The 144,179-nt window shown below is 38.1% G+C and overlaps 1 pseudogene; it reads right to left on the reverse strand.

Moving 5' to 3' along the window:
* Nucleotides 1-10,040: 10,040 nt before the first annotated feature.
* On the reverse strand, nucleotides 10,041-11,153 carry LOC138174096 (cellular retinoic acid-binding protein 2 pseudogene; annotated as a pseudogene).
* Between the last annotated feature and the right edge of the window lie 133,026 nt (nucleotides 11,154-144,179).

A 144,179-nucleotide genomic window follows, 5' to 3' on the forward strand; every position in this document is an offset into this window, starting at 1 on the left:
TGTGCTTTTGCACTGGCTGTTCCCCATGCCTACAATGCTTTCCCTCTTACCTTCCATCTCCCAGAATTCCTGTATGCACTGCTTCTTGCAGGAAACTTTTCTTTCTCAGTTACCCCAACTACTAATACCTTTCCCTCTATGATTACTTGCCATTTACTCTTATATTTCTCTTTCTTGTTGTGATTTATGCATATGTTTTCTTTCCCGTTAGAATGTATGCTACCTGAGGGCAAGAAATATTTTTGTTTTTCTTTGTATGTCCAGGATTTATAACAGTGCTTGGCATTTAGTTAAGGCTTAATCAATTCTTGTTGACCAGCTGACTGATTGATATGTTCAAAGCCCTGTGCTAGACAGAGAGGGAACTTATAAAGTCTAAAAAATGAAGCATTTGGGGTGCCTAGGTGGTGCAGTGAATAGAGCACCAGCCCTGGAGTCAGGAGGACCTGAGTTCAAATCTGGCTTCATATACTTAACACTTATTAGCCGTGTGACCTTGGCAAGTCACTTAACCCCAACTTCCCTGCCTCTCTCCCTCCAAAAAGGAAAAAAAGAAAAATGAAGCAATCACTGCTCTATAATGGAGGTTATGTTTTAATTTGCACATATGCAAATAAGGTGGATTTCAGGTAGAATATGACAAGGGCAAAGGATGTCTCCTGGCAAAGTGTTCTGGGAGAGACTGAGAAAGAAGAAGGCATCACTTTTCACTGGCAGATCCAACTGATCTAAGCTCAGAAGAAAAATAAACTTTTCAGGAAGTAGCAAGTGGTTAGAAGAGCACAAGCTTTGAGAATGAGATGAGAGAGCTCTGGTTAGAGCCCAGAGAAGAACAGTATAACTGCTCAGCTATGGGATTTGGGAGAAGTCATTTGTCCTCTCTGGGCCTCAGTTTCCTCATCTGTAAAATAAGGGGGGTTGTTAGATAATGTCTGAGGTTCCTTCCAGTTCTAACATTCCATATTTTAACATCCTCAGATCCCTTGCAGCTCCAATATTTTACGTTCTAAAGTTCCTTCCAGCTGGAATATTCTATGGTTCTATCGGGATTAAAGTAAAAAATCAAGATACTTTGGAGAAACGTCTACAAGAGGCATCAAACATCAGCCACAAACCACAAAGTTTGAAAATGGAGTAAAATACCCTCTATTTGCTTTGTCATCACACTTCCACTTGAGACCGAGAGTCTCTTTTGTTATTAAACAGACTGAAACCAAACAAAAGGGACACTGTTTCTTTTATGAGTAATGCACTGACCTACCCCTGAAAAAAAATAAAAAGTTCACATCTACCTTATGAACTGTTGAGACAGCCCAAGATTTATTATGATGGATGCATAAATTATTTCTCCTTACTACCACTTAAATTGTCTAATTATTCACAGCTGTTTTCAATTTGTCTCAAGTTGTTAATTGGGGGAGCTGGGAGGCGGGTGAGCTCTACCTGGCTCCGGCCTCCAGTGTAAAAACAGTCTGACTGATCCTTGGACTGAACTATCCTCGAGTCAGTCTCAGAGCAAGCCCTGAGGCTGATCTTTGGAATCCTCTGAAGGATCTGTTAGTCACAGTTATTCTCTAGCCTCCCACAGGGATGAGATAAAAGTTTGGAACCACCCTTATTGCTTTACAACTTGGATAATTATTCTGACCCTGAAGATGATCAGTCTGGCCCTGGAAAAGGGAGAGGCCATATTTACTCTACTCCTCAAGGAATAATTTAGGGCCTACAGACATTTGGACACAGACTTTAAAATCTTAATCTTTGGACTGAAGAGAGAGCAAAAAGGAGATTAGGGGTGACAGGAGCCTCATGGATGTTTAACTGGCTGAGAGAAGCTGTGCATTGCTCCAATTTCCTTCTGAAGTTAGTGTGAGTGACTCAAGAAGGCCTACTAGCTGTCAGGGATGCTTGTGGTTGGCAGTCTGAGGCAATTCCACTCTGGTCACATCTGTCCTTGACTTTGGAGTGGGAGGTGGCCAAGATGATGCTTCCAAAAATGTGTGTGTGTGTGTGTGTGTGTGTGTGTGTGTGTGTGTGTGGTGTGAGACACTCCTCACTTGAAGAAGGAATACTTGATGCTTTGAAATGTTCCAGAGCCTTCAAAATTCCCTCTCAGACTTCTAATTCCAACTCCGCCTTGTTCTTTGAAAACTTGTTCAGAAACTGGTCCACTTCAGGAAACTTGTGAAGTAATTAGGGGCTATTTTCCAAGGTGCCAACACCCTCTGACTCCTCCCTTCCCTACTCCTAAGCTGCCCTTTGTTTTGTCAAGTAAACTTTCTTCATTTCCCTTCCCTTTTTCTCCTCTTGCCCCTCCTTCTCCTCAATTCGGTGGCCTAGTCTCTCCCCTTAGCCCAATTTTTCAGTTGCCTCCATCCTTCAGTTGTAGAAAATGCAAGGCCCATTTCTCCCATACTAAAAATAGTTGTGAAAGGTGACCTTTTCCTTTCCCTCCTTCTTCCTTTCCTCCCCCACCAACCCCATGTAACTATCTGGCTTCTCCCACAAGTTGTTGTGACCTGATTTGTATATTTTTCTATATCTTAAAACCTATATAAATTTAGTTACGATCTTTTTCGCTTCTCCCTTGATCCCTTTTCAGTGATTATGGATGGCTCCTTGGCTTCTCTTTTCCTTATTCTCCTCATTCTTCTTCCCTTCTCTCCTTCCCATTCTCCTTCTCCTCCCCCCCCCCCCAAGACAGTCTCTCAAGGTTAAACTCAGGGCATTTGCCTTGCCCAAATCAAGAGAGAAATCAAGGACCATAAACAAACTGTCACCTTGCCCTCCAGCATCATTCAGGCCCCTAAGATTTAGAGATTGCAACAGCCAATTATTTCAGTGCTCTAGTGAGGAGAGGGAGTGATTCAAGATAAGGGCAGCTAGGAGGCTCAGTGGATAGGGCTCTAGACTTAGAGTCAGAAAGTCATAAGTACAAATCGGACCCCAGATATGTGTGTGAACCTGAGCAAATCACTTAATTCGGTCTGCCTCAGTTTCTTCATCTGTCAAATGAGCTGGAGAAGGAAATGGCAAACTACTCCAGGATCTTTGCTGAGAAAACCCCAAATGGGGTCACAGAGAGTCAGCCAGGATTTTAATGACTGAAGAACAGCAGCAACAATAACAAAATCTATGAGATCTTAGTCATCTTGGACTAGATGATTTTTAATGTCTTCATTTATTATTGACACTTCATTTATTCTTTTAAGATAGAATTAGAGCAGAAGGAATCTTAGAGATCATCTAATCTAAACCCCTCACTTTATAGATGAGAAAACAGAAGCTTAGGGCAGTGAAGAAATTTACCTAGAGTCATATTGCTAGTTGGTGATAAAACCAACATCCCCGAATGGTTAAGTAAGCTCAACGAAAGTAGGAACCAGTAGCCTTATACATAGCTGGGATTTTTTTTTTAAAGCAATTGGGGTTAAGTAACTTGCTCAAGGTTACATGGCCAGTTATTTCTGGGTGTGGTGCTAAGTATCTGAGCCCCCGATTCGATCCCAGGTCTCCCGACTATGGGGCCGGCGGCGCCACTGGCCACCCCACTAGCTGGGATGTTTTTAAGGGAGTTGGACACTAACCTTTCAGTCCCAATGTGAATAAAAAATGTCTTTTCCATTGAAATTCTAGTTAGCAGGTTATTTTATTGGATCAAACTATTTCTCCAGGTATACTTGTTTAAAATAAAATATTGGTAGGAAGGGTAACTCTTTAAACCACAAAGTGAAAAGGGAGAACATTTAGTCCTTTGCCAAGGGTCAGGTGGAATTAAACCCGATACCTAGCTAATCCCATTTATGCCTGTGGTTGGGAAAATGGTCCTTTAAAGTCTCTAGCTCCAACTCAGTCATATTACAGAGAAAAGGCTCTTTGATATTCATAAAGTAAAATTCATTGTGACACTTTTCCACTTTTCAGATTAAAAAAAGTTTATTTTTTCCCTTCTAGTTAAAATGAGAAAAAGTCAGGTTTTCAAGTATAACTACACTTCCAAGTTCAGGTAGAACTAGAAACATGGTGAAAATGAAGTGTGACAGAAATGAACCATTTCAAAGCTCCACAAAGTCTAACAATAGGAAGGGACCTCAAAAGTTATCTCTTCTAATCCATGACTTGGCAAAAAATCCTCTTTGAGACATAGTGAACTAATGGTCAGCCAGCCTTTGCTTGAAGACCTCCAGCAAGAGGAAATCCGAGCCACTCTATTTTATTTTTGGTTAACTCTAAGCATTAGGAAATTTTGCCTTATTTATCTCTATTTGGGAAAAAATACATTTTAAAGTTAAAGCAGATAATAAACTAAGTTTTAAGATCATAGGGAAAATCCAGAAGGGTTGGCAATGCTGATTATGGAAGGCAGTGATGAAGCATGTAGAAAGTGGATGGATTTACCAATTCCTGGTAATTCCTAGAGGCAGGCACATTCAGATGAACAACAAGTTCTGCCCCTGTGGATCATTTAAACAGATCAGAAAACAAGATAAGGTTCTAACTCCTCAAGGACAAAAAAGAATTTTGAATATTAGTGGTGACTTGGAGCTGTAGACATACCCTAAATTTACTGTCAATCAGTCCTCCTCATCTATATCTGGCCACTGAACCCAGATGGCTCCATCACCTTGATGGAGGATCAAGTGAGGCTGGTGACTTTGCACAGCCCTCCCTCACTGGAATCCAATTCATTTGCAAGTCAGGTCATTGTCTTCCTGATCTTATGGTCCTTTTTGGGAACGAAGGGCAAACCACACAACCACAATTTGATAAGTATTCACTGTGTGCTAGACCAAAAGCCATCCCTGTTCCATGGGCCCCTTAGAGAGCCACTTCCCTGAAAAAGGTAACAAATGCAACCTGGGGAAGCATAAGATCATAGACTTGGAGTTGAAATGGACCTTTTAAATTGAATTTTCTTTCTTACAATTGAGAATACTGGATTCCAGAGACTTTCAGTGACTTGTCCAAGGTCACATAGGCAGGAAGCAATAGAAACCAGGATTTGAGCTCAGTGGGGAGCCATGTTTCAGGCCTTGATTGGGAAAGATGACCTCAGACGTCCCTTTCAAATCACATTACCTCTTTCAGTCTTAATATCCTCAGACGAAAAATGAGAATTACTTACCTTACAATGTTGTTTTGAGGATCAAGTGAGTTAACATATATAAAGACATTCTAAAACATGAAATACCATTATGTAAATGTCACCTACTACTATGGTGATTGGTGGGTGAGTGTGTAAAGATTCACCTAACCTCCTGTGTCTAGCTGTCCCACCATCATGCTTTATATCCAACAATCTCCCAAGACACCAATATATGGCATCTTGCAAGGAAAACTACCGTTCAATGGTTTTACCCACAAGTCCTGTGACTGCCTGTGTCAAACCTTCCTTTGTTTGGTCATCACTGTCCAATTTGTATATTGGAGAATCAAGGCTCTCTGATAAGCAATGATTGTCTTCCTCTTATTTCATTTCAAAGCCCAGTATAGTACCTGGGGCTTAATAAGTGTTTTATTTTCTTCTTAATTTGCTAGCTGATGATGTTTGAGCCACTTTGGCTCTGTTTCTTTCTTACAAAAATAGATGGTTGGCCTAGATGGCTTTTATAGTCTCTTCTAGCTCTAATGCTTGAAATCTCTTTATAGAAGTTAAATTCACTCTTGTCATGTCTTCAGTAGGACTCTGCAAAGAGTTGCTTTTTTCATAATTAGGGAACAAAACTATCCAAAGACATAGACATAAACATCATAGCAAAATACTATTTTTCAATACATGTGCATTGTTGGAATAGATGGCCCCTGAAAAGTCCATAATCCTAAATGATCCCAGTGAAAGGGAAAAAAAATGTGTATTTATACATTGAAAAATAATGTTGACTTTAGGTTTCCCACACTTGTATTTTATATGAGCCAGATTTAAGGGGAAAAGTACAGCCTGTGTTTAGGCAAATATAGTATTTTGACACAATTTTTTCCACCCCTTATTAAAGAATGGATAGTGTTTCATGGAGCTAGATAAAATCTTGCTTTAATACAGTTAGGTTCAATTGACCTTGAACCCAATCTACAAATCAAGAAAGGATGACCCCTTCATCAGTGCCTGTTACACATCCACAGAGCAATGAGCTGAGAAGATTTATATTTAGATAACTAGACCGTGCCCAAATACCTAGTACAGTATATAAAATAAAGGCAGATGTCAGCCTTCCAAATGGCCTTCCTGCCTCTAGTCTTTCCCCTTTCTGATGCTCCCCAAGTAAACTTCATCATATATCAATATGATTGTCAGTTGTTCATTCAAAAATCCTCAGTGGGTCTCTATGGCTTCCAAAATAAAATAGAAATCTTCACTGTGGCATTCAAGGACATCCACAATCTAGATATATTTACACTTTTATGTCATAGTGTGGCTCTTCCTATATTGTTTATTCCAACCCAACTCGAATACTAGCCACCCTCACCCCACCCCCATTTCCCCTCTCTCTTTTTTTAAACTGAGTTTTACAAATACTACCTAATGTCACCCTCCCACCAGCCTCGGGAGGTAGGTGCTTTTGTTAATCCCATCTACAGATGAAGAAGCCAACACTCTCCATTCTTCTCCTGCCTTCATCTTTTTGCTCAAGTCATCACCCACTCAATCTTCCTTTTCCCTCTGTTGAACTCCCTACTTTCCATCAAGACCCTTCTTGGGTGTCATCTCTATAATACCCTTCCTGGCACACAACTTCCTCTCTCCTCTCCTAGATAAGAGTTATCTGTCCTTTCTGAAATTCCTCACACCGCTTTGCTTGGACCTTTTCTTTGCACTTTTCTCACTGACCTCCATACCACAGTTATTTATGTACATCCTTCCCTCCTACAGTAATTAGATTGGAAGCTCCAAGAAAAGGGGCCAAATCTACCTCTGTAGCACCAGTGTTTAATAATGGCTTGCATGTAGTAGGCATTTAGTAAATGTTTGTGGAATTAAATTTTGTGATTGGTGTCATTGGCATTAAGTGACAGTAAAACTCTTTACAAAGAACTTTACACCAATGATTTCTTTTGATCCTTGTAAGAATCTTGTGAAGTAGGTATACACATATTATTATTTGCATTTTACTCATTTGCTCTGAGAAATTGACTTATTTAACCACATAGTAAGTCACAGAGTTCCAATTTGAACCCAATTCTCTTAATTCCTAATCTAACACTCTGCCCACTACTGCTTCTAGACGTATAACAATAACAATAGTAATTGTTATTATTATTACCAAAATGTTTGTTAAATTAGGTTGGTGTGCACTGATTGATTTGTATCAGCATAGGCAAGGAAATATATATGAGGGTTTCTTTGTCTGTGTCAGGTTAATTCAGTATGTTATAATATTACATGAATGAGAACAAGGTCATGGTTTTTTGTTTAGAGTTCTCTAGTTAATGTACATTTATTTCCTGGTCGTAGATTAAATTTCTAGCCTGAGCCCCTCATTGTATAAATGCATGTTATTGGCCAAAAGAGAAACCTAGAAGAACAATGTTGAGGTTTCAGACATCTCCACTGCTAGAAAAATTACACAAAGCCCATCTTCTGTCACAGGGTCTGGGACAAGGGACATTGTGAGTGCTATCATTTTGGCAGAGGAAGGGTGAAACATTCGCACATTATTATGGAATTTGATATATGCTTGATGATGGTTTATAAAGTAAATGATATCTTTTTAAAAATCTTTAATGCCATATTGTGGTGTAGAGGTGACCCTGATTTTTCAAATATTTTCCAAAGGAAACAAAAGCTATGCTAGGTCCTACCAAGTAGTGAAGTATTTGAGGATGGTTCTGGTGAGACTCCTGTGATTTTTGAGAGCCAATCAAGTTAAATCTTGAGGGGTTTCTTATCAAGGGTTTTGATTTTGAAATTCACTACTTGTTGCTTTGATACTTTTATGGATCCGTGCTCTAAGGTGGATGCTCTCTATAATGGTGCATCTATGACATCTCATTCTCTTCTATGTGTTATTTCATAAGTCAATCAACTAATATATCAATCAATCAATATTTATTAAGTGCCTACTGTGTGCTAGGCACTGTGCTAATTGGGGGGATAAAAAAGAAGCAAAAGACAGTTTCTGCTCTCAAGGAACTTATGCTCTAATGGAGGATCCTCATGCAATCAAAAAAAATATATATGGCAAATTATATATAGGGTAAATAGGAAATAATTAACAGAGGGAAGTCTTCATATGGAAGATGAGATTTTAGTTGGAAATTAAAGGAAACCAGGGAGATCAGTAGTTGGAGAGAGGACAGTGTTTCAGACATGGGGGACAGACAGAGAAAGTGTTAGAAGCCTAGAGATGTAGTATCTTGTTTGTGGAACAATCAGTAGGTTAGTGTCACTGGATCAAAGGGTACTTCTCTGAGGATGAGCTGTAAGAAGAATAGAAATGGGGTTGGCTAGGTGGCACAGTGAATAGAGTACCGGCCCTGGAGTCAGGAGGATCTGGGTTTGGATCCGGCCTCAGATAATTAACACACACACACACACACACACACACACACAAACTACACAAACTAGCCGTGTGACCTTGGGCAAGTCACTTAACCCCAACTGCCCTCCAAAAAGCAAAAAAAAGAAGAAGAAGAATGGAAATGTAGGAGGCGGATGCATTATAAAGGCTTTGAATGCCAAGTAGAACATTTTGTATTAGCTTCTGAAGGTCATAGGAAGCCAGTGGAATTTGTTGAGTAGGGGAGTGACAGGATTGTACCTGTGCTTTAGGAAAATGATATTAATGACTGAATGGAAGATGGATTGGAGTGGAGAGAGACTTGAGACCAGCATATCACCAATAGATTATTGAAGTAATACAGGTGGGAGGTGATAAGGGCCTACACTAGAGGGGTGGTGGTGTCAGAGGAGAGAAGGTAGTGTATTTGAGAGATGTTAGTTACAATGATGAAATCAACAGCCCTTGACAACAGCTTGGTGCTGGTGAGTGAGAGACAGTGAGGAACTCAGGATAACTCCTAGGTTGTGAGCCTGAAGGCCTGGGAGGATGGCATTCTCTACAGTAATAGGGAATGTAGGAGGCAGGGCGGGTTTAAGGAGAAAGATAATGAGTTCTGTGTTGGATCTATTGAGTTTAAGATGGATACTGGATATCCAGTTTGCAATGTCTAAAGGCAGTTGGAAATGGGAGACTGGAGGTCAGCAGAGAGGTTGGGGTAGGATAGGTAGATGTAAGAATCATCAGCATAGAGATGGCAATTAACTCTATGGTAGTTGATGCAATCACCAAATGAAGTAATATAGAGGAAGAAGAGAAGAGGGACAAATTCAGAACCTTGAAGGCCTAATCTAACTTGCTGGGGTCATTTTTCTAGGTATCTTGAGATACTAATAGAGGACATGGACTACTTCTCCCTTTCAATATATGACCAGACCATTTGTTCTTCTAGACATATAATTCCTTGCTACAGGATATTCATTCCAAACATGAATTTCTTCATTGTCTTTTGATCAACCTCTAATTTTAATTCTTCTGAGACTATGGTACTCTATGATTCAAAACCATGTAATACCACAGAAATACTGGAATTATAAAGATGAACCTTTCTTTCAGAGAGAAACTTGAATTTATTAAAAATTGTGAACAATTTTCTAGATACAACCTAGCCTGCTCTCTTTCTCCTATTTTATTCTCTGCCCACTTTGTTGTCCTTCTTCAGCGTCTGTACAAGATGTATGAAATGGTAGATGCATCTTATGGTTTGTTCATTTTTTCATCCATTTGGTTTTTCCTATGTAGATTGTTAGATTGTACTCTTTTGAGTGATTAGAGTTTTTACTTGGGAGTCTATACCATGTTCTGGGGCTTGATAAGATCAGCACAATGCCTTTCACAGACAGCATCTAGAGGATCTCAAAATCCTGATAAACCCCTCTTCTACTTGGATCCTGCCTGACTTCTATATGGCTTTAGTAAGCACACCAAAGAATTCTCTATTCTATCCTCTTGCCATATTAATCATCAGAATGAGCAAAGTTATCGTTTTTTTTTTTTTTTAGTTTTCAAATGGTTTAATAACATTAACAAATAAATATTCCAAATTGAATCAGCTACAGAGATATGGGGAAGGAAGAGAATGCTGTGGGATAGAGGGGGAGGCCATAGGGATAAAGCAGAGACCAAGGGCTTCTGTCAGGTGTTGATGGGGAGCACTCTCTTGCTTTTGCACTCTCTCTCAGGATCTTTCAGAAATGGAGAGGCCCTCTCCTGGATGGAGTCTCTTGATCAGAGACAGGGAGGGAAGCAAAAATTGCTAGCCAGGGTGGTCAGGGATTCATTTAGGATTGGTCAGGTAAAATAGGGAGAAGTAGAGGAAGCAGAGGTGGGCTTTAGGAAGTGCCCAGGGACGCTGGCTTCCAGATATAACAAGAGGAAGGGTGGGGCAGGGGAGCAGGGCAGAGAACTAGCTGGGTAGAGTTGCAAGGAAAGCATAACAAGGTGAACAAAAGACTGAATTTGAGCGGTTACTGGGAGGCCATGGAGTGATGCAGAAGATGGAGGGGACCCTCTCAAGATATCCCTTCAGCACTCATTCCCTGACGTAGACCCTGGTACACACCCCGTTGTCTGCTGTCATGGTCAGGATCAGTTCTCCATCGTTGGTCAGCTCCTGGGACCAGGAGGTCTTGGGTCCCTCCCCTTTCAGGAGTCTGTTCACAGACCATCTTGTTCTGGTTTTCCCACTTCACCAGGCTCTTACAGGGCCTTCCGTCCACTGTTTGCTCCTCAAACTCTTCCCCGATTTTGAAGTTAATCTCAGTGGTCCTCACAGTGGTAAAAATTTTGATGTAGAATCTCTCTCCATCCTGTTTAATCTCCACTGCTGGCTTTGAGGCGGCTGCCACAGCAATCTTTCTTAGCATCACATTCACCCCCAAAGCCTTAAGCAATTCCTCAAAGTTTTCTGAACAGATGATCTTCCAGTTCCCGGAGAAGTTGGACATCTTGGCAGAAATGGGTAAACTTTCCCTTGGAAATGGGGCTTGGAGGACTGGAAGCTCTGGGAGACACCTCCTCCTCCTTCCCATCGTGGGATCTCTAAGCACCATGAGCGAAAGGAGACAATCACAGTGAAACCCCAAAGCCCGAGCAAAGTTATCTTTGCTATTACTTGGGTAAGAGAAATTTTGTATGAGTTTGACATGTTCATTAGAGACATCCTGTTGAAGGTAAACCTTTTTTCCATATGTTTAGTATCTTGAGAAATGGTCCTTCAATGCCTCCAAAGCCTCCAGCATAGGCCTTCTCTGTGTGGCCTTGCCCTGCTTTCCTTCTGGTCTTTGTTCTCTTTAGTATTAATTCTAGTACTTTATGCAAATCACTGGAGGTTACTGCATCGCTGCCTAAATTTATTATTGTCATTTCATCATTAGAAAAAATAATTTATTATAAACATCTAGAGGCTTTTTGTCTATCTTAGTATTGTCGTTCCAGTGTAACTCTTAAGTATTCTTGGGATAATATTGCTCTTTCTAAGCTTTCTGTAAACTTGTTTTTCTTTTCAGTGTTTCTCACTTTTATAATTCTACACTGCTTTGAACTCTCTATCACCTTCCTTTGTAAGATTTTGTATTCTAACCTGGCAGCTAGTTGGTACAGTCGATAGAGCAATGGGCCTGGAGTCGGAATAGACCTGAGTTCAAATCTGGGCTATTGTGGGATCCAGGTTGGGTGGTAATGAGGACCTGTATTAAGGTGTTGTTGGTAGGAATAGAGAGGAGGGGAGGGATGCAAGGGATTTTACAAAAGTAGAATCAGAAGGACTTTGCAATAATAATTATAATTCACAATTCTTTTGAGTATTAAGGTTTATCCAACACTGTAGGGGGAATTATGTTATGCTCAATTTATAATAAGGAAATTTAAGGTTAGAGGTGAAATGACTTATCCAATGTCACACTCAAGTTGATTATCAGTAGAGCCAGGATTCACATCCAAGTCTTCCACTTCCAGGGGGAAGAGAAGGAATAGACAAAAGTTACATCAAAATTTGAGACTTGGGAGATTCAGTGAATGGTACTACCACAGATAGATATCATGAGGTAAGAATGAGGCATGGGTTTAGAGGTAAAGATAATAGTTTTTAATGTAAAGGATTGTAAAAGAAGAATAAATATGTGTTTAATGTAGACTATAAAGGAAGTGTAAAGAAGTATATAAAGATAATCCTCAATCAAATTTATGGAATTATAGATCATTAGATGAAGGCAACTTATACCACACAAGGAACTTCTAGTCAATAGCTGTGAAGATCAGTCACACCCTTTGCAACTCATACATCAAAATGCTGGCCCATTCCAAATATCTCTGAAGATTCAGCTTTGAGAAGAGAATTGAGTTACCTCTTAGGAGCATTATCTAGCAGGATGCAGCAAAGGGTGATGGGAATTTCTCTTCCTCCTTCTCCCTTGGCAAGGGTATCTTGTAACCTAAGCTCATGGCTATAGAAGGTGTTGTGCCCAGCAGAGAATAGGACCAAAGGAATCAGGCTGTTCAGATACATCTGCTAGACAATGAAGAGGCAGAGAGCCTGATGCTTGGCGTTGGGTCTAGGAGATGGCAGGTCACTTAGAGCTGAGACTTGCCCAGCTTTCCTTCTGGTCTTTGCTTTCCTTAGTATTAATTCTGGTTCTTTGTGCAAATCACCAGAGGTTACTGTATCACTGCCTAAATCTGGTGTTTCCATTTTATCACTAAAATAGTCCTAGGGGGTGGATTCTGTTTTTTTCCTGAAAAAGAGACAGGGGAGACCATAGCCAAGCTCTGGGGTCATGTGCACAACCCAAGAGCAGGCCCGGGGGGTCCAACAGAAATACTGAGAACTAGAGGGAGTAGCACAAAAACGTTGTGAGAAAATTGCCGGGAATTGTGGTCCTGGATACATTAGCAATGTGCATTGGTCACTTGTGCCCCTTATAGGTGTACCTCTTTACTTGGAACCTCTATGTCCAGTCTTCCCACTGATGCTCTATGTAACTGTATAGTTCACCCCAGGTTTAGGAGGAAGATGTTTCATTTATGCTGTTCTCACCATGCCAGTCCAATGAATGACTTTACCTTGAGCTGAGTCCCCTGACTGACTAAAGTGAAGGCAAACATACTTGTTGGGGCTTGTGACCTATAGTTTTAGGAGCACAGACCCACAGCTTACATCTTGAACCTGAAGCCACCATCCCCCAGCCTGTGAACATGTGTAGAGAAATAGTCCAGAGAAGGATGCTACCGCATTACCATGTGGAGTTTGAGATACTGGTGGGACATTATGTGGATATGCCTAATAGGGAGTTGAAGATGTGTGTTTTCAGATCATCAGAAGTCAGGATGAGAGGTATTTATTTTTGTGGAGAGAAACTTATGAAGACCTATACTACAGAGTTAGAATTTACCACAGTGGATGAAGAACCAGTGGATGGTATGCCATCAATGGATGAAGCACCCATCCTGATAAAATTACAGGTCTTTGGAGGTATTAAAATAAAGAATAAGAATGATAGCTAGCATTTTTAACATTTCAAGTTTGAAAAGTTCTTTATAAATATTATCTCATTTGATCTACACCATAACCCTATGAGGAAGGTGCCCTTATAATCCCCATTTTATTGATGACGAAACTGAAGCTATGAAAGGTTAAGTGACTTGCCCAGGGTCACACAGCTAGGAAAGGTCAGAGGTCAGATTCGAACTCAAGTTTTCCTGGTTTTAAGTCTAGTACTCTAGCCAGTAGGCCACCTAGCTACCTAAATTATAGATGGTCCTCCCTCACATGAATTGCAAAGGAAATATTTAAATTCTCTGATCTGTAATCTTTATACTATATAGTGCAAATTCCTGAGCCAGTTATCGTGTGGATGCTCTGTATGTGATCAGAATGAAATAAATGCATAGCCCAATACTTCAGGGGTCCATCTTTTCGTTGGTGGAGATTCCTTTTCCACCAAATGCACCTCACAATCCCTCTGTGCCTTGGTAGAAGCTCTCATGAGTTGCTTTGGCCTCAAGTCCGTGTCACATGAAGAGAGGTTGGAGAAACTGAGCACATTGAGCTGTGAAAGAAAAGAAGACTGAGTGGGGGGAGGGAGAGGGCATGCTATATCTGTTCAGTTATTTAAAGGACTATTGAGAGGCTGAGGGATTGGATTTGTACTATTTGTCCTGGGAAGGCAGAACCAGGAGCAACAGGTATATGTTACAAGCTAATACATTTAGGCTTGAGGCCAGGAAAAAATTTCCTAACAATTAGATCTATCCAAATGTATTGTGGGTTTCTCTAGGAGGTGGTGGGTACCCCTTCTTGGAGGTCTTCAAGCAGTGGGTGGGTGATCACTTGTCAGGTATATTAATGTAGGAACTCCTCCTGCATGTGAGTTAGACTAGATGGCCACTGAGATGCCTTGCAAATCTCAAATTCTTAAAAAAAAATTTACTATGTATGAGCCAGATACCCTGGGTGGGACATTGGAAAAAAATTTTTTTTCCTGGTAAATTGCTAATCTTCCCTGGGATGTGAGGTAATAGTTGGAATAAAGGAAGGGAGAATGAACTTAAAAATTTTGAAAAATATATAGATATTTTAGCTGTATTTCAAATGAAGTTAATTTTTTGAAATAATAGCTTACGTTAAGTTTATGAAATGCTTTCTTCACAAAAACCCTGTAAAGCAGTCAGTATAAGAATTTATCATCCTCATTTCACAGATAGGGAAATTATCTGTAACAGTTATGTGGTGGACAGATTGGAGGAGACACAGGAAGGTCAGCACTATCTGATTTCTAAGCTTGAAGTGAGTCCCCACCCAAGGGGATAGTTGAAAGGAAGAATTGTGATAGGAATAGAAGGAAAGCTATTATTCCTGACCTCTGGAACCTGTCTAGACTTCTTCTGGATCAGCTCACCATTTCCCTGCATTAGGAGCTGAGTCCCATAGGCTTAAATAGCTAACTTATTTCCACCATTTTTGGAGTTTCCTCTTCCTATTAAAAAAATCACTTCTCTTGTTCCAAGCTATTTGCTTTTCTCTCTGATTTGAAACAAAAAACCAGAAATGAACCGAGTCCCTAAGTCTGTAAACACGAAAGTACAACTCCATCTGTTGCTCCGAATTCCAGCTTGCAATCTTGAATCATAATTAAGCAGTTAGAGAAATGCATATTCCTGGCAAGGAGGTCAGCTGAAATATTTTCCATCTCTGAGTATTTGGAGTTTCAATCTGGCTAAATTACTCTTGCTCGCCACTCTAGATACCAAACAGGCAAAATTGAAAATGTTATTAATCTAAGTGAACCGTGCTATGCACCAAGAATGGAGCGGTGAATCAAATTATTTAATTTTGAAAAGAAAAGAAAAAAACAGGCAAGGAACATTTTGTGTTCTTCAAGTTCTGGCTCCCCTGAAAACAGGCTGCTAGATTAAAAATATGTCTGTGGTATGTGGTGTGAGCTTTAATGAAATCACAAGATAAATAGGGGAGTGGACGCCATAGTGGAAAACTAAAAATTCCTGAGGCACTGTTTCTTAAGTGTATTTACTTCCTCTGAGAGAGGTAAAATGAGTACAAACGGATTCTTAATGGCTGAAAAGGAGAGCATTTGATACAATTACCAGTCAGCCTAAAGGCAGCTGGCATTCTGAAGTAAGGCAGTGATAGTCCAGTCTATTTATCACCACCAGCAGATGTTGCTGTTGGCTGAGAGCGGAGGCCATTTTGGGCCGCTGCAGGGATGTAGCGAAAAGTATTGGTCTTGGCCTCAAGGAGAGCTGGTTTAAGATGGCGGCTTGGTCACTTAGTGGGGGTAGGACGCTCCCCCAAAGCCTCTTGCATGGATGTGGAATATTGGACAAGTTTACTTCCTATCTCAGATTTCCAATTTCTTCCTCTGTAAATAGAGATTAAAATATTTGTATTATCCAACTCACTGGGCAATTAACTCACTTAACCTTGCTAAATTTCAATTTCTTTAAATAGTGATGATAACACCATACTAACTTCCTCACAATTGTTGTGATTTAGAGGAATGAATTGGACCATGTGTAGCAAGTACCTTATAATCCTTAAAGTGCTATGGCTGCCCACACTTTGATGAATCTATGGTTTCATCTGTCAACGTGCCTGCTAGGGATCAATCTTTGTGTTGGACATTGGGAATAGATGCCAAGGCAAAAATGAAATTCTCCCTGCCCTCAAAGCCCCTCTCTCAACTGGTGACTGCCTGCCCTCACCACTATTTCAAGATGGGCCCCAGCATGTATGTTTCTCTTCATTCATGGTCTCTCTGCTTCAAATGTCTCTCTATCCAGCCCATCTTCCACTCAGCTGCCAAAGTAATTTTCCCAAAGTGCAAGACTGCCCATCTCACCCCCACCCCACTGACCCACTCCAACTTGAGTAAACTCTAGCGCCTTCCTCTATAACCTCTCAGGTCAAATATAAAATCCTCCATTTGGTTCTTTAACTCTTGGAGCCTTCCTAGCTTTCCAGTCTCTTTACAATTTTCCCTCCTCCACACATCCTATAATCTTGACAACGCTGGTTTACTTATAACTTCTCAAACACAACACTTCCTCTCCCATCTCGGTGTCTTTGCACTGGCTTGTCTCCTAGGTCTGGAATGCTTTTCTTCCTCATATTAGCCTCCTGGCTTCTCAGAGCCCATTCAAGACTCAGCTCCCCTCCTGCCTTCTGTAAGGGGCCTTTCGTGGTCTTCCTCTGCATGCCCATTCCCCCCCCCCCCAAAAGGGCCTTCACTCTAAGATTACCTTCATTTATACTGCTGGATTTGTAATATGGAGAGTCATCGTCATGTCTTCTCCATTAGGAAGGGAACTCTTTGTAGCCAGGGACCATATTTATACTTTTCTTGGTTTCATCAGGACTTAGAGCAGCGCCTGGCACCTGGTAAGAACTTAGTAAATGCTTGTTGATTGGCTGAATGATTATTTATTTAACTCTGCAGAATTCTTCTCTTCCCCAGCTTTCCTCACTAGCCTCATGTGAAGACCTTTCCTTCTTTTCCAGTTACCTTTATGTATTTACTTTTGCAGTTAGAACTTGTGAGCGGAGGGACTGTCTAGCTTGTACTTGTATCTCCAGTGCTTAATATGGTGCCTGCATGTAATAAGCACTTAATAAATCCTTCCTTCCTCCTTCCCTCCCTTCCTCCTTCCTCCTTCCCTCCCTACCTCCATTCCTTCCTTCCTTCCTTCCTTCCTTCCTTCCTTCCTTCCATTCTTCCTTCTTTCCTTCCTTCCTTCCTTCCTTCCTTCCTTCCTTCCTTCCTTCCTCCCTTCCTTCCTTCCTCCCATCCTTCCTCCCTCCCTCCCTTCCTCTCTCTCTCTTTCTTTCTCTCTCTCTCTTTCTTTCTTTCTTTCTTTCTTTCTTTCTTTCTTTCTTTCTTTCTTTCTTTCTTTCTCTCTCTCTCTCTCTCTCTCTTTCTCTCTTTCTCCCTTTCTTCCTTTCTTCCTTTCGTCCTTTCTTCCTGTTCATGGACCTTAAATTCTATATGGACATATAGGTAAAATGAAGACAAGGTAATTTGGTTAGCATGTAATTTTTGTTCTTTGAAGTTTGTGGTATTCTATGATTCTCAGTTATATATATTTTTTTCTTTTTGTAGAGGGGAAGGCAGGGCAATTGGGGTTAAGTGACTTGTCCAAGGTCACATGACTAGTAAGTGTTAGTGTCTGAGGCCGGAATTGAACTCCTGACTCCAGGGCCAGTGCTCTATTTACTGCATCACCTACCTGCCCTTACAATCATATACTATTACTAGAACAACATTGGGGTTATAAAATGTGGTTTGATTTCATTCTGTTTATCACAAAAGTCCTAATCCAACACCTCATTGTATAGTGGAGGTGACCCTGGATTCTTCAAGTTAATACCTGCAGGATACAAGGATCTGGCAGAATCTACTTTTAGCATAGTCCAAGCAACAGGTTGTGTCTGCTTTGTGAGCACCAGCTTTGTTACATATGGTAACCAGTTGTCTGTCCACTAAGTAATGAATTATTTAGCCATGGCAACCCACCAAGCAAAGGAAGTACTATTTAAATGGAGCACTCTTTCTGGGACTGTTCCCCCAACTATGTATTGACACAGTTTGAAGGTCCCCAGAGTACTGCTGCTGTCTCTCTTTCAGAATCCTAGTGGTAACCCTAAGGAGCTAGGCTTCTAGCACCATTGTTTTCAAGTCCCTCTTTGTGTACTTCTCATTAAAATGAGACAATGGCCTATTTAGAAAAGGAATTTACTAAAGTTGTGTGATAAGAAGTATATTATAAATTAAATATATGTGATATTATGTCAAATATTTTCTCACTCCAGTAAAAAATCTGGGATACACTCTTCCAAAAATAAGTGTCAGACAATAGGAAGAGTGGGCTCAAACTTAGAGTCCAGGGCAATGAGTCACACATGCAGAATGTACATGGCAAAGGCCAATTCACAAGACCAGATCTTTCCTTCGGTCCATATCTGACATTCTTTTCTGGAGAAAGAAGTCCTGTTCCTTAAAGTTTCCTTTCTCCTCAGACAACTAAGATTTTGCATTTGTGTGTCCTCAGTGTGTCATTCTGCTCTGGTTGGATGTATTATTTCCAACTGGTCTAGTTACCCTAAACTCAACTGGTCCCACTGTCTGCTACTGGGCCAAGCTTTGCAGTGACAAGGTCAGTGGGAAGGGGGGAAGAAGATAAAGAAATATTATCTCTTTTCTCTAAGAGAAATTCCCTTTCAGGAACCTGACTTCAGTTCTGGAATTCCTAAACCTGGTGACCTTCAGTGGCTGATTGATTGCTCTTTTTATAAATATTCCCAAAGATGTGCCTGATTCTTTCAGCCAATCACAAGATTATTCCTGTGTCATGTCTCCTGCCTTCATCTAATGGTTAAAGAACTATAATCCTTTCAAAATGATTAAGGACTCATTTATACATTGTGGTACAATTGTAGCAAAAATTCTTTAATGCCTCCTTTACTCTATTGATTGATAGATTAATTCAATTGAGGGGTCTTGGCTTTTGTGAGTGGAATCTCTACCCTTACATCAGTATGGATCAAGAAAGATTTTTTAAAAAGATAATACATTTGTTTATTTAAAGGATTGTAGGATGTGGAGTTGGTAGGGACCATAGAGATCATCTAGTCCAGATTTTTTATTTTTACAGATGAGAAAACAGTCCAGAAAGGTCAAGTAACTAATCCACAGGTAGTCAGTCTGAGTCAGGTTTTGAATCTAGAACCTCTGCCTTCAAATACAGTACTAGTTATTACTAGTTATTCAATGATGAAATATTTATTATGGGTTAAGGGCTGAGGCATACAAAGATTATTAACAAATGCTCCCTGAAGTTGTGGAGATATAATATAGCTAGAATGATGGAATATATGCACAAATATACATGTACTTTACCATATGGATACATATATATAGATATACACATTTTGTGTGTGTGTGTGCATGTATAACTATTGTGCAGAACAGAATAAGAAAAATATAAAAAAGGTACAAAAAGTGTCATCAAGTCAAAGGAAAGAAGGACCTATTTTGACTGGGATTTGGGAGATTAGTTCACTAAATGAGACAGATTTGAAAGTATAGTTCAAACAGGAAGATATTATTTTCTGGGTGTGGGTAGTTTTATCAGGAATTAGGGAAGTCATCACAGAAGCATTGGTATTTGAGCTGGGACTTAGAGATGGAAGATGCTGACCTCGTACAAGTAACTTCATTTCTTTGGACTTTAGTTTCCTTATGAGTGAATTGAGGGTATTAGATTGGATGACCTTTCCTTCTAGTGCTAAGTCCTATGATCCTATGAGTCACAGGCTTCATGGAAGAAGTAAAATTTGGACTGGATCTTGAGGGATGGTCAGGATTTCAAAAGGCATAGATGAGGTGGGGGTGCAGGTGAGGGGAATAACTGTCCACAGGAATAATAGACTTAAAAGTCTAGAGATGTATGTATCAAAAAGCACTATACCAGATATAAGGTATTATATGTGAAATTGAGGAAATAGGTAATAGAACAAGGTTAATAGTTTGCTGAATTATTATTCAAATTTATGATTGCATCCATGAGGCCCTGCAATTGTGTCATTCATTCATTCTTTAATTTACTGAGTGCCTAGTGTATATAAGTCCCTATACAAGGAACTGTGGGGAGTACAAAGGTAAATGCAATACAATCCTTGCTTCCAGAAACTATACTCTAATAGGGGAGATAAGACAGGGACTTAAATATCTAAGTATATGAGCCTGAATAGGATAAATGCCATATGAGTGGTCCAGATACTAAATGATATATGAGTTCAGATAGAAAGGTATCACTTTCTGGGTTGAAGGGTATGAACAAGACTGGAAGAATGTTTTAAGAACTAGGGAACATGTCTTGGGGTGGGGAGATGGTATGTGCTCTAAGCCTTGGAGATGCATAGGTAGAGAAAGTTTTTGAATGAGAGCAAGAGTGTGTGGGAGCATAAGGAATAAAGGCTACTAGCCTGGGGTATTAAGTGGATTAAAAGTGGAATCCACTGTGCTGACCCAGAATTTATTTTTCTATCCATGGATGTAGGTTTTTTTTTTTTAAAGCAATCAGGGTTAAGTAACTTGCTCAAGGTTACACGGCCAGTTATTTCTGGGTGTGGTGCTAAGTATCTGAGCCCGGATTTGATCCCCAGGTCATCCCGACACTGGAGCCAGTGCTCTTACTTGCTGAGGCACCTGGCTGCCCCTAAGCAATTGGGGTTAAGTAACTTGCTCAAGGTTACACTGCCAGGTGTTTCTGGGTGGGTGCTAAGTGTCTGAGCCTGGATTCAATCCCCAGGTCATCCCGACACTGGAGCCGGTGCTCTTACTCGCTGTGCTACCTGGCCGCCCATGGACATAGTTTCGATAGGTGAATACTATTTTATATTTATATAGCATTTTTCTTATATATGATGGAAAAGGAGTCTTCATCTATGTTTCCATCCATGTAGGAAATTGTCAGTAAGAAGACTCCTCCCCATGTAGATCTGTTCTGCAGTTTACAGCCTTAGAGAATTGTGTGGGACATTGAGAGACTAAGAAACTGGTGATTGAGCCACCTCTGAGTCAGCAATAGGACTTGAATCCTGCTACCCCTGACTCTGAGACCAGCCCCTGTCCATTATGCTAGGCTGTCTCCCATCTAGTGCTTAAAGATTTATAAATCACGGGGCAGCCAGGTAGCACAGCTAGTAAGAGCACTGGCCCCAGAGTTGGGATGACCTGGGACCGAATCTGGGCTCAGACACTTAGCACCCACCCAGAAACAGCTGGCTGTGTAACCTTGAGCAAGTTACTTAACCCCAATTGCTTAATTTTAAAAAAAGGTTTATAAATCATGTTGTTGTTTTTTTTCATATGATCTCATTTGATCCTTAGAGTACAGCAATCTTATCAAGGGAAGCCCAATATTATTAATTATGGTGAAAAAACCCCACCATAATAACAACCAAAAATGCTGGTCTTAGAATCAGGGAACAGGAGGTCAAATCCTTTTTCTGCCACCTTGGTAATCTTGGGAAAATCAGTCCATTTTGCCCAGCCTTAAGTTTTGTGGTTTTTTGTTTGTTTGTTTTTGAGGGGGGAGGCGAGGCAATAGGGGTTAAGTGACTTCTCCAAGGTCACACAGCTAGTAAGTGTCAAGTTTCTGAGGTAAGATTTTAACTCAGGTACTACTGATTCTAGGGCTGGTGCTCTATTCATTGAGCCACCTAACTGCCCCATTATTCCTTTTGTAAAATAGGCATAATTCTAAATGTACTGCCTGACTTGCTATAGTGCCAACACAATATTCACAGCACCAATGGTGACTATGGATATTCCATCATAGTTCTCAATCACAAAATATAGCAGACTCTTCATATAGAAGACAGAAAGAAAACATTTATTCAGACATGAGAAACCCAAATCCCAACACCAGAAAGACAAATCTATCATAGTAACAAAGAAGTTAATACACCATAACACAACAGGGAACTACAACATCCTTTTAGGCTTCCTACAAACACTCACAAGCCTAGCTGTCACAGCAGTGGGCAAATAAACACTTCACAAACCTAGCTATCTTCTTGGGTGTGTCCTCTCCTCCCTTCAGCTCTAACTGCTTTGACTCCCAGCTTCCTGTGGGCTCTGCTCCACCCTTCAGCAAACTCCTCGAATCACAGGCTCCATGTGATTACATTTGGCCTATTGGGGGCAGGGAAGATCTTCAAATTCCCATTCTCATTACACTTGCACAGGATTGCTTGTTGGAAAGTCATGTCTAGTTCTTGAAGTAACATATAAATGTGAGTTATTATTATTATTATTATTATCATTATTATTTCTATTTTATAGAGAAGAAAATTGAAACTAAGAGACAAGATGATCAGTCAAAGGTCACAGAGTATTGTAATGGGAATGGGAATTTGAAGATCTTCCCTGCCCCTTAATAGACCTGGGGGAGTTTGAAGTGCTCCCCTGCTTTGAAAATAAACTCTGCCCCCTTTTAGGCTGAATGTAATCACATGGAACCTGTGATGAAGGGAATTTGCTGAAGGGTGCAGCAGAGCCCACAGGAAGCTTCCCTGCTGTGAAGATAAACTCTCTCCTCTAATGGGCTGAATGTAGTCACATGGAGCCTGTGGTGGGAGAAGTTTGCTGAAGGGAAGCAGAGCCCACAGGAAGTTGGGAATCAGAGCCAGAGAAAGGGTGGGAGAGAGAGGAGGTTGAAGCAAGGAGATAGAGAGGTTTGTGAGTAAATATTGATCTTGTATTGGTTTGTGGGAAGGCTGAAGGATGCTGTGGCTCTTAGTGTTATTATAGCTTCTTAATATCTTTGGTACTATGATGGAATCAGCTTACTGGTTTGGGGATTGAGTTTTCTGATGTCTTAATAAATGTATGGAGAGTTAGGTATATTTTGCTATCTAATGTCATGTGGTATTTATAATCACAGTTTTTATTGTGATCATGGGTGCTGTAAATATTGCATTGACAATACAAGTATAAACAAAATTATTGCTCTCTATTTACATACATATATATATACTCTCAACATAAGGTATTTTTTTTTAACATTCTGCTTTTGGGATTAAGCATAGTTTTGTAGAGAAGTGAGTCCTCATCAGTCCCATCTCCTGAAATATTTGGCTGGACTGTGCTATCTTTGTTACAATAAAAATTTAAATTTATATAGCTCTTCAAAGTTTACAAATTACTTTCCATACATAATTTCATTTGCTGCACACAGCTACATTGTCAAGTAGCTAATGCAAATATCACTATCCCCTTTTTGCAGATGAAGAAAGTCAGTTTCAAAGAGATGGAATAAGTTTTTTAAAGTTAAACACCTAGTAAGCATCTGTGATTTGAACCCAACTTTCAGTGTTCTTTCCACTGATGTACCCAAAGCTCTGCTCCCTATACTGTCTTCTGTGGAGACTCCAATGGCTCACATGGATTTAACTATCATTTCTAGGCTGATAATTCTATTTGTGAAGTCAACAATGTTCGTCTTTCATGTACTAAGTCTAGGAATTTTGTTGCTCTACTCATATTATTCCAGATCTCTATATGCCGCCCTAACCTCTCTGTCAAGCTTCATTTCCTCATTACCAACTGACTACTGGACATATCAAGCTGGATACCTGTAGGCATCCCACACTTAACATGTCCAAAACAAAACTAATTATCTTTCCTTCCAAAACTGTTTCTCATCTAATATCTCTTTGTAAAAATCATTAATCTATGCAGAATTACACAATAAAAACCACAGGAAAAATGGAGTCAGAGGCACAACATTAAATTTTTTTTTATCAATGATACATTAAAAAAGTAGGAACCTAATAAAATGGTAGCACAGTTTTATACATATTAAACAGTTAAGAAATATATGCCCCAAACCAATAAAATTGATAGAACTTTAGTCAATATGATTAAAAAAGAAAGAAGAAAACCAAATCACAAATATAAAAAATGAAAAGAGTAAATCTACCTCCAAAGAAGAGGAAATTAAAACAATAATTAGGAATTATTGTGCCCAATTGTATGCCCATAAATTTGACAATCTTAGTGAAATGAATGAATATTTACAAAAATATAAATTGCCCAGATTAACTGAAGAGGAAGTAAAATACTTAAATAACCCCATTTCAGAAAAAGAAATTGAATAAGCCATCAGTGAACTCCCTAGGAAAAAATCTCCAGGGCCAGATGGATTTACTAGTGAATTCTATCAAACATTTAAGGAACAATTGATTCCAATACTCTACAAACTATTTGGGAAAATTGGAGGAGTCCTACCGAATTCTTTTTATGACACATATATGGTACTGATACCTAAATCAGGAAGAGATGAAAGGGAGAAAGAAAATTATAGACCAGTTTCCCTTATGAATATAGATGCAAAAATTTTAAATAAAATATTAGCAAAAAGACTACAGCAACTCATCACGAGAATAATACACTTTGATCAGGTAGGATTTATTCCAGGAATGCAAGGATGGTTCAGTATTAGGAAAACTATCAGTATAATTGATCATATCATCAACAACAACAAAAAAAACAGAGTAGAAACCATATGATTATCTCAATAGATGCACAAAAGACTTTTGACAAAATGCAAAACCCATTCCTATTAAAAACACTAGAAAGTATAGGAATAAATGGAGTCTTCCTTAAAATAATAAGCAGCATCTCTCTAAAACCATCAGCAAATATTATATGTAATGGGGATAAGCAAGAAGCATTTCCAATAAGATCAAGGGTGAAACAAGGATGTCCTCTATCACCCCTCTTACTCAATTTGTTACTAAAAATGTTAGCAGTAGTAATAGGAGAAGAAAAATAAATTGAAGGAATCAGATTAGGCAAAGAAGAGACTAAACTATCACTGTTTGCAGATGATATGATGGTATACTTAGCAAAGCCTAGAGAATCAAGTAAAAAACTACTTGAGATAATAAATAAATTTAGCAAAGTTGCAGGATAGAAAATAAACCCACATAAATCTTTGGCATTTCTATATATTTCTAATGAAATGCAACAACAAGAGATAGAAAGAGAAATTTCAATTAAAGTTACTGTAGACATTATAAAATATTTGGGAATCTATGTGCCAAAACAAACCAAGGACCTATGCGAACAAAATTACAAAACACTTTTCACAGAAATAAAGTCAGATCTAAATAACTGGAAAAACAACAGTTGTTCATGGCTAGGTCGAGCTAATATAATAAAAAAGACAATTTTACTTAAATTAATTTACATATTTAGTGCCATACCAATCAATCTACCAAAACATTATTCTATAAGGCTAGAAAAAATAGTAACAAAATTCATTTGGAAGAACAAAAGTTCCAGAATATCAAGGGAATTAATGAAAAGAAATGCTAGGGAAGGTGGCCTAGCCATACCAGATTTTAATCTGTATTATAAAACAGCAGTAATCAAAACTACTTGGTATGGGTTGAGGAATAGAGTAGTGGATCAGTGGAATAGATTAGGTGCATGAGACACAGCAGTCAATGACTATAGTAATCTACTGTTTGATAAGCCAAAAGACCCCAGGTTCTGGGATAAGAACTCACTATTTGACAAAAACATCTGGGAAAACTGGAAAATAGTATGGAAGAAACTAGGCATAGACCAATATCTTTCACCATATATCAAAATCAAGTCTAACTGGGTGCATGATCTAGGTATAAAGGCTGATACTGTAAGCAATCTGGGAGAGCAAGGAATAATTTATGGGTCAGATTTATGGAGGAGGAAAGATTTTATGACCAAACAAGAGTTAAAGAGCATTACAAAATGCAAAATAGATAATTTTGATTACATTGAACTGAAAAGTTTTTGTACAAACAAAGACAATATAACCAAAATTAGAAGCTAAGTGGAAAATTGGGAAAGAATTTTTACAACCAGTGTCTCTGATAAAGGCCTCATTTCTAAAATATACAGAGAACTGAGTCAAATCTGTAAGAATACAAGTCATTCCCCAATGGTCAAAAGATATGAACAGACAGTTTTCAGAGGAAGAAACTAGAGATATTTATAAGCATATGAAAAAATGCTCTAAATCACTATTGATTAGAAAAATGCAAATCAAAACAACTCTGAGGTACCATATCTAACCTGTCAGATTGGCTAAGATGACAAAACAGAAAAATGATAAATGCTGCAGTGGATGTGGAAAAATTGGAACACTAATGCATTGCTGGTGGAGCTGTGAACTGATCCAACCATTCTGGAAAGCAACCTGGAACTATGCCCAAAGGGCTATAAAAATGCATACCCTTTGACCCAGCAATACCACTTTTAGGGCTGTAACCTAAAGAAATCATAGAAGTAGGAAAAGGACCTGTATGTACAAAAATATTTATAGCAGTTCTATTTGTGGTGACAAAGAATGGAAAATCAAGGGGATGCCCATCAGTTGGGAAATGACTAAACAAGTTGTGGTATATGAATGTAATTGAATACTATTGTGCTATGAGAAATGAAGAGCAGAAGGACTTTGTAATAACTTGGAGAGACTTTTATATAAACTGATGCTGAGTGAGGGGAGCAGAGCCAAGGGAACTTTGTATACAAATACACACACATCATATGTGTGACAGCTAACTTTAATAGCCTGGGCTCCTCTCAGAAATACAAGGTTAGAAGACAATTACAAAAGACTCATGATGGAAAGGGACATCCACATTCAGAGAAAGACCTACAGAGTCTGAATGTAGATTGAAACAAACTACTTGCTCTCTCTCTCATTTGTGTTTTGTTTTGTTTTGTCCCTTCTTTCTCATTGTTCACCCCATTGGTTATAATCCTTCTTTACAAGTTCACTAATGTTCAATGTGAAGGTATTTACACACTGCCATGGGGGAGAGGAGGGAGGAGAAGGAGGGGGAGAAAACTTGAAATTCAAAGGATTGTGGAACTGAATGTTGTAAACGAAAAGTAAATAAATAAATTTAAATTAAAAAAAAGAAATATATGCTACAAAAGCTAATGGATATGCCTGTGGCCTAAGACTCTTTGTCTGTGCCCTGGTTCTCACAGTATCCAGGCTAGCAAAGTCATATTGCTTCACGTGAGAGGGTGGCCACAGTGAGCTAAAACTCAGGTCTTCTGCCATAATGAAAGGTAGGGGTAAGGGTAGCTCTTCTCAATCCATAGCTCCTACTGCAGCCTAAGAGATATAACAAATACAGCAAACCTGAGCTTTGCTTGTGGAAGTAGGTCTTGAAAGGGTTGCAATTTGTGAGTTTGGGTGGAATACTGCACGTTTCTGAGTTCTCTCACTGTTTCTTGTAGATGAAATCACACATAAGCAAACACAAAATTCTCATTGTGCTCAAATTTTCCCTAAAGCATTGGAACAAATTCAAATTTTCATAACAAGCAATATAGCAGAACTGACTGTATTTCTGTTCAGGGAACTACCTTCCTTCTATTCACCCAGTTTCCCAATCTGTAGATCATCCCAAACTTCTCACCCTATTCATCTATTCAGTTGCCAAATCTCATAATTTCTATTTCTATAATATCTTTCATATGTCTCCTCCTTGCTCATATAGTCAGCGCCTTCATTCAGCCCCTCATCACCTCTTGTTTGGATCATTGCAATAATCTTCAAATTGTTCCTGATCCAAGTCTCTCTCTTCTCCTAATCTATTCTTCACACTACGGCCAATATGATTTTCCCAAAGTTTAAGTGTGACCACATCATCTTCCTGTTCAACATACCTAGTGGTCATCAAGCTTTTTCTTGAACACTTTCAATCATGGCAAGCTCATTGTCTTCCATGGCAGCCTTTTAATGTTAGCTATTATTACTGTTGTTGCTGAAAGACTTTACTGGTAATAATATCCTTCTTTCTTTTTAATTTTAATTTTATTTTATTTTCAATTTAAGAAATAAAACAAACATTTCCATAACATAGTAGAATAAAAAGAGATGATTGCACATCAAACTGCAAATCCATTATGTACAACTTGATCATTTTAAATATATAATAAAGTTATCATGAAACTTTCTTTTTTTCCCTTTTTTCCTCCTCCTCCCCTTGCCCTAGAGATGGCTACAGTTAAACACAAATATGTATATATGTAAAAATCATTCTATACACACTTCTATTTATCAGCTCTTTCCCTGGATAAAATTTGTCTCCCTATAAACCTCGTTTGAAGATATTTCCTGACCATCAATAGGCCTCACGTTGAGCCCAACAAGAGAAGCTTGATTAGGGGAGGCTTGTTTTTCAGGAAGGCCCACATCTTTTGTTACTTTGTAATTAGGCAGTGGGTTACTAGGGTTGTGATGTCCTCTGGCTCTGAAGAAGAGGTGAGGTCTTGCTTTGGGGCTCACTCATTGGAAGAGTTTACTGGTAATGACATCAGTGTATGTAACAGGGCTTCTAGCTCTCTGACCAAAGCTATACATATATAGTTACCAAAGAGAGAGAAGCACCAATATCTGGATTTTCAAAGCCAGGGGGCTCCTTAACATCCATGCAGGGTCTCATCTATCCAAACCACAAGAACACTCATGTGTGTGTATATATGTGTGCATGTGTGTGTATGTACATATGTATGCATTTATATATGTGTCTATGTGCATATATGTATATATTGTATATATATATTTATATACATACATATACACACATATATACCTATATATGTAATTAAAGTAAGATTGTGATCCCTTTAAAGTTGTTTTAATTTAGAAAAGCAGATCAAAGAACCTGTACTAGCAGCCATCCTGGGTATGATAGGGTTCTGGCTCTTACATTCCTTGATTCCAGCTTTACACTTACATATCCCCAAGGAATAGAAATAGAACCCTGACTTAGCACTCAGCAAATATTGATTGACTACCCACAATATGTGAGGGACAATTTTAGTTACCGAGGGGAATGTGAAGAACAACAAAAAACTGCCAAAACAGTTGCATGTGCTACTCTTGAGACTGAGGTTGTCAGAAACAATAACTTGGGAAGCATTGCTTCATTTCAGAACAACTAGATTCCAGCTTCAACTTCTCAACAAGCATATTGAAATAAAATTTATGAAGTATGCATTACTGCAATGACCACTGCTATGACTGTTACTACTACTGCTGCTGCCACTGCTATACAACTACAACAATAACAACTACTACTTCTGCAATTTATGTAGTACCTACTATGTGTCAGGCACTGTGTTAAGTGTTTTCCAAATATTTCTTGTTAGATCTTCACAACTCTGAGAGGTAAGTGCTTTTATTATCACCACTTTACAGAAGGAAACTAGGGTCACATAGCTAGTACCGTGTTTCCCCGATAATAAGACACTGTCTTATTAATTTTTTTGGACAGAAAAACACCAGAGGGCTTATTTTCAGGGGAGGGCTTATTTTAATGAACATTGACAGCAATTTTAATAAACAGGTAAATGTGAACAAAAAAATGTACCTTTATTCAATAATGATCATGTCATCTTCTTCAACAACATTGTCATAAGTGTCCATACCCTGAATTCCGTCCTGGATGTCTTGCGCCTCCATTTCCTTCAGAAGAAGTGGACCCAATCTGTCATGTCCAGCAATATAGCTCTCTTTAAATGAATATGTCTTGTCCAGGTAACCTGCTTGTAGTGCCTTGGCGACACAGCTGTCAGTAATTTTATCCCATGACTTCTTCACCCAAGTCACGACTTCTTGCAGACAGGGCTTCACAAAGTTTCCACACTGATTTCTTTCCATTCTATTTTCAATGTAGTCATTGACTTCCATGCGCAAATGGTCCTTGAATGGCTTGTTTATTGCAATATCAAGGGTCTGGAGATAGGCAGTCATTCCTGCAGGAATCATTACTTGATCTATTCTTCTCTCTGCAAGGAAGTTCTTCATTTCTTTAGCGCGGTGAGTGCTGGCTGAATCCCAGACTATCAGACCTCTTTGGTTATCTCGCGTAACAAGTGGCAGCATTAAATCAACCCACTTTCTTATAACGGCTTGTGTACACCAGGCTTTTTCGGTTTCAAGAACGTAAATGCTAGATACATGTTCAATCTTATCTTTCTTGCCCTTACTGATGATTAGAGGTGTAGCTTTCTTTCCATCCAAACGAATTGCCAAAACACAGGTGACCCGTGCACTTTCATAGCCAGTGGTGGGAATGTAGATTGACGTTGCACCCCTGTGATGAATTGTTGTTTGAAATCCTTGTCCCATAAACACTGCAGTTTCATCCATAGCAATCATATTGCAGGTTTGGTACTTGGAAATGTCGATCCTATCAATAAAGGACTTGAATGCAAGTGCATGTTTAATAACTTCAGCATCTTCCAGCTTAAACAGTGTTGTTGATCTTCTTGGGGACAGTTCATACCGTTGAAGGAAACCAGCCAACCAGTGTTGTGATGCTTTGAATCCTTCTGAGACCATTTCAAACTCTGGTGCCATTGAAAGGGCAAATGCTTGAATATCAGCCCTGCGCACAACCAAGACCTTTGCTCTCCTGTCAGCAATCCATTCACCAATGAGGATCTCCAAGTCAGGATATAAGGGCTGCCGACCTGATCCAGACCTGCGCTTTTTCCCTTTTCCCTCATCCACCTGTTGATTGAGGTTATTATAATCTGCTCTCCATTTTCTGACCATTCAAAGATCCAAGTTTTTCTTTACAGAAAACTGCAAGATTCTTGCCATGTGACTCCTCTACAATTGCTTTCTTATACTCAACAGTATAGCTCTTCCTTTTTGTACTCATGTCTGGGGGTCAAAACAGACAGAATAATAAAATTATGACCATCAGTCCTTCTTTTCACTCCATCATGCCCCCTGAGTTCTTCTTTTTTCCTCCATCATGCCCTTTTTATCCTCCATCATGCCCTCTCACTCCCGCTTACATACCGGGTTTTTATGTTGTCCTGCCTCAGCTCTCCTCTGCGGCACTGCTCTCAATGGCGCCAGCAAGCAAATCACTGGGGAAGAACAGGATGATGCACTCAGTGCTGCAGCTCTGATTGGATGCAGCTCGGAGCTCGGCGTGCGTTTCACCGGGGGGGGGGGGGGACAGTGCATACAGAGGGTACCGTAATGTAGTGTGTAGCGCAGGGGATCACCTTCACTACAGTAGCAATCTCAATAGGGCTTATTTTCGGGGGAGGGCTTATTTTAGAGGAATCTTACACAGTAAGGGGAGGGCTTATTTTCGGGATAGGTCTTATTATCGGGGAAACACGGTAAGTGCCTGAGGTCAAATTTGAACTCAGGTCTTCCAACATTCTATCTAACACTGTATCACCTAGCTGCCCCCCTCCCCACACTCAGTGTGGAAGATGATATATACATTATTATACAAAGACAAAAAACCAATGTTATCCTCTAAGAGCTTATAGTCTTCTGAGGTATACAATATGTAAACATAAATAAATATATGACAGTTTGAGACTGGAGAAAACCCTGAGAACTAAGGGAGATGATAAAAGACCTCTGGTAGAAAATAGTTGAGCCATGAAGGAAGATTAAGAATCTAAGAGATGAGATGAGAAAGGAGTGGTTTCCAGGCAAACATCCTATGGAGATGCAGGGCTAGAAGATAGAATGTTGAGTTCAGGACATAGCAAGTAGTCCAGTTTGGCAAGAACATAGGAGGAAGTGGAATAATATGATGTGATTCTAGAAAGTTAGGCTGGAGATAGATGGTGAATGGTTTTAAGTGCCAAGCTGAAGAAGGCAAGAGGGAGCCCCTGAATTTTCTTAAGGAGTGGAGTAACATGGTCAGACCTGTGCTTTACTATTTTAGCAGGTGTATGAAAGATAGATTGGAGAGGGTGGATGGGAGCAGGCAGGTTGGAGAGAATAATTAGGAAGCTACTATGAATAGTTCAGGTTAGTTAGCTCCAGATTCCTAATTTTCACTACATTCTATGGGCTACATTTTGTATTTTATTCTGCTTTATATAGCAAAGGTTGCTAGCAGGTTCACAGTAACAGTACAGAAGCATACCCTTTCCCCAAAAATGTCCTCCCTCCTTCAATTTAATTTAATCACCCACTTTAAAGACTTGGACCAAGCTTCAAATGCCTGAAAATAAACAAGGAAGACTCCTTTTTTTATCACAGTGTGTGAAATCAGAGATGTTAACTGTGGACTTAGCCTAGCTCAGCACGCACTGCCCCTCTTCCCTCCCTAAGTCAGTTCTCCAGGTTTCACAGTATAGTCGTACTGCAGGGTAGTAAATGTGGTCTGTCAGTCAATGCTTTGTTAAGCACAGGGTAAAATCAGTGTAGATATAGCCCACTACTCCAAAATGAAACTTATTATTAGTTTTTAGAAAAAGAGTAATTGCTACTCACTGCTTCCCTAAGGATACCCTTCCCTCAGCAGCTTATTTGTCCCAGCTGGTGTGGGGTTTTGTCACTGATGCTATCATTTGTTAATAAATGGGATAAAGGGTCTATTTTTTGTTTTAATCTTTTCTTTGTTTTTCTTCCATTCTTACCATCAGTGTTCAGCTCGTGAAAGTAATGGGGGATCAGAATCTCTAGGATTCAATAAAGTACAATGTTTCTAATATAAAAAAACCCCAAAACATCTCATAACTGTGTATGGAGCAGGAGATGTTAAATGAAAAATGAGCACTACAGAGGATAAGAGTACGGAATTTCAGAAAAAGGAGAGATAATATCTTGTTGGGATAGTCAAGGGAGACTTCATGGAGGAGGTAGATTGTGAGCAGGGCTTTGAAGACACAGAAGGGCAATGATATAAGATGAAAATGGTTTGATCAAAGAGAAGTAGAAAGTTCAAGGGATACTTGGAAGGGATAGAAAATAAACTGATTTTAGGGTGTTTTTTTGTCTCCCACTGCTCCTCGTACAATACTAAGAATATAAATAATTGCAGACTTATTGAATATATCATGGGTCCAACACTACACCTTTTGGGGTCTCTGTGTCTTCTATAAAATGACGGGGCATAGATGAAGGTTCCTTTTTACAAGCTCTAAATTCTGTTCTAACCCTGTGACTCACCAGGTACCACCACTGGGCCAAGACCACAGGGGTTCATGACCCTCACAATCCCTGTCCTTTACTTCATCTTCTGGTTTGCTTTGGGGTTCATTGCTCTGGGGTTGTCTGTCCCCTTATTTGGAGAGCTAGATTCCCTAGTGCTCCAATTCTGCCCCCACCTCAGATTCCTAAAGAACACTTCCAGTTTTGGCTCTGATCTAAAAGGTCCTTTGAATCACATATGGAAGAGGCAGTTTTGTTCCCTCCTACAGAAAAGAGAATACTAATCCACATAGGATGATCACAGTGAGAGGTTGTGATAGTAATGGCAATTAAAGATTCCCCTGTTTTGGCTTGGTTTTCAAATTGATTGTGTTAAAACCCAGAGCTTGTTAATCCCACCTGTGGGATGGACTTGTTGATGTGAAAAGAAAGTCTTGAACTGGGAAGAGCTGGTGAGGTAGATTTGGAGAGACAAGAGAGAGGCAGAAGAACTTTTTGGAAGCAGCACCTCTTGGAGGCAGAGAGAGACTAAGAGAATTGCTGGGGGCCACTTTGAATTGCCCTGGACTTTTGAGACCTGCCCCCTGAGCTGCCAAGGACTGAGGAGACATGGCTGTTTTGCTGGTACTTTGTCTGTCTGTTTTGATGTTGTTTTGCCAGATTTGTCCACTGGTGAAAGACAGTCCTTTTGTTGAAGAAGTCCTGGAACCTGGCTGTTGGCTAAGAGCTCCTGAGACTGTCCTGCAGACAGAGAGTGGATACTGTCCACTGGTGAAGGACAGTGCTGTTGTTGCAGGGGTCTGGGAACCTTTTTGTTGGTTCAGAAGCCCTGAAGAAGGATTTTCTTGTTGTATGTTTACAGAAATCCTGGGAGAGGGTTTTGCTAATGTTTTCAGGGGTTCTAGGACTGTTCTACAGACAGAGGATGAATTAATGAAGGGACTGGAAATGTATCTTGTGGCCTTGCTAAGCCTTGTCTCCCCAGGAACTAAGATTGCTGAGAACTTGCCTAGTGTCAAGATGAAGAAAAGACCTCCATTTGGGTATTAAGTGCTGTGCTTAAACTTGATATAACTCTGGGGTAGATTCAATTGTGATCCAGGGGTGGGGAACTTTTGACCTTTTTGTGTTCTGTGGTTGAACAAATGAAGGTACTTTACTTATGTTTGGAAACTAATCTCCATTTGAGAAGGAGGGCTTTGTGGTGGACTAAATGAAGGTACAGCCTAGGGGTGGAGTAGTATTTAGAACAGGGACTCTGTAATTGATTGAATGATTGGAAGGTCCTGGGGTGGGGTAGTACTTGGAGATTATTTAATCACCCTTAGTAAATGCTGTATTTTGAATGATGTCATGTTTTGATCTTCTCTGTTCTTACTTTGTCACTGAATAAAATGGAGAGCACCTATGCTGGTATTCTGAACCTTGGGAAGTTGCCTTTCCTTGGCATTACATTACAGAGGTCAATAGTCAAGACTTTTTAGGACATTAGTAAGAAAACTGTTCATTAGCTGTTTTACATTTCTCTTCCACTGAATTCATTGCTAAGTGGACTCTTTTCTAGTGATTTATCTTTATGTGGGAATCTTTCCTATATCATTGCCACTAATCTGGCAGCTGACCTCCTTTGTTCCAGGTGCCCAGGAAGACGAGGAAGATGCCAACTACCTTTTGAGATCTTGTGAAAATCTATACAAAAGGGAAGAAGGCATAAATGAGAGGTAAACTCATCTCCATCACAGGCTTGCTTAGGAGGCCATGAACTACAGGGTCCAGTTGGGTTGGGGGAATGCCCTTCTGGCTGGAGATCAGAAAGCTGTTCTTACATTTTGAGATTAATGGGAAGGAGAGGCCTGAGTCACAAGAATTGTTCCATTGTATGTCTATGGTGCTCTGACTCAACAGCCAATTATCATTGTGGCTAATAGAAAGCAAGGATATTTGAGCATTCTTTGAAGTTGAGGAGACCTTCCTTTCCAAAGGGGTGCTATACTCTGATGCCATTAAAAACTAGTGGTATCCCTCAAAACTCAAGGCTTTACCTATAGTAAACAAATTCATAGCCAGGCTGCTGATCACCTTCTGGCCATGGGTACTTTTCCCCTTACATAGTGGAACAAAATGAGCACTAGTTAGAGGCAGAAGGTTTCAAAGCCTTAAAATATGCCTCTGACTACCTTTGTGACTTTAAGCAAGAAAACTGACCTTCCTCTTGCCTTCAGTTTTCTCATCTACAAAATGGTGATACTGATATTTGTACTCCCAAACAAAATTGTAAAGTTCCTAGAATGGAGCCTTAGGTAGAAATTATGGACTAAATGGGTCCCTGAAATGATCTTAAGAAAACGTGGATGGACTTGCAAGAAATAAGAACAAAATGGAGCAAAATGAAAAGCAGCAGTAACAATATTATTCAAGAATAGCTTTGAGTTACTAAGTGTAATGGGAATGTAAATTTTTAAGATCTTCCCTGCCCCTAGGCTAAAGTGCACCTGGAGCCTGGGTGGGAGGCTTGTTTTTTCAGTAGATACTTTGTGATTGGCCAGTGGGTCAAGAATTGGACTCTTGGAAGCCGTTGTTGAGAGCCCCCCCCCCCTTTGAAAAACCCAGATGTTGATTTGGTATGGATGTAATGGTTGGACAGTTTGGAAACTGTCTACTTGATCTGTTTCTCTGTCTTGATAATTCTGTCTGTATATTCTGAAGTTCGGGGTGCTGACCTTTTTCCCCTGAACTAGGTAAATGATATATGTTTGACTGATTAAAGTAAGCTTGTTAACCCATTTTGAGTTGCTTTCCTTTATCAAAGCAGATCCAAGAACCTGTGTTGGCAGTGACCCTAGGGACACTGGGGTGCTTGCTGCTACACTAATTTTGACTATTCTAAATATCTAAATTAATTGCAAAGGACATATGAAGGAAGATGCTCTCTGCATCCAGATAAAGTACAGAGAAATAGAAATATATACTGAATGATTTTGCATATACATGTATATGTATACATATATGTGTACACACATATATGGTCTACTAGTAGCCATCTCTAGGGTGGTGGTGGGGGGAGAAAATTAAAAAGGAAAAAAAAAGAAATTTACATGACAAGTTTATTATATACTTAAAAGGAATAGCAAGTCATACATAATAGATTTGCAGTTTCACGTGCAATTATTTTTTATTATGCTATGCTATAGAAATGTTTGTTTTATTCCATAAATTAAAAATAAAATAAAAATTAAGGAAAAATAGTCATGAGGTATTACTCAGAGGGTGGTTAGTGTGAGCTTCAAATGAGAAAACACTTTACTACTGTCCAACAATAGAGAAATGTGAATAATTATTGTGATTTCCTCTTCTCCCTCTACCCACCAAAATGCTTTGAGATGTGATTCCAAATGAGTAGAGCCTCAGTCCTCTCTTGCAGCTATTGAGATAATTAAAGAACAACCAGCATTATCCTCCTGCTTTTAATCTTTCCAGGACGTTGATGAGACAACAGAAGAACCGAGCATGTTCCTGCTTTTGGTGGGTTAGAAAAATAAGGGTACCCAAAGGAAAACACATCAAGGAAACAGGAAATATCATTGCAGTCCATAATGGCTATGTCCCAAACCCACCAACCCATCTGACAGAAGAAAATCCTTCATTCAAAGAACCTTTCTGTTTGGCTAGAAGATCTGATAATAGAATCATTGGTTCTCAAACATAAGGAACCAGGGCCTCAGAAGTCATCCAGCAGCCTGCAGCCTGACCAACAGTATTTCTGAAAAGGTCATTCAGCTCCACTTGAACACCTTCAGTGATGAAAAATTCACTACCTCCTAAGGCAGGCACAGTTCTAAATGTCAGGAAGTTCTTCCTTATAATGAGATGAAATTGGATTCCCTGTAATTTCCTTCTGTTACTTCTGACCTGTTCTCTAGGGCTAAGCAGGTCAAGTAGACTCTCTTCTACAAAACAGCCCTTCTGATTCAAAGAGCCAGTGACCTCCCACATTTCCCCCCACCCCGCTCTGACTTTTCACTCTATAGACAGCCGTGACTGACTTTTTTTCCTTTGGGAGTAGCATAGTGTAGTGAAATCAGAAGATCTGGGTGTGAATTCTGCCTCCAATACTTAACTAGCTTTGAACTTCTCCTACCTTCCATTCTCTCGTTTTTAAAACAGGGACAATAATGCTCACACTGCTTACCATAACCTGGTTGTAGTTTGTTACTTTTAAATTGCTATTAAAATGAGACTTGCCATTACAGCTCCTTTTTCCTCCCTGTAGCTGAAGGGACTCATGAAGCTGCCTGTCTAGGCTGCAGGAAAGGAGCTTCTTAGCTGGTTGAGTCATAAAGCCTCCCCCTTTCCTTTTTCTTTTTGACTTGTCTCCCTTGGGAAGTGAGCTTAACTTATTTCTAAAAAATTGCAAAAATCCAAATGTTTGGAGAAAGGTTCAGATGGATGTCATAGGTTCCTCCCCAAGTTTCCCAAAGTGATTAGATTCCAGAATTTTCTGGAGGGTCCAATAAATAATTCTGGTTTTTGTAAAATTTAACGGTGGCAGACACTTTCCACTGAGAAGATTGCCTGATTCAGTTTGCTTCTGTCACCTTCTAACTATGCTAAGCATTTCTCTGGGAGTTTCACCACTTTTGAAATAGGCCTGGGTAAAGGACTCACGTGGGGATTTTGTTGGTGGTGGTGGTTTTGGGGAGGTAGGGGGAAGCTGGGATGTCGAAGAAAAAATTTCAAACCTGAAAACAATGATGAAAAATACACCCATCTTGAATTTTCCTTCTAGAAATGTTCTTTTCTTAAATGCACTTAAAAAGAAAGAGATACAGGGCACCAAACTTCCAGCATTCATCCCGGCGAAGTCTTCTGCCTGTCATCACTACCTGTCTTGAGACACCTTTGGCCATTAGTCTAGGGTGGAAGCTTCTTTCTGTCATAGCTCTCATTTGGCTTAAAAATATGATCTGATGTTAAGGCACCAGTTGACATGATGCTGCTTATAATATTTCACAGTTAGCTCCAGATTATCCGGTCCTTGCCAAGTACCCCACTTGTCTTTAATTTCAACTCTGAAATATGTATCAAGTGGGGGTGGAGTGGGAGGGGGAAGAAAAATAGAGGCTTCCCAAAATGAAAGATGCTTTTTTTTTGCTATGTGTGTGACAGTGATAAGAACATGGAAATGACGAGGTTTTAGTTTTTTAACCAAGAAAAATCTTGTGTTTAAGAAAATAATAATAAAAAATAACCAACTTACAAAGACTTGTAGCTAAAAGAGAAGTTAAAAAACACTGGGATTTGGTAAGAAGAGAAATCTTAAGAGCAAGGAACTTCCTGGTCAAACAACAAAGAATAAAAATTGTATGGAATCCATGAGTATTCTCTCTCTGAAAAAAAAAAGTACACAAATAGACTTTTAGATTAATTTGTATTATTGATATCTTGTCTACCACTTTTTAAAATCTAGACAATCGACAAAGTCAAATCTTGATTTCTAGTATTTACTGTTTTATTATCAACAATTTAACAACTGGTTCCAGAGCCAACTCTAGCATATCCCTGAAACTGTCATTCTGTATTAGGACTTATTGGGACAGCTGGGTGGTGCAGTGAATAGGGTGCCAGGATTGGAATCAGGAAGACTCATTTTCCTCAGTTCAAATTTGGCCTCAGACACTTGCTTGTGTGACCCTGAGCAAATCACTTAACCCTTTTTGCCTCAGTTTCCTCATCTGTGAAATGAGCTAGAGAAAGAAATGGCAAACCATTCTAGTATCTTTGCCAAGAAAATCTCAAATGGGGTCACAAAGAGTCGAAAACAATTGAACATTAGGATTTAAATGCTTCTTGAAGGCAGAGACTTAGTAACTTTTAATCAAGGTATCACCTACTTAATTGCAAATAGGAGATATTTAATAAATGCTTGTTAGCAGGCAGTTTGGTAGAAAAGGACACTGCTTTTGGAGTTATCAGATCAAATTTAAAGTTAGAAGGGATAGAGGTTGTTAAGTCAACCAACTCATTTCACAGATAAGGAAACTGAGGCCCAGAGAGATGAAAGGACTTGCCCAAGGTCATACACTGGGTATCTTTTTACTTTCCCCTTGATTTGGGGCGAGTGGGGGGACTGCATAGACTAAAACCAAAAAAGGAATTGTTTCTTGGGAATTTGAAGAGTGAGTAGAATTGGCAGATATAGCACTGATCCAAGGATTTCAAATTTTTTTTTTTTCCTTTTTGGAGGGCAATTGGGGTTAAGTAACTTACCCAAGGTTACATGGCTAGTTTTTGTGTTTGTGTGTGTGTGTGTGCATGTGTGTGTGTGTGTGTGTGTGTGTGTGTGTGTGTGTGTGTATTAAGTGTCTGAGGTTGAAAGGATTTCAAATTTATATAAAAATTTGCAAAGTTTGTTATGTATACTTTCCATTTTGAGTCTTCCCTTCCTCCAACAATCCCATGAGTCAGATATTACAAGTATTATTATCTTCATTTTATTGATGAGAAAACTGAAGCTTAGAAAAATTAAATAATTTGCCCAGTTTGTGTCAGAGGTAGAGTTGGAAACCAATGTCAGAAGGTTTGGGTTCCAATCTCAGCTTTGGCACTTATTGGCCATGTGACCTTAATCACTTCCTTCTCTGAGCTCTAGTTTCCTAATTTGCAAAAATTTAGTCTTTTGACATCTGCTCAAACACTTCTAGAGACAGGACACACACTCTCTATTGAAATGGCCCACTCTGTCATCAGATGACCCTGTTATAAGCTCTTTCTTAAAAAAAGCAAGAAGATTAACAATCGGTCTAGAAAAAATACATTAAAAATGAAGTCTTTTGCAAAATAAAACTTGAATAAATCATACCTGTCCATCGAACTTACAGGATTGTTGTAGAGATGAATCCTTTGTAACTACAAAGTAACATAAAGGTTTTTGTGTGTCTAGGGTAGACACACAAAAACTTAACCTTTCTGTTTTTTAATCTGGATGATGCCAACGATTGATGTAACTACAGATTTGACGTTTCACCCAGTGTCATGGCACACTGTATGTAGTATTCACCTTAATGAAGAAGTAAAGAATTGTTATTATTTCCATTGGAGGTGGGGGGGGAGTGGAAGAAGCCTAACTCTAAAGAATTTTTTAAAATTGTTTTTTGTTTGTTTTGTTTTACAAAAGACCTCACATTTTTGCATCCTTGTTTTTGATCATGGGTTTTTAATCTTTTGGTTCTTTTAAAGAAGAGCTTTATAACATGGTCATCCAATGAGGGAGTAGGCTACCTCAATAGGGAATAAGTGCTCTGTCCCTGGAAGTGTTCAAACAGATGTTAGAAGATTCTAAAGGAATCCTATAAAAGGACTTTCTTCCTGGGCTTGGTGACTTCTGATATACCTTCCATTTCAGAGACCTAGTTGAAAAACAAAAAAAATTGTGATTTCCTCATGCCTCCCCCTCAGCCTTTTTATAATAATTAATGGTTTCTCTTTCCCTTCTTTCTTTATCTATGCACCATATTAAAAAAAAAAAAGATTCACTTCTTTGCAACTTCCAACTTGATAAACCTGAAAGAAAAGTGTTTGAGATCCTTCTGGGAACCAAATGTATATTTAATAACTTTTGTCCCTTTAAAATGGTAGTGCTTTTAACTTTTCAAGGTAGTTTTATTTTTGGTAGTTTCCTTTGGCCAATTCCCCATTGTAGGAACTCTAGCCTCGAGAAACAGATCTGTGAATAACTTGGAGAATTCAGGTAAACTATTACTACTACTATTTTTTAAGGCTTACAGATAAACTGTTACTATTAATAACTTTTTAAGGCTTGGAACGTACTTTCTAAATTTTATCCTTATAACAAGTTTGTGAGGTAGATACTAGTGTGATATTAGCCCCCTCCTTTTACAAGTGATGAAAATGAAGTTTCCGATAGTTTCAATGGGTTATCCTTGCAGCTAATAAGAGTCAGAGGATAGATTTAAAACCAAATTTTCCTGACTCTAAGCTCAGCACTTTATCTACTATGCAACATTACCTTCTAAAAGAGAAGGAATGTGTTAGAGAATACCTTCTTAGCCCTAGCAAGAAGCTCCCACCAATCCCTAGGCCTTGATGATCTTGATTCAAAGGATTCCAGAGCCAAAGTAGATGGAGTCCCACATTAGAGTACCTAAGATCCTTAAAAAAGAGTAGTGGCCTTTAAGCCTAGCATAGAGTGTGACTGGGAAGCCCAGAGAACTAACTTTAAAAATCAGTGTCAAGAATAGGGTTGTGTGAGAGGTGAGATTACTACATTTACTACCGCAATGGAAGAGTTTTTAGCTAGGGAACCAAACCACAAGTGAAGGAGGAAACATTGATGAGAAGTCTTGGAGTCCACTGCACTGAAGGAAGGCCTTGGGGAAGTGAGTGTAGATCAGCATCTGAGGGCTGTGAGAAAACTGTTGACGTGAATGCTGGTCTTGCATCATGGGTGTAGTCACCTCCCTCCTAACTGGCATATTGAAAAGAGAGAGAGAGCAGCTCAGAATACATCATCACAGCTTTTGATGATGTGGTACAGATGCTTCAGAATTAATTCCCTTTAGGTGTCTCTGCCCAAATTCTCAAGCTACTACTCTCCTTGACTAGAGGGATCCATGTGGAACTTAACCAAAAGAGAGTCACACAGAATATGCCCTTCTAGAGCCTTCCTCAGAAAAAAAGCATTCAGGCAGGGCATACCATAGCCAGCTAGCCAGTCAGTCAGTCAGTTAAGAAACAATTTTTTAAGGACTTACCATGTGCCAGGCACTGTACAAAGCACTAAAATTACAAAGAAAAACAAAAATAGCCCCTGCCCCTTAAGAAGCTTCCTTTCTAAAGAAGAAGGCAACATGTAAATAACTGAGGGCATATGAGAGAAATAAAGAGCAGATGGAAAGCAGACTGAGAAAGGAAAGAACTGACATCTGGACCAAACTGGGAAAAAGCTTTCTAAAAGATGGGATTTTAGTTCTTCGAGAAGGAAATCAATGAAACTAAAAGGAAGGAGATACTGGAGCATTGGAGGCATTGGGAACAGCCAGGGTAAAGCAAAGAGATGGTAAAATGGAATCTTTTTTTTTCAAGTAATTGAAGCAAGTTAGCATTGCTGTACCATTGAATACATGGAGGGAAGTAAAGAATTAAGAAGAGGAAAGTAGAAGGGGCCACTTTGTGAAGGACTTTTAGCTGCCAAACAGGACTTTTATGTTTAAGCCTGCGGTAAATAGGGGGGAGCTACTAGAGTTCATTAAATATTAGGGAATTTCAACTAGTTAAATGAATTTGAAGTGACCTCGATGCCTGTCCCTGTTGATATTCTTCTCTTGCTGTAGCTAATTAAATCTCCTTTTATTGGTTGTTAAATGACCTATGCATGTCTCATTTTGTTTCAACATTAAACCTGAATTTTCACAGGAACTGGCCTGCAACAGGTCCAGCCTAGAACAATAGTAGAATATGAGTAGAAGAACATAGAAATTTAGAAGAGGTCATCTTATTTAAATTTACAATTGAGGAATGTCTAGAGAAATGAAGTCACTTGTCATAGTCATGCGTAGAATGAGGGCTTGGAATTCAGTCTCCTGACTTGCATTCTGGAGCAATTTGCCTCAATACAGCATCTCAGCTGTTCAAATGAACCCATGGTTTTTTAAATACTCATTTTCCCCAATTCTTCAAGGAAGTGAAGAGTGGTCTTATCCTCAATAACAACAGAACTGTTCTCTCATTAAAGGTCTTTATCTTTTGGTTCACATAGCTTAGGTTCAGTCCTGGGGGGGGGAGGGGCTGACTACTAAAGAAGGGGTCAAGTTCTTTTTGATATTCTCTTAATTCTTTATTCCCTCAACCTGGAGCCCTGGGCTAAAAAAAAATCACTTAAAGTTTACTTTTAACCCATGTACAGGGTCTGTCCAAAGGGGATCAAAGAGGCATTCAATGTACAGTGTATATTAGGTGTAGGACAACTATTTCTTTTCTCCACATAGAAGGAATGCTTGACTCACAAGTACATGTTGATAAGGACTTAAAACATGTAACAGTAACTCATAACTCATAATAGTATACTATTGTGATCTCCCTGTAGATTTATACTTAAAACACCAAAGCATAAAACATTTTATTGGACCTCTGAAAAACCACTGTACTTTTACCTTAATTCTACACTGTCTCCAAGGTCTATATCTTCCGGCAGGTCAAGGCATGGTGTAGGCTCCTCATATTGATGATAATCTCCCCTGAGAAGCATCATAGGAGTTGTGAATAACTTCTTCTGTTCCCAATGATCATTGATGGTGGTATCCAGAAATTTCCAAACTCTAGAGGTTATCAATGGGATCTAAAAGTTCATCTTTTAGGATCTCTGTTTGGTCACCTCTTTTCAAGGAAAGAAAGATAAAGAGGTCTTGGATAAGGCTCTATGGTACCATATGGACTTGCTACCCATATGAGATCTTTCCCCACCTCCCACCAAGAAATCTAAGAGTCTCTTAGAATCTCCCAAATGCTTGATGAGACAGAGAGAGAGAGAGAGAGAGAGAGAGAGAGAGAGAGAGAGAGAGAGAAGAGAGAGAGAGAGAGAGAATGAGACAGAGAGACAGTCAGGGGTTAGAGTTACTCCTAAGGTCTGCTGAGTGGGCTACTTTTCCTGGTTCAGGGATCAATCCTATTTGAAGTAGCTCCACTACCCAACCAGTATTGTCTGTTGCCATTACAGGAACCCACAAACCATTCAATGATTTGTTCTGTCATTCTCAAAGGCACTAAACTACTGGAAGTGGCTAGGATAGTTCCACTCTACTTCTCTTATGGTCTGGAATTCCCCTCAACAGAATCTTTGCTATAGAGTCATTCTAATCCAATCCCACTATATCTCATTTCTCAGATCACCCTACTGAGGCACAATAAATTTACATAACTTCCTGGGAGGTCACATAGAAATTAATGAATGAGACACAATTCAAATGCTGAGCTTCTGGAATTATTAATGTATTCCTCAAATAGGAGATTCTAAAACCTGGGAGGTTTATTGAAAGCCATAGATCCATTATAAAGGAAGAAATGTGATCTAGAAAAAAAGATAGTATTATTGCCCCTTTGCTGAGATTTATTTGCATGAGGGATTTAAATTTTCTTGTGGGGCTGAGAAAAATCACAGTACCTCACACCCAGACAACCCTTTGCTGCTTGTTGGAAGGCAGTCCCCAAATGATGTAGGTTGGCAATCAAGAACTGACAGGAATTAAAGAGGGATTTCTGACCTTAAGTCAAATAGAGGCTTGACACAAAGAGTGTTCTAGAAGAAAGAAATGAATTGGAAAGAAGATTAAATGCCTTTTGAGTCTGACTAGCCGGCTGACTGTTTTGCATTTTAAAATAGCCTGGCCTTCTGGAGATGAATTCTCTATCACAGATTATTCTCCTTATGGAGGGAAAATGGCTGATTTCATTTCATTCATCAGAAAATTTCATTCATTCATCAGAAAATTTCATTCATAGTTTACTATGTGAAGGCCAAGCTTAAGCTTAAGCATTGAAGGTTAAGCTAAATCAGAGGCAGCATATCCTAGCAACTCCCCTCTTCCCTCCCCTGCCCCCACCCTCTTTTATGAGGAAGGGATAGCATCTGCCCAGAAGAATCCAACTAAAACCTAGGTGAAAGAAATGAGAAGAAATGAAGATATGACCCATAGTGAGGGAGTGCAGGGAACATGAATCATGAACTGGTTGCAACTAGTGGGAACATCTTCAGCAGAGAGGACCCAGCAGGGAGCAAGAGCCAGAAAGAATAATGCAATGTTGTCTCAAGAAGATTTTAGGGTCCTGAAGCATTAGTCTTGAGCCACTCATTCACAAATGTGCTCTGTCCACATAGTTCAAGTTCCCTACACATCTGTTCCTCTCTATGTATGTGTCTTGGTTGCATTTGCTCCCTACTTATGTGCTGTTCTGTGTGGGGACTCGGCACATATTTTCACTCCCTATGTACTCTGGTCATATATGTTCCCTACATTTAAGCCACCCATATGCAATCCTCAGGTATATTCTTTCCACTTATGATGCTTGTATTTTGGGAAGAATGTATACCAGTTGGGAGTGGGATGATATGTTTTATTGCTACTTTTCTCGTTATAATATTTCATTACATTTCATTGCTTTGAATTCATTTAACTAGTTCATTTAATTAAGGTGAGTACTTGTGAGCTATCATTTGAATGGATGTGGAATAATAGAGTTCCTTGACCCTGAGATGACTTTTCTGAAGGCCTTGTGTTCGATAGGGGAAGGGAGAGGTGGGTAGGTAGTTTCCAAGGTACTACAATGAAATCTTCACTGAATGCCTACTATGTGCCCTATGAGTCACTGTACAAATCATAAAGTTGTGTAAGGCAGTATTAGTTATCAAGGAGTTTGCCATACAGTTAGGAAAGTAGGGCATTTATGTGAACAATTACAATAGAAAGCAGCAAATGATTTAAAAGAATGAGTGGCACTAAAAGGGTATTGTAGAATTTTTGAGGGGTGAGATAAAAGATTCTGGTTGGGTTAATGAGGAATGCAACATGGAAGCATACCCTTGCATGGGGCTTTTTGCACAGTAGGTGTGCAGATAAATGATTTTTTTTAAGATGAATTAGCTATTGGTATCTTTTCAAAGTGATGTACCAAAATCCTGATATTTTTTGTGCTTCTTGGGGTACAGGGTAGGCATAGGCTGTCAGATCTTTTGGGAGGGGGGGAGGAAATATCACAGAATTAATGCTCCCCAGAATAATATACTTAATCTGAAACAACCTTGGTTTTTTCATCTGTAATGTCTGGGAATTTGATCAATTGATCTCTAAGGTCATTTCCATCTCTAAATCTTAAAATTCTGAAATTGTGGCTGTGTGTGTGGTTTGTCCTTCACTCTTGAAGGAATGTCCATGGCATCAGAAAGATGATATGACTTGCAAATGAATTGGATTTGAGTGGGGGAGGGCTGTGCAAAGTCACCAATCTCACTTTCTCCTCCAGAGCCATTTGGGTCCAGTGGCCAGATATAGATCTGAACAACTGGAAATGGCCCTGGATGCAGTGAGAGACCTTGGCCTTTTTAAGCTAAGGTATTTCTGAGGTCTCACTTTGAATGAGACAACACCCATTCAGTGAATAGGCCTGTTTAAGAAGTGAGTCATGGGATAGCCCCTTAATTAAAAATAAATGTCTATCTATCTATCTATCCATCCACACACACAAATGTATATATATATATATATATGTTGTGTATATCTGTATCTGTATCTATATACATATCTACATATCTCAAACTGGAAGGGAAAGACTCTCAGGGTCGCTGGTCAAAAGAGAAACAATTACTATTTACATTCACCCTGAGTCAGGATGGTCCAAAAAGTAACCATTAAGTGGTGCTTGGGCAGGGACCTATTATTGTCCAATCAATGAGAGCCAGAGTGAATTAGGTTTAAGAGAGAAAGATTGTGAAATATTATGAAAACAATAATCAATTCCCACTGGACTGTACTTCTCAAGACTTGTCCATCCAGGCCCAACAACCCCTTCACCCTGAAAGAGAACTTCAACCCTGGAACTCACAGCTCAGAAGTATCTTTTACCTCTGAATCCCCTCCCTGTCATTGGATGGCTCTTCCCAAAGCCTCCTCTTGTGGAGGAAGCTCAGACAATGAGGTTGTACAGTGCTGAGCCTGGAGTCAGGAAGACCTGAATTCAAATCCAGCCTCAGATATTTATTACCTGTGTGACCCTGTAAAAGTCACTTAAGTGTCTATCTGCCTCAGTTTCCTCAACTGTAAAATGGGAGCAATAATAGCACCTACCTCCCGGGGTTGTTGTGAGGATCAAATGAAATAATATTCCTAGTGCTTGACACACACGAGGTGCTTAATAAATGCTCGTCCCTCTCCCTTCTTCACTACAACTAGGTTTCACTCCTATGTAGTTCTTGATCTAGTCCCTGTGCCGGATCCCCTTTCCCCACCCTGCGTCTTTTCAGCTTCCATTTTTACGTTGTCTTCCACATTAGAATGTAAGCTCCTTGAGGGCAAGCACTGTCTTTTCCCTTCTATTTGTATTTCTGGGACTTAACACAGAGCCGGGCCCATTTTATACACTTAATAAATGCTTGTTGATTGACAGACAACCATCAGTTCTTAAGAAGGATGAAGAAAGAGGGCATGGGAGATGAGCACCATAACTTACCAAGTCCTGATCTGGAGATGGATGTTGGGTAGATACTACACAGTCTACAGAAGCAGAAGCGAGGTGGTGCAGTGGATAGAGTGCTCACCCTGGAAGCAGGAGGATCTGAGTTCAAATCTAACCTCAGACACTTACTAGCTGTGTGACCCTGGGTAAGTCACCTAGCCCTGTCTGACCTTGGTTCCTCTTCTATGTTGTTCATCCTCCATTCTCGAAGATCAATGACATCAAGAGGGTGATGTGACTTGGATTTAAGTGACGCAGAGCTGCGCAAAATCCCCATCCTCATTATCTCTTCTGGAGTCCTTGGAGTTCGGTGGCAATACGTAAGTCAGGACCATTGGTGATGGCGCCCCCATCTGTAAAATGAGCTAGAAAAGAAAATGCCAAGAAAACCCCAAATGGGGGGTTTTTCCACAAAAAGTCAGACACAGCTGAAAAAAGACCGAACAACACAATCCACAGCCAGTATCTGCTTACACGTCTTATTTTGTTCACAGAAAGGCACTTCCATTTCTTCTTTAGAATATTTCTCTTTCAGTAGTCAAACGGCAGGGAAGGAAAATTGATGTGACAGAGGAAAAAGAACACCAAATGATACATATCTTGCTGTCTTATTAGCTGCTATTAATAAATAGCTCTGTAACCTTCTTACAAAACTCTCCTAAGCTATTGTCCCTCAATAGAGTGTTGCAATAAAGGAGTGAGATAAAAATTCAGTCACCTGTCTACTTGGTATTTCAAAATAATTGAGCTCTAGAAGCTGCCAGTTCCATGAGGTAATGCTGACAGGAGATAATCACCTCAAATTCTCATCAGGAACATGATTTTTTCCCCCTTAGCTCTGCATGGATGAGGCCTCTTTTACATTTTGTTTTTTGGCCAACTCTCCTTAAAATATGATTCAGGCTCTTGTACTTAGTAAGTGCTATTGTTTTGATTCACTAAAGTGAGAAGTTATTTTTGCCAGGATTGATCTATAGAAAATTAAGACCCTGGAATGACATCATTGAGGATCAAATCAGCCAACATTAGCATGTTTTCTGATGAATCTATAGATTAAGCCACCAAATCACAAGAGCAAAGTGTGAATTAGAAAGCATTTGAGCCCCGAGAATACAGAAACACATGTATTTAATAATTCTAGGGCTGGCCTATGAAAACCCAATGAGCCTTTAAAGCATATATTTCCTCATCCAATGTTTGGTGAGCTAATGGGTTTTGGAGATCTCAGATCTCAAAGCAAGGCTCTTTTGAAAACTGATACTAAGATTTATTGTTTCTTTTCTTACTTTAAAAAACTGAACCTGTGATTTCTTTGGTACTGGAAACTACTAGAGAGGAGCTGTTCTACCACTGAAATCTTTTAGTCTGCAAAGAAAAGATGGACAGCTCTCAACACAACACAGTATTTATTACAAAGGCTTTCTTGAACTGGGAAATTTATTTCTATTTATTTTGAATTGTCTTATGTTCTGCTGTGCAAATGATGTTTCTTTTCTTATTTTCTATTTAAGTTTTAATATTTAAGTTCATAATATGTTCTTTCTTTTGTTATTGTCTATATTTTAGTATTTATCTATAATAAAAAGATTAAAAAAAAAAAAAGAAATCTTTTAGTCTTAGGTATTACGTTGGACCTTTAAAGGTTAATTGACTTGCCCTGGAGTACACAGCTAGTGTGTCAGAAAGGAGACTTGAATCCAAGATTCCCTGGCCAGCAGGACAGCTCTCTATTCCATACACCTTAGATTCAGCTCAACAGTGTAGACCATTAAGGCCTTTCGGCATGCAGACTCTGCCATCCAAGTGTTTACTATCCCATTTGTCTTGGTGCCTTGTGAAAATTTGGGAAACACGCTATCTATGCCTTTATCTAAGCCATTAACAAAATCGATAAAACATCACAAGATAAAAGCACACATCTTTGAGACACTATAACAGAGCCTCCTACCAGGCTGACATTGAACCATTAAGAGCCAACTTCTCTCTTTTGTCATTATTCCATCCATTCTCAGCAGTACTTCTGTCCAATCCAATCAACATCATTAAGCAACTACTGTATGCTAGGCACTGTGCTAAGCATTGAGCATACAAAGAAGAAAAAGGAAGATCATATCTGCCCTTAAAGAGTTTACAATCTGATGGGGGAAGACAACATACAAAAAGAAGTGGAAAACAGTGGAGAACGCCAGAGGGTGCTCTGCACAGGGGGTATGATGATGACGATGGTGGAGTGGAAACCAAGAGGGAGGGGGAAGGGATCTCACGGTGATAAAAAGATGATGAAGATGATGATGATGGTGGTGGTGGTGTCATTCTTTTGTCCATATTTTCCTGTAGCTCTTTTGCCAAGTATCTACCCAGTATTCTAGAGGCCTTCCCCAAGAGATTATTTTAAATTTCACTGGTACAAGTCTAGCACTGTGGCTGTCAATCAGTTATTCTTAGCTCCTGATACATGGCTAGATGCCTCTTCTTTCTAATCATGCACTTCTTTGATCATATCCCTTGTGCCCATTCTTGCACATAGAACATTACTGGAAATAATATGAGGCTTATTTGTACCCACCATATACCTCTCCATTACCTTTTGAACATTTGTGTTAAAAATAGGATTTTGTCCCTGGAATCAGCTTGAAATCATCTAAAGCACTGCACAATTTCTTTAGTATAATGTAGCTAGGGGTTTTCTAGAGTCAATTCATATAAGCTTGTGACAGACAATTATGAATAAGCAAACACTATAAATCAGGGTGTATTTATTGTTTTGTTAATTGTTTAGATTTAAGAAAGTGATGAAGAAAATACTAATAATGCAGATTAAACAACAAAAAAGTGTCTTTTCAGAAAGCTGTTCAGAAAGTTTTCATTAAACATTTGCCAACACACTCCCAAGTACAGTAGACTTTCTTTATACTATTTCATTCTAAGCATAATATATAATCCATCTACAATGCTTTTCCCAAATATACATATTTAAGCGCTAACCCAACTACTTAGGGATCAAATAGTCAATACTTAAAGAAATCAATTTAGGATATTCACTGGAAGGTTAAATACTGAAGCTGAAGCTTAAATACTTTGGCCACATAATGAAAAGACAGGACTTGTTGGAAAAGACCCTTATGTTGGTAATGATTAAAGGTGAAATGAAAAGGGGATGGCAGAATATGACATGGATAGAATAGATAGTGTTACAGAAACAGTGGACGTGAATTTGGACAGACTTAGAGAGATAGTGGAGGATATAAGGGTCTGGTGTACTATGGTCCCTGGGTCACGAAGGGTCAAACATGCCTGCACAACCGAAGAACAGTAAAACTCAACTCCTAACTCCTGTAAAGTCTGCTAGACAGATTTCTTCTGAGGTCACAGAGGGGGAGGAGGCCCTACAATGTTCTTGAAACTTGATGTGATCAATCAGCACAATATCCTCTGCCGACAGCAATGTAAGAGGATCTGACCATTGGAAAGACCTGAACTGGAGAGAATCATTGGAAGGTAACTTCCACAATTATGGCAGATACCTTTGTTCAACGTATCTCTCTTTGTTTTTTGCCTTCCTCCATGTTGATAATAAGAAGGTTGTTGAATAGTTATTTCTGAGGATTCCATATTGGAGGTGAGATTATAAAATAGTTTTGCTTAGTCAAGTCAAATTTTTTTGGTCCATCAATGAACAATAAACACAGAAAGATCTTGACTTTTGTACCTTTCAGTTAATTATCTAACTAAAAGATTATCCACTATGAAAAATCAATTATAGAACTATGTCTTTCTTCTCTTCTCATAACAGATTCATGGATAATAGTGTGGAAATATATGTAGATCTTACTCATAAAAATGTTATAAAGATGAGGAGGTGATATATGGATGGGTTGTTAGTAATGTCTTCTGGATCTCTTTCTTGGATAATAACATCATCGATTCTCGCCCCCCTTCATCTTTTGTCATCTTTCTTGCACTGAAATATTTTGTAAATGAACACTTCCATATTTTACAAATTGTTGCTTCCAACAAATTGTTTTTTTTTTCCAATAAAAATAGCATTAGTGCCCTGGCCCTGTCACTTTTATTGAATAAAAGTTTCTTCAAGGCAAGGATTGTTTCATATTTTGTATTTATATCTCAGGCATTTGCAGCTAGATGGCACAGTGGATAGAGTGCCAGACCTTGAGTCAGGAAAATTCATCTTTCTGAGTTCAAATCTACCCTCTGATTTACTAGCTGTGTGACCCTGGGAAAGTCACTTAACCATGTTTGCCTCAGTTCCTCATCTGTAAAATAATCTGGAGAAGGAAATGGCAAACCATTCCAGTCTCTGCCAAGAAAACCCCCAAACAGGCTCATGAAGAGTCAGACATGACTGAAAAACAATTCGTATCCCATTATCTAGTACACTGTCTGGCACATAGTAGACTATAATGATAATAATAGTGATAACTGCAATTTATATAGCGCTTTAAGGTTTGCAAAATGCTTTATAAATATCTCATTTTGTCTCTACAACAACCCTGGAAGTTATTGTGCCCATTTTACACATGGAGAAACTGAGGTTCACAGAAGGTAGGCGATTTGCGTAGGGTCACACAGCTATTAAACATCTGAGGCAGGTCTTGAATTCAGGTCTTCCTGACTCCAAGTTCAGCATTTTAACTACTCTACCTGTGTGAAGGACTGAACTAAGGAGATACTAGAAGGAGGGAGAGTAATGAAAAGTGATTTTCTATGTGAGGGATAATGAAGTCCTGACCAAGGATGTTGGCAGTGTGAATGAAAAAAGTGGGAATGATGCAAGAGATGTTGCCAAAGTCAAGGGAACAAAACTTGAAGACTAATTAGATTTGGAGGGTGAGTGAGGAAAAAAGGGTCAAGATGATTTAGAAGTTTTGTGCCTGAGTGATTAAGAGGGTGGTTCTGCTGATGGTGGGGATTCACCCACTAGTTGTTCTCAAGTTGTCAGTGACTGTGTGTCCCTTCCTTCTGGGATTCTCACCTTCATTCTCATTTTCCATTTTCAGGCCAGGGTCGAATCTGACAGTTATATATCAAATTTGAACCAGAGTTGTTTGCTTATGATAGATTTTGGTTCCTCTCTTGGGAGGTTTTCCTGGTAACTGAGGTTTGGTGTAACCTTTCCTGTTTGTGGAAGATGAAAATACCATGTGATTCTTTGGGTTTTTTGTTTTGTTTTGTTTTGTTTTTGCATTCCCAAGACATTCACGTCATTCCAGTTCTGAAATCTTCTAGTGGTCCCTAGATTTTTCCCTAAACAAAGAATAACTGCTCCCCACCCCCACAAAACAAAGAAACAAACAAACAAAAAAAAAAAACCCAAACAACAACTTCTAAAGGAACTAGCTAGTGCTTCTGGCCCTAAATTTTAGCATCAGCTCCATCTCCAGTTGTCCTGATGTGTATCTGGCCACTGGACCCAGATGGCTCCAGAGGAGAAAGTGAGACTGGTGACTTTGCATTATGTTTCCTCACTTAAATCTAATTTATTTGCATGTCATGGCATCACCACCATGATGTCATGGTGCTCTTTGAGAACGAAGGACAAACAGTTTTAGCATCAAGTTAGTGGGTATGTTCTGTTCTGTTGCTTTTTCTATGAAGGTTAGAAGGGATACTTTAAGTATCCATACTATTTTTAGTATGGATATACTAAATATATACTATTTTAAAAAACAGTGACCAGGCACCCTAATAAAATTTGTTGACAATTGAATGAGAAGCATTTATTAAATTAATGTAGCAGGTATAATCAGAGTAAACTTTTGATTTTCTGGACTGGAGCACATCTCTTGAAGTTGGACACGTGCACTGGCCCTTTGTTAAAGGCCCCTGGTTTGTCCCTTAGTCCCCATGACTGGGTCAGGAGGGGAGAATTGTGTCAAAGAGGACTGAAAATCATGGGGGGTTTCCTCTTGTGAAGGAATCTCTTCCCCATAAGAGACCATAGGAACTTTAGTCTGTAGACTCTTTTTGGAGCATACCTCTTGGGACTCAGGAAGCGTTTTCCTTGGACTTTTATCAAGATGCAGGAGGGAGGAGATTTTTCTTCCTGACTCCTAGGAGCAAAGGCATCCACAACTCGAGTATAGGACCACGAGAGAACATGTGATTACCTAGGTGAGCCTGAGACCAAACTCAAATCCTTGACAACATCTTCTCTTTGGTTTTTCTTTCCCTTAGCCCAGGTCACCAAACACAGATCCCGAGAATTGGACATTTCTAGCCCTAGGGAAAAACTCATGGATTAAAGAGGTCAAGAGGCCCTGAGTCAGTACCACCTCTCCAGTGAAGGTACTTCCTGCTACTACATAGATTTGGTCACTGACAGGATCACCGAAAGCTTAAAGGAATGCTTAAGAGCTATGCCTGGCTAGCCCGAAGATTGGAACTTTTTTGTTTCATTCTTTTTAAAATGTTATTTTGTTTTCAATTTATGGAATAAAGCAAGCATTTCCATAACATAGTAGAATAAAAAAAAGATGATGGTTGCACATGAAACCACAATTCTATTATGTACAACTTGCTGTTCCTTTTAAATATATAATAAAATTATCACGTACAATTTTTTTGTTCCTTTTTTTCCTTCCCTCCTCCCTCCATCCTAGACGTAGTTATCATTAGATACACACACACGTAAAATCATTCTATACATACTTCTATTTATCAGTTCTTTCTCTAGATGTAGACGGTGTCTTCCTTCATTTGTCCTTTGTAATTAATTTGGGTATTTATAATAGTCAAAATAACTTAGTCACTCAAAGTTGTTAAAACATTATTGTTGTTACTCTATACCACATTCTCTTGGTTCTGCTCATTTTGGTCTTTGTTATTTCATGCAAAGTCTAGTCATGTTTTTCTAAGATCATTGAGCTCATCATTTCTTATAGCACAGTAGTATTACATCACAATCATGTACCACAACTTGTTCAGTCATTCCCCAATTTCCAGTTTTTATCTATATAAGTTCTTTTCCTTTTCCCCTAATCATCCTTTTAAATAGGCCTAGTGGTGGTATTGTTGAGATTTAAGGGTGCTTGGGACCCCAAAATACTGACATGCTTGTCCTTCCCCAATGAATTTGACCCAAGCCTTCTTTCAGACAAAGGAAAGCAAAGTTTATTAAAGATTCACCATATTGGGTAGACTCTTAAGGAGTCTAAACATTTATGGTGCTTGTATTTACAAGCTGGCTAGATTGAATCTCAGCTAGCCTGAATCTGAGCAACTCCATGAAGGCAAGATGGATCTTATATATAGAAAGACTATGGGAGGGATCTAGGCATGGTCAAGTAGTCTGGAGTGACTAGAGGAGGGGTTTAGGGAGGGTCTTGAGGAGGAATCTAAGGAGGATCTTGATGGGACTGGGGTGACTAGAGGTCAGACTCCAGGAACCAAGAGAATGGGATTTGATGAGATCAAGGGTGGGAAGCAGCTGGAGGCAATCTGGAGGTAACAGATAATGGAGGTCTAGATTAGGTTAAGGGTAACAGATTTGGGCATGAAAAACCAGATCAAGTGGGAAAATTCAGAGAGGGCCTATGAACAAATGAGACTCAAATTCTTTTGGGATAAAGGGAAAAGATCTTGACTTGGGCACATACCCTGCCAATATTGCTGGGTCAAAGTGTACAGGCAGTTTAATAATTCTTTGGCCATAATTCTAGATTGCTCTCCTAAATGGTTGGATCAGTTCACAATTCCACCAATTAGTGTCCCAATTTTTCCACATCCCCTCCAACATTTATTGCTTTGCCCTTCTATCTAATAGAATCTGATAGGTGCAAAATGATATTTCAAGGTTGTTTTAATTTGCATTTATCTAATCAAAAATGATTTAGAACATTTTTATAAGACTATATATAAATTGTTTTCATTTCTTCATCAGAAAACTGCTCATTAATATCTTTTAATCATTTATCAATTACGGAGTGACTCATATTCTTATGTTTTTTATAATTTTTAAAAAATATTTGAGATATGAGAAACTTTATTTGAGAAACTGTCTGTAAAAATTTACCCCCAATTTTCTGCTTTTCTTTTACCATGGCTATATTTATTTTATTTGTACAAGAACAATTTAATCTAATCTAAACTACCCGTTTTAAGATTGGAACTTTGTGAGTTGCTTAGACAGTACGGTTCTGAGGTGACTTGAGTGAGCCATCCCACAAAGTTGTTCTTACCTCTCAAGATAGTATAATAGTTGCTACAGGTTCTTGTTTAATGTTTTAAGAATTCGTTAGCATTTTACGGAGCAGCTAGGTGATGCAAAGGATAGAGTGCCAGGTCTGGAGTCAGAAGCATTTGAGTTCAAATCTGACTCCAGGCACTTCTTAGCTGTGTAACCCTAGGTAAGTCATTTAATCCTACTTATCTCATCTGTAAAATGAACTGGAGAAGGAAATGGCAAACCACTTTAGTATCTTCGTCAAGAAAACCCCAAATGGGATCACAAAGAATTGGACTGCAACAGCAACAGCAGCAGCAGCAGCAACACCACATTTTTTGTGCTATCAAAAATAAAGAGCTGTCCAATTTCTGGTATCTACTTTGTACATTACATACCTTTTATTAGAGGGGGCCCTGCTAATTCTCTTTTAAGGAATACCCTAGGTGCTAGTCATAAATAAGTTTTGTTGGAGATATTTTTTCTGTAACTTTCCTTTGGGACATAATGAGTCAAAGAGAGCAAGAAAGCCTGATCCCTCTTTGGGACCAGACTAAATTAGGGCTCTTTGTTAATCCAGAAAAGCAGTCATGGTTGGGAAAGAGCCTCCTGTGTGATGGGTGGTTTATCTACTTTGTGGCAAGTCCCTACCCTAGGCCCTGGAGGATACACAAATAGTGAATAGTCTCTGCCATCAAGGAGTTTATATTCTGAGGGTTGTTGTCTGTTGTTCATTCTGTTCTCAAAAAGGACCAATGACATCAGGAGGGTGATGTCTTGACTTGTAAATGAATTGGAATTAAATGAGACAGAATCTTGTAAAGTCAACAGCCTTACTCTCTCCTCCAGAGTCATCAGAGTACAATGACTAGACATAAGTCCAGACGACTGGAGATGACCCCAGAGGCTGTGGAAGACCTTAGTCTTTTTAAGCTAAAGTCTTTCCCAGGTCTCAGTTTGACTGAAGCAACATTTCATTCAGTAGTTAAAGGCTAGGTAAGAATTGAGTTAAAAGATGGTCTACCTTGCCTCCACAAATGGAAATTAGAGATGGGAGGACCCTCAGAGTTTCTGGTCAGAACACAAATAAGATATTTAAACTCATTCTGACCCATCAAAACCCAAACAATGAGCCCCAGACAATACATTACTTCAAGAGTAAAATACAAATAATTTCCCACCTGTCCTCATCAGACAGTACCTCCTCTGTGTACTCTGGGAGTGATAAAATGATTCTGGAGGGAGCAGATGCACAAAAAAGTATAGTACAAGATAAATTTATGTAGGAAAGAGCTCTCATAAAACAGAACAAAATTTTGGAAGAGACTAATTTAGACTCTGTTAGAGTTTTGAGATTTAGAAATAAAATTTCCAAATTCCAAAACAATTTTTTGAGATTGAGACACAAAATTTCCAAACTCCTAAATGTCCAACTCATCCCCATAAGCACATACAAAAATTAATTCATTCAAAGATATATATATACACATATACATACATACATAGCCATATATACATACATGCACACACACGTGTGTGTGTATTAAACCAAAGGATGAATGTTGTAGTACTTTCACCATCGACAATAGCCAGTGTTGGAAGTTGCTAGCAAATTCAAAAGTTTTCTATGTGTTAGTATATTATATGGTTCCACTTTAGAGCTAAAGTGAGGAATGACATGAATTGAGGAGAAATGCATGTCTTAACAAGTTCAGACAGGTCTTGACCTTGATTTTCCCTTAACTTTATTATAAAATGTCTCCCTCTTGTTTCCCTGGTCCCCACCCACATTTCCTTTCAGCAGTGAAAAGGCACACATTTCTAGTTAGCCAACTTCAGGGATGCAAAGATATATTCCATGTTTATATTACTTCATTTAAGGCATTGTTTAATAGCTCAAATTTAGAAAGCATTTAAAAGTTTCCAAAGTGCTTTCCTTAAGACAAGCCTCAGGCATATTATTATGCTAATTTTGCAGATTAGGAATGAGGCACATTTTGCCTGTGATTGTTCAGAGCTGGGTCTGGAACCCAGACCTGATGCTCAATCCCATGGTGCCTTTAGATAATACTGATGTAGTTAGCTTAAAATGACAAGTTTTTATTTTTAAACAATTTTCCTTGACACTTAAAGTAAATTAAAGTGAAGGATTTCAAAAATTCCTGGTATATCTTCTTGGTTTTTTTCCCTTTTAGAGTGCCCACAAACTCATTTTAGAATGTACACACAAAACTATTTATTCTCTCTCAAATCTGAATAGAGGAATTCTTTTCTGTAATACTATTTACACTTTGTAGTTACTGTCTCAATCTTCTGTAAATCTGGGTACCAGAAATTCATTCTGTTGGGTCCAGATATTCCTTTAAAGGGACAGCATTACTTTTAAATTTGGAGAACTGATGACAGGCCTTTCTCTTCAACTCTTAAAGATGCCCACAAGAGGAAGGACCCATTTATTGCATGATCATTTGGAATAGAAATTGCTAGAAAGTCAATTTGGCATAAGTCCCTGTAAAGTAACTCTTACTTTCTTAGAAGAGGGTGCTCCAAGACCTTACATTTAAAAAAATTAAGTTTAATTTGTGTAAACTTGGAATCCTAGGATGGTATTTCTTTAAAAGAAACATTAACTCACTCTGACTTATACAGGCAGGATCAGTTAAAACTTTGATTAGCTAAACTTTAAATCCTTAATCTATGTTTAGGAAAAGGGAGAGATGGGGGGAGAGGGGGGGGGGGGAGAGTTTACTACTGTCCAGTCAAATAGTTAATGACAAACACAGTGGATGTTGTGTGTCACTGATGCCAGGGGATTTGGGTCTAGTTAAACCTAAAGACATTGGATCTGGAAGCAAACTTCCTTTCGTCCCAACTCCAGGACAAGTGCTTCTCCTCCGCCTTTGGCCTGCCCCCTTTTAGCCATTACAATGATTTGCAAGTAAATCATAGCTGTCAGTGTGGTAGCAGCTTGATTAAAGTTCAGGGGTTTAATAGATCATTTTAAGAACCCCAAATTACTCCCACTCCCTTGCCGATCCACCTGGACCCTTGCCCTAGGTGTATGGCAGTTTTCAACCAGCACCAGAGAAGGAAAGTCTGGGCCAGAGGTTCCTGCTTATTCCCCAGGGCTCCCTCACTGCAGACCTAGACCAACATTCTCAGCTGTGTTTAATCTGCTCTGAGACAAGCTGGCTATGAGAAAAGTCATAGGCAAACGCACATAAGCAAAGACATGGAAAAACTTGGACAGTTGGTCGGCTTTGTTCACTTGGTGAACTGGAGGCCTGCCAGGACTAGAGGAGATCCCCTGGCAATACAAGTCTGTTCCAATTAATCGTGTTTAACCATTCTAATCACACTTTAGCACATTAATCCTATTTTCAATCCAAAACACATCTGAAAGAGCAGCATGTGGGCTTTTTTATAGCAACCGCAAGTCAGATGGAACTGAGAGACATAGGGCCCTCGTTTACTCTGCACTTTAACTGAACTTAAACTTAATAAAATATGTGACTGAGTTGTGGTTGGATTTACTGCATAATGTTGATGCTTCCACATATAAATAGATCCCATAAGTAACTTAAAAACCTGTCAGAAAGAGCAGTGAAAATTTGATTATAAGGTAATCAGTACGTGGGCTTTTTAACAATGACATTGCTGGCTCGGTCGGGGATTCCACAAGGTCTTTGGAAGCCTCCTCAGACTCAGAGGTGTCAGGGATGCTCCAGGAACCCTCCCTCCCACTCACCGCCTTCACCTCAGCCCCGCCCCACCACCCAGGCCTGACAGTTCTGTGCAGAGCACATTTGAAAAAAAAAAGCTGAAATCTTGAAAACATGACAAACCTCAGTCACTTCATCTCCGGGGTTTGTGGAGAATTTCTCAAGTTGTTCAACACAATAGACTTGCACTAACCCTCTCAATCACAGTAGCTGAGGGAGGCCTGAAGGGGACCTTGGAGAGGCCAGAGAGTCCTGAAACTAGACAGGGCTTTAGAGACTAGAATGCAACTGGGTGAGACAAAAAGGGGCACTGGATTGAGCAGCAGAGGATGTAGGTTTAATGACTAGATGATTTCTAAATCCTGTGACCCTATACAGTGTTAGAAAATGGAATGTTAGAGATGGAAGCCAACTCCCTCACTCTTGTTCTTGAATTGTGTTTGACTCTTGATGACCCCATTTGGGGTTTTCTTGTCATAGAGTGCCATTTCCTTCTCCAGCTCATTTTACAGATGAGGAAACAGGGTTAAGTGACTCGCCCAGGGTCACATAGCTAGTAAGTGTCTGAGGCTGGATTTGAACTCAGGCCCTCTTGACTCCAGGGCTGACTGTCTATCCACTTCACCAAGAGGTGGGATATTGATTGCACCAGGTCACCTAGCTAGCTGGTGCTGAACTGAACTATCTCCCTCCCCCTTTTCCCCCCCCCCCCCCCATTACTTTACTGGTGATTTCTCTTAATGTCCCTCTCCTTAAAAAATATTTATTTCAAGGAATGGTTCACTGGGCAGGGGAGAAGCTAATAGGAAGGGATATATTCAGAAATAAATGTGGTATAAAAACAAAATATAACAATGAAAAGAGACACTTTGCATAGTGAATAGAGAACTGGCCTCAAAGCCAGGGTTCAAGGCCTGTCTCTGACATATACTGTGTGACTTTGGACAAGTCATTTAACTTCTCAGCATTAGAGGCAATTCTAAGATTTTAAGTTGCAGAGAAGGTTCCAAATTACATTGGTAAAGGAGTTTCCTCACTTGTGCCCTCCCTATATTAATCAATGAAGTGACAAAGGCAGTCTGGAAGTCTCTATTAAAAACAATAATACTAAGAAAAATAAATTTCTGTAGAGAAGATATCATTGAATATGACCATAGAAACCTGGGAGGTTTTGCATCATCTCTAACACTCTAAGTTAGACAATCACATCAGTGCAACCTTTTCTATGAATGTTCTGTGTTTGGTTGAAAATATTTACAACATATGGGCACTGTGTACAAAAAATACATAACCTATTAAAGAAAGAAGGTGCTATTACAAAATGTATATTTAAAAAAAAAGTACACCCTGGTTTAAAAGTAGGCAAAGGTAATATTTTAGTCAATCCTTAAATAATCAAGTTCAATCCTCTTATTGCCTGAAACTTTCTATTTCCATTATACAGTTTGCAAAACAACATAATGGAAGGACACTGACACAGAGACAAACAAAATGCATGTCTTTAATTTAGTTTTGGAATGGGGATTAACAATTCATGCTAAATGAAATACATGACAGCTCATACTTTGGTAGAAATGTGAAAAAAACAAAAAACAAAAACAAAAAAACAACAGCAATGTAGCTAAAAACTTGGAAAGGTACCAGGATTAGAATCTGATGTTTGGTTTTCTAAGTAAACAGTTTTAGCTTTTTATGTAGCAAATAATAATCTGGAAAGATGCATTAGGGAATCTAAATGCAAAATTGAAATGAGTTTATCCAGGTAAGTAAGGTTTTATTAAACAATTTAATTCATTCCAGTTCTTTTGGAAGAAATTGTAGGTTATGGTTAATGTAGTGAGTAAGACAGAAACGACTTTCATGAAGCCACCTGCATTTAATATACAACTGTCAAAAAACTCTGCTCACTAGCACTTTCCCAGAGAGAGACAAGCAGAAATGTATTTTATTTTGGTAAATGCAACAGCAGAAATGCTAAGAGCAAGTAAAAAATTCAACTGTTGAAGGCATTTGCAGGAGGGAAGATGGAGAAGTTTTCCAAGCTGCAAGGACTGCTTGCCACGTGACCCCATTCTGAATTTGGTGTGCCAGAACCAGAAAGTTATTTTCCAATGTCACCTGAAAATGGGGAGGAGGGGGTAAGAGTGGGAGGGGGAGGTAGGAAAGAAAGAAAACCCTGGTGGAATTAAACCATGTGTCCCTGAAGATAGTCTTTTAAAAATAAATCAACTTAGGAAATCAGTCTGTAACAGCCATTCATTCCCAAACCAGGAAATTCTCAGAACAAGTATAATAATTTGATGACTCCTACAAATATATCCTCTGTTCCTATAGTGTACTTTATTTGGTAACTTGGACAAGTTAGTATTGAATTTTTGTTTTCTAGACAAGTTAGTGTTGAGTTTTTATTTTCTGTTCTCTTTTGTGCTCATAATTTCAGCACAAGTGAAATTAGTGACTTTGGCACTGGAAATTTTTAGTTTTTTTATGTTAAAGGGTTTACCAGAAATCCAGTAATGTAAAATACAAATATCCATACTCACAACTCTTTTCTTATATCTGAAAACTCTTTAACTCAGGCAAAAGAATTCATAAATTTCTCCTGTACTGTGCAAAGAATTGTTTATCTTTATTGTGCCTCTTGTATTTACTGAGAGTTCATGAGGTCTGTATTTTTAGTATATTTGTTGCTTAATTAAAGTACTCTCTATACAGTTAACTAGCCTAAGTAAATCCATATCCACTTTCTTTTATTATTGATTTTCCTCCTCCTCTTCTTTCTTCTCCTCCTCTTTTTCCTCTTCCTTCTCTTTCTCCTCTTTCTCCTTTATGTATAAATGTATGCTATACAAATATGTATATGTTGTTAGTGTCTTTAATTTTTTACATTACATTCATTTCTGATTACACCATTCCATCCCATCCCTACCCTCAAGATACACACTCTGGAACTGAATTTCTCCTTGTAACAAAGAAAAATGGTTAAGCAGAAACAGATAATTGAGTCGATGTGTCTAGTGGCATATGCAACATTCAGTCTCTAAAGTCTCTCACTTCTCTGCCAAAAGGAAGAAAGTATCATTTTTTCATCATTAGCTCTCTGAGACGATGAGAGGTTATTATAATTACTCAAAATTCAGCTTGCTGTTTCCACTATTCATCTGAAAAAGATTCAACTTATAGTTTTGATGCCAAGGGAGAAAAATGTTCCTTAATAGACACTATAGAATTTCCATCAGAAACATTAACAGCAACAACACAGTTTAGTAGAAATAACATAGAATTAGATTCTACATCAAACGCATCAGAAATTGACCAAAAAGAAGAAAGAAAAAGAAAAGGTAAAATGACAAATATTGTATAGGCTGTAGGAAATAGGCAAATTAACATACTGTTGGTGGAGTTGTGAACTGGTTCAACCATTCTGAAAAGCAATTTGGAGCTCTGCCCAAAAGTTACTAAACTATGTATATCCTCTAACAAAGCAATAGCACTTCTAGGCTTCTTCCCCAAAGAGATAAAAGAAAGAGGAAAAGGCCTCATACATGCAAAAATATTTATGAGTTCTTTTTGTGATGGCCAAGAACTAGAAACTAAGGGAGTGACCATTAATGAATAAATATCTTAACAAATTATGATGTATGAATGCGATGGAGTACTATTGAGGTAAAAGAAATTATGATGGAGACAGTTTTAGAGAAACCTGGGAAACCTTATATGAATTGATAAACAGTGAAATGAGCTGGGTCATGAGAACAATTATGCTATAACAACCACATTGTAAAAGCAAATAACTTTGAAAAGCTGAAAGATTCTGATCAGTGTGTTGGCCAATGATGATTCCAAAGGACCCATGTTGTTCACCTACCAAGAGAAGGATGATGGAATCAAGCTGAAGAATAAAATATATCTTTTTACAAATCCAATATAAGAATTTGTTTTGCTTTACTATACATTTTTATTATAAGAATTTTATTTTTCCAGAGGTAGGGGGAGAAGTAGCAGAGGGAAAAAATAGACTTTTTAATTAAAGCTTTTTTAATCTTAAAAAAATACAAAAAGAAAAAAAAGAACATAGAACTGTGAATTGGAAGACTATGGCTTGAATTTCTAAATCTGTTTCAAGCCATTAGTCACTGAATAGCTTGGTTTTTAAATAATTCTTTAAGATTTACAAAGCACTTTTCTCACAAGAATCTTGAGATGTAGATAGTGTATTATGTGAATCCCCATTTTACACTTGGAGAAACCAAGATTTCCTAAAGTAAAATGACTTTCCATGATTAGTGACATATCTAAGTGTTAGAGGCAGGCCTAGAACCTAGTTTTTCTGACTCTAACAGCAGAGTTCTTTCTACTGTACCATCTTATCTCAACCTTAATGATTTCTCTCTGGTTTATAGATGGGAGGCTTGAGAATTATGGAGCAAAGTTAAAATATGTATCACCTTTAAGGGAAAAGAGTGAATGAGGAAAGTCCCTCTGGAAGGAATTCATGCAGCAGATGGGCATTGGGTTAGATGACTTCTCATATCCCATCCAATTCTAAGCTTCTATGATTCTTGGAAATGTTGGACCTTATGATGGTGGGAGAGAAGAGTAAAAGTATGTATGTTATAATTGGATTTGTATAGTGGAAGAATTGGAGACAGTGCTCATCTATAAAATGGGGATACATTGGAGAAGAAAATGGAAAATCCCAGTATCTTTGAGAAGAAACCATAGTGTTGGACGCAAATGAACAACAACAATAATTAATATATTATAACAACTACATAAATATTAAATTCTTTCACTCAATGGCACTCAATGGTCATGGTAAAGAACGGGCACACATTTATAGGAACTTGGAAAGGAAATACAGGAAGGGGAAAAAACAGCTCATTGCTTAGGGTAACTTACAACTGTAGACTGTGGGTTTCAGTGTTGCTGATCCATTAATTAAAATCTGCACCTCATGAAACTATTTCTCTACTTGCTGCTTAGCTGTTGATTTTCACCACTCTGGTAAGGTAAAGTGAAAAATCCTCTTCTATTCTCTATTCAAAATAAACTTTATAAAGCTCTGTCAATTAACCATCACTCTTAAAAAGGTGTTTAGAAGGTGTTGGTTGTTAATGTGAATAGCAGCTCTCTTTAGGCCAAAGAACTGCAGAACGCATTAAACTGGCTATTTCTGGGATTGCAGAGACTAGAGCAGCCAGCTATCCACTTCCTTGGATGTCCAGTTAGAATGAAGTTCACAGGAACCCAGCTTAGGTGGCAGCAGAGAGCAACAAGCCCTTAGGAGAAGCTTTCTCCAGCTCTAGGTGGTTCTGAAGGTCAATAGCTATCTCCAGATAGCTTGGCTGGTGAAATTGGTTCTCTGATCAATCAGGAATCTTAAGGATATGTCATAGAGGTGTTCATGCTTTGGGAATTGGACTGAATGACCTAATTACATATGGCTACGAATTGATTCCCTAACAAGGAAAAGAAAGAGAAGTAGAGAAGAAAAAAATGGGGGGGCGGGATGAAGAAGTCCTTCTACTAGTTTTATTCATCCTGACTCCTCAGAGATATCAGGACAAGACAAGGGAAGGATGTAGAAAAAAAAATATTGTCCACAGTCATTAAGAAGTTTAGATGGGCTCCCACCACCTCCAATTCATGTGAAAGGTGACTCTGAACAAACTTTGGAGCTACAGAACCCACAAAATGACACAGAGAAGCTACCTTCCCACTGAGGACAGCCCAGCAGGCCAGCAGGGAGCAGCCAGCACAGTGCTCTGGGAGCCAACCTCAGCCCAGCACAAGTGGGAGGTTTTAGCCCCAGGGTGGCCTGACCAACCCCCAGTTGGAGGGACTTCAGATCCTGTGCGGTTTCCAGCAGCTGTGGTGGTTTCCAGAATTATCAACCCATAGATGCTAAGCACAAAGTGAGAGGTAAGTGCAGTATGGACTTTAGGATCCGGTGGTTTGGGAGTGCAGTTAGCCTTTATCCCCTGGAGGGAGAAGCCACTGAGGTGCTGCCATGCAGCCCCCACCACATGGCAGCTTCAGCTCCTGGCCTGCAGACTGTAGGGGGACCAAGCAACCAGTCTGAGGGGTAATCGATCTTACTTTAATCTGCTTGGATCTGGATTGCAGTCTATGGTGGAGGTTGTGGGGTGTATGACCAGCTTGCCAGAGATTGTGGAGGCTTCAGAGAGGGTACCCAACTGATACCTCTGGAAGCTGAGAAAACCCCAGTGCTTGGTACGATGCTCCCCTGTCTGGTAGCAGAGTCCTACTGTGGCAAAAAGCCCAAAAGTCAAGTAATTGACTGGCAACATGAGCAAAGGAGGGAAGAAAAGTAAACAGAACAACCCAACTTTATACTTCTATTTTGGGGACAAAAAGGATCAAAGCATGGAACAGGAGGAAGACAGCAAAGTCAGAACTCCTGCACCAAAAGCTTCCAAGAAAAATATAAACTGGTTACAGGCCATAAAAGAGCTTAAAAAGGATTTTGAAAAACAAATAAGAGAAATGGAGGAAAAATTGGGAAGAGAAATGAGAATGATGCAAGAAAATTATGAAATGAGAGTCAACAACCTGACTGAAGAAAATAATACCTTAAAAAATAGACTAACTCAAATGGCAAAAGAGGCTCAAAAAGGCAATGAGGAGAAGAATGACTTAAAAAGTCGAATTTGCCAGATGGAAAAAGAATCTCAAAAGCTCACTGAAGAGAATCATTCCTTCAGAATTAGATCGGAGCAAATGGAAGCTAGTGACTTTCTGAGAAATCAAGATACTATTAAACAAATCTAAACAAATGAAAAAATAGGCAATGTGAAATATCTCACTTGGAAAACCACTGACCTAGAAAATAGATCCATGAGAGATCATTTAAAAATTATTGAACTACCTGAAAGCCATGATCAAAAAAAAAAGAACCTAGAAATCATTCTTCAAGAAATTCTCAAGGAAAATTGCCCTGATGTTTTACAACCAGAGGAGAAAATAGAGGTTGAAAAAAATCCATAGATCACCTTGTGAAAAAGATTCCAAAAAGAAAACTCCAAGGAATGTTATAGCCAGGTTCCAGAATCCCCAGATCAAGGAGAAAATATTACAAACAGCCAGGAAGAAACAATTTGAATATTGTGGAAACACAATCAGGATAACCCAGGATCTGGCAGCTTCTACACTGAGGGATCAAAGGGCTTGGAATATGATATTCCAGAAGGCAAAGGAGCTGGGATTAAAACCAAGAATCACCTACCCAACAAAACTGAGTATCATGTTTCAGGGGAAAATATGGTTATTCAGTGGAGTAGAGGACTTTCAAGCATTCTTTATGAAAAAACCAGAATTGAATAGAAAATTTGACATTCAGATACAAGAAGCAAGAGAAGCATGAGAAGGTAAACAGGGAAAGGAAATCACAAGGAACTTATCAAAGTTGAATTATTTACATTCCTACATGGAAAAATGATAATTGTAACTTATGAAACTTTTCTTAGTATGAGAATAATTGAAGGGAATAGAAATATATATATATATATATATGCACATATATATTCACATGCATATGTATGTTTATATAGGAGGGTATATGGGCATATGAATACATATGTGAATGTGTGTATATATGTGTACAGGTATACATAGACAGAGGGTACAGGACCAGTTTAATGGGAAGGGATGATACTTAAAAGGTGAAATTAAGATGTGAGAGAGGAATATAATGAGAGGAGATAGGGTGAGACAGATTAGGGTAAACTATCTCACATAGAAGAGGAAAGGGAAAATGGTTACAACAGAGGGTAAGAACAGGAAGTCAAAAGGGAATAAGTCAACCTTATTCTCATTGAATCTGGCTTAGAGAGGGAATGACATACACACTAAATAGGGTATCTCACCCTACAGGAGAGTAGGGGGGAAGGGGATGAGAGGGGGGAGGGAAGTTGGAAGCACCCACTTTTGAAAAAGGACAGGATCAAAGTAGAGAATAGAGCAAGTGGGAGATGGGATAAGAGGGAGGGAAATATAGTCAGTATTTTACAATATATTCACTATGGAAATGTTTTGCATAGCTACACATGTAAAACCTATATTGAATTGCTTGTCTTCCCAGTAAGGGTGGGTGACAAGGTAGGAAGGAAATGAATCTGAAACTCAAAGTTTTAAAATCAAATGTTTAATATATATGTATATATATACATATATATATATATACTATTATCAATATTATTTTACATGTAAATGGGAAATAAGATATACAGGCACTGGGGCATAGAGATACACCATGCCCTAGAAAGTTGGAGGGGATATGGAAGAAGATATGGGAGAGAGAAGATTGGAGGAGGGGATATCCAGTGGGATTGCTATTTTGGGGTGGTGGGTAGGGGAAAAACAGGGAGAAAATTTGTAACTCAAAATCTTGCAGAAATGAATTATGTAAACTATAAATTAATAAGGCATTTGATAAAAAAAAAATTTTAGACAATAGTTTCATGCCACGAAAAAGTCCCTCTTCTTCAGTGAAATTTTGCCTTATAATTAGAGTCTACAGTGATCTCCCCTTTTTTGAACTTTCTTACAAAGTTAAGATTTAAAGTCAAAGGAAACTTTATCTAATTTTTGTCCCTCAGATTTTTTTTTTTATTTTGAAGCATTAAATTTTACTTTTCATTATGAATTTAGCCATTTTCAAAAAACGCATTTCAATATATGAAGAAAAACAAAAGTTGAATGAAGTAATAATAATAGCCAACATTTATATAGTGCTTACCATGTGCCAGGCATTGTGCTAAGTGCTTTTTAATTATTATCGCATTGGTTCCCCACAAACCTGGGAGGTGGTTGCCATTATCATTCCACTTTAAAAATGAGGAAATTGAGGCAGATGGAGGTTAAGTGACTGCCCAGGGGACCCAGGTGATATAGCTAATAAGTGTCTTGGGTCAGATTTGAATCCAGATATTCCTGACTCCATACCTGGAACTCTATCCACTGTGCCAACTCTTATATACAGTTTGTTAAATACACACACATACCATACACATATACATATATTCACATATATATGTGTACCCACACACACACATATATTTATAAATTTATGTAGCAAGTTAACAATACAATTACCATTTGTTTGTATATCCTTGTGAACTTCTTGTTTTTCTTTTTGTTTTGTTTATATATATATATATATATACATATATGTTTTATCAATGATATTGTTCTTTCTTTTTTGGGAGGATGTCTTTTATTATCCATTAACTCCACATTCCTCAAATAGAAACCCTCCTGCATAGCAAATAAGTATAATAAAGACAATATATGTTTACCAACAAATTGACCACATCTGGAAATGTCTCTCATTCTGCACCTCTAGTCCATCATCTTTCTTCCAAGAGACTGGATATCAAGTCAAGTCAACAAACACTCATTAAGTGCCTATTACATGTCAGGTACTTATGGTAAGCACTGGGAATGAAAAGAAAGGCACTTCCCAGCTCCAAACCAAAGAAAACAAACCATATAACCAGTTCCTGTTTTCAGTGTGTTTGGACTAATGGGGAAACAACATGCCAACATCTATATAAAAGCAAGATATATACAATTTAAATTGGAGATAATCTCAGAGGAAAGGCATTAAAATTTGAAGGACTTGAAAAGGTTTCTTGAATAATATGGGACTATAACTGAGACTTGAAGAAAGTCAGGGAATCCAGGAGGCAGAGAAGGGGAGAAAGCTCTAGGCATAGTGGATAGACAAAGAAAAGGCCCAGAGTCAGATGGGTGGTCTTGTTTGAAGAACAGCAAGGAGTCCAGTGTCACTGGGTCAGAGAATACATAATGGGTGTGTTGGGAGAAGCAGTAAGGTATAAGAAGACAGGAACTAGAAGCAGGTTTATTGTCAGTCTGCTGAAATTATGATCAGTCATTGCCTTGATCAGAATTATGAAGTTTTTCAAAGTTGTTTTCCTTTACATTATGTGGTAATAGTGTCCATTGCTCTGGTTCTGCTCATTTCACTCTGCATAAATTTATGTCTTCTTGGGTTTCTCTAAGTCTATAATAATTGTCATTTCTCATGTAACAATATTCCATTACATTTATATAGCTACAATTTACTCAGTCATTCCCCAACTGATAGGCATTCACGTTTTTCCTCAACTTAATATACCAAATTTGGTATACTATGCCAAAAAGTGCTGCTATAATTTTGTATGTATCAGTCCTTTTCCCTCTGTTTTTGATCTTTGCAGGGTATAAGCCTGGTATTGGTATTTCTGGGTTACGGTGTATCTAGTTTAGTAACATTTTGAATATACTTCCAAAGTGTTTTCCCGAATGGATGGACCAATTTTTTACTTCACCAAAATCTCATTAGTCTGCCTATCCCTCCACAGCCTCTCCAACAATTTTTCATTTTATCATCTTTCACAATCCCATGCATGTGAAGTAGAATATCAGAAATTTTAATTGTCTTTATATTATTATTAATGACATGAAACATTTTTAATATGGTTATTGATGGTTCACATGACTTCATTTGAAAACTATCTGTTTCTATACTTTGACAATTTGTCTATTGGAAATAGCTCTGGTTCTTATATACTTTTATCAGTTCCTTATAAACTTTGAATATCAGATTTTTACCAGAGATATTTGCTACTTTATTTTCTATAGCCAGAGGTAAGAAGGCAAAAGACTACTCCTTCCTCTCATGCCTGTGGAATGTGAGCCTTACCAGCCTGGGTTAGTCGTACCTTTTCTCCTGCTACCATGCTATTCCTACTCTCTAGTCACTACACATTCATGGGGAGGAGTGAAGGAGTGAATGAAGTAACATGACCCAATAGTCCAATTAGCAAAAAATAAATAAATAAAAAATGACACTCTGACTTGCTTTTAGCTTGGGGCAAAGAACAAATTCCTGTATCCAGGTTAGTTCTTTATTTGGGAAGTTTATTTTTAAAATTGTTAATAATAAAAGCCATAAATTCCTGTCTTTATTTGGCTCAGGCTTCAACCAGGAAAAGGCCAGGATCAAGGATTATGAATTAGGGCTTAAAATCTGGTCCTTTCTATAAATCTGTATATCAATTATAAAACACTTTTTGTTCTTGTCACTATCTCACTCCCCACTCCCTTCCTCTGAAAATAAGGAATATACATAGCTCAAAAGCAATCAGGATTGATAATTAATACCAAATGTGCCCACTCTAATATTAATTTAAAAGGCAATTAAACAATTTTAAAGAATAAAATTGAGAGGCAAAGAGGAAAAAGTAGTATCCCCATTGGCATTGTGAATTCTCAAGCAGAGGAAAGTTTACCAATTATTGGACACTCTCCATTCTCTGGTCACAGCTATCCTTTCAGCCCTGGTGGATAATGGTGCCAGCCATCCAGTAGTGCCTGGATTTTCTCATCATCCATCTTTTCCTTAAATTTGTACTTTCTTCTTAGAGCTTCTCTTTCATTCATCATGAATACAAACACCAAAGTTGCCTCTTCTGCAGTCAGCCCCTCCACCACTGCTAGCGCAAGTGCTGCCAAAGTCATCAATTAAAAAATCCCTAACTGAACTTTCAGTTCTCAGTTCAAACTCCTGGACTGAGCCTCTTGAGTTTTCGTTCCAACACCCTTTACAATAGACTCTTTTCAACTGCTCACAATTCTCAGATACATTCCTCTCAGAGTTCTCTCTTCTCACCAATGTCTTGGTGCTCATCCTTTCAAAGACAATACAAGAGATTCCATTTTAAACCAAGGAACTTCACCTCTCCTCATTCCATTTCTCTATATCAAAGAAATAACACTTGTTACACTGTAAAGACTTTCTCCCAGTTAAGTGTTTCTCTTATAATTCTAACTATATTGTTTTGCTTGTGCAAAAGTGCTTTAATTTTTCATAATCAAAATTTTCTATTTCTCTTCTATGATCACTTCTATCTCTTAGTTGAGGATTCTATCAATATCCATGGTTGTTTGAGCTATCTTCTCCTTTTCTTATTTAGTTGGTTTATGATATGACCTTTAATATTTAGGTTATATATCTATTTGGGACTTGTTGTAGTATATGTTGGTTTATATCTAATTTTTCCAAATGACTTTCCAGTGTTCTGAGGAGTTTTTGTAGAATTGAAAGCTGCTACCCCAGCAGTTGGTGACCTTGGGTTTAAAAAACCTTATGACACTATCTATGTTTAATTGCTTTTAGGACTTGTTTCCCCAGTCTGTTCCATTGATCAGTTTTTTGAAAACTTTTAACCCAGTGCCAAAGTTTTGGTAATTATTACATAGTAGCATATCTTTGGATCTAATACTGCTAGACTACCTTCATTCCTACTATTTCTCATTATTTTCTTTGCAATTCTTGACTTTTTAGGCCTTAAGATGAATTGTTATTATTTTGTCAAATTATGTGAAGTAATACCTTGGCAGTTTGATTGGTATTTTGCTGAATCTGCAAATTCACTTAGGTAGTATTATAATTTCAAAAAATTGCATTAGCATGGCCTAACCATGAACAATTAGTATTTCTTTAGTTACTTTTCTTCTTTTATTTCTGGAGTATTTTATAGTTGTATTCACATGTCCTGAAACTGCCTTACTGTATAGATGGGGAGGCCAAAAGAAGGGAATTGACTTGTAAAAAATCATACAGATATTTCAAACCTAAGTCCCCTGACACCAAATTCAATGTACATCCTACTACATCATATTGCCGTATTAACTTTAATTGAACTTATTTTCTATAACTCATAATTCAAGACTTAATTACATTCACATCAAAACTATAATAGCTTTTGGTAGGTTGATAACAGGCATTGATATTTGAGGTAGGACAAAGATACTTCCTTCTCATTATGAAACAGAAGCTACCATCCCTTCCTTTTATACTTTGTGGTCCTCTATCAACCTGGGCCTCAATAGAGGTTAAGGCAGTGGTGAAGTGCTTACATTTGTCTAGTTGTTTCATGAGTATTATTGTCTTCTGAGGAGATTTATAAGTTTCTTAGCAGCAAGGAGTACCTCAATAATGCTAGGCACATATTATGTTTTCAACAAAACTTGTTAGTTAAGTTTCGATAGTGAGAAAGATGGACCTAAACTTAGAGGCCTGAACACAGATCCTGCTCCTTAGTAGTTGTGTGATCATGGGCCTATTACTGTACCTTGAAACACCTGTTTTTTCATCTGTAAATAGGGATACTTGCATCATCTACTTTACAGGGTTGTTGTGAAGAAAGTTTATTATATGATATTGCTTCTCAGGCATAAATCTTGCTTTGATGTTGCCCCTTCTCTTGTATCCTCTTGCAAGGCCAGCACAGTAATGACCACATCATAGATGCCCACAGGTTGTGAACCCAGGGCTGTCAATATCTCCCAAGTACCATAACTCATTCTCTTTTCTGAGTTGCCTTTTGTCATCATCAATCAAGCAAGCAAGCAAGTATTAACTGAGTACCTAATATGTGCCAGCCATTGTCCTAGGTGCTGGAAATACAGATACAAATGGTGAGACCATTTCTTTTCTCAGGGAACTGAATTCTAACTGTGGAGATAAAAATGTAAGTGATTATATAAAGAATAAATGCAAATAAGTATAAAGTACTGGAATAACTAGCATTGACTTTAAGGTTTGCAAAGCACTCTACAATTACGATTTCATTTGATCCTCACAACAATCCTGGGAGAGAGATGCTTTTATTATCTTCATTTTACAGTCTAGGAAACAGAAGCAGATAAATGGTAAGGTACTTGTCTAAGATCACACAGCCAGTGAGTGTCTGAGCTAGATTTGAATTCAAATCTTCCTGGTCCCAGGTCTAGCACCATATCCACTATAGTTTGGGAGGGAAGGCATTAGCAGTGGGAGGAAAGAGATTTGAAGGGACTAAAAAGATGATTTTCTTCTGTCTTCTTGAAATTTGTCAGTGTCTTTAACCAATCCTAGGTATCCCCAAAGGGAAACTGTCTCTCAAGGCCTTATCAGCTTCTGCTGTCCTTATCCCACCTTAAACCTACATCATCTTTCCAAACCTCTTGGTTTTGCTAGGATTCATTGCTGCCTTTTTTTTGGTCTCAGTATTTCAAGCACACATGGAACATATTTCACAATCTGTATAATCAGTTGAAAATCTGGTATGCCTTTTTGCCTTTCTCTTTCTTACAGATGAATTCACATATTCAGAAATGAGTGAATATTTTCTTTATTAGGAAACAATCATAGAGCTTGAAGGAGCCTTAGGACATAGAATGCTAGAATATAGAACATAGAATATGAGAGGTAGAAGGGACTTCAGAATCATAGGTTTAGATGTGGAAGGGATCTTAGAAGCCATTCAGTTCATCCTTATCATTTTACAGATGAGGGACTGAGGCCCATGGAGGTAAAGTGACTTGCCCAGGGTCATGCAGGTAGTAAGCAACAGAAGTTAGATTTGAATCTAGATCCTTTGACTCCAAATATAGCACATTTTTCATTGTATTTCATTAGTTCTCTCTGTAACTAAGAATATTAAAGTTGGAAGGGACCTTAGAACACAGAATTCTAGTACATGGCATGTCAGAGCTAGAGTAGAATTGACCTTATAAATATAGTTTCCAACTTGTGGACTATAAACTCCTGGAACGTTATGGGGTTATTGAGAAACAAACACCTTCTGAAGGCTAAATAAATGCCACACACATATTTTATATGTCTATATATGTAACATTTGTAATGATATGTCATATTTATAAATGTTATATATGTTTATATTTATGCATATAGAACCCATACCCATACATACATCTCAGATGTATGTATAATTATTTTTCAAATGCATCCTATGATTAACAAAATGCAAATACATTAAAAAGTTAATAAATCCATATCAGTCTTTTGCTGCTGTGTATTTGCCAAATCAATGAATACTCATAGTATAAATGCTATTTTGTGAAGGTCTACAAAACTTTTTGGAGTTTAAAAGGGCTCTGCATACTGGAAGAGGTTGGAGGATCACTGATTTAGAGGGAAATGAGGACAAGATAAAGGGAAAGTTGTGCAAATAGCACATCAAGGGAGAAAATGAAGTAGGAACAAAGCTAGGGGCAGCTAGGTGGTACAGTAGTTTGACCTCTGGCCCTGAGTCAGAAAGACCTGAGTTCAAATCCAGAATCAAGCACTTACTAGCTGTGTAATCCTGGGCAAGTCGTTTAACCCTATTTACTTCAGTTTTCTTACCTGTAAAATGAGCTGGAGAAGGAAATGGAAAATCACTCCAGTATCTTTGTCAAGAAAGCCTCAAATGGGTATTGCTATATGGTCAAAGGATATGAACAGGCAGTTTTCAGAGGAAGAAATTAAAGCTATCTATAGTTATATGAAAAAATATTCTAAATCACTGTTGGTTAGAGAAATGCAAATCAAAACAACTCTTAGGTACTACGTCACATCTATTAGATTGGCTAAAGTGACAAAACAGGAAAATTATAAATGCTGGAGAAGATGTGGGAAAATTGGAGCTCTAGTTCATTGTTGGTGGAGTTGTGAACTGATCCAACCATTCTGAAGAGCAATTTGAAACTGCCCAAAGTACTATGAAAATGTGCATACCCTTGGACTCAGCCACTTCTAGAACTGTATTCCAAAGAGATCATAAAAATTGGAAAAGGACCCATATGTACAAAAATATTTATAACAGTTCTTTTTGTTGTGTTCAAGAACTGGAAATTGAGGAGCTGCCCATCAATTGAGGAATGGCTGAACAACTTGTGGTATATGAATGTAATGGAATACTATTGTGCTATAAGAAATGATGAGCATGAAAACTTCAGAAAAACCTGGAAAGACTTATGTGAACTGATGCTGAGTGAAGTGAGCAGAACTAGGAGAATATTGTACACAGTTACAGCCACAGTGTACAATGATTGACTTTGATAGACTTAGCTCTTCTCTAGCAATGCAAGGACCTAAAACAACTCCAAAAGACTCATGATGAAAAATGTCATACATATCCAGAGAAAGGATTATGGAGTCTGAATACAGACTATTATACATACTATTTCCTCTCTTTTTTAGTTTAGTTTAGTTTTGATTTTTTTCTCATGATTCCTCCCATTCGTACTAATTTTCCTATGCAACATGACTAATGTGAAAATATGTTTAGTAAGAATGTCTTTGTAGAGCTTATATTGGATTGCATGCAATCTTGGGGAGGAAGGAGAAGAGGGAGGTGGAGAAAATTGAAGACTTATGGAAGTGAATGTTGAATACTAAAAAGAAATTAATTTATAAAACAAAAAAGAAAGGTAAAAAAAGGAAAGAAAATCCCAAATGAGTTCATGAAGAGTTGGACACAACTGAAACGGCTGAAGAGAAAGTTCAAGAATGCAAGAAAGAAAAAAAAAATTTTGAGGAGACATTCAAGAAAAGTCATTCAAAAAATGAAGTAAGAGACAGTAAAGGAAAAGTTGAAATAGCGTGGAAGAACAAAGTTAGCATGATTCAGCCAAAAGAATACCAGATTCAGAGTCAGAGGACCTGGATTTAAGTTCTGCCTCTCGTATCACTGAGCAAGAGGCTTAATTAAGCTCCTTAGGTGTCAGTTTCCCCATCTGTCCCATAATGTGGCTGGAAAAGCTGACCTTTGAGATGCCTTCCAACTAGATATCCTATGAACTTAAGGAAATCCTACAATAAAAGACTGAATTTTTCTCAGATTACTTCATAGAGAAGGGAATAAGATGAGAAATTGGTTGGAGTAGGGGGTTATTAGGATTTGGCAATTCCCCCAAGATGCTATTGACAGAAGAGAGAATTGGATTTAGAATATAAACTCTTTTAGAGCAGGGGCTATTTATTTTTGTCTTTATATCTGCAGTACCTGGCAAATGGTAGGTGTTTAATAAATGTTTGTTTGTTGATGATTGCAGAATCACAGAATCTACTAGATAGGACTTCAGAAATCATATAGTGCCCGACAATTGATGAGACAGCCTTTTCTTAGAGCTCTAGTGAGAGGAAACATACTTTTATAATATATGTAATACTCTTGTGTATATTTGCCTTATGTATCCTATTAGACATATAAACCCCTTAAGACCAGGGTAAATGTTTTACTTTATCCTTGGTTAATGAGATATCCTGACCCCTGTGAGTGTGGGAGATGCTGAAGGCATCACAGGGAAAGTGTTTTGGACCCTCACTGGAACTTTGGGGCTTGTAGTTCAATTTTCTCTTAGACTAGAAGGAGAGGAAAACATCAGAGAATTTGGATAGGATGGAGCTGGTGTTATTCTAGCCAAGAGAGTCTATGAATGGAGCTGGGGAACTGTATAATGGGGCTGTAGCACAGATATACCATGGTAGCTAAGGAAGTTTGTGTCCCAAGACGAGAGACAAAATTGATGGACTAGCCAGAGGACATAATTAGTTTTTTAGTAAAGGTTTGTTTAATTGGATGTCAGCAAGAAGGGAGGTCTCCAGTGGAGTGCCTGAAGGACTGTTTAATATTATTATCATGACTTCAATGAAGTTTCTATCCATTTTTCATATCCATTTGAAGGAGATACAAAACAGAGTGGCATACATTGCTAATATCACAAATGACATAATGGTGATCCAAAAAGTCTCAAAAGGCAATAAAATTGGGCCATCAAATAAAATGAAATTTAATAGCATTAAGTGTGAATTTTTATACTTGCATTCAAAAAATCAACTTCATAAGTATGAGATTAGGGTTGCATGACTAGTTATTTCATTCAAACAAGATCTGAATGTTTTAGGAGACTGGAAAGCTCAGTGTTGAGGTACCTTTGACACAGCACTCCAAAATGCTAATGGGAACCTAGGCTGCATTAAGAGAAGCATACTGTCTAAAATATTGTCTAAACAGAGGTGATAATCCTGTTAAATTCTGCCCTGGTGTAATGGGAATGTAAATTTGAAGATCTTCCCTGCCCCTAGGCTAAAGTGCACCTGGAGCCTGGTGTGGGAGGCTTGTTTTGCAGTAGATACTTCTTGATTGGCCAGTGAGTCAATAAGGTTATTACATTCTCTGAGCCAGGAGAAGGCTATATAAGCCCTGATATCTAGCTTTGTTTTGGAGCTCACTTTGAGAAGTGTTCTGTGATTTGATCTGGATTCTGGGAAGCCGTTGTCCAGAGCCCCCTGGCTTTGAAAAACCCAGATGTTGAAACCCAGATGTTGATTGGGTATGGATGTAATGGTTGGACAGTTTGAAATCTGTCTACTTGATCTGTTTCTGTCTTGATAATTCTGTCTGTATATTCTGAAGTTCGGGGTGCTGACCTCTTTCCCCTGAACAAGGTAAACGATATATATCTGACTGATTAAAGTAAGCTTGTTAACCCATTTTGAGTTGCTTTCCTTTATTCCCGGGAACGCTGGGATGCTTGCTGCTACACCTGGCCATTTCACATTTAGAGTATCTGTGTCCAGATCTGGGCATCACATTTTTGGAACATTGATAGAATGGACATATTTAACTAAAAAATATCTATATGAATGATGAAAGACTATGAAGAAACTTAAGATCATGTATGTGTGTATATGTGTGTGTACACACACATAAACATAAAACAAATTACCACATTAGTTATACATACATATGTGAGTGTAGCTAGCTAGCTGTTTGTTCTGCTGGACTATAGATAATTGTAATAGGTTTTTTTTTTCTTTCTCACTTGGTGGGGGGAAGGAGAGTTGGGAGGGAGAAAATTCAGAACTGAAAAGAAAATTGAATTTTTTTTTTAAAAGCAATTGTGGTTAAGTAACTTGCCCGAGGTTATATGGCCAGTTGTGTGTGTGTGTGTGTGTGTGTGTGTGTGTGTATGTGTGTGTGTGTATGGGTGTTAAGTATCTGAGGCCAGAACCAATACCGGATCCCCACCGGAGCAGGCGCTCTTACTCACTGCGCCACCTAGCCACCCTGAATTGAATTTTTTTAAAAATAAAATTAAAAATGCATTCAGCCCTCTTATGGATTCCACCTTCCCTTGACACCTATAAGCACTATGTGACTCATAGTATCATAAAAGGGAAAAATCTGGATTGAAATTCATCTAACAAGGGCCAATAAGGACTGGAGTCTCACAAATCTAATTGAAAGAGTTTTAAAATGAAAAGGATGGGAGAGTGAACACTCTTTGACACATATTGACCTTACTAGTTAAACAGATAATAGCTACAACATAGAAAGAAGTCATTGAGATGACAGAGAGCTCATATAAAATCTAAGAAAGGAATTAGAAATAATAGCCACAGCCCCAGATGACTATAAACAAATATATAAATGGTTAAAGCGAGGACTAACCCCTTGATGTAGAGCATGTAATAATTACTTAACTTGATTTAATGATAATTTCACCCCTCAAAAGGAGGAGAAAAAGTAATTGAACAGCATATTCTGGATGTGATTCCTTCAACAAATGTTTTATTGATGCCTCTTGTTTCTGTATCATGCACATTCTGATATCTTGTCTTCTCCAAATAAGTCTTTGTATACCGGAGGTCTAGCATATACACAGGATGTTTGAATAGTGTTTTTCCAGTGGAGGTGCTGTGATAAGATATTGCTATCACAGATTTTATTGCATATTAATGTAATTTTCATGTAAATTGCACCATGGAGTGATTATCTATGATATTTGAATAAGCATCCTTGTCATTTTGAATGTTGATACTCATCTTGATGTTTATGATATGCATTTGCAGATATCAGCATATCCCAAGAGATTGTGCAAGGAACTGCAAGCTTGCAGCCACGGAGGGGAATGTGGAATGGAACCCTCTCTCCCCACCCCTCATTCCAGATATAGCCTAAAGAGATGTGGTAGGCACAAAAAAAGCTAAAAGGGTCATGGGTTGCCCTGGAAGCTGCAGGTACTTCCATATTCTAATAACTTGAAAAGTATATCTCAAAGATACCAAGGAAGCCACACACAGAGAGAAAGAAGTTAGAGCACTGATTTGGACTACTCGGATGACTGAGCAGTGTGCAGAGGGGTGGTAAGCTACCATTACTGTCCTGTGACACATAAACAGACGACAGTGGAACTGAGGAGACATGGAGTGAAGTCGACAGTTATTGAATGTGGTGAGTGGGAAATTCAGGACTGGTCGGATGCATCTGGGTACAGAAAAGGTGGAAAGAGCAGGATGTGGAAAATTAGGAATCTGGTAGCCAGTCCAACACCCTCTTCAATTTTTTTTAATTCCGAGGACCAGAACTCCGTGAAATTATTATCTTATATCCATTTGCTGTCTGTCCACCTTTTTCCATTTTCCCCTATGACTAGAGGGAAGGAGGATTGAGGAGTAAAGAAAGAAAGCAAAAAAAAAAAAGCTAAATCACTCTGGTTTCAAGTATTTTGTGTCACGAAGTTAGAAGTTTGATCTTTCAATGGCTGTTCATGTTTCTTTGGTTTTGGAAACTGCCATTAGACTGAATGGGCATTTACTATAATGTTTATTCTAGCCCTTGATTTTGAAGGTTGAGATTGAAAGAGAGGAAGGTAATTGGAAAAGGGGGGGGGGGGAATTGCCTCAGATGATCCTGAGGTAAGAATAGAGTCAAAGAGAAAGCTTGCCTTAAAATTTCATAATATTTAGCACCTACCTCAGACTTTTCTGAGAAAGAGACAGAGACACAGAAAAAGAGAGGGAGAGGAAAGAGAGAGAGAGAGAGAGAGAGAGAGAGAGAGAGGGAGAGAGAGAAGGAGCAAGGGGGGAAGAGCGTGCGAGGGGGTGGAGGGATGGAATGAGTGCACATGCATTTACTGTGGTCTGTCTTGGCTGTCCAACTACCCATGTCTGGTAATAGAAGATTCTTGGCACAACTCAGTCACCCCACCCCAAACTGACTACATAATATATAAAGGAATTTATTTATGACATTATTTCTTATTTCTTGTTTTTCATTTTCATTTTATTTTTATTGATGACTATTAAGTTTATAATATTTTTAAAATAAATTTTTATTGATATTTTCTGTTTCTTACATCACCACATTATCCCATGTATCCCTCCCTCTCCCCTTTTCAAAAACTATGCCATATGACAACTTTTTTTTTTGAGAGGAAACCATAATTATCAAAATGCTTTGATATACTGAAAAACGTGTAATGTGTAACACCTATGAATCTCTTACCTCCACAAATGGATAGGTTGGGGCTGTCATCTCATATCTCTTCATTTGAGACCCACTTGATCGTAAAAATTTTGTCACATTTACTTTTGATTTTTGGTGTGTTGTTGTTCTTTCTATTTATATCGTTGTAGTTACTGTGTATATTGTATTCTTGGCTCTGCTTGCTTCATTCTGCATCATTTCATATAGATCTTTCCATATTTCTCTGTATTCATCATGCACATAATTTCTTACAACACAGTAATATTCATGTTCCACAATTTGGTTAGCCATTCCCAACTGATGGAAATCTACTTTGTTTTCCATTCTCAGCTATCACAAAAGTGCTGCTATAAGTATTTTGGAGTATATGGGGACTTTTTTTCTTATTAATGACTTTCTTGGGGAATAAGCTCAGTAATGGAGTCTCTGGTTTTAAGGGTATAGACATTTTAGTCACTTCATTCATATAATTCCAAATTGCTTTCCAAAATGATTACACCATTTCACAGTTCAACCAACAATGTAATAATGTATCTATCTTTCTACTTTCTACTAACATTGACTATTGCCATTTTTTGGGTCACTTTTGTCAATTTGCAGGATGTGAGGTAAAACTTCAGGGCTATTCTGTCTTGAATTCCTTTTATTATTAGTGATTGGGAGCATTTTTTATGTGGTTGTGAGCACTTTGAAATTTTTCTTTTGATAATTGCTCATTTCTTTTGATGATTTATCTATTGGGGAATGGCTATCAGTTGTAAGTATATACACACACAAAATAAAGACCAAATATGAAACTGAAAAGCTTCAGCACAGATAATATTAATTCATCTAGGATAAGAAGGAAAGTGGTTGAATAAAAAAATATAGTTTATATATTTTTGGATACTAAATTCTTTTTTTTTATTTCTCCCATTTTTCTTAATTTATTAATCTGTTTCCTTTTAGTTTACAGGATTCAATTCCACAATTCCTTGAATTTGGATACTAAATTCTTATAAGAGAAATTTAATACAATTTTTTTTCATTGCAGGTGTCAGAGAGGAAATCCCCATTGTACAGCCCTTCCTCTGTCACATAGCCCTGATTATGCAGTCCATCACTTTTACATATGCTCTCTTATTGACTCCCCCCCCCCATATTTGCCCGGAAATCTCCTTCCTATTTCCATGCTTTCCCCCTTTTACAGTGCCAGTTGCCCCCAGAGATTCTAACTTCCACCCTCCCAGGATAAGTAGACTTTTCAAGCACCAAACCCCCTAGGACTCATCCAGTGAAAGGTTCTCATCTCCCTTTACAATCTCTCTTCACCTATAGAACCATGCATAAGTGAAACACCCTCCCATCTCCAGTGTAAGATCTCTTTCATTTCTCCCCCTTTTCTATCTTTCTCCCTTCTTATTCACTACCCTATAGAACTCTTCTATTTCTGAGACCATGGAGGTCATCTCCCTCTAATTGCTAGCCCTTGATTTGATCTTGGTTCATCACTCACTCCTCTTTATCTCCCTGCCCCCTTCCCTCCTTTTTATGTACCCTTCCATGTTATAATGTAGTCCCACAAAAGAAGCATTCACCTGTAGACAGGGGGTCAACAGATATGGTTCATAATGCCCTTTGTCTTTCTTTTCACTATCATCTCTACCAGATTTCTATTTTCACCTCTGTCTCCTTGAGCACATTTAGAAAGGAGCTTCTTCTTGGTCACTAGGTTGTCAACTCTGTCCTTGTCACTCCTACATTTCTGTTGTTTGGGGTACTCAAGAGGTAAATATCTCTTCAGTTCTGGTTTTCTTTCTAAAAATGATCAAACTCTTCTTTATTATTAAACATTCATCTTTTATCTTCTATCGTTAAGCTTAGATATGCAAGATAGGTCACCCTGGATGGCATCCTGAGCTCCACTGCTGTTTGGAAGACCTTATTCTACTCCTTCCTTATTTTCTAAGGGATGTGTAATAGTCTTGCATTATTTGAATTCCCCTTCTTTAGTATTTGAAGATATTTCTACTGATGGTTTGCAGAACTTGTTTTTTCACTGAATTGTTAAATTTAACCACCATGTGACTTAGGATAAATAGCCTCTCTTCAGTATTTTGATATTAATATGGCAATTTAAAAATCTCAATTATGATTTATAGTTAAATTTTAAGGCATTTTAAAGTCTAAATTAAATTAGGTCCCATTTATTAAATAGGCCTTAATTACATTATTAAATTAGGCACTCCTTCTTAAATAAGCCCTATTAATTTAAGGCTTAAAGATTAATAGTGTGTCTACATTCACAACAGCAGAAAAATTACAAGAACTATAGTCTCATAGAATCTTCGAACTGAAAGGGATTTCAGAGTTCACCTAGGCCTTCCCCAATAATAAATCCCTTCTATAGCATCACTGTCCACTGGTCATCCCATATCCACTTAAAGCCTGACATTTATAAAGACCTCACAGACCTCTGAGACAGTCCATTACATTTTTAGAGATAATTAATGCTTTTTATTTTGACAGAACTTTTGCAACTTTTTCCCCTTTAAAATGTTTTATTGGTGCCTTTAGTTTTTAAATCACAATTCTTTTGGACATCTGGTGAAGATGGTGGCATAAAAGATCCTACCTACCTCTCAGATAAACTCCAGCTAATATCTAAAAAGGTCTAGATAGACCGATGTTAGAAACCAAAGAGAAACAGAATAAAGCTTCTCCATCCAGTTCAAAACTGCTCCCCCCAAAATAATTGGAAGTTGGCCAAGATTGGCATAGGTTCATACAAGGGAATTTTGCATGAACTCTAGTAAAGAAGGAAGAAGGCAAAGTCTGGGAAATGAGCCATTGTAGGGAAACAAGGTAAAACTCTTTCCAACAAATCTGAAGTCAGTTGGTTCTTTATGCAGAATGTTAGCAAGGCAGTATGAGTCCCAGCATTTGGAAGCTGTGAGTCAGATCCTCCTCAGACCTAACAGAATAGAAGCAGGGAACAGACCTAGCCTTCAGAGGTCACTGTGTCAGGGAGATAAAAGGACATCACTATGTCGGGATCAAGGGAAAGTGTATCTGACTGTAGCTGATAAGACCAATATTAGGTCAGAAGGCTCTACCACAGATCAGCCACAAATAATCCATATGAACATTTGGAGTGGAAAAATCTCAAAATTTTTACATCTCACATTTCTTTTGAACTACTGCAATTCTGCTTCATTCATAGAGTATAGTGTCTTCTTTGATGTGGGCACACCATGCTGGACAGTCCTTTGCCAATGTTTTCCATGTCTCACAATCAATTCCAAAATTCTTCAGAGAGACCTTGAGAGTGTTCTTGTATCCCTTCTTCTGACCTTCATGTGAGCACTTGCCTTGTGTGAGATCTCCCTAAAATAATCTTTTAAGCAAATGTACTTTTGGCATTCAAACAATGTGGCCAGCCCACTGGAGTTACATTCTCTGTAGTAGAGTTTGAATGCTTGGCAATTCGGCTTTAGAAAGGACTCAGTGTCTGGTACCTTGTCCTGTCAGGTGATCTTTAGAATCTTCCTAAGGCAATTCAAATGGAAATGATTCGGTTTCCTGGTATGGCACTGGTAGACTGTCCAGGTTTCACGGACATACAATAATGAGATCAATACAATGACTCCGTAGACTTTTCAGTCAGCTAGGTAGTCTAATACCCTGAGCTAGTTCTGGCAATGGGTGTGTCAACCTTATCATCTATGTAAACATCCCTAGAAAGTATACTGCCAAGGTAAGTGAATTTATCCATAGCATTCAAAATTTCTCCATTTGCTCTCACCAATGGCTTCACATATGCTTAGTGTATGTGAAGAAGGGCTGTGCAGGAGATCTGATAGCAGTACAATCTCCAATATCCCACTGCAGTTTGTTAGGGCCGCAACAGAGCATAGAAAAACTCCCAATGGGGGTAGTACAAGGAGGAGAAGACCAAGACCTACTGAAGCTAGAATCTGAAGTAGACTAGCAAGAGACTGAGATGGAAGCCAAGGTCTGAGGAAGAGGAGTACCATGTGCACCCATCTAGATTGGCAACAGCAGCAGCATCCTTACTATGGAGAATGTGGATACTATGGACTGAAGAAAACCTTCTCAACCCATGCAAATGTTCCAGAAGGAAATGGCTCAAGCAAAAAGGCCCAATCCAAGAATTGAGGCTAGAAACTTAAACATAAGAAAACATCAAATGTAATGAAAAAATACATGAATTATGAGAAAACTAAACCTAGAAGACAGTATTGGTAGAACAACTCTAAAAGCCTTCAGAGGGAAAAAAAAGTTCCTTGGCCACCAAAACTATAGGACTGGCCAGAATGTGTAGGAAATATAATCCTCCCCCCATTCTCCTCTTTCCCCTCCTTGTACCATCTCAGTCTCTGGGGAAGGGAAAGGGGATGAGTGAGGTTCATAGCTTAGCTCAGTTCCTAGAGCACCTTTAGAAGGTCCAAGTTTAAAACCCTGCTCAGGCTTGAGTCCTAAGTGCTGTGGCTCCTCAGGGTTTCCCTATTGGGATGACTGGAGCCTTCCACCTTGAATCCCATACTTTAAGGTTATCATGGCTCGAACTCTAAGGTCCAATAGGTCTTGTGGGAATCACCACCAGTATCTGAGACTGAGAACAAAGAAAACAGAACAGAAACAAACCCAGGCCCATTTCTTTGAGCTGGATAAAGGAGAAGGTGAACAAGGGAAGTCCTTCCCCTCTCACACATTCAGTTCATGATGTTCACTCTTTGGGTGAATTGTAATCTCTAGTCTCTGGACACTGCAAAAAAAGAGTGTACAAACGAGCAAAGAAGAGTGACTTCATGTTAGGCAATCAGAACATGTTCCCAAGGCCCATCAGGATTATCTCCACATTAGGCAATCTTGAGCATACTCCAAAAGTCTCATTATAGGAGGTATTAAAAATAGAGGAAGAATGTGTAAGAACCAAACACTGGGGTCTAGGCCAGCTGGAGATGGAGCAGGAAATAGGAAGAGGACACTTGGATTGATAGATTCAAAATATTGATCAAATTCCTTCTATTTCTCTGCCCTCTTTATAAATAACAGGGTGGGACAGAAGGTTAGTAGAAAAAAAAGTAAAAGTTATGACTGTAGAGAAATTTTTAAATGAACATATTTATTTTTTAAGGTTAATTAATTTAATTGATTTTTATTAATTAATTAATTAATTAAATTTTAAAGTTAATTTAATTTTCAACATTCAATTCCATAAGTTTCAAATTTTCTCCCTGTCCCATTCCTCCCTCCTCCCCAAGATGGCATACAAACTGATATAGGCTCTACATATACATTACTATTAAACATATTTTCACATTAGTCATGTTGTATAGAAGAATTAGAATGAATGAGAGGAACCATGAGAAGGAAAAAGACAAAGCAAAAACAAAACAAAAAAAAGAAAATAGTCTGCTTTGCTCTGCATTTAGACTCCATAGTTCTTTCTCTGGATGTGTATGGAATTTTTCATTATGAGTCCTTTGGAATTGTTTTAGGTATTTGCATTGCTGAGAAGAGTCAGTCATTGCACACTGTGGCTGTTACTGTGTACAAAGTTCTCCTGGTTCTGCTCACTTCACTCAGCATCAGTTCACATAAGTCTTTTCAGGTTTTTCTGGTCTGTTTGCTCATTATTTCTTATAGCACAATAGTATTCAATTACATTCATATACCACATATACTACTGACTTTGATACCAAAAAAAAAAAAAAAGGAAAAAAAATGTCAATAAATCATTATAAACACACAAAAGGAAGTTAGGATGGGGACAAAGACAAGCAAACCAGTGTTGGACCTGCCATTTGAAATGCAAAACATATATAAACCAGAGCTTTTCTGATACATAATAACACATTGCTGAGAAATAAAGTTCTATTAGCTGGAATGGAATTCTTTGCATTTTTAGGATCCACAAACTGAAGAAAGACTGAGAGATTTTTAAAGGAAAAGCATTCTTTCCTTCCCAGTCACCTTGTCTTGGATGAGCTCAAGAGGTGGGACAGAGGGGTGAGCAAGGACACTGGCTGAGTAATTAGAACTCAAGTTCAAGCAAGTGCTATGAGTAAGAGGGAAAGATGGGAGATTGCCTGCTGGACTGATGTTTGAGTTACAAGTGGGCTTCCATGCCGTCTTTTCCTGGTAGCCTGATGGAGCAGCCTGAATTTATAATTGGAACAAATTGATTGTTTTGAGCTTTTTTCTTAGACAGAACCGATAAAAGATCCTGACAAGCATGTCTTTTCTTCCCTTCTATTCCTCTGTCCTTGGGGAGCATTTGTTAAGTTCAAATTTTCCTATTCTTTGAAGTTTGTTTAAAATTTCTGTTTAATTAGTTTGGCTGCCAGTTTAAAGTTTTGGTGGACAGTAGCTGCTTATAATTTATGTGTTTCATAATTACCAAATAGGGAGTTTCAAAAGAGAAGTGATACTGAAGCATTTTGTGCAGAGTGAGAAAGGAAGAGACAGAAAGCAGATGATCTTTTTGAATCGATGGAGGCAGGAGGAGTTCAGCTGGGGACTACTAAATTATATGAGAGACAATTTTGATTATTTTTTAAATAAACTTATCAATAGGGTGGGATAGGATGGAGGGAAATACAGTTAGTCTTTCACAATATAACTACTATGGAAATGTTTGCATAACTACACATGCACAACCTATATTGAATTGCTTGTCTTCCCGGTGGGGGTGGATGAGGAGGGAAGGAGGGAAATAATCTGGAAAACCAAGTTTTAAAAACAAATGTTTATAAAAGTATTTTTTATATGCAACTAGGAAATAAGATATATAGGCACTGGGGTGTAGAAATTCATCTTTCCCTACTAGAAAGTTAGGGGGGATGGGGGAGCATGTAAGATAGAACAGATTGGGGGAAGGGGTATTCAGCAGACTTACTATCTTGGGGTGGGGGTAGGGGAAAGACAGAGAGAAAATTTGTAACTCAAAATCTTGTGAAAATGAATGTTGAAAACTAAAAATAAATAAATAAATTGGAAAAAATAAACTTATTGTAATAATATATTATTACATAATAATAATACATATTATTATTACATAATACATTTATAATAAATTACATAATACAATTACATAATAAAAAAATAAACCAAGTCAGTTGGTTGTTGTCCTTTGTTCTTGAAGAGGACCAAAGTGACATCACTATGCTAAAGTCAAGTTTCAGTGTGTCCAACTGTGGTTGATTGAGTCAATATGAGCTCTGAATGCTCTACTACAGGTAGGGCACAAATATTCTGTGTGAACATTTGGGAAGGTGTCTCCAAATTTGTGCATCCTGCCTTTCCTTTGAGCTGTTTCAGTTCTGCTTAGCTCATAAAACACAGCACCTTCTCTGATGTGGGAATGCCTGCTGAGAGGTACTGTGCCAGTGTCTCCCATGTCACACAATCAATTCCAAAGTTCTTGCGAGAGACCTTGAGAATGTCCTTGTATCACTCCTTCTGACCACTATGTGAACGCCTACCTTGTGTGAGTTCTCCTTAAAATACTCATTTTGGTAAGCTTATGTTTTGTATTCGAACAACATGGCCAGCCCATCAGACTTGTGCTCTCTGAAGCAGAGTTTGAATGTTTGACAGTTTAGTTCGAGAAAGAACCTCAGTGGCTGGTACATTATCCTGCCAAGTGATCTTTAGAATCTTCTTAGACAATTCAAATGAAAGTGATTCAGTTTCCTGGCATGGTGCTGCCAGACTGTCCAGGTTTCACAGGCATATGAGTGTCAATGAGGTCAACACAACGGTTCTGTAGAACTTCCGTTTGGTAGTCAGTCTAATACTACTTTTCTCTCATACTTTTTTAACAAAACGTATGAATCCAGACCTCATGGTTTTCTTGGGTAAAACCTATCTAAAACAGTAGCATCAGGGGAAAAGAGGGTTGGTTAGCAGATGGGTACGTCAATCAGAGGCAGTTAGGCTGGGGTAGTTTTGTTTCCATTGTTCTCTCAGGACAATAAGCACCCAACCCTAAAAGAAGAGCAGAGGAGGGAAAGCCACACCCAGGGGGTACTGCATAAAGGAGAAATTGGGAAAAATAATGGTGGTGGCTATCAGGCACAATAGTTTTTCTGCTAGCTTGTACCTTAAACTCCAGACATAGTCACATAGGCTTTAAAAAACCAAACCAAAAACACCAAGCAATACATAATTGAGATTTCTGGTTTCCTAAGCAGCCCTCTTTTTCTGTTCTTTGTAAATGAAAATGTTCATGTTTGCTGATATGTCAAGCTTATAATAATAAAAAGTATGCTTTTTTTTTTACAAAGCACAATCCCCTTCTTCATATTGGAATTTTCCTTATGATGAAGACAATTAAGCAAAAACTTCTAATATGATGACTACATCTTATAAAATGCATGCAGTATTCTATACCAGCAATCCTTTGCCCATGTCATGAGAGGGGGAATGCATATTTTATTTAACAGTTTTCTGAGACTTACATTTATTTTTTCAAATATTAGAGTTCAACTTCATTTTAGTGGGTTTTTTAAAACAAAATTATTGTTGTAGTCATAGTCTCTATTGTTCTCTTGGTTTTGTTTATTTTACCCTATGTCAGTCCAAACAAATGACCATATCAGTCAAACATTTAGTAAGTGCCTGCTATGTGCCAGGGTCTGTGCTAAATTCTTCATATTACCTGTAATAATAACCAAGCTACCCCATCTGGGTCCTAGGGGCAACCCTGAGAGAGTGAGGTATCTCTTTTCTTATTCTATTGGCTCAGTTGTATTTTCCCCTCTGTTACATACCATTGACTAGTAACCTAGTTCCATTTAACCAATTAACAATTAGCTTTCACAAAGGATTATTTACTTTATTGATATAAAAAGAAGTATAGGGGCAGCTAAGTGGCACAGTGAGTAAGAGTGCCGGCCTGGAGTCGGGAGGACCCGAGATTGGTTCAGGCCTTAGATACTTAACACCCACACAAAAAAGCTGGCAGTGTAACCTTGGGCAAGTTACTTAACTCCAATTGCTTTTAAAAAAAATAGAAGTATAAACATTTTCCCCCAAAATCTAAGGGATACATTCTTCATGATACCACCTCAGTTTCTGAGGAGAGTGTATTCAGACTTAATACAGTTTCTACATTGCATTGGTCCACCAAGTTCACATTCAAAGGGAGTGTTGCTGCTAAATGCATCTTCTCAACTGCTAGGGTGAGTCCCCAAGATTACTCCTTGATCCTCAGGGCATTGATGCTGAGCTGGTTGTAAAAAAAAAAGAAAGAAAAGAAAGAGAAAAGAAAGAAAAGTCGATTCAATTCCTAGGCTCTTGGATTCTCAGACTCTTGACTAATCACTCTCCATTCCCCTCACATAAAACAAAAGAACAAACACAAGTAAATAAACAAAGAATATTCTTGGGGGCTTATGTGTGGGTCATTGAGAGGGAGAAAGGTTAAATACTTCTCCCCTTAGGACACTGTTTCTTTGGACTATTGCAGTTATCTCCTAATTGGATTCTCAGCTTCAAGTCTCTCTCCCTCCCTCTTTCTCTCTCCATTTATCAGAATATTTTATTTCATTTTCCCCCAATTTTTAAAACTTTTTAATTTAAAGTTTCAAGTTTTAAATTCTATCCCTCCATCCCTCCCCTTCCCTTTTCTTGAGATAATAAGCAATCAGCAACTGATTATATATATGCAATTACATAAAACATTTCCGTATTAGTTATTTTGTACAAAATGACTCAAATAAAAGGAAAAAATGAAAGTGAAAATAGTTTTGGTCTGTATTCAATCAATATCAGTTCTTTCTCTGGAGGTGGATAGTATACTTCATCATTAGTCCATTGGGATTATCTTAGATCATTGTATTGCTGAGAATAGCTAAGTCATTCAACAGTTTTTCATTGAACAATATTCCTGTGACTGGGTACAACATTTTCCTGATTCAGTTCACTTCACTATGCATCAGTTCATGTAAGTCTTTCCAGGTTTTAAAAAAAATAATCTTGCTTGTCATTTCTTATGGCATAATAATATTCCATTACAATTATATACCACAACTTGTTTAGCCATTCCTCAATTGTTGGGCATTCCTTTTCTTAGATGGGAATCCCAATTCTTAGACACCACAGAAAGAACTATTGTAAACATTTTTGTACAAATAGGTCCTCCTTTTTGGACATCTTTAGGACACATACTTAGCAGTGGTATTGTTGGATCAAAGGGTATGTATGGTTTTATAGCCTTTTGGGCATAGTTCCAAATTGCTCTCCAGAATGGTTGGATCAGTTCACAACTCTACCAATAGTACATTAGAGTCCCAGTTTTCCAATATCACCTCCAACACCCAACATTTTCCTTTTTTGTCATGATAGTCACTCTAATAGGTGTGAGGTGGTACATCAGAGTTGTTTGTATTTCTCTGGTCAATAATGATTTAGACCATTTTTCTATATGACTATAGATAGCTTTGATTTCTTTGTCTGTAAATTACCTGTTCATAAACTTTGACCATTTGCCAATTAGGGAATGACTTGTATTTTTATGAATTTATCTCAGTTCACTATATTTGAGAAATGAGGCCATTATCAGAGTTTCTTGTTGCAAAATTTTCCTCAGTTTTCAACTTTCCTTATAATTTTCGTTGCATTAATTTTCTTTGTACAAAAACTTTTTAATTTTACATAATCAAAATTATCTGTTTACATTTTGTTATGCTCTATCTTTTTTTGTGGTCCTAAATTCTTCCCTTATCCATAAATCTAAAAAACTATTCCATGCTCTCTTAATTTACTAATGGTATCACCCTTTATGTATAAATCATTTACCCATTTTGACTTTATCTTGGTATATGGTGTGATATGTTGGTCTATACCTAGTTTCTGCCATAGTGTTTTCCAGTTTTCCCTGTAGTTTTTGTTAAATAATGAGTTTTTATTCCAAAAGCTTGAATCTTTGGGTTTATCAAATAATAGATTGTTATGGGTCATTTACTATAATGCAATTTGTACCTAATCTATTCCACTGATCCTCCATTCTATTTCTTAGGCAGTGCCAGATTGTTTTGATAATTACTGCTTTACAATACAGTTTGACATCTGCTATGGTTAGACCAGCTTCCTTCACTTTTTTTTTCCATTGATTCCTTTGATATCTTTCACCTTTTGTTCTCCCAGATGAATTTTATTATTTTTTCTCACTCTATAAAATATTTTTTGACAGTTTAATGGTATGGCACTGAATAAACAGATTAATTTAGGTAGAATTGTCATTTTTATTACATTGGCTTGTCATACCCGTGAGCAATTAATATTTTTCCAGTTGTTTAGATCTGACTTTATTTGTGTGAAAAGTGCTTTATAGTTGCGTTAAAATAGTTCCTGGATTTGTCTTGGCAGGTAGACTCCCAAGTATTTTATACTGTCTACAATTATTTTAAATGGAATTTCTCTTTTTTCTGTTGCTGCTAAACTTTTTTGGTAATATATAGAAATACTGATGTTTTGTGTGGGTTTATTTTATATTCTACAAATTTACTAAAGTTGTTAATAATTTCTCTTCTCTTTCCTAATCCATCCATCATCTTTCAAAATATTTTTCCTTTTTTAGTCAACTTTTCTGCTTTAGCATTTAAAGTCCTTCACAGTCTAGCATCACTCTACTTTTCTAGGATTATTTTACCTTATTCTCCTTCATTTTAGCTAAACTCTCTTATTTGTTGTTACTTGAACTAATTATTCTATGTTTTGACTTTGCACAGACTGTCCTGCTCTGGCTAGAATACTCTTCCTTCTCACCTTTAACTCTTAAATTCTTATTTTACTTAAAGTCTCAGTTCATGTGTCATCTATAGTCATTCCTAATACCCTTAGTTGTAAATGCTTACCTAACAACTCAAATACCTATTACTTAGGTAGCCGTATTTATGTTTACATACCATATCCTTGCAATAGAATATAAACTTTTTAAGAACATGGATAATTTTCATTTTGTTTTTATATCTCTCATTTCTAGCAGAGTGCCTTGAACATTGCAGATGCTTATTGGATCAGATTGGATTGCTTTGTGAATCCCCCAATTATTTTTCTAACTACACAATTTTCATATTTTACTGTGAAACTTTCTCCATCTCTGCATTTTACAATTCTTTCTTGCTTGTTTTCTTTTTCAGAATGTTCATTACTTTAAGTGCAGAGCGTGCTGTGGTACTACTCTTGTAACCTTTAGCGGAACTGACGGCTTGAGTTTCCAGAGGGCAGTTTCTATATACCATCAGGTCTTTAGGGTTAACCACGAGGAATTGGAAGGTGTATTCCTAGTATGTTGCTTCTAATGAATATCAGTTGATATCCATTAGTCACCCCAAATTAATTAGCTTTTTTCAAAGCCTTCCACCCACTCTTCTTATACAGAGTTCATGAAAAAGTGGGCTTAAGCTTAGAGTCTTAAGTGACAAAATAAGATTACTCACAGATTCTTTAAGTCCTTGAATCTCCAAATCCAACTAGCTCAATTTTTTATTTTAAAATATAAGACCTGGAGAGTGTGACTAAGTCTCCCAGTCAATTTTTCACTCTTCTTATTGTACCATGGGAGATTTCCAAGACCTCTTCACACCTACTGGACAATCAAGATGTGTTCTTCACCTGATAAATTTATCAGAGCTAAGTGCGTAGGATACTTACAATTTCACTGTTATAAGGTTCCCTGTCATCACTTTGAAATAGCTGATTCTCTTATTTATCTTTCCCTAAAGGCTGATGGTGATCCGTTAGTCCACATTCTTTGAAGGCAATCAGTAAACAAATTCCAAAGCTGCCAGATTGTGAGAAACATACTGGGGATCACTGGACTTCTCAGGCAAGGTCAGGGAGTAAGCCCAGATGAGTTGCCACTGTCCACTGGGTCCCTGGCTGCATGCCCTCAGGAAGATCCAAGTGATAGACCCATTCTCAGAGCCCCCTAAATTGTGAGAAACATGCTCACTCTAAAAAGGACAACATTTGTTGTGAAGCCAGGAAAGGTTTTATTAATTTTTACATTCATTCCCCCCGAATGATGATTCTTTTGGGTTTTTTTTTTGGGGGGGGAGGGAGGAAGGGCAGTTGGGATTAAGTGACTTGCCCAAGGTCACACAACTAGTAAGTGTTAAGTGACTTAGGCTGGATTTGAACTCAGGTCCTCCTGACTCCAGGAACAGTGCTCTATTCACTGAGCCACCTAGCTGACACAAGATGGACAATTCTTAACATGTGTATTAATCATATAGGCTTTCTTGAAATAAAAAGTTATTGTCACATTTTGAATCCTCTTTTATGTTCTGCTATGCACATGACATACTTTTTTTTCTTATTTTGCTTTTGAGTTCCAATATTTAAATTTATGATATGTTTTTGTTTCTTTTCTCTATTCTGTATTTGTGTTCTGGTCCTTGAGTCTAAAATAAAACTAAAAAAAAAATAAGGGGCCAGAGACTAGGAAATCTGTGTTACATAGATTGTTTGTAGTAAAGGAATTTGACCTGTCCAAAAATAAAAAATCACTGATAGCAGTTTATCAAGCTCATTTTCCATTTTTTTTTACAATAGTTCATCTTCAACTGTGATTTGATTTCCTTTATAGACAGCTAAGTACTTTCTTATCATTATCTTGGCTAGTAATTTCATGTTAATGTTGATTTTAAAATTCTCCAAATTTTGGAATGAATGTGTGATTTTAAAAATTAGAGTATTCTTACTGTCAGGATATACCCTTTATAACATGGCAATTTTACTGATTGAAAGAGGGCCAAGGCAAAGACAAAAGTGAAACTTGCATATGAAAAACAATAAGAAAGCATCTCTCAGAAACAATGAACTTATACAGAGTCAATTCTAGTTTCAATGCTGTTTGCTTATATGTGACCAACAAGAGAACTTTGAAGTAAAAAATCAGGGAACCCAGAAACTCAGAATGATTTTCTACTTGTTGGACAAATGTACATTGCCTGGTATGTCTTGGCATGAATTGGTGAGGATTTCTTGAACTAGGAAAGGTTGTTCTAACAATTTATTTTTTCTTAGAGTTATGGGGAAGAAAAGCAATACTTTGCACTGTGACTTCTGGGACTAGCAGTACTACCTGGAAAAGTTGGTTGCTGAAAGAGAGTCAATATCTCTCTGCCCTGCTATAAGCTGTCTGGGAGGGAGAAACCCTTTGCCACCCAGTTGAACGTGCTGAACTGGAGAAGCTTCTACAAAGCTTAGACGAATAAGTTTGCCTTTTCTGAAAGAGCACAGCACTACCAAAGTGGGAAATATGTCTCGTCTGGCATAGGAGCAACTTAAAGACCCATGAAAGGAGTTGATTGGCCTTGTAGTAAGTAGTGACCAACCTGGTTCAGCAGCAGAGTACTTAGGTTGCAAGGTCCTTGAGGGCAGCGACTGTTCTCAAGGCTTAGCTTAGGGCCTGCCTGGCACACAGTAGGCACCTAAGTATTGATTGACTGAGTAGTATGAATGAATAGTGAAGCTGCCAGCCAAGCAGAAGACATGCCTAACCTAGCAGAAGAGTATCAGCAGAGAAAACTGTCAATGGAATAATCCAGGACAGCTGAGGAGCAGTTCAGTTTAGCAACAGAGACACCCATCTAATGGAGAGATCATACCCATCAGTGAAAACTCCAAGGACAGTCCCCCAAGAAAGAGGATGAACATTAAATCTGCACTCTAGAGTTGTGTGTTGCCCTGGCCATATGGGTTCACTACATGTATGCATCCTACCTTATACTTTAAGTTTGTGCCCGTTCTCCCCCTGGACACTGTATATGTTAGTGAGTGAGTGTAGCTCAGATTTATGAACAGAATGTTGTATAATTATTGTTCTTGCTTTACCTTTTGAATAGATGTTTTTATTAAGAATCAATCAAATCAGGTGACTGATTTGGCAATAGGAAGCACACCAGTGGGAACTCAGAAGCCATAGGAGTATAACCCTTTTCTCCAGATTGTTTCCCTTAGAATTTTGAAAGAGGTGTTGTAGTGAGCATCTGAAACCCCAGCCTGTTAGCATGAATGTAGGTGGATAGGAGAAGTAAGCCCTCAGAGATCCTTGAGGTGAAGGATGATTACCCATACTATACCTCCAACAATACTGTTAGCAACCCTGTGATACCTAATCATCCTTAAATTGAAGATCATTCTCCTTCATAGATAAAACAGAGCAAAATAGGATTTGTATAGCTCTCTCTCTTCTCTACTGTTGGATACCCCCTTCCCATTTACACCAAGTAAAGGTCTATGCATGGAAATGTAGTTTTCTCCTAATTTAATCCTGCATAGAAGGACCCAATTAATCAATTTAATTAAAAACTACAAGTTTCAGCTGTGCGAGACACATACCCTTTGTTGTATCAAAGGGTACCAGAAGTTTGCCCTCTTGAGCTCTTAGAATATTGTGTTCAAACCATATCAGTCAATATTTCACAGAATCATAAAATGTGAGCTGAATATGATGTTGTAAATAATCTAAACCAATATCTTCATTTAACAGAGGAAACTAAGACCCAGAGAGAATGATTTACTGAAGGCGACCCATACCCTGGCAAAGCTAGGATTCTCCTGAATCCCCCAACATTCTTATTTTATGAAACCACAGTTCCTTTGACTCTTTATCCATATGTGTGTATGGATATGGTATATGCAGCTATCTCTTTGTTACCTAACCTGTCTATAATTCCATTCTTTTTCTCCTATGAGAACTAGCAATGTTTGACATGTATAAAGAAAGAAAAAAGGCAGAGGGGTATCCAGGATGACTCCTTGTGTATAGAGGCCTTGAATACTTTTTTTTTTAATGCCACACTACAGGCCTGAGGCTGTGGCCAACATACTGTGGATAAAACTATGTATACATACTCTTTCCAAATGCAGTTACACTTCCCCCATTCACATATACACTTCTCCCAAGGGATCCTTAAGGGCAGCCCATGCCCCTACCTAAACTGAACTGTGTTTTAAACAAAGTATCAAACTTCTTCCCTGATGGCTAACTTGGGGAAAGAAGGATTAGTCAGAAATCTCTTTTCAAAAAAAAAAAAAAAACCTCTTTATTCTCCCTTCCACACATTGTCCCCTCTTCTTTATTATTTTTATTTCTTCCTAAAATTCTCTATCATGCTCATGCTCCATGTAATTTAAAAGTTACATGACTATTTTTTACGGTAACAGACCAGATCCAGGTATATTTCTAGTGATAAGGTCACTAGAATGAGAAAGCCAGAGTTCAAGTCTTGCTTCTGACTCTCTCCAGTTATATAACTCTAGAAAAATAATTTAGTGTCTTTGAAAAAAAGGAAATAACTATCCACTTTACTGGGTTGTTCTGAAGAAAGCACTTTTTAAGCTGTAAAACACTCTGGAAACGCAAGCTGCCATGAGGATCAGATGAGATAATGTCTTTAAAGCGATTTAAAAACCTTAAATCACTCATGAGATCAGTATTTTGTTGTGGATAGGAAGCTGTCCTAGGAGTAAGGGAGGAACCTAGAGTTAAGTCTGGACTCTGACACATGAATTCTGTGTGACCCATAAAGTCACTTATAAGGTCTCTTAGTGTTCCAGACAGCTTTCTAAAATTACAAATCTCTGAACAGTGAACAATGAGTAATGGTAGAGAGAGTTAAGAGGAAGCCCTTTCTTGCTATATTACAAAATATCCTGTATTCAGTTACAGGACCTTGGTTTGAATCCCAACCTGAAACTTGGGCAAATCATTTCACCTGTCTGTGCCTCTGTTTCCCCATTTGTAAAAGCAAGTAAGTTGGACCAAATGGCCTCCAAGTTGCCTTAGGGTTCTAAAGTTATGTTTTTGTGTTTATAACCTGGGAATTCTTTATAGCAATGAAATCATAAGGCCAGATTCCTCCACCATCCCTTCCCCTAGTCATTCACTATATAAATATCAATTATTATTATTATTATTATTTGTAACAGTAGCAACCTTGGAAGGCCACTGATCACAGTGTTTCTGGGTTCCTTTCTGAGACTTGCCTTCAGGCCCAGCATCATATCCCAATGTTCTCAGTGATGAGAAACCTTCAGTCTTTAAGGTTTGACTTGATTATTGGAAACTACTGAAAATCTTTCAGAGCCAAATCTAGTAAATGAAGTAGAAGAACTGACCAGTGAAGCTATGGAAGCACAGTTTTTAATTAAAAAATGAGGAGTGATATATTATGATATAGAAAATGAGGAGGAGGATGGTTTCAGAAAAACCTGGGAAGACCTGTGTGAACTGAGGCAGAGTGAAGTGAGCAGAACCAGGAGACCATTGTACATAGCAACAGCAATAATATAATTATGACCAACTGTGAAAGATCTAGCTACATTGATCAGTACAATGATTCTGCACAATTTGGAAGTACTCATGATGAAAATCATTATCTACCTCCAGAAAGAGTACTGATGAACTCTAAATGCAAATTGCAGCATAATTTTCTCACTTTCTTTATTGTTCTTACTTTTTTGAGTGACATGGTATGTTTTTCATGATTTCGCATGTCTAATAAGTAACACTGTTTGCCTTCTCAGTGGATGAGGCTGGAGGGAGGAAAAGAATTTGGAACTCAAAATTCAAATTAAAAAAATAATTTTAAATCAAAATTTAAAAAGTATTAAAATTTAAAATATTAAAAATGAATAATATATTTAAATAAGGAGTGATAATAATGCAAATGCATTATTTCTTCTTGGGCTCTTACACTGACAAACCTCAAAGAGCACATTTCAGACACATTGGAAGCAGGGGTAATATTGATGGAATAAATGTGTTGGCTCTCAAAGAACTAATTGGAGGGACATCACTCATTAGGACCCATAAGTTCTGGGTTGTTTAACAGAGATCCTATCTTGTTATTCTATAAGACATCGTATATCTTTCCTCTTTTAAAATTTCTAAATGATCTTCAATTGAATTCCATTTCATTTTATTTGACAAGCATTTATTCTGTTCTATTTTTCACTTTGGGGCATCAAATGTCACTGCAAAATTTTTTTTGATATCTTTTGTTTTGCATTATTTATATTTCCAAATATATCTGTTCCTCTCCCCCTACCAGGCAAGGCATTACTTTTTATAAAGAATTTTTTTTTTAAAGTCAGAAAGTGGTTTGGCAGATCCAGTCAAAATCATCAATTCACAAGAAATTTATCCAGCACTCATTCTGTACATGGTTGACATTGTGCTTGGCCTTAGGGATAAATGATAGAAACTCAACCCTTGCAGTCAGGGAAGTTGGCAGGCTAACATGGGGGATAAGACATGTACACAAATAACTACAAGGTAGAAGGTGATTCTCTTCTTTTTCTTGCCCTCTTTCCCTAGTCTTTTCATTTTCTTTTCCCTCCTCTGTTTGAATCTCTTGAGTTTTCCTTCTGTAAATTGTTCTCTTTATCTTTCCTCCACAGTGTTCCAATCTTCACTCGCTTAGGGTTCCTTGAGTACATAAAATGTATCTGGCCATGTGAAGATCTAGCTAAATTAGTCAGAAGCTCTCCAGGAGCTCACGACTCATTCTTTTTATTTTTTTCCCCTCCCTTCACAATTGGTCACCACATTGGAGTCCACTTTTTAAAGGATCTCTGCAGAAGGACCAGATGAATCAGTCAATGTTAAAAACAACAGCCTTTTTTATTTGGCACATTTAGAGGAAAAAACATCAAGAGGCTTTAGTTGAGACAAAGGAATGATCATGGGTAGGTGGGGAGAGTAGGGATGGATTAATAGTTTAAAAGTTAGAAATGCAAAGGTAGAGAGATACAACCTAGGAGGTCCCCAGACAGCCCTAGTTCTTCAGGCCATGGTCTCATGAGGGAGTCCTTAAGGTGTAGCAATGGAGAGAGTGCTGAACCTGGAATCAAGAAGACCTGAGTTCAATTGTGGTCTTGGTTACACACTGGCTATGTGACCCTGACCAAGTCATGTCACCTCCGTTTCCCTCAGTTTCCTCGGCTGTAAAATGGGGATAATAATAGCACCTACTTCCCTGGATTGTCATATGGATCAAATGAGATAATATTTGTAAGGTGCTCAGAATAGTGCCTGGAACATAGCAGGTGCTATGTGAGTGCTGAGTACCTTCCTCCCTTTCATGAGGTTGCTCTCAGGAATTAGTAGAGGCATACCTCTGAAATGTTGTGGGTTCAATTTCAGACCACCACAATATACAGACTATCACATTAAAGTAAGTCACACAAACATTTTAGTTTTCCAGTGTATATAAAAGTTATGTTTACACTATAGTCTATTATGTGTACAATGGTATCATGTCTTAAAAATCCAATATACATACCTTAATTAAAATATTTTATGGCTAAAAAATACTAACCATCAGCTGAGCCTTCAATTTATCATAATCGTTTTGCTAGCGAAGGGTCTTGCCTTGATGTTGATGGCTTCTGACTAATCAGGGTGGTGATTGTTGAAGGCTGGGGCGGCTGTGGCAATTTCTTAAAATGAGAAAGCAATGAAATTTGTCCCCTCAATTGGCTCTTCCTTTCCCTTGAAAACTTAGATGCCATTGGAGGGTCATTAATTGACCTGATTTCAATATTGTTGAATTAGGAAGAGGGAGGATTAGCCATTTATATGGGTATAGTTTGTGGTACTCCAAGACAATTATAATAGTAAGATGAAATATCACTGATCACAGATCACCATAAGAGATATAATAATAATAATGGAAATGCTTGAAATATTGTGAGAAGTACCAAAATGTGACACAGAGATGCAATGTGAACACGTTGTTGGAAAAATGGCGTCAACAGACTTAACACAGCTATGCTACAAAACTTCTATTTGTAAAAAATTCATTATCTGCAAAGCACAATGAAATGAGGTATGCCTGTACATCTTTACAATAAGCTCTCACCAATATCTTGAGTTTTTCTTCAAGTTGAAACTTTATTCAATGCATCAAGGAAGCTCAGGGAAACTGAAGAAGCCTTGGATATGTTATAGAGAGGAGTAGAGTCTTGCTCAGACTATCCTATCTGATTTGTTTCTCACATCTAATATCATGGATAGAGGTGGAGGGGTGCCAATGAGTTAGGAAGATAAGAAATTGCTAGCTTGAAAGGTTGCAGGACCAAACAATTCCAGAAAAGGGGACGGATGGGAGAAAGTGTATACCAGGAAGAAAGAAGGGGGGTGCCTGGGGCTGAGACAGCCTGTGGGCAAGAAAAAGATTAGGCCTGAGAAACCAAAGATTTTTTTTTTTGTACAACCTAATTATTTCTTTTTAAATCTTTTAAACTAGTATTGCTCTCTCTAGGCTATTTTCTCTAGTTTATCTGTTCACACAATCTTCTCACCTTGGATCATTTCACTCTTCTACTCAAAAACTTTTTATGGCTTCCTATTGATTTTGTAGGCTTTGGAGTTGGTAGGGACCTTATAGGTTATCTGATCACAGCTTTTGAGAATTTCAAATTGGGAAAGAACCTCAAAAGGCATTTAGTCCAACTTGTGTCTGATCAGGAACCTTCCTTACAGCATCTTCATTTTACTGATGAGGAAATTAGTGTTTTAACTTTAGTGACTTGCCCAAGGTCATGTAGGGTCTTCTAACCTTAGATCTAAAGCTATTCCCATTTACGTCATACTGACTACTCTAAAAGGCAAAAATTCCTTATCTTCAAATTCAAGGTTCTCCAAAATCTAGCCCCAACCAACATATCTAAATGCATGTGGCTGTCTCCATGTCTTCACTCGTGCTATTTCCATGATTGAAACGGAATCTAACTCAATTTCTACCTGTTCAAATCTCTCCCTTCTTTCAATGTTCAATTAAGATGCTACCTTCACATTCTCTCCATGTGTCACTGCAATCTCTACTTCCTCTAATTTCTCATAAAGCAATATGTGGACCTTTCGTTAGCACTTATTACATTTTTTCTATATCATGATTACTTGGGCACTTGTCTCTCCCTTCCATTAAATTATAAACTATTTGAGAGTAGGGTATGTGTTATAGACCTTAGCGCAAGGCCTTACACATTCTTATAATGGATAACAGATCTGCAATTTCACTGGTGAGGGCATAGATAGTAGTTATTTGATGTATTCAATGCATTGAATTGAACAAGGCTTGTATTTCTTTTTCCTCTGTAGACCATACAGAAAGTTTATGTTCTGAATGAGAGGAAATTGGAAACCTTAGAATGTGTGTTCTTATTGTTCTTTTGAGAACTTTAGTTTTCTTCAGTACATTTTTTGATTAGCACCTAGTTTGGGGTTATTTTCCTTCTTAAAAAGAGTCTAACTATCCTTTCTTCTGTTTGTTCTGTATTGCCAATTTGTAGCCATTATGGGAATGCAGGATCTGGGTGACTTTTTTTGACTTTCCAGATTATATAGAAGGGCATTTGTAAGTCACAGCTGTTGACCATATGATGAGTCTTTGTTTGGAGAAACCATATTTAGTTTCACTGTATAATGTGCACTCAACCAAACCCTGCCCACATGTTGTTATGGATTCTTATAAAACTGAGGGGGTTGTTTTCAAACATAGGTGAGGACAAGGGAAAAGGGAAAAAAATCAGAGACTAAAATGAAGCCTCTTTAGGAAAACCCAGTCTTCCTTTTGATACAAGTCTCAGGGAGATTTTAATAAGTCCTTTAGATTTTATTAAATCTAAGGGATTTAATAAAATGGGAAGATGATATAAGAATTAAATAAGACTGAACTGGCAGTTTGAACTCTTGAAAATTTCATGCACATTGACTTTCTCTTTGCCTAGTTCCCTCCAAACCACTATAACCAAGTTGGACTTTTAAATGAAACCTGAAGAAGTTTAGTTTGGCTCTATTTTTCTTCCTGGAGGGGGATGAAGACTTCCCAGGGCTCTGTGCAAATACTGAATCCAAGACCTCCAGCAAGTTTTCAGATGCCACAACTTCTTAGACCATGAAAACAGAAGACCTGTCACACTAGTGGCACAAGCCTTTCAGCTACATTCCTTACATGTGAATCTACCATCATCATACCCCATCTCCCCCCTTAAGTTTGTGAAGCCCACCCTAAGAATAAGGAATTGATATCAAAGAAGAAAAATTCTGAAGAAGTAAAATCACAGGGATGATATTGTGAAGACTCTTAGGGAATGTTCCCTAGCAGCATGAATCGGAAGGAGTTTGTGAACATGGGAGGTTAGCATGGCAGTGGAAAAACCTCCCGGAGGAGATACTGAGAAAGTTCATACCCATCAATTGGGGAATGGCTGAACAAATTATGATATATTAATGTGGAACAGATATCACTCAGTTGGACTCATTTTGGACTTCTTTCATTTCTCCATCATGGCCCCAGCAAATTCATCATCGTACAAGATCTCATTAACCTTGTTACCCACACATCATCAGTACCCCTTGCCCCCCTGAGGTCAGAGCCATAAAGCCATCCATTCAAGGAGAGAAACAGGACTAGTGTCTCACATATCTCTTAACTCTCTCCCCTCCCCTGCCAGTCACCTGCAGCTGTACTCATCCTTGGCTTATTTAACCTCTGTACCATGCCTCCCCTCCAACCTGGGTACCTGGTTCACATCCCTCCCCACTCCACTTTTCAACTTTCTTTCGTATGTTTCTTCCTCCATTAGATTGTAAGCTCCTACAGGGTAGGATTTGTCGATCTTTTACATGTTCGTAACCCCAGAACTTAGCACAGAGCCTGGCACATAATAGTGCTTCATAAATGTTTATTCAACATTATTGATTATTATTGATGCTGAGTTATTGTCCTTTTCACTCCTAGTCATTGTTCTCTTCATGATAGGATCCTGAGGAATCTGAAGAGAATAATGCAGGCCATTATTCTTGCCATGAAGATCTCCAGGGATTTAACCAAGATACTCTTTCCTTTAATAATACATTTTTGATTCATATTTAAAATGATGGGAGTGGACTAGACTCCCCCCTAACTCTAAATCTATCAACCGATGAACACTTGTTCTCAAAAAAGTCTTCAAACTGAGAATCTCTCTCCAAATCCCACATGTTCTAGACAAAGTTCTTTGCAGAACGCCCTGAAAAAAGAATTTTCTCTTAGAGACAAAATTAACCTCTCAGACCTGCCCCTGAAATTATCTTACAAACTTTCTGAGATCTAATTATTAATAATGATAAATGTGATTATTCTTACAATCATGGGGGTTCCATACTCCAAAGCCATCTTGAACTCCTTACTCTCCCTCATGCCATATATATCCAATCATTTAAGTCTTGCTTCCAACTTCACACCTTTTCTCCTACACTTTCTTGTACTCATATGGCCACTCTCTGAGTTAATTCAATTCAACAAACATTTATTAAGTGCATGCTATGTGCCAGACACTGTGGATACAGAAAGAGGCAAAAGACAGTCCTTGCCCTCAAGGAGCTTACAATCTAATGGCAAAGATTCTCATCACCAAAGGGCGGCCAGGTGGCTCAGCAAGTAAGAGCACCGGTTTCGGTTTCAGTGTTGGGACGACCTGGAGATGGAATCCCGGGCTCAGACACTCAGCACCACACCCAGAAATAATTGGCCGGGTAACCTTGAGCAAGTTACTTAACCCCAATTGCTTAAAAAAAGAAAAAAAAAAGATTCTCATCACCGTATGCCTCAACTATTTCAATAGCCACCAAATTGGTCTTCCTGCCTCAAATCTTTCCCTTCCTCTCTCTAATCCATCCTCTACACAGCTGCCAAGTGATTTGACCAAATCAATAAACTCCAATGACTCCACATTATATTTGTGATCAAACACAAATTTATTTTTTTGTCATTTAAAGTCCTTCAGAGCCTGACTCCAACCTACATTTAAGCTTTATTATTCATTATTTTTTTTTAAAAAATGCTGTGGTTCAGCTAAACTGACCTCCTTACTGCTCCTCACAAATGATATTCTATCTCTCATTTCCACGCTTTTTCATTGGTTGCTCCCCATAGCTGAAATGCACTTCCTCCTCACCTCTATCTCTTAGAATTTCTAGTTTTCTTCAAAATCTAGCTAAACCATCATCTTTTGTGGAAAACCTTTCCTGATCCCTGTCCCTTCGTCCCACCCCCACCAAGCTGCTGGTGATTTTCTGTGCAAATTACCTTGTGCTTAATGTGTGTGTGTGTGTGTGTGTGTGTGTGTGTGTGTGTGTGTGTGTCACTCCTATGGCACCTTCTTCTCACATGTCTCTTTTCCCCAGAAAAAGCTACTCTTAAGTTTAAGGAACAAGTTTAAGGTCTACATCTACTCAAAATAATAGCTCACAAATCCCTACTGATTTTTGCAATTTTTTTTCTAGTCAGTCAGAGGACACAATTAATTTGAAGCAAAAGTATTTAATAAAATGGCAAGATTGGGAGATTTAGAGTAGAACATTCCTCCCCAAAGTCTAGGGCATATTCCTCCTCTCCCATTTCCTCCAGCTGCAAGTGTCCTCTTATTCTAACTATTCAGCTCAATAAAGCAAGAGTAGTCCCTTCCCTCAAGGACTATGCAATCCTAATGAGGGAGACAGCAAGTAAACACATGTATACAAAGTAAGCAACATATAGGATAGATAGGAAATATTTAAAGGAGGGAAAATATGGAATTAAGGGGTTAGGGAAGGGTTCCTGTAAGAAAGTGGAATTTCATTTGGGACTTAAAGGAAGCCAGGGAGGTCAGTAGACAGAGCAGAGGAGGGAGAACATTCCAGGGATAGGGAATAGCCTCTTTATATTTAATATGTATATTCTCACATAGGTACTTACTGTGTCTTGTATCAGAATGTAATGGGTGGGGAGGGGAGAGGGGAGGGGGGTCAGGGACTAGGTGGCATAGTGAATAGAGTGCCAGCCCTGGAGTCAGGAGGACCTGAGTTCAAATTTGGCCTCAGACACTTAACACCTACTAGCTGTGTGACCTTGAGCAAGTCACTTAACCCCAATTTCCCTGCCTTCCCCCCTCCAAAAAAAGCAAAAAACAAAAACAAAAATGTAAGCTAATGGTTTCATTCTTTATATTTATATTTCCAATACCTAGCATACTGCCTTGCATGGAATACTCACTTAACAAATGTTTGTTCTTATTCTGTGCTCTTCAAGTCCTACCATTTGGCTACCAGTGACCCCTAAAAAGTTTATTAGAAAATATTTTAAGATGACCTCCTCACCTGAGGCAGGTGGATTCTCAGTAGGGAGATTGTTAATCTGGGAAATCTTTAATTAAGAGATGTGAACATTTTAATCCTTATTTTACATATAAAATTGATGCTTAAAAAGGTGAAATATTTTATCTAAGTTCACATAGCTAGTAGGTATTAGAGCTGGAATTTGAACCTAGTCTTCTGCCTCTAATTCCAGTGTTATTGCTTCTATGCCATGGCCCCTCTCCATTGACGCATTCAGGTGCTTTGGAAGAATGTGAGTTTCCTGTCCTTTGAGATGTTCGAGATGAACTTGTGTTAGAGATGTGGTAAATGTAATCAGCAGATGTCAGTGTGGGGCAAAATTAAGCTAGGACTTTGGCTTTTCTTTTTACTTCCCTTTCCAATGTGGAAAGAGGAGGAGCAGATTTTTCTCAGAAGCCCCTTTCATATTAGACTGGGTGACCCAGAGGTTTGACCTTACCTTTTGTCTCTGTTTCTATCCTATCCCTGATCAGAGAGGGGAGACTTTCCAGAGGTACCTGAAGTCTAAGACACCTGGGTCATTATGCAATAACCACTCATTCTTTAGCTTAGCAGTGACGTGTTTCTAGTCTGTCTCTTTCTCTCTCTGGAGCTTATAAATAACGGTTATTAATAAGAATCATAGCTATAAGATTCTCACACACAAACCATACAATAGGGAAATGTCACCTAACATTTTGAATATAGATTTAAATATCTGACCTGGCTAAACATTACATATTTCCAGCTAGCTACTGACATCTTCATTTGTCCTTTTCCAGCACAGAGAAATGTACAGAAATGTAACACAAAACAGTTATGATTAATAAGAAACATTTTTAAAAATGAAACAAAAGCAGGAAATAGAAATTAAACAGCAAGAAAAGCCATATAAAGATTTTTTGCATTTCTCTGAGTATAGCTTTGGAGGGAGTTTTCTTATAATCATGTTTTTCTCATTAGGAAAGATGAGTTTTTTCTTCTTTCTCTAGGTAATTTTCTGATTTGTATTTTGTTTTTTTTTAAGCAAAAAGAAGATGAACTACATTATAGAATTCTGCAACAAGATCCAAATGCTTCACAGTCAATAGGTATATAGGAATAACAAACTGACTATGAGATCACCTGCTCATCTTTTCAAGAGCAGAAAAATAAGCATGAATGAAATCAATAAATTCATAAATGTCATGGGTGATGATAACATAGATTAGAGAACCAAAATCTGTAATTCTAGGGTAATAGAGATTCTTTTTTTTTAAAAGCAATTGGGGTTAAGTAACTTGCTCAAGGTTACACGACCAGGTGTTTCTGGGTGGGTGCTAAGTGTCTGAGCCCGGGATTCGATCTCCAGGTCTTCTCAACACTGGAGCCGGTGCTCTTACTCGCTGTGCTACCTGGCCGCCCCCTGGTAATAGAGATTCTTTTAAATTTATTTAGGACAAATAATACTATTCACATTTATGTAGTACTTTAAAGTTCATAAAGCACTTTTTATACAATTACTCCATGAGGTAAACAATCAATCAATCAATATTTTAAATTATCTATTATGTGACAGGCTCTTAGTGCTAGACATTGCAGATATAAAGAGGGAAAAAAATCAGGACCTGCCCTCAAGGCATTTGCATGCTATACTACAGACTATTGTAGAGACTGGTCTGGAGATGCCTGTCAATTAAGTCCCCCAACCCACTCCATGAAATTAGAGGATGCAAAATGTAGGTATCAGAGATCAGGAGATGTAAAAATTCATTCATTTTAGACATTGAAGTGGCCTACCTGTAACATGAAAGGTGTGTGTCTCTTCTGAATTTTGATTGGCCAATGTAAAGGAAGCATAAGGAAGTATTTACACTTCTTTGCTCTTTAGGAGATAGGAAGAAGTTCCTCAAACAGTCTATTGGAATTGTAGTCAGGACATAAGGTTGATGGCTTTAAAAAGCAAGAGCAAGCTCCAAAGACTTATTCATCTCTGGTAACTGAGAGCATAGATGGTTCCAGAAAGGCAATCATTCCCATTAAATTGTGAGCTTCTTGAAAACTGGAGCTGGTTTATTTTATTATTTTATTTTATTTTATTTTTCTTTGTATCCCTGGTACATAGCACACTGTATTTAGCAAATGTTTGCTAATTTGACTTCCCTTTGCACCTCTTCCACTGAGCAGCATGATTAGGAGGGGATTTCTCTTTCTTCCCTCTAAAAACAAAAAAACTAAGTCCCAAACAAAACAATAACCCAAAAACATCTTGTGGCAGAGCAGCTTGTCTATGAAGAACAAACCAAGAGAGTCTCTCTCTCTCTCTCTCTCTCTCTCTCTCTCTCTCTCTCTCTCTCTCCCTCTCTCTCTTATAACCCTATATATATATATATATGTAACCCTGTAGCGACAGGGTTGAACTGACATGTGGAAAAGGATAGAATGTAGGAGGCTCCTATTGACCCTGGGACACAGGTCTTAGGTCAGTACAAAAGCATATAGTGCTACTGCAGGCCAGGATCTCAAATGAGACAGAGGCTGAAAAGGTAGAGACCACAGATGAGCATCTGGAGTGATATATGCAACAAAGATGTTGCTTTCAGAAGGAGTAGCATGAAGAGTGAGAACGGATTTAAGGTTAACTCGGAGGAGTGCTTACTGGGACTTTTCACAAAGATCTCCTTATCCTGGAAGTTCATGCTACCCTGTGTTTTTCACACTGGAAATGACTCAGGCATAAATCAAGATCTTACCTGTGATATAATCGGTCCTTTTCAAAAATGAAAAACAACAGCAACCCTGGAAATATACTCCGCCCCCGTGGTTTCTGCCTCTGATCTTCTGGTCCTTGACAGATCTTCCATTTTAAGGAAAACACTTAGATCAGCCAGGCTTTTCCTCCTCTCCAGTTTCTGAACTATCTCTACCATGTCATTCCCTTTACCCTTTTACTTTTATGTATTGTTCTCCGGTATTAGAATGCAAGCTTCTTGAGGACAGAGGCCATGTTTCTTCTCTTTGTATGTATATTCTTAGTGGTGATCATAGTACCTGGCACATAGGAAGTGCTTTATGAATGGTTGTTGACTTGGCCTCGTGTTATGACATGCCATTTTGTCTTTGCTTTGAGTTCATGAGTCAGTATGGGCTTGTGAACTATGGTTCTAGAAATGAAGGCCCAAGGAATACCCGGATCCCAGTACCCTGGGAGACCCAACTTGTGAATGTGAATATTTCAGTAATATCTGACTCTTTGTGAGCCCACTTGGGGTTTTCTTGGCAAAGATACTTGAAGGGTATGAAGCCAGTCACTTGCAGCTCTCCTGAGGGCTGCTGCTATGAATAACTTTAAGGATCTAATTGCATAGTATAGAGAACTTTTTATTTATTCAGCAATAAACTAAAGCAAAACATTCAAGAAACTAAAGCACAACATTCACAACAATATAACATAACAATTTATTACTAAGGTGGTCACATAGTCTTAAACAAAGCATATTATTCAGTAAGTCACAATCTCCTCAATCAACATAGAGTACTGAAGTAAAGCCTTCTTTCATCTTGACTCCAGGCTGCTTTCCAATCATCCTTAAGCCAATCATCCTGAAGGAGTAATCATTCTTAAGTCAATCATCTGTAAGGGGTTGTGGGAAGTACAAAGGTCATCTACTCCTATGTCACAGTAAGTTACAATATCATTAGTCAGCACTGAGTATCCAAATAAAGTCTCCTTTCATCTTAACTCAAGACTGACTTCTAAACCCAATGGCTCCTCTTCCACACTCCCAGCTGTTGCCTGGACACACATGTAGGCAGTTCTCCACTTCTGTTTCATATGCACTACTGTACTCTAAGCCCTTCACAGTTTCTGTTTCTAGGAAGACAACAATTAACAGAGCTACAATATTTTCACACATTGCTGGCACTATCGGCTCAATTCACTTTCTGTCTGACAGAGTAACAAAACAACAGACAGAGTTTCTGTTTGAGAAATCAAACATAGATCAATAGTAAGTCCCAGGACTTCTGTAAACAGCAGTAAAGTCCTCTTTCAGGGCTTCTGTCTAAGAACAACAGACAAGGTTCTTCTGTCTGACAAAGTATCATCAACACAGAACAATAAACAGAACAACAGACAGAGTGCTGACATCACAAACATTCTCTCTGTCAGTTCTGCTTAGTCCCAGTTCATATTCAAGCTTTTATCTTCTCTACTCCTTCCTGTTCTGCTCTTTTAGCAAGCTTCTCCCACTGTGGGATCCATGTGATGATATTAGGCCTATTAAGGGCAGGGAAGGTCTCTAAACTCCCTTAGGCCTATTATGGGCAACACAATGTATACTGTTTCCAACAAAGATTCGACATAATCAAAGGTGATATTCAAAGGCACTTGAATAGCTGAGACATGCAGCAATGTACTATTTGCTTGCCATTACAAGTAGTTTTCCATTTCCTTCTCCATCTCATTTCACAGATAAGAAACTGAGGCAAACAGGGTTAAATGACTTGTCCAGGGTCACACAGCTAGTAAGTGCCTGAGGTTGGATTGGAACTCAGGAAGATGAGTCTTCCTGACTCCAGGCTTGGTGCTTTATCTGCTGCAGATGGAACATGACATAAGTACATGCTAGGGAGATCAGAAGAGACTTCCTGTAGGAAGTTGCACTAAATCTGTGCTTTTGAGGAAACTAGAGATTAGAATAAAAGGGGGGGGGAAGCAAAGGAGAGGAGGGGCTAGATTCCAGCAGTGGAGGGAGCTCATGAAAAGGGACATAGATGGTAGATGGAACATCACAGAGAGGAAGAGCAAGAAAGCCATTTTAGCAAATCCCAGATTACATGTGTCGAAATTACCTTTAATAAGAATGGAAAGCTAGATGGGGCTAGTGTGTGAAGTGCACATTGTAATCGTGAGACAAGCCTTTTTTTAACCTAGATCCGTTCTGAAATAGAAGTGTTACTAAAAAAAGAAGTCAAACTCAGAGTTACTGTAATAACAAATCTTGGTCCTAGAGAACACATAATGAAATATTCCTTCCTTTTTTCTTGATGTGGAGGTGGGGGGACTATGAGATCACTGATATTAGTTGTTTTCTTAGCTACTTTTCTATGTTAAAAGGGCAGATTCATTGGTGGGGCAAGGGGTGATACTGGGACTCGCATAAAATCAAAAGCCATTTAGTGAAGTTTGTTTCTTAAAAAAATTCCAGGGGGGGCGGAGTCAAGACAGCTGGAGTAGAAGCAGGTCCTCCCTGCTGCTCCCAGCTTCCACCTTCGAGTCCTACTGTGGCAAAAATCTGAAAAGTCAAGTAATTGACTGGCAACATGCCCAGGCAAAGGAAACAAAGTAAACAGAAGAACCCTACATTAGACTCCTATTTTGGGGACAAAAAGGATCAAAGCATGGAACAGGAGGAAGACAGTGAAGTCAGAACTCCTGCACCAAAAACATCAAAGGAAAATACAAGCTGGTTACAGGCCACAGAGGACCTTAAGAAGCAGATAAGAGAAGTGAAGGAAAAATTGGGAAGAGAAATGAGAACAATGCAAGAAAATTATGAAATGAGAGTCAACATCCTGAATGAGGAAAATAACATGTTAAAAAACAGACTAACTCAAATGGCAAAAGAGGCTCAAAAAGGCAATGAGGAGAAGAATGCCTTAAAAAGCCAAATTTGCCAGATGGAAAAAGAATCACAAAAGTTCAATGAGGAGAATCATTGCTTCAGAATTAGATTGGAGCAAATGGAAGCTAATGACTTTATGAGAAATCAAGATGCTATTAAACAGATCCAAACAAATGAAAGAATAGAAGGCAATGTGCAATATCTCATTGGAAAAACCACTGACCTTAAAAATAGATCCAGGAGAGATAATTTAAGAATTATCGGACTACCTGAAAGCCATGATCAAAGAAAGAACCTAGAAATCATCCTCCAAGAAATGCTCAAGGAAAATTGCCCTGATATTTTAGAACCAGAGGGCAAAATAGAGCTTGAAAGAATCCACCGACCATCTCCTGAAAAAGATTCCAAAAAGAAAACTCCTAGGAATATTACAGCCAGGTTCCGAAATTCCCAGGTCAAGGAGAGAATATTACAAGCATCCAGGAAGAAACAATTTGAATATTGTGGAAACACAATCAGGATAACCCAGGATCTGGCAGCTTCTACACTGAATGGGTCGAAGGGCTTGGAATATGATATTCCAGAGGGCAAAGGAGCTGGGATTAAAACCAAGAATCACCTATTCAGCAAAACTGAGTATCATGTTTCAGGGGAAAATATGGTCATTCAGTGGAATAGAGGACTTTCAAGCATTCTTGATGAAAAAACCAGAGTTGAATAGAAAATTTGACATCCAGATACAAGAAGCAAGAGAAGCATGAGAAGGTAAATAGGGAAAAGAAACCATAAGGAATTTATCAAATTTGAACTATTAACATTCCTACATGGAAAAACAATAATTGTAACTGATAAAACTTTTCTCAGTAAAAAAAATATTTGAAGGGAATATATAATATATATATATATATATGTGTGTGTGTGTGTGTGTGTCTATATCAGAGGGTATATTGGCATATGAATACTTATGGGAATGTGTGTATATATGTTTACAGGTATACATAGACAGAGGGCACAGGACCAATTTAATAGGAAAGGATGATACTTAAAAGGTGAAATTAAGAGGTGAGAGAGGAATATAATGAGAGGAGATAGGGAGAGACAGAATGGGGTAAACTATCTCATATAGAAGAGGCAAGGGAAAATGATTACAATGGAGGGGAAGAATAGGAAGGCAAAAGGGAATGGGTCAACCTTATTCTCATTGAATTTGGCTTGGGGAGGGAATGAAATACACACTAAATAGGGTGTCTCACCCTACAGGAGAGGAGGGGGGAAGGGGATGAGAGTGGGGACGATGGAAGGGAAGGAAGGCTGGGTGGGGGGACGTTGAAAGCACCCACTTTTGAAAAGGGATGGGATCAAAGTAAAGAATAGAACTAGTGGGAGGTGGGATAGGAGGGAGGGAAATATAGTCAATCTTTTACAATATATCAACTATGTTAATGTTTTGCATAAGCTATACATGTAAAACCTATACTGAACTGCTTATCTTTCCAGTAAGGGCAGGTGACAAGGGAGGAATGGAATTAATCTGGAATTTAGAGTTTTAATATCAAATGTTTAAATATATATTATTAATAATACTATTTTACATGTAATTGGGAAATAAGATATACAGACAATAGGGCATAGAGATTCACCATGCCCTACTAGAAAAGTCAAAGACGGCATGAGAGAAGATATGGGAGAGAGCAGATTGGGGGAGGGGATATCCTGTGGGACTGCTATTTTGGGGTGGTGGGTAGGGGAAAAACGGGGTGAAAATGTGTAACTCAGAATCTGGAGGAAATGAATAATGTAAATCAGAAGTTAATAAAGCATTTGAAAAAAGAAAAAAAAAGAAAATGCTCAAACATACTTTGTAATTAATAAAGCAATTGAGAACTAGAAGGGAAAACAAAACAAAACAAAACAATTCCAAGTGGTTGTTATCCCATCATCGTTGTGGTTCATCTATTTATTTAACACACACACCTGTTAAATCCCTATTGTGTGCAAAGTTCATGATGCTGTAGGGGATTCAAAGATGAATAAAATGTGGTGCCTGCCCTTAATAAACTAATTTATAATCTAACAGGTAGCATAGTCAATAGAATGCCAGAATTGTAATGAGGAAGAACTGAATTAAAATCTGGCCTCTTACACTTACCAGCTGTGTGAACCTAGGCAAGTCATTTAACCTCTATTTGTCTTAGTCTCCTCATCAATCAAATGGGTATAATAATAGCACCTACCTCTGAGGATTGTTGTGAGGATCAAACGAGATAATAATTATAAAGTGCTTAGCACAGTGCCGGGCACATAGTAAGTGCTATAAAATGCTACCAGGAGCAGCTAGGTGGTACAGTGAATATAACACTGACCCTGGAGTCAGGAAGGACCTGAGTTCAAATCTGGCCTCAGACACTTGACACACCCTACTAACTGTGTGACCTTGGGCAAATCACTTAACCCCAATTGTCTTGCCTTTCCCCTCCAAAAATTAAATATATATATAAAATGCTGCCTAATATTATTGTTAAATTACAAAAGTAATTAGGGTGCAAAACCAGAATGTAATAATTGAATAAGAAGAGTGACAAGGTGTTCTGAGAAGTAGATCATTTCAAACTGGGAAGATGAGGAAAGGCTTGGTAGAGATGATATTTAAACTGAACTGTGAAGGATGGGTGGAATTTCAATGATCTGGGAGAAGATAGCATTCTAGTCATAGAGACAGAAGCAGGAAAGCATAGGCAGAATCCAGGGTATTGATGAGTAAGTAGTATGGTTTATCATCCTACAATACATGAAAAGAAGTAAAGGAGGATAAAGCTGGAAAGGAATATTGGAGGCAGGACTGTCAAAATAAAAAAAGCATTTATTAAGCAATTACTATATGCCAGTCATTGTGCCAAGTTCTGGAGATACAAATAATAGCAAAAAGATAGTTGCTACTTAAGGAGCTTACATACTAATAGAGAAAGACAACATATAAAAAGGAGCTAAAAAGGGGGGGAGTGCAGAGGGAAAAGGTCCTCGAAGGGTCATGGAGGCAGAGTCTGGAGAATGAAGGATGGCTGATCTGGGCCCTTCCAGAAAATGGAACTTCCAGGAGGGAGAAGGAGGCCACAGGGGCTGACAAAGAAGGTGACTGGTATGGTGGCCAAGTCCAGAGAGTAAACTATTGCAAGTCCAGGCCTTTCCTCTAAAGGGACCATGTGATTAGAAAAAAAAAGTTGCAAAATAATAACATAAGTAAAGGGCATATCTAATTGACTCATTTGGGATCATTTAAAGGGGAAGAAGAGCAGAATTGTGAAAATTCTGAATTATAGCATTAATCTTAGAAAGCTTTGTTACTTTTCAGCAATATTGTGCAATGACCAGCTTTGTTAGATTTAACTCTTCTGAGCAATGGAATGATTTAAGTCAGTTCCAAAAGACTCATGAGGGAAAATGCTATCTGCATCCAGAAAAAGAACTATGGAAGCAGTCTGAATGCACATTGAAGAATACTATTTTCTCTTTCTTTTGTTATTTTTTGTTTTTTCTTTCTCATGGTTTTTCACTTTTGTTCTGATTCTTCTTTCACAACATGACTAATGTGGAAATATGTTTAATATGATCATATATGTGTAGCCTTTATCAGATTACATGCCATCTTGGGGAGGAGGGAGCAAAGGGAGGGGAGAGAATATGGAACTCAAAATTTTGTAAAAGCAAATGTTGAAAACTATAAATAAATTTAAAAGAAAAGAAAGCTTTGTTACTTTTTACTAGCTCATTAACTAAAAATTGGCAAATAGGGCTTGGTTTTAACTAAATTCTATAGAAAAACAGAATTTCATCAAAAGACTCCTGGATTTGAAATCAGAGTACCTGATTAGGCTGCTTACAGAATTCTGTGTGTATTTGGGCAAATCATTCCATTGCTCTGTGTTCCCTCATCTGTGAAATGGAGTTAGTTTTTTTTTGAAGTCTAAAATTTTAGGTCTAAATCTATGATCCTGTAAAAAAGCATTTATTAAATGTCTGCTATATGCCCGACACTATGTTTGACCCTGACCTGAAAAACTCATACTTTATTGGTGGGAAATGTGTACAATGATAAATAAATACAGAATAATTTCACGGGGCTGGAAGAGCACTAACAATTTGGGGAGTTGGGATAGGGAGTTGTATCGGGAAAGCCACTGTAGAAAGTTTTGCATGAGTTGAATTTTGTAGGGACTTTATTGATTAAATATGCATGATTTGCAATGAGATGGATGATCAATTTTCTATTAATGTTTTCACAGTGCTCAAGAACCCATGAAAACAATTTGTATATTGAACCTCCCTCTAAAAATATTCATTCATTCATTCAATAAACATTTATTAGGCACCTACTATATGCCAGGCATTGTGCTAAACACTAGGGATACAAAAAAAGGCATCAGACAGTCCCTTCCCTCAAGAAGAAATATTTTATGTTCTCTTTTCAAGGACTTATTCACTAAACAGACAAGAATCTGCTGTCTAGCCTTGAGCCTATTTGGCTTGTTACTAATTCAGACATAATGAAATTTTAATCTACATAGGACTGACAATTAAAAATCAGCTCATCTTGAATCTCTATTATATGTGAGTTGTTCAAACATAAATGAACTTAGATAATTAAGTACAAATAGTGTTACAGTAGTTTAGGAAAAGAGCCCTAGTATGGGAGTCAAGAGAACCAATGTCTAGCTCTGGTTCTGTCCCCATTTCTGTGGTTGTGGCTAAGTCATTTTACTTTATTGTGCTTCATTTTCTTTATCTGTGAAATGAATGGGAATTTGACTAAATGTTTTCTATGGTCCTTTCTAGCCATAACTTTCCTCAATTCTAACATTTTATGGTCAGATATTCTATGATTCCAGGATACTTAATATTCCATTTTCTGTGTTCACAAATTCTATATTTTAAGACCTTTTAAGTTTTAACATCCCAGGTATCTTCATCTATAAAATACTTCAATAATACCTGTCCTATCTAACTTTTGGGACACTTTAGAGACTCAACTGAGATAATAGATGCCAATATGCTTTGTAATGTGCTACTGTCTATATTTCAATCAATCAACAGCATTTATTAAGCACTTACTATGTACCAGGTAGTAAATGCTAAGGGTTAGGGACACAAAAGGCAAAAAACAATATTTGCCCTCAAGGAGCCTCTACTCTATTGAGGAAGACACCATCAGAAGAATATAAATGCAAGGTAATTTGTAAGAGAGGCACCAACATCTGAGGTTGGGAAGAATTAGAAAAAAAAAGTTGTTGAGAAGTGAATAGAGCACCTGCCCTGGAGTCAGGAGGACCTGAGTTCAAATCTGGCCTCAGAAACTTAACACTTACTAGCCGTGTGACCTTGGGCAAGTCACTTAACCCCAAATGCCCTGCCTTCCCCCTCCAAAAAACAAACAAACAAAAAGTTGTTATTTCAAGCAAACTGGGAATTCTAAGAGACAGAAGTGAGGATTTATAAGTAAAGGAATGGATTAAAAAACATTTATTAAAAGCTTGCTACATACTAAACTCTGGGGATATGAATACAACAGTAAGATTATCCTTTCTGTCAAGGAACTCCTGTTCTAATAAGGGGAGACAACATCTAAAGGAGATTTCAGCTGCAAGTCAGATGGAAAGGCCCCACAGTCTTTAGGGTACAGAACAAAAGTAGCTGGTAATGCATCTTCTTTACTGTCGTCTTCGCTGATAAAACCATATCCAATTCTGATGTCGAAATGTTTGACAGAGCAAAGGATTCTGGTGATGAGAACTCTTTCCTGGGGCCTTCAGTAGCTGTGAGTGTTGAGGAGGCCATGGAAAGAGCACCTGCAGAAGCAGTTATCAGGTCTCATTTCCTCAAGGGCTGCTTGCTTGGATGGTGGCTGCATTCCAGGTTTGGGGGAGACAGACACCGGAGATGGAGTGTTGTGGAGGAGGAATAGCAATATGGCCAGTTTGACTGGACGGCAACCTCAGTGCAGGGGAAAAAATGAGCAGAAATACACACAATGTATATGTGTACATGAATTCATACGTACATGTATCCTGAACTAACCTCTTCCCTAAATTAGCACAATAGTTTGTTAACTGGCATCCCTACCTCAAAACCCTCCCTACTCCAATCTGTCATATACATGGTCACTGAAACAATTTTCCTAAAGTGCAGGACTATAATGTAAATATATATATATATATATATATATATATAGATATATATATATATTTCAGGATATATATTATAAGCTATAAATGTATGTATGTATATGTACGTAATGTATGTATATGTGTGTGTGAACTGAGTCCATCTTCCCAGATCTTAGCATATAGTAAGTATTTAATAAATGCTATTTGAAAACTCTGGGAATATAAACAGAAAAGGAAGACCTGGGGGGTGGAGGGGAGGGGCGAAGTGTGTCAAGGTGGTTGAGGAGAGGTTTATGCTTTATTATCTCTGGGATTCCCAACCTACCATAATGATTTGCACTATGGTAAGTGCTTAGGAATTGTTTGTCAAATGAATGAATGAACAAGTAACTATGCATGAAGAAAGCAGCATTCCATTATAAAGGAAAAGAACTAGATAAATATTGTGAGTGGATAGGAAACAAATAAATCCGGGTCCTTCCCAAGAGCCCAAACCAGCAGGTCTGTTAATGAGAGTGTTTGTGCCAACAGCCCAGAGTCTCACTGTTACCTCGAGAAGGCCCAACTCAAAGGGAAATACATGGAAAGGACATCAGATACAGAACCCTGAGGAGAAGTCTGAGGTTTGACGCAAGGCCGAATTGTCAAGGAATGACAGAGGTGGGTATCACATTTAAAAATCAAAGGGCAGGCAGGCAGATCAGGGCTCAATTACATCTGGGCTGATTGTGGTTTAGTAATCTTGAATTGGTCCAGTGACTAAGCTCTGGTCATGGCTGACTTGACCATAGCTTGGAGTATTTGATAGGGTTTGCATATCTCTCCCTTTCTCTTGAATCCTGACAAAAGGAAAGTATTTATTACGAGGCAGACTGAGCCCCCAGGCTAGAACCAGTCATCTTTGATTTGCCTGTTAACTAAAGTTGTTGAATTAAATGCAGTTTTGTTTTTATCTATTTGCATGGAAGGTTTCCAGATAAAACAACAGTTTTACTGACCTGGGCACTTTGTATCATGTTAATTAGGTTTGAAAACGCATATATTGTTTTCATAAGGCTATTGCATTTTCTGTAATTAAATTAAGTAAAAAATAAGGATGCATGGCAATCATATTTATTATTAATACCAGACTCTAAGAGTTTGCAATAAGTTACACTGAAGGTAAGAGCCTTGAAGACAGACTGAACTTCAAAACAATGCAGCCAATTCCACACGTTCAACTAAGGGGGAGAAAAGGGCCAGCCATTATTGGAGAAGCTTTAGGAGGAAAATATGAAGTGTAAAAGGGAATCATTGAAACAAGAAGGCTTGGTGTCGTTTAGGCAGCAGTTTTTAATAACATTTTAACAGATTAATTCATTACTTGTATATGAGAGAGGCATGATACTAGTAAGAAAATCTGTTTTGTATTTACTTCTCAGTGAACATGTTATTTCCTACCAATAGAATGTAAGATCCTTGAGGGCAAGGGATATTTGATTTTAGTCTTTGCATACCCTGTGATTAGTATGGTGCCTAATAAATGCAGATCATACACTTTAAAGCTGGAAGGGGTTGTAGAGGTCATTCAGCCCAATCCTCTCATTTTAAAGACAGGGAAACATCTTTAGTTCTGTGTGGAGGCAGGACATAGAGCCCTCCTGGTCACCCAGATTCACAACCTTCGTGTCATCTCCGACTTTCTCCTGCTCCACATATCTTAGCAATGTGCAAATCTTGACATTTCTATTTCTACAGCATCTCTGGCATGTCACTTTTCTACTCACACTACCACCATTTTAGGCCCTGAATCCCTAAATTAGTACAATAGTTTGCTAATTGGCATCCCTGCCTCAAAACCCTACCTACTCCAATCTGTCATACACATAGCCACTGAAACAATTTTCCTAAAGTATAGGACTAACCTCTTACTCAATAAACTTCCTCACTGTTAGCCACCAGTAATCAACTAACCTCTCAGTGCCATTTAATTAATTAACATCAACCAGGGAAGTTAGGTGACACAGTGAATAGAGGCTGTCTCTGGAATCAGGAGGACCTGAGTTCAAATCCATCCTCAGACACTGTGTGATGCTGCACAAGTCACTTACCCCAGTTTGCCTCAGCTTCCTCATCTGTAAAATGAGCTGGAGAAGAAAATGGCAAACTACTTCAATATCTCTGCCAATAAAACTTCAAATGGTATCACGAAGAGTCAGACATGACTGAAAACGACAACAAAGATTTTTTTTTTCCAAAGGGATATTTGCTTTGAAGGTATAGAAACACCCCATCTCTAACTGCTCTCCCCCACCCCCACTTAATAAACTCAATGACTCTGTATTACCTTAAAGATAAAAAAAACCCCCTTTGTTAGCATGTAAAACCCTTCACAGGCTGACTTGAACCTACCTTTCTGGCTTTACTGCACATTACTCTCCTCCATGAACACCGTGGTTCAGACAAACTGGCTCTCTTGCTTTTCCTCATATGCATCACTCCAATTTCTAACCTTTGTGTTGACTGTCTGTCATGATCAGAAGGCAATCCTTTGTCACCTTCATCTCTCAGAAACTTTAGTTTCCTTCAGGGTTCAAAGGTTCAAGCACCGATTTGCAAGTGAAGACCTTTCTTGATGCCCTGAGCTGACCATGTCTTCTCCTTAAAGTCATGATGTATCTACTCGGTATCTATAATTTTTTTAAAATCCATATTTCTATGTACGGCAGTTAGGTGGCACAATGGATAGAGTGCCAGCCTCAGAGTCAGGAGACCCTGAGTTCAAATCTAGCCTCAGACACTTAAGAGCTATGGGATTCTGGGCAAGTCACTTAACTCTATTTACCTCAGCTTCCTCATCTGTAAAATGAGCTGGAGAAGGAAATGGAAAATCACTCTGGTATCTTTGCCAGGAAAACCCCAAATGGGGTTCACAAAGAGTCAGACATGATTGAAATAATTGAACAAGAACAAATATTTATATGCACAGGCTTTCTTTCCCAACTATGTATTTAAGCTCTTTGAGAGCAGGGCTCATTTTTGCTTCTGTGTTTGTATACTCAGCACCTAGCACAGGGGCATATTGCAGTCTCCAAATATATATTTGTTGACTGAAAATTGAAACAAAAACCCCATAACTTGACAAAACTCACACAGTCAGTGTAAGAGGCAGGATTTGAACCCAAGTTCTTTGATATGGAAACCAATGCCATTCCCACTGTACTACTCTCCTTTACTCTCATTCCTCTCCAGGCTGCACCTTGGATTTCCTCTCCCATACCATACCTCCCTAATCTTGAAGCCCCACTCCAACCCTAGCATTCACATATGAAAGTACCTCCCTGCCCCCCTCCCCTGCAATTTCTCCCTCTGATTGGATGGCTCCTCCCAAAAACTCTATTTAAAAAGGGTGCCCAAGCTGGTTATGTCTCATTTCTCTCAAGACTGCACTGCAAGCTACCTCTTCCATGCCCCACAATGGTTACTTTTATTTCCACACACACACACACACACACACACACACACACACACACACACACACACACACACATCTTTTCAGCTTCCTTTTATGTGTTACCTTCCTCCATTAGAAAGTAATCTCTTTGAGGGCAGGTACTGACTTTCTTTCTACTTGTATTAGCATACCCAGGACCTGGCACAGAGCCTCACATATAGTATGAAATTAATAAGTGGCTGTTGACTGATTTTTCCCAATTCTTACTGAATTAAATGGAAAAACCAAGACTGAGAATATGAATGGGTAGGTGGGAGGCTGGGAGGGTATTTTTAAATATGACTCTTTGTCAAAACTCTCTTAAAATCAAAACGCTGCAAAACTCAGAATTTGTAGAAGTCTTTTAAGCAATTCTGTTTGTTGAGCCACTTTCTAATTCTACAATAGTCCAAAATTTTATTTTAACTGTTTTTCTGTGCTTGTAAAATATTTGAAAATTTTGTTGCCTCCCACTTTGATAGCATGGTAACAAATTTCTATTGCTTTCTAAGCTACACTATGACTTTATTCTTCCATTCTGAAAAACCTTGACTTGTTTGAGCCTATATAATTATGTAAAGGGAATCTTAATGGGTTTGTTTTCACAATTTCACATTTTTTGCATTTGCTCTTGTATAATTATTTTTAACTGAAAGTATTACAGAAATGATGATGGAATACTTAGAACCAAAATTATACTTAATAAAAATCTACTGTAGGGGCAGCTAGGTGATACAGTGAATACAGCACCAGCCCTGGAGTCAGAAGGATCTGAGTTCAAATCCGGCCTCAGACACTTAACACTTACTAGTTGTGTGACCTTGGACAAGTCACTTAACTCCAATTGCCCCTCCAAAGAAAAAAAAGCAAAAAAAAATATACTGTATACTTGAACTATATATATATATATAAACTAAGTATATCTCTCAGGTTTCAAAGGATACCCCTGAGAAAGTGGGGTATCTCTTCTCAAATTCCATAGGCTTGAACACCCATTTCAGGTATGTTTTACCCACTGTCAGCCAGTAACTAACTTCCTAGTTAAATTAACCCCAATGAGATTTTTCAAAGAGATATTTATTCTGAAGCTATACCAAGAAGAGAAATACAATCCTCTCCCTCTCTCCCAAATCCCTGGGACATATACTCTTCCTTAGGCCACTGTTTTCTCTGCAGAAATTTGACTCAGACTTAATACATTTTCTACATGCCACCGATTTTGTATTCATATCCAAATGTTGCATTGATGCCAGATGAATCCTCATCTTTTTTTTTTTTTTGCTTTTTTGGAGGGAGGAAGGTAGGACAATTGGGGTTAAATGACTTGCCCAAGTGTGTTAAGTTCTGAGGCCGGATTTGAACTCAGGTCCTCCTGACTCCAGGGCTGGTGCTCTATTCACTGTGCCACCTAACCATCCCTGAATCCTCATCTTAATTGCTATTGGGTTGGATTCCGAAGGTCATTTATTTCTCCCTTACATTTCAGAACTAAACTGACTAATTCAAAACTCAGCATGAATTTTGCTCCCAGACCTTTTAAGTGGTTCAATCTCTTGACTCCTTGAAACTCACAATTTCTGAACCCTATTTCCTGCATCTGAAATGAAAGAACAAATGTTGAGGTAAAGAAGTGATTCATAGGATACAAGTTGGCCTCAGATGGGGAGGGCCCGAGGCTTCCCCACTTTATAGCATTGTCTCTCTCCTCTCACTGGATGCCATTAGATATGAAAAAGTCACCTGAAGAGAAGGGGGTAAAGCTCTGGCTGACTAGCGCCTTTTAAATGCACTCCCCAGTTTTGGCTGTACAGCTATAGCCAATCAGAAACACTCTTACTTATCATGTGTTTAAAAGACTGGATTCCATTATAGAATGGCTGCACATGCTCCAAATCACTCCAAGACATTTCCATGAATAAATGAATGAATGAGCAGCATTCTCCCTAGGGAGAAAAATTAAGTTCATATTAAGATGCAAAATTTCATGGGCTATCTATTCAGTTCCATTCTGAATGAATTAATTTGAGAAGATTCTAGTATAATCCTTTCAGCCAAGTCATATCCTCTAGGTCAGGGAAAGAAAGTTCATAGATAACTGGAACTCAAAGGACCATAGAGGAAATTGAGTCTGATTTTGGGAAAGGGGAGAGGGGATCTTTATCCTCTCCCTCCACCCCATGAGAATAATAAGCACTACATGGACAAGGTAGTAAGTAAATATACTTACCCTGATGAGCCAGAGACTGAACCTCGAGTCCCTGACTGTCTCTTCTGTTTTGTATTTCTTTCCTTGAGTTTAAGTGACTGAACATCAATCTTGAGATCAACATTTCTAGCCTTGGAAGCTACCTCATGAGTTCAAGAGGTCAGCAAGTATTTTCATTGGGAGTAGCTTTCTGCACTTGCATCCTTTCCAGAGGAGAGAGTTACTATTTCTAGGAAGAAGAGCTTTTCTTTCATGGCTGAACAGAAGATACAGGCCTAGAGGGAATTGTTTGGATTGTCCACAACTTAATAAAAATCTACTGTAGGGGGAAGTGAAGTGGGGGAAAAAATATTAGCACAACAGTCCCAGAAAGTGTTTCATGTTTTAAAGTTTTAAGCATCAGCCTCTTGGAAGTGCGAGGTTATTCTGTGACATTTCAAGTATTTCTCAATGTTTGCTTATGGGTCTTTTGAATTCAAGCATTTTTTGTGGTGGAATAAACAAATAGTTGCCCTATCCCTTTTCTGTTTTGTACACTGTTATTATTCTTCTTTCCTTCTTGAAGAGAACCAATGACATCAGGAGGGTGATGTCTGGACTTGCAAGTGAACTGGTTTTAAATGACTGTGCAAAGTCTCACTCTCTCCTCCAGAGTCATTGAAGTCAGTGGCAAGATTGATTAGAGAAGGCCCAGGGTGCAGCCCGTGACCTTGACCTTTTTAAGCTAAAGTCTTTCCCAGGTCTCCTTTTGTCTGAGGCAACACCCATTCAGTGATTTAAGGCTAGATAAAAAATGAGGCAAAGATGGCCTAGTTTGTCTTCTCAGAAAAATCTAGAAGAGATCCTGTTAAACCATTTTTGGGAAATCTTAGTCATTAGTCAAACCTAGGCTCTGAGAGGTATAACCAACCAGTGTGAAAAGACGCTAATTCCCTTTCTTAATCCCTTTAGAAAATAGACCCAATACCCGTGAGTTGAGAGCTAAGAACCCCAAATGGAAGAGGAAATTCTCACCTGGGTCACAGGGCTTTTACATATATAAAATGAGAGGTTTGAGTTAGTCAATTTCAAAAGGCTCTTCTAGATCTAACATTCCAATCCTATAAGTTACCAGTAATGTATCAATTGGAAATAAGATAAAAATACATATGCAGATATTAATGAGTTCAAATCATACAGAAAACAAAATCAAATGCAATGCCAAATGTCACCTTCCATAACAAATACAGGCAGGATCCAATGTGTTGGACCCTGGGCAATTGAGGCTGTGTTCACTTCTGTGGCACAACTGTTCAATAACTGTCCAACTTGATTGACTAAATTAGTCAAGTATTCAATGAACAGGGCAACAAGGTGGCTCAATGGATAGAGTATTGGACCTAGAGTTAGGAAGACTTGAGTTCAAATCTGATCTCAGACACTTACTAGCTGTGTGATCTTGGGCAAGTCACTTAATTCTGTTTGCCTAGGAGGCAGCTAGGTAGCTCAGCAGATAGAGCACTGGGTCTGGAGTCAGGAAGATCTGAGTTCAAATCCAGTCTCAGACACTTACTAGCTGTGGGACCTTGGATAATTCACTTAACCTCTGTTTGCCTTACTCTACTGGAGAAAGAAATGGCAAACCATTCCAATATCTTTGCCAAGAAAACCCCAAAAGGGGTCATGAAGAGTCAGACATGACTGAAAATGACTAAGCAACAACAATTCAATGAGCACTTATTCCATGACATCGTGCTAGGTGTTTGGGATTAAGTGTGGATGGAAAGCAAAGCATAAGACACAGCTACAATCATGAAGGAACTAATCCAGAGAATAAAACTACCATGGAAAAACAAGAAATAACATGAGATGGCCTAAATATGTTAAATTATGAGTATAAACTGTAAGTGCTACAGGAGATGAGAAAAAGAGGAAGATCATGAAAAAGTTTCATGAAGGAGAAAGCAAGCATTCAGACTCTGCCTGAAGGGATGAGTATCATTTGAATAGGAGGAAAAGAAGAGGGAGAATATTCTAAGGCAGGGAAACTACTTGATAAAAGGTAGAAATAACTAGGTTGGCATGAAGTATTCTGTTCTATGTCACCTGGATTGGAATGAGGGAGAATGGGATTTTTCCTTCCTTACATTAACATTCTTAGGTTCCTTCCAACTCCAACATTCTATAAGCTAATTATTCCCCATGCGGGCATAGAGTTTGGAAAGGAACCTGTGATCACTGATTAAGCAGTACCCTGGATGAAGATATTGTTTGGCAGTCCCTTATCTGCAATTTATAGTCTCAGGGAGTCATCTGGGGGCACCAGAAAGTTCAGTGGCTTGCCCAGGAGTATGTGTTAGAGTCAGGATCTGAAACAAAGTTTTCCTGATTCTGTGGCAAACTCTCTATGCACTACATCAGGTTGTGTTCTGTGACTTTAACTGCCTAAAAACTAGTAAGAAAGCATTTACATGTAACAGAAAGACCAACTTAAATAAATTCTGGAGAATACTTAAAAGCAGAGAATCCTTTCATAATGTTGACTCCATTGATTTCTTCCAAATGCATTTTTCCCACCAACCTGGTAGCACTAAGTAAGTTTTGGCCTCATTCACAGTTAACATTCAGATAGTGCTTACTATGTGGCAGGCACTGTGTCTAAGCTCTTTATGATTACCATATTTTTTCATCCTCACAACAACCTTGGGAAGTAGGTGCTATTATTTTCCCCATTTTATAGATGAGCAAACTGAGGCAAACAGAGGTTAAGGGAGTTGCCCAGGGTCACACAGCTAGTAAGTGTCTGAGGCAGGATTTGAGAACCAAAAATGTGATACAGCTGGGCGCATATCAACAATACTCCCGATGATCAACACAGTGTTGTCAAAAGTACACTGGACTTTGAGCAAGTCCATTTAGGGTGAAGTCTCAATTCTGATCCTTCCTAGCGATGTGAAAGGCAGCCCTAGTACGACAGAGATTTGGTGTTGGAGCCAGGGGTCCCTGCTTCTGGCTTGGAATGACTGTGTGCCACTGGGAACATTTTTAAGCTTTCAGTACTCTGGTAGCACTCAAGACGTAGCTGACCTGCATTGATAAAGGGTGTTTTCTCATTCAGAAGGATCATTGTTCCCTATATTAATGAAATCTCAGAAGGTCTAGTATCCATCTCTATCTATACTACCTATGTGCTCCTGGACAAGTCGCTAAACCTCTAAGACTCAGTTTCCTCAGGACAACAATGTTGGTATTATCTACCTTGTGGGCTTGATGTAACGGGGACACTTAATACATTCTTAAGCTCCATAGGAATGTGAACCACAACTGTTAGCTTCCTTTAAATATTATTTGCATGACAGGCAAGGGAATTTGTTAGTGTAAATTACCGAAACTTTCTGTAGTTAAAAATATAAATTGTTACTTTTTGGTTTTCTCACTAAAATAAAATAAAAGTCAGTAAATAATCCTGGTGGATTGAGCACCACTATAATATGAAAAAGGTTGTCTAGGTTTCCAAAGGGAATATTCTGAACAAGTCTTACATAAACCCACCCACCCATCAATCAGTCAGAATTAATCTCATGGTAAACATATACTGTAAAAGGAAAGTCACCACCAAGATCCTCTTAACTTTAATTAAAAACCTATGATAGATTTTTCAAACATTAAATAAGACATCATCCGGTGTATTTCATATCTGGAACCATATTGTTCATATTTCTGGTTTGCTGCAGACCCTTTATGATGATGCTGTTGTATGTATGTGGAGCAAAGCATTTGTTTAAGTCTTTGCAATTCTCTTCCAAAGTTTTTCTGTGTGGTTACTTTAAGGAGCAGGTTTTTATTTTAATAGAGCTCCTAAAAAAAATTCTAAAAAGAAACCATGAGCTTTCTCAAGTCTATGGATATTTTGAAAGTAAATTTACAAGTAGGCATTCCTTACCTGTAAAATGAAAACAATGGGTTAGACCACCTCTAAGGTCCCTTCCAGTTATGGTTAGGTGATGTTAAGGTTGCTTCAAGCTCTGCCCACCTATGAGGCAACGATTATTCAAATCCGATTCTGATCACAGAGCACCTGTAATTATAGTTAGTATTGTGGTGTTGTTGTTCAGCTGTTTCATTCGTGTTCAACTCTTTGTGACCCCATTTGGGGTTTTCTTGACAAAGATACTGGAGTGGTTTGCCATTTCCTTATCTAGCTCATTTTACGGATGAGGAAACTGAGGCAAACAGGGTTAAGTGACTTGCCTAGAATCACACAGTTACATTCTGAGGCCAGATTTGAACTCAGGAAGATGAGTCTTTCTGACTCTGGGCCCTGTACTCTATCCACTGTACCACCCAGCTGACCAGTTAGGATTGTACCATTATGTAAATTTGATTTATATTTATTTTCATACACACTAGAAAGATCTGCCTTTTCCCTTTGCCAAGGTGCTCTTGATGCTACAGTAATGTAAAAAAAAAAAGAAAAAAAAACCTCCTGAAACTGAATTCTGTACAATTATAACAAGCAAGATTGGCTTAAGAACTGTTTTTAAAAAAATGTGCTTTCCTCTCCTCTTTACAGATGTGTGTCTGTGTGTGTGTGTGTGTGCATGGGGGGAGGGTTATAGGTTTGAAATATTGCAGGTAGGGTCAGCCACAGTTGGCATTTTGGTTGTCTTTGAACCACATTTTTTTCCTCTCTTTAAAAAACATACTTGCTCAGAAGTCATGGATTGCTGGAGGCAGAACAGTTTCAAGATATGAAAGTGATATCAATAGAAGATATCAATAGAAATAAGAATAAGAAAGTTGTCACCGATGATTGTGTGGCTTATTCTCATTGAAATTTTGTGTAAATGGGAAAATAGTAACCTATAAATAATATTGGTCCATCTTCATCATCAGTTTAGAGATTATTTCAAAGACTTGGTATATTTCTCTACTCTAGATCCCTTGAGAATGGATCCCTTAATGAGCGTGAAACTCTTCTATATACTTAGACTTTTCCAACTATTTTAAACCACCTTAATTTCATTCAGATTCAATCCCATCTATTTTAGAAGTATATTCTTGACTGCAATATTCGAATCAAAATATGATAGCTTAATTGTCCTTTATAATGAAGAGAATATAAAAATTTTGCAGATTCTTTCTTTCATCTGTTGTACTCTTAGTTTCATTTCATTAAATGCCTATAGAGTTAATCTACTGGTATATTGTGAGCCAATCCATTTACTCACCTACCCATCTACTCACTTGCCCATCATCCATTTGTCTCTTTCTTCCTTCCTTCATTCCTCCCTCCCTCTCTCCCTTCCTTCCTTTCCTTCTTTTTTCTTTTCTTCTTCCTTCCTTCATTTCTTTCTTTCTTTCCTTCTTTCTTTCTTTCCTTCTTTCCTTCTTTCTTTCTCTTTCTTTCTTTCTTTCTTTCTTTCTTTCTTTCTTTCTTTCTTTCTTTCTTTCTTTCTTTCTTTCTTTCTTTCTTTCTTTCTTTCTTTCTTTCTTTCTTTCTTTCTTTCTTTCTTTTTCTTTCTTTCTCATATATTACAAATAGACAATGAGTGGATCCAGAATTGAAAAGGAGGAGAATGGACTGTGTTTCCTTTGGGAATGTGCAAAGTTCTTTTAATGACACCAAGATTCTCCCTGAAACATTGGTCTATACCAATATCTTTCTTCAAGTGGTGCATGGTTTCAAGTCATGGAGTCTGCAAAGCATTGAAACTGTACATGATCTGACCCAAAGAACAATGAAGAAGTACACAGGTATGTGGAAAGGTTGCAACAGATTACAAATAAGGGAGAAGAGTGGAAAAGATGACATCAAAGAACAGTATGAATAAAAACAAATATAGGGGGCAGCCAGGTGGCTCAGAGAGTAAGAGCACCGGCTCCAGTGTCGGGATGACCTGGGGATCAAATCTGGGCTCAGATACTCAGCACCACACCCAGAAATAACTGGCCGTGTAACCTTGAGCAAGTTACTTAACCCTGATTGCTTAAAAAATAAAATGAAATAAAATATCCCTAACAAACAGTCACCCATCCTCCCTTTGAAGACTTCTAAAGATGGGGAACTCCTTCTACACTAAGGCAACCAATTCTACTCTCATTGTTAGAAAGTTTTTCCTTACATGAAACCAATATTTGACTTTTTGTAATTCCCATTCATTATTCTTAATTTTGTTCTCTTGGACCAAATGGAACCAATTCAATCCCCCTTCTCCCTTATACCTCCTTTGAACATTTGAAGATGGCTAACAGTGTGAAAAATCCATTCTCTTCCCTCCCCTTTAAAAATAATTAAGATAGCATTTCCCCACCCCTAGTCCTATAACCTTCTCCAGTTCTCTGTGCTTTGTCAAAGGGATTCAAGGGGTTCGGCTACTTACTATCTGTGTGATCTTGATTAAATCATTTAACCTTCCTGGGTCTCAGTTTTCACATCAGTAAAATGGGGAAATCAGACAGGGAGATCTTAAAGGTCCATTCTAGCTGTAATTGCAAGATAAAGTAGCCAGGGATATGCCTATTCATGTCTTTCCTCTTCCTATCTCATTCCAAAACCTTTTCCTTTCTTCCCTGCCCTCCTTTTCTTATGTTATTTCCTTCTTTTCAGTCTTTCTTTTTTCTTAATCTTTTTGTACTTCATCCCTGTCCTTGGTCCCATACAGTCCCCTTCTGCTTCTTCAGTGATGGTAGCAGAATGACAGAAAAGGGAACAATAACGTTAATAATTTTAGTTTTTAGGCCATATTATAAATACTCTAAATGTGAATGTCAAACAATGAGTCAACATATTACTGGAGAAACTAAATCATATTTTCACCATGAATGAAATGATAAATGAAAATTATAAAGAAGCTGGGGCAGCTAGGTGGCTCAATGGATAGAGGGCCAGCCTGGAGTCAGGAGGACCTGAGTTCAAATTTAGTCTCGGTCACTTACTAGCTGTGTGACCTTAGGTAAGTTACTTAATTCTGTTTGCCTTGGTTTCCTCATTTGTAAAATGAACTGGAAGAAGAAATGGTAAACCACTCTAGTATCTCTGCCAAGAAAACCCCACATGGGGTCACCAAGAATCAGGCATGACTGAAAATGACTGAACGACAAATAAAGAAGTTGTTACTAAAAGGGAGGACAGCTCACAGATTTTCTTCAGAGAGGTAAATAGTTACTTGAGCTGGATGAATCATGTATCTAGTGGCAACAAGAAGCATCATTTAATGGTATACTCAGTAATCTGTCCCTGTGATACTCCTCCAGCTCATCTTACTGAGAAATTGAGACAAATAGGGTTAAGTGACTTGCCCAGGGTCACACAGCTGGTAAGTGTCTGGGGTCAGATTTGAACTCAGGAAGATGAATCTTCCTGCCTCTAGGCCTGGTGCTCTGTGCCCTATGCCACCTAGCAGCCCTCAGAGGGAAGGTACTAGCATTAAAGGGACTGTGAAAGGCTTCTTACAGAAAGTAGGATTTGATCTGAAACCCTAAGGAGGCAAGGGAAGCCAGTAGTTAGTATTGAAAATATACGAAGTCAGAATATGGAGTGTATTGTTTGAGAAATGGTAGGGTAGGTCATGTCATTGGATTGTGAAGAACGTGGAGAGGATTAAGAAGTTAGAAAACTGAAAAGGTCAGAAGGGGCCAGGTTCTGAAAGGCTTTAAAAGCTACCAAAACATCAGATTTTATAGTTGATTCTGGAATGTCTCTATTAGAGAGCCAATGGATTTTATTGAATAGGAGAATGACATGGTCAGGCCTACACTTAAGGAAGATCACTTTGATAGCTTGGGAGAAGAGGGACTGGAGTGGAGTGAGACTTACGGGACATGAGTCAGCATGCTATTTTAATAGTCCAGGCATGAGGTGATAAGGCAGTGGCAGGGCAGAGGAGAGGAGTAGGGAGATATGAGAGATATTGCAAAGTTAAAATTGACAGACTTTGGCAACTGATTGGATGTGGGGATGAGAGGGAGGAGTCTAGGAAGACATCTAGGTTTCAAGCCTGGTAACTGGGAGCATGATGGTGTCCTTGACATCAATAAGGAAACTGGAAAGATGGGAGGGTTCAATGAAAATATAATGAGCTCAGTTTTGTAAATGTTGACTCTAAGATGTCTGCAGGATTCCCAGTTTGATATGTCCAATAGTCATATGGAGATCTGAGAGTGGTGACATTAGGTGGAGGGTTAGAATGAGAGCAATAGATCTGAGAAACATGTACATAGAGATGATGATTGAATCCATGGGAGTGGATGAGATCACCAAGAAAAACTGTAGAGAGGGAGAAAAGAACCAGGACAGAGCTTGGAGAATATCCATGGTTGGTGTGTGTGTGTGTGTGTGTGTGTGTGTGTGTGTGTGTGTGTGTGTGAGAGAGAGAGAGAGAGAGAGAGAGAGACAGACAGACAGACAGACAGACAGACAGAGACAGACAGACTCAGATGAAGATCCAGTAAAAGAAACTGACCAGATAAGTAAAAGGATACAGTTAACAAAATAGACACACAATATATGATTCCAGGAGATTTAATTTTTGTTGTGCAACTACAGCTTGAATAGTCACTCCTCACAGAGACTTTGGACATTGCTAATACAGTCTTAAAAGAAAGGTAATAAATTGATGGGGACTGACAGTTAATTGTCATGACTGAAAGAGTTCGTGTGAGATATTCAGAGAAGACTACCAGAACTTCTCTCTTGAGGAGACTTGGAGAGTTAACAGTTATCTTTGAGAGAGTCTGAACAGAATTTTTGGGAGAAGTGAGTTTAACTCATTTTGTGAAGATGTTTGAGTAGAATTTTTGGGAAGGCTGAATTGTTGGGCAGTTATTCTAATGTTTTGGAAGAGTCGGTATGTTGACATTTATATAGTGGATACATTGTTGAAATATTATTCTGTTTCTGTATCTCTGGTTACTATTAATAATTAAATTAAGTAGCTAGTAATACTAAAAATCCATCTAAGCCTCTGAATTCAAGTTTGAGACTGAGAAGAGAAAGCTTTTGGGAAAAGGAAGTTTCTCTAGTTTTATTAAACCAAATGGGAGCTTGGTTCAATGATCTCTGGCTTTTCCCCTGAAACAAGCAAACAAAAGTCTTTATAACGCCAGTGTTCCCAAGGTAGAATTATATTGTTAAATATTATTGAATCACACAGTCTATGAGGAATTAAATTTGTAGATCATTCATTGCACAATGGAGAGAAACATGATGAATACACATAGACATCAAGATAGTTTATGCTTAGAAAGACCTGGGACTGGAAAAAGAAGGGCTGGTCATTTAGTGAGTCTAAGGTACGACAGATGTACAGCTTGTGTTCTATATTTATGCCTATGCAATGTTAAAAGACTTTGACACAGGCTTCTGGTTTATTGACTGGACCTCCTGTGGAGAATTTCTGGGAGGACGTGGACAGGAGCCATAGAATGAGAAGACATGAATGGGTTGAGATGTATCCTATTGCAGAGAGTACCCACATCAATGAAATCACAGCCCCATTGAAATATAAATATTGAATCATTAAAATTATTTAGGGATTGATTTTTTTAAATAAGCTTCTAACCACAACAAACTCTTGGTGAAATTTAAACATTTTTCTCTCTCTCAATATATGTGTATCTAATATTGATGAAAAAAAGATGATAGCTTCTTACTAGATATTGGATATTTACTGTTCCCTTGTGCTACATTTATCATTATGGGTTTTAGGGTATACTGGTCTTATATTTTATAACATACCCTATATAGTCACATATTTCTCCCTGGCCTCTTTCCCTAGCTTTTACTGCAAAAGAAATGATGAGAGGAACGAGATTTCAAGAACACTCTGGGGCCAACTCTGCCAGCTCCTGCTTGGCAATCTCCTTAGTCTTGGAGACTCATTCCCATTTACTAAGCAATAGTAATTCAAATAGAGTTGAATGACAATCAGTAGGAAAATGAGCTGGGATCTAGCTCTACCAAAATGTTTCCTTTTCATTGGCTTAGACTATTTTAAGTGGGGACATGTGTGTATGTTTCTGGGAGAGAAAACAATCTACATTCAAGAGGGAGAAGATTTGCAAATGACGGAAAGTTGGAGTTTACATTACTTTGGTTTTGGGGCCTCAGATTTGTGGCTCTTCTCCTATATATCTGGTGGTCTGGTGGGTTTGTGCAGAGTATGTGAGGCAGTGCCCTGAGCACTAGACCTGCAATCCATAGACCTCTTTTAAGTCCCAATTTCATCACTTAAATTAACTGTATGACTTGTGTCCCAGGAAAAATCACTTCATTTCTACCAGTCTTATTTTCTTCATCTTTAAAATGGGGCTAGTAATATTCATACTTTTTCTTTCCCAGGTCTGCCATGAGGAAAGCACTTTATAAACTGTGCAAAGCTATATAAAAAGTAGGCTATGAGTATTAAGTAAATGGCCTGTAGAAAACACAGGGGCAATGCTGAACTATCTGATATAGGGCATATTGTTTGGGGATTATGGGGTTGTTCCTAAGGTAAATTCTGGGTATATGACTCCCAGGTGTAGAAACTCTCAAGAGTACCATTTTATAGACAATTTGAGAAGTTAATACATCAAGTATTACATTTATTTTGTTTATATAGATAATTATACAGGTAAGATGTCAAGGTAAAGTAAAGTGTAACGTCATGGCTGGCTAAACTATATTCTTTTTTTTTTTTTTGCCTTTTGGAGGGCAATTGGGGTTAAGTAACTTGCCCAAGGTTACACAGCTTGTGGTTTTGTGTGTGTGTGTGTGTGTGTGTATTAAGTGTCTGAGGCTGGAACCGAACTCAGGTCCTCCTGACTCCAGGGCCAGTGCTTTACTCACTGCACCATCTAGCCGCCCCTAAACTATACTCTTTTTTTTTTTTTAAAGCAATCGGGGTTAAGTAACTTGCTCAAGGTTACACGGCGAGGTGTTTCTGGGTGGGTGCTAAGTGTCTGAGCCCAGGATTCTATCTCCAGGTCTTCTCAACACTGGAGCCGGTGCTCTTACTTGCTGTGCTACCTGGCCGCCCTAAACTATACTCTTAAGAGGGAAAAAATTAAATCTTAAAGAAATAGATCAAGAATTTACTTAATATAAAAAATAAACAAAAAGACTTCCCTGAAAACTTTTTGTATCTCTAGTCCTGGACTCTCCGAACCAGTGATTGAAATGGTAATATAGGATCCTGCAGAATTCTTACTTATTAAAGGTTAAGTACAAGTTTTAATATATCTAAGATTAAATCAGGATTTTTTGATTTCTACATTACAATATTGACTCACATTGAGCTTTCAGATCACTAAAACCTCCCAGATATTTTTCAGAATTACTGTCTAACGATTCAGCTTCCTCCTTTTCATCTCTTATTTGTCATGTCAGAAATATAAACATTATGCACTTGATGTGAATCACTACATAACTCCCACTGCTCTCCAGAATGGATGAGATTTTCAGTCTTGTTTGACTTTGAAACTGGATCCAAAGGAAGTTACCAAGGCAAACTCCAAAAAATATTTTGAGCAAAGTCACTTTCATTGGGATAAATGTCTCATCTCCTAGTGTGACTACTTTGAAGACTACTCATTAATGAAAGAGTAATATCAGAAATAAGGAAGTGAATATTCACTCATCCTTTGCTGTTGGCCCACATCTGTAGTTTTGCATCTGGTATTGAATATCAAATTTTAGGAGAGACATTGATAAACTATTGGGCATTTAGAGGAAGTTTAACCTATAAGGTAAGGCAATGTAAGACCATATCTGATGACAATCAGATAAAAAGTTGTAGATTTGAATAGTGAAAAGAGGATTGGGCATAAAGTTCCAGTACCTTATTCTAAATATATTTCTCTCACTGTGAAGTCATAGGTAAGGTATCATCTGTCAGATCCTAAGTTTTCTCTTTTATTAAGTGAGGGGGTCAGAGCAGATGACCTTTAAGGTAACACCCATTTTTACATCTTATTATTCCATGACCTGGATTTGTGAGAAGACTTGTGGGATGGAGGGAAGGAAAAGATTTCATATTTTTATCAAGATAGCTTAAGGCCTGTCATGGGAAAGAGAGAGAATCTTTAGTCAGGTTGCATTCTAAGGGCATACCTAGGACAAAAGAGGAAAAAACATACCTGGTGGCAAATTTCAGCTCAAAAAAGTAGATTTCCTAATAAATAAAGTTATCAAAAATAGAGAAGAAAACTCTACAAATTAGTGAGCTCTTCATCATTGAAATGCTTAAGAAAAGGCTAAAAACTGTAGAGTGAATTAATATTTAAGGTGATAGCTGGACTAATGACCTCTGAGGTCTCTTCCAATTCAAAGATTATATGATTTATCCTGACTTGTGAGCTCTGAGTTATTTGCTAAACTCTGTGTCATTATTTTACAATTATACCTCTTTCCCCTAGCCCATGAACCTCCCAAACTATTTTTATTTTGAAACTCCAAAATACCAGCTGCAGAAAAGTAGGTTAAAAATCACCCCTTCTTTGTGAGATGGAGAGCCTGTATCCCCAGTGAGGGAATAGCCAAGGCATTACTCATTGATGCTGACTTCATTGGTTTCTTTCACTAAATGAAGATTTATACCTAATCCAGCAGTGACTGAGAAGGGGGCAGTCAGAGGAACAGCACAACATGTCCTTTACCCTCTCATTAAGTCTTGATGCCACAATTCATGATGAAAAATAACAAACTGCACATCCAATTTATTATTTTTTTTTGTCAATTCATGTCTGAAATGATTCATTCCAGAGCGTGTTTTAAATGGCACCTCCTTCCCTCCCCTACTCTTTCCCATTTTTTTTTTTTGCCCAGAACCCTCTTGAGGTAGCAGAAATGATTGCCACAGTTTCTTTAACTGCTGCCTTCTATAAATTAGAGTAGTGTAGCAGAAATAACACTTGACTTTGTAGTCTAAATGATCTGGGTTCACAGACCTAGGTCTTAATAGGTGTGTAATCTTGGGCAAGTGACTTCCCCTTTTCTGTGCAATGAGTTTTCTTATCCGTAAAAGAAAAGATTTTGACTAGATGGTTTATAAAGGCTCTTCTGGCTATAAAATCTGTGAAATACCACTAAAAGTCTTTTAAAGTCAAATGTTTTGCTTCTGGAAGGTTTTTTTCTTCTTTAAAATGGGAAAATTTACAGAATGTGTATTAATGTATCTGTAAATCTGAACACCATCTTTTTTGTCAGGTAGAAAGAGTGTGTCTAGTCCTACATAGCACCTCAGGGCAATTGACTAAAGGGAAGCTGGATGGTTCAATGGATACAGTGCAAGATCTGGTGTCAGGAAGACTCAACTTCTTCAGTTCAAATCTGGTCTCAGACATTTACAGGCTATGTGATCCTGGGCAAGTCACTTGACCCTATTTAACTCAGTTATTCACCTATAAAATGAGCTGGAGAAAGAAATGGCAAACCATTCCAGTGTCTTTGCCAAGAAAGCCCCAAATGGGGTCACAAAAAATCGAATACAACTGAAAAATGACTGAGCAATGACTGGAATTGACTAAATCCTTCCTGTTCTAACAATGTGTGGAGAGAGGCATAAAACTGAGAAAAGCCAACAATCTTCATTTATTGATCATCAGGGGAGAACAAGAAATTCTACTTACCCAGTTTTGCTAGACATTTTTTATGAAGAACAGACTTTTTTAAGTTAATTGTATACATGGCATACAGTTTAATTCAGGGCTTGGCCACTGTTGATGATCTAAATGTGGTAAGTCCAATTGTATTGAAGAGGAAATGGTAATTCTTAAGACTAATTTATCTATGTATTAAGGATTCTTTTTTCTGACTCTGAGGACTTTTTGTGTGGGGGAGATAGAGGACTAGGTAGCTAATCACTGCTTTCCCCAATAACATGTAGACTAATATTTGGAATGGTGGGTTATAGCTAGAGTAGAAGGAGTTAATGCAAAAAAAAAAACCAGTAAACTCTGATGATTTTTTTAAGAGCATTCTTCTTATAAAATCAAATAACTTATTTCTTAAGACTTGTTACCAAAAGATTTAAATACTCATTTTGGAAAGAGTGGGGAAGCTGTAGTAGATTTCTATAGTCTATGACTTGGTTTGACATACTTCAGAGCATTCATCTCCCTGAAGTTTGATTTCCTTTGACTATTGTCAAGTTAAATTAGTTTTTTAAAGGAGAATACTTTGTTCAAAACAAAAAGGGGGGCACTGTATTAGAAACATAAGTAGGTACCCTAGCTCGTCCATCAGTCTTGGCATCGTTTTATTTATACATTTTCAAAAGGATTAAGGGTAATCAGTTCCAGAAGATGTGTTTGGGAACATTGGCAGGGTCTACTTTCTTGGCAATCACTTGGAATATTTTATACACTTATTAGAGTTTAGCAGAGTACCAAATACTGGCAAGTTGGAAGTAAACAATGGTAGCATTTTAATTCTTAGACCACTTTTTAAAAATACTGCCTCCTTAATATTAGCTATGGCTGTTCCCCAAAAGACTGACTGAACATCTACACAAGAAAAGTCAAGTGGATGAAGAATAAGTAGTTTCAAAACTATAAATACAGTTTAATAGGCAAAGTAACCCACTGAATTGTTCTTCCCTCCCCCCATTCTCAACCAATATTAATTACTTAGCTTGACTTAATTAGATTTTTAAAAGGGATATTGGCTAAGATTGTCTAGTAAGGACAGCTGGTACAAACATTTTCCCAAAAGTCTGTGACACACTCCCACTAGTACATGCAGAGTTTAGGGGAAAAGTAAGCATGAGCTTAGAGCACAGGGGTTAATTTACAGATGCTTATTGATAGACATCTTTTTCTCCCCTTTGTGCAGTAATTCCTCTTAGGCAGTTTCTTTTCTTGGGCTCCTTGTAGACTCCTGAAATAATCTTTTGAAGTATCTAGTTGGTTGTTGGCTTCCATTTCAGAGATAGATAAGTCTATAAGGTTGTCTTCTGGTCTGGGGAGTTTGAGGGACCAAGATGAAAGCTAAAACTGAAGTTATTCTCCTCTCTCTCCATAAAGCTTTCCTTCTTTGGAAATTGGTTGGAATACCTCTCTTTTATGCTGGCAGATGCTCATTTCCTTCCCAATTCAGTTCCTGATGAGGCAGCTAGATGCTCAATGGACAAAGTGCTGGGCCTAGAGTTAGGAAGACCTAAGTTCAAACCTAGCCTGAGACATTTATTAGTTGTATGACCCTGGGCAAGTCACTTAATCTCTTTGCCTTGGAGGCAAATATGTGGCTTAGTGGTAAGAGTACTAGGCCTGGAGTCAGGAAGACCTGAGTTCAAATCCAGCTTGAGATATTGACTAGTCGTGTGACCCTGGGCAAGTCATTTAACTTCTATTTGCCTAATATATTAGAGAAGGGAATGGCAAACCACTCCAAAATCTTTGTCAAGAAAACCCCATATGGGGTCAAAAAGAGTTGGACATGACCAAACAAGTGAAACCAAACCAAACCTGTTCTTGATATGCTGTATTTCAAATTCATGCCTGTCTCTACTGTTGTCTTATCCTGGAACTTCCCTCAGAGCCTGGGCTCTCCTCCTCCATGAATATCCCACTACTCTTAGGACCTGCTCATCATGGAATACCCCACCTCTTTTCCTACTGGTGAATTCTTCCTGGAGCCTCCATTTTGTGAAGGAGTCCTGGCCATTCCACCTGCATTCTTCTCTTGGCCCTGTTAATGACTTTCTAGACTTCATTATTATGTCCTTTCATTGGGTATCTTTATCCCTCTCAATGCCCCTTACCACTTTCAAACTCACTTTTGTGTGTTGCTTTTCCCCATTAAATGTAATCTCTTTCCATTGTAAGTTTTTTGTTTTTGCTTGTATTAATGTCTCCAGCACTTAATATGGTACCTGACTCATACTAAGTTCTTAAAAAAATATGTAGTTCATTCCTTTCTCAAATTCTAATTGCAAACTATATTGAGAATTTTCTACAAACCCCACAGAGAGTAATCAGGCCCCTCAACCTCTCTGAACAGATTGCTTGTTGCACCTAGGTGGAAGGCTTTTGAATACTTAATTTAATGGAGACTTCTTGACTGATAAAAGCAAAGCTAAGTGAGATAATTATTAAAATTTAATAGATTTAATAATAAGTGAGATAATTATTAAAAATTAATTGATCGACTCAATCAAACCTTCACCCTACACTACCTGCTCCTTGACATAAAAACTCATCTTTAAAAAACTGATATAATCTTAGTGATGATGACAAAGCATGGAATACCATAGCATCCAAAGAATTATAAGTGCAGGAGATCCAAAATGCAATGAAAATATATATGGGGGGTAGTGATGGAGGTAGGCCACTACACATGGCGGCTTATGTGAAGGGGTATAAAAGATATCTTTCAAGAAATTTACAGTAGGAAAAGAAGATGGGTTGACCATATAGGAAACATTAGAGATAACAGATGGACAGCTCCCTTGGTACCCAAAGAATAGTAGAAGACACAAAGAAAGACCTGTATCGTGTTAGGTAGGTCCTCTGAAGAGGATTTATAGACAAGAATTAATAGGTTAAGAAAACATGGATAGGTTGTTCCAGTAGTGTGTTGGTAACTGTTTAACAATCAGTTCCCCAAAGGCAGGGACAGAGAACACCTGATATACTTTCAAGTTTAATCTTCACCCATAATTTTTTTTTCCTCCAACACCTTCTAAAATCCAGAAATCAATAAAATGATTCATATTATTTATAGATTTCTGAAGTGTAGATTCTCACATTGAAATTTTAGCAATTAGCTCTTGCAACTTAACTCAAAATGCCTCCAGGACATCTCTGGTTTTCCCTTGCTCCAGCAGAAGAAGCACCTATTTTACTGAGGTACATCTAAGTAAATTGATACCTTTTTGTTTGTTGGTTGGTTTGTTTGTTCATCACAATGAATGATGTCTTCTCTTTGGGAGTATTCATCTTGAAAATTTAAAGCACATTGATGCAAATTAATTCCATATTCTTTGATGCTGCTCTGTGCCATCCAATAGTTTACAATGTCAGCACTTCAAGCATATTTTCACAAACTACATATGTCTGGAGGAAAGAGACTTTACTTTTGTCAATGGTGCCACCATCCTTCGAGTTTCTCAGGCTCATAACATTGGAGTCATTTTTGTATCATCACCCTCTCTTAATGCACATATCCAAATAAGTTGTCAAATCCCACTATTTCTACTTCAGCAATATCTCTCACATTTTTCCTTACCTGTCTGCTCCCGTTGCAATCACCTCAGCTCAGGTGTTTAGCTCCTTTTGCTTTTGAATTCTGTCCTTATCTCATATTCCTGCCTCACTTCTTGCAGTCTCACAGCCATGGTCTCATTCTTTGAAAAAATCCACCATATCTAAAAGTGGGATTCACCACTCCCACCCCCTACCTGGCCTTGCTTTCTGATAGGTGAATTTTTTTTTTGCTTTATCTCACTGGGAACCAGACCATCATGACACTTCCTGCACTTACATTACTGCACCATGCTCCCAAATGGATATTGTTCTCCCACACACACTTCTTTCACTAATTTATACATTCTCTTCCTCTATTAAAATTCAAGGTCCTTGAGGTTCCTTGAAGCTTTTACATGTATTCTCAACACTTAGCACAGTGCCTGGCACTTGTAAGCACTTAAAAAAATGCTCTATTCCTCCCCTTCACCCTGTATCTTTTCCCACCACTCCCTCTCTTTTTCTGTTTCCCTCCCTCTCTTTCTGTCCCTCTCCTGTCCTTCCTCCATCTCTCTCTCCTCTCCTCTCCTTTCCTTTTCTTCCCTTCCCTTCCTTCCCTCTCTTCCTCCTTCCTCTTTTTTGCCCCCCCCCCCTATTTTATCCCTTCTTCCATCTCTCTTCCATTTCATTTCCTGATCTTTGAAAAACTCACTGTGATTATGTCACTCTTCTATTTAACATTCCTCCATAGCTTTAGTAATCCCTTATTCAGGTATCCAAAACCTTTTATAATCTGGATCCAGCCTACCTCAATTATGTGTTTATATTGTACTACTCACACTCACATATTTTGTTTTGATCAAATTGGACCATCATCCACCCTCGGTTCTCATACTCCCACCCCAATGCCTTTGCCCATTCTGTCCACCAATACCTGAGGCTATAGTGGTATGGGGGGGGCAAAATGTTGGTATAGCCTAGTTAAACTTCTTTCCATTTCCTGAGAAGCTATATTTTCACCATAATAATTTATATTCTTGAGGTTGTCAAAGACTGGACTATGATTTCCATTCCCTTATGTTTCTTACTTATTTTGTTCCACTGATCAAGCTTTCTAATCTATTAGGCTGTACCAAAGAATCTGATGATTACTTTATTACAATATAGTTTGAAGTCTGGTAATACTATGTTCCTTTTGCACTTTTACTCATTATTTCTCTTGAGAAGTTAGAGAGATCTTTTTTCCCTCTAAATGAATTTTGCTATTATTTTCTCTAGTTTCAAAAAGTAGCCTGTCAGGAATTTGATTAGCATAGCACTAAATTTGTAAAAAATTTTAAATAGCATTATCATTTTTATTGTTTTGAAATGGTTTTTGAAATCATGAGCAATGAATATCTCTCCAATTATTGTCACCTTTTATGTCTATAAAGAGGGTTTTTTACTTGCATTTATATAAATTTTCTGTGTGTCTTGGTAAGTGAAGTTCTAAATATTTTGAAAGGAATTTCTTTTATTATAATTTCATATTGATTTTTAATAATATTATATAGAAATGCCCATTGATTTATTTTGTATAATCTTCATAAAGTTATCAATTATTTCAATATATTTCTTTGCTGATTCTCTGGAATTTTCTCAGTATGCCATCATGTCATCTGCCAATAGGGCTAACTTTGTCTCCTTTCTGCTGATATTTATCTTTCTCAATTAAAATATCTTTTAAAATGAAACGTTTCTGATCTCATTCCATTTCCCATTCCCTCCCATATCCATACCTGCACACACTATGCACACAGAACTCTCATAGCATTTTCTAGCTTCTACACTTTCACATTCTCTCTTGCATTAGTGTCATTTTGTATTCCACTAGACCAGGGAAGGAGAACCTTCCACCTTGAAGTCACATGTGCAGCATTTGATTGAGTCCAAATTTTACAAAACAAATTCTTTTATTAAGAGGGTTTGTTCTGTGAAGTTTGGATTCTTGAGGACCTGGAGGACCACATGTGACCTCAAGGCCAGAGGTTCCCCATCCCTTTACTAGACAATGAATTCTTTGGGAACAGGGATTGTACCTTTTTCATCTTTTTATCTTCCACAGTGGACAAGGTTAGGCTTTATATACAGTATGTTCTTAATATTTGTTGGAGTAAATGGAATTATGCCATAGGTTTTGAAAGGTAGTTATTTAAAATAAAGTGTAATAGAAGGCTTTGTATATCATAAGTAATAAATAAATTGTTAAAAGAATGAATCACATGTAATAACCACTTAAAAATTCACATTTTCATATCACTTCAAGATTTACAAAACATTTTCCTCATAACAATCCTGTGTGGAAGGTATATAGCTAGCACGGAGCAAATGTGATTTACCTCAGAGCATGTATTTCTGAAAAAACAAAACTCTTTCCCAGAGGGGATTAGCTCCTTAACTTCATTGACTACTATACCCATGTAGTCCTCTGTGAGAAACTCTCCTTGGGCAGCCACATTTAGGGTACCATCCCATAAAGACATAGTTTTTAGTAACAATCTTATCATTTACTTGTTATGTGACATTGGACAAATTCCTTCCCCTTTGGGACTTGGTATTTTCCTCTTTGAAATGGGTACAATAATACCTTCACTATCTATAGACCTCAGAAGGTTATTGTGAAGTCCAAAAGAGAGAATATGTGTAAAGAGATTTGCAAAGTCATATTGAAATATGTGCTACTATTCAGTAGAACTATCCCACAAGGTTTCTAGAAAACCAGTAATAAGCTGACAATAACTTTTATTAATTCTAGACAATATGTGTTCCTTTTGTTTTCATACATGTAATTGTTCTTAACATGGCTTTTTACCCAAGTAACCTAATGTTGACTGAAATAATGTAATTTTCATATAGAAAATGCCAAAGAGAGGAGTATGTCTCCCTCACTTAATGTTTGTTGAAACTTAATCTACAGGAAAAGATTGTGTAACAGAATTAGAGGTTAAATTTCATTTGCTGATTTAATAAAAACTAACAGGATGGATTTGGGGATATTTCATTAATCTTTCTTTCCTTTCAGTAAAAAGGAAATTAAGTTCAATATAGTTCAAACTTTGTTTCACTATTATACAATAGACTGCCAATGTCCGTTTTCTCTCTGGCAAGTTAAAACCTAATTAGTCACAGAAATTTCTTCCCAGATCCTGTCATTGCTATGTATGAAAACATTGAATTGTAGGTCAAAAAAAATAGATGTTTCTCACAAGACTTCTTTATTGTCAGTGGCTCTTGGATTCAGGTGTGATGACATTTCCAAAAATATACTGAAATGACACAAGATTTGTGAATTTCTCTTGCCAAATGAAAATCACAAAAGTGTCGGAGCTATTCTAAAAGCAGCAAAGGCCAATTGCAATTTTTTACCAGACCGTGAAACTTTCAAAACAGAGACAATGTCACTTCTCAGAATCTGGGTTCATCCTATTCAATTATGGGATTTCAAATTCAACTACTATGCATATTAGTTTGTGGTTGCAAAATGCCATTTTCAAACAGTTTACTTATTTTCAAGTAAAACATACAGAACTATTTTTTTAAGCTGTTTTTTGCACTAAATCGTGCCAAACCTTACCTCTGGTATGTAAAACTGTTAATATATCATCCTAAGAATAAGCCATACTTCTAATAATTCACTATAAAATTCCAGAACGTTAGCCAATTAATAGCTGTTTCAGATGGCATTTTAATTTTTTTCTACAATACTGCATTATAGTGAAAAGAGACCTCAAAAGACCTGGTTTCTAATTCTGGATCTGCCACTGACTAGCTCTAAGCCACAGCTACTTTGTTCCTCAATTTCCCTATATTTCCAGTTTAACTTCCTGGGCTTCAGGAAAAATCAAACAAGAAAAGATATGTGAAAACGCTTTGTAAAGTATAAAGTCTTAAACAGATGTAAGGAGTCATTTTTACTATATGAGCATCAACATAAGGAATTCCATGTCCTCTGAGATGAAAAGTTGAAATCTCTCCAACTTTTATCCTTTCTTGATATCCTCCCAATCTGTCAAGGCCAAGCTCAAATTCCAATTATTTAGGAAGACATCCTTGATGCCCTAG

The sequence above is a fragment of the Petaurus breviceps genome, unplaced genomic scaffold (assembly GCF_028583685.1).
Source record: "Petaurus breviceps papuanus isolate PSGF00001 unplaced genomic scaffold, PetGlider_PUasm1.0 685, whole genome shotgun sequence".
Taxonomy (NCBI): Eukaryota; Metazoa; Chordata; class Mammalia; order Diprotodontia; family Petauridae; genus Petaurus; species Petaurus breviceps.